A 107547-nucleotide genomic window follows, 5' to 3' on the forward strand; every position below is an offset into this window, starting at 1 on the left:
AGCTGTAGATCTATTCACAGATCAGTAGCTGTAGATCTATTCACAGATCTGTAGCTGTAGATCTATCTACAGACTTGTAGCTGTAGATCTATCTACAGTCTTGTAGTTGTAGATCTATCTACAGACCTCTAACTGTAGAACTCTCTACAGACTGTAACTGTAGATCTATCCAAAGACCTGTAACTGTAGATCTATCTACAGACCTGTAACTGTAGATATACCTATTGCCCTGTAACTGTAGACCTACCTACAGACCTGTAACTGTAGATCTATCTACAGACCTGCAGCTGTAGATCCGTCTCTTGTATGTAGATCTCTCTACAGGACTGTTGCTGTAGATCTATCTGTAAGACTTAAACAGTAGATTTATGTACAGACCTGTAGCCAGGGTTGGGCATTTACGCGTAATGTATTATTTTTTACGTTTACGCGTAAAGAATATGTAAACAATGTAAAGAACTATTATTTTGAGGTTAAGTAAGATATTGATTAAATTATTTGACAGTTTTATAAACATTCTAGTGCAGATGAGGAATAAATCGGAATGTAGAATTAATTTTCACTGTGCTGAGAGAAAAAACAATTGAAAGAAGTAAAGTCGAAATTGCGAGTCAGTTGTTATTTTAAGCAGTTAGGCTTTAAATTGATGAGAAACAAGAATAACTATTCTGCAGCTGCATTATGTTTAAAATGCAATACACTTTTTTCTCTGAGAAGTTCAAAATCTCACGGTTTGCTTATTCAAAATTTCATCTTTCAAATTATGTACGAATCAATTGCAGAAATGTACCTACCAGACCTACCTATGCAGTCCTAATATCGAAAACTACATCGTGATCGAAATTAACACAGTGTAAAAAAGTTAAAACAAGTAAGTAGGTATAGTTAGAGTTGTTAGAGTGACAAGGAAACTAGAAATATTTTTTAAAAAGCAAAAATATTACCAAGAAGAACCATGAAGAACAGTTGATTTTTTCAAGTGAAATTATACATTTTCTAACGATTACGTTATTCATGTTTTTTATAGATTTTATTTTTAAGTAAATAATGATGTTGTTTACATACCAGGTGAATAAAAAGTATGGAACCAAGCGGTTTTTTTCGTAAACTAAGCACATTGCGAAAAAAATAATTAGTATAGCGTAAAGTATAATTAAAATGTAACCATTTATCAAGAATAACATTTTTCGAAATTTCTTTTAGTTTTCGAGTTCTGGAATTTTTTTTTTTAAAGGCAACCCACCATGGTAATTTTTTTAATTAAAGATTATGATCTAAAAATTACCTCTAATTAAATAAAATTGTTTTTTAGTCAGTACTTTTTTTTGGAATTAATTGTTAAAGTTGCGTTCCGAGCTCATCACGAAGATTTTCCGATCTGTACTGACTAAAAAACAATTCTGTTTAATTAGAGGTCATTTTTAGATCATAATCTTTAATTAAAAAAATTACCATGGTGGGTTGCCATTTAAAAATTTTTTTTTTCCAGAACTCGAAAACTAAAAGAAATTTCGAAAAATGTTATACTCGATAAATGGTCACATTTTCATTGTACTTTACGCTACACTAATTATTTTTTTCGTAAAGTGCTTAGATTACGAAAAAAACACTTGGTTCCATACTTTTTATTCACTTGGTATATTTTACATTGTGTACAATCCTGCGTGTAGCTGTAGATCTAACTGTAGCTGAAGATCTATCTACAGATCTGTAAACAGTAGATATATGTATGTGGATCTGATGTCAGGTCTACTATTTTTTATAGGTGGTACATGAGGATTCTTTTTAGAAACTCTGTAATGAAATTCCGATTAATTTTAAATGTAGTTGTATCTAGTACTTTGTCACTGTATTTTGAAATGCGTACATTGCGTGAAACACGTTGCAGATTTTATTATATCTAACTTAACTTTTTTGTGGCCTTTCATTAATAACTGCAATGAAAAGATTTTGGCTACGCCATTGTCTTGACAAAAAATTTGCATTCAATGCCACACAGCAAAGAATCTCTCCCACTGTATAATAAAGCAAAGAAAACTGTTAATTATTCTATTCTGGACCATAAAAATTGAACCCATTCCAGAATATTATTAATAGAACTCGTAAAACTAAAAAAAGTTCAACAACTTTGCGGGAGGATTAGAGATGTGTTCGGTGCCACAATGTTAAACCCCTAAAACAAACAAATTCTGTTGTCAAGAAAAAACCTTCCCAATATGTTGGAGGTAACAATAATAAACAAGACAATCTCCGTTTTAATTGGATTCTCTTTGAAATAAAGCAATTCCTGTAAACCAGCGAGTAATTAAATTACGTGCCAATCTCGTCACGCACGCGTCAAATTTGACATTTGTTCATTGAAGTTTGAGGTTTCGGTAAAAATTGTTTACAAACGGGGCTCAAAAGACACCCAGTTTATTTAGACTTTGAGTACCTTCGGTTGTGTTTAGTAAATTTACAGTAATGTGGGTGTTATTTGTTGTGTAAGTGACAAAGTGTCAAAATCCGGCCCTGATAAAAAAGTGAGTATTTTTGCAGTTTGTTTTGATTTTATCAAGATAAGAGGCGAAAATCTTCCATTAATAAATTTAAACGTTATCTAATAACAACAGGCAAAGGCCAAATAGAGATGACATAACCTCATTTTCAGTCTAAGATGGTTGTTAAAATCCAGATGAAACGCAACGTTCGGATCCTCCTAGTTGGTGATCGCGGTGTTGGCAAAACTTCGTTAATCCTCTCATTAGTCAGCGAAGAGTTTCCGGAAAATGTCCCAAGCAAAGCGGAGGAAATTACAATCCCGGCCGATGTCACCCCAGAGCAAGTCCCCACGAATATCGTCGATTATTCAGCGGCGGAACAAAGCGAGGAACAACTAAATGAGCAAATTAAGAAAGCCAACGTTATTTGTGTTGTTTACGCCGTGGATGATGATGACAGTATTGACAGAATTTCCTCTCATTGGATGCCCCTTATCCGGCAAAACCACCCAGACAAACCCTGCCCTGTGGTCCTTGTGGGGAACAAAATCGACCTTGTGGACTATTCAACAATTGACGTACGATATTGATCCAAGTTTCACGTCATCTACAATTATAATTTTAGGGAGTTTTCCAAGTTATGGATGAATTTTCAGAAATCGAAACTTGTATAGAGTGTTCAGCGAAAACCCTGAAAAATATCTCGGAAATGTTTTACTATGCACAGAAAGCGGTGCTTCATCCAACGCCTCCTATTTATTCTGTTGAAAAGGCCGACGTAAGTTGACGTACGTCACACATAGCCCACTTTACATATTTCTAAATTGTAGCTGACTGAAGCATGCAAAAAAGCTTTAATTCGGATATTCAAAATCTGCGATATTGACTGTGACGGCCTTTTGAATGACATTGAACTGAATAATTTTCAAAGTCGGTGTTTTAATGCCCCTTTACAACCTCAAGTCCTTGATGATGTCAAAGCCGTCTTGAGAAAGAATATAGACGATGGCGTCAGTCATAATTGCGTTACATTGAAGGGCTTCTTGTATTTACACACACTTTTCATACAAAGGGGGCGCAATGAGACAACTTGGACCGTTTTAAGGAAGTTTGGTTATAATGACAACTTAAATATGTGTAAAGAATATTTATTTCCAAAGTGAGTTAGAAATTAATTAATTAATTATGAAATTGTGCGTTATGGTTATTATAGTCTGAAGGTACCATCAGGTTGTACCACGGAATTGTCTCATAAAGGGTACCAATTTTTGACCCATATATTCGAAAGGTTTGATAAAGACCGCGACCATGCGTTATCACCCTCGGAATACACTGAACTTTTCTCGACTTGTCCGACTCCTGCGTGGCCCCCTGATGTAAGTGCAATGGTATCAACCAACGAAAAAGGTTGGATCACATATCAGGGTTATATGTGTCAATGGGCTCTAATGACTCTAGTAGACCTCCCAAGAACTTTCGAGTATTTAGCTTATTTAGGTTACAACATATATGAGAATGAAAGTCAAGTAACGGCTGTACAAGGTATTAGAATTTTCCGTAATTGGATTCAAGTCACATTTCGTTGTTTTCAGTCACGAGAGAAAAGAAAATCGACTTGGCGAAAAAACAGTCGAGCAGAAATGTGTATCAGTGTCACGTGATTGGTCCAATGGGCGCGGGAAAGTCGAGTTTTTGTCGGAGTTTTATTAGGTCGCCTACTGAAGTATACAGTGGCAATAATAATATTATTTATTGCCAACTTGTTTTCTTTTAGCAAAAAAGTCCTCACTTGGAAAATACAGGAACGCCCACTTGTACAGTTAATGTCGTACAGGTCTACGGTCAAGAAAAAATAATGGTGCTACGTGACATTAATGTGAGGAACGTGTCTGACCCTTTATTGCCTCATGAGGTCCAATGTGATGTCGCTTGTTTGGTCTATGACAACAACAATCCCAAGTCGTTTGAATATATCGCACGTATTTATATTGTACGTCTGGTTTTCGTATTTCCGATCTTATTTATTTAATTTTTTTGTGCCGTAGAAATATTTTGCCGAGAGTAAAATACCAGTTCTGGTAGTCGCGTGTAAAAGCGATTTGGAAGAAGTAAAACAAGAGTATTTATTACAACCGCTCACGTTTTGTCAAAAATATAAAATACTGCCACCTCAGAATTTTTCAGTTAAAGGTCACATGAGGAAGGATGTTTTTGTAAAGTTGGCTACAATGGCTGCTTTCCCGTAAGTATATTGTGGGGGATGTTTGGGGATAATAAAATTTGGGTTAGTCGGTTTCAAGCAGCTTGGATTTTGTTCTACAAACACAGGTTGGTTGTTATTTGAATTCTTAATTAAAGAAAGTTAAACCGCATTGAAGTAATGTTCGACATTTAAATGTTTAAAAATGTAAATTGTGGTCGTCTTATTAATTGGTTTATTTGTTTTTAGTTTGGTATACCTATCGCATTGCAGCAAATTATTTCCAAATTTTTAATTTGTCGTTTTATCAAAAATTTTGGGATGATTAGCGTAATTTTAATTACACAGTTGTAGGTAGAAATTTTCGCTTGATTTAGGAAAAATACAAAGTAACCGATATTATTTAGTAGTATTTATACTACAAATGATCTACCTATTAAGTAGTTTACTCCAGTGTTTACCTCGAATTGCATCAATATTGTCATAGTAATAAAAAAATATAGGTTTCTAAATGTTTCTCCATTTTTCAGTTCCGTTTTTGTTAGTTCCTATGACTGGATGTAATAATTATTTACCTCAAAAAATATTGGATTTGCTAAATTGTTCAATGGTTTTGAAAATAATAATCAGTTTTTAGAAAGTTGGACAGTACTTTCATATATTATTTTTTGAGTTTGTTTTTTTAAATGTGTGCTACACAGAAGCAAGTATTTATAGAAAAATCGATAATAAAAAATATGCATATTAAGATTCTCTTTTTTATCTTTCACTGATTGAAATGAAACTAAGTTTATTTTTAATAAAAAATAGCAATTCCATTCAGATTTAACGGCGATTTATTTCTTCTATTAACTTTTCATTTGCTAATGCACTTTCATTACGTTTTTATATTCTTGAATATTTGCACTATAGAGTGAATTGAGATGGTATTGATGGATTAAAAAAAGAAAATCAACGAAACCGTATTTTGTTCGAATTTTCAAAAGTTAATGTGGGTTTATCAGACCTTTAAGTAGCTTTAAAGAATTAATTTTCCAATGTTTTATTATTTTCGAAGATCAAGAATTCGTTATATTCCATAGTATATTTCCGAATGCATTCTTGTTAATTAATACAGGGTGTTTCACACAACTTTACGAGGCTTGCGCCCAATGTACGCACCCCAATATACAAACTTCACAAAACACTAGATACAAAAAATACAGATTTAATTATTTAAATTTTGGAAACCCATGACAGTAGTTGTCAAACTAATCACTGTTTCATAAATGGTCATAAACTTCAGTTTTTCAGAAACAATTATCATTTGTTCTATTAAATATGATTCTAGTTTACCTATCTTAATTACTAACTAACTAAAAATGTTGTAATTTTTAAAAGGGTGCACAATTTTTCAACAATTCCAATTTTTCAAAATTTGTAATCGAGTTCGTATCGGAATTTGTATTATTGATTGTACCTTACAGGTGCAGGCCTCGTAAAATTATGTGAAATACCCTGTATTATTAATTTTGTTTTTTTTTATCTTGGATCATAAATAAGGCTTTCAGTGGTTTTTATACAATAAAAAAGTTTTCCAAACTTACACAGGATGCTTTGTGGATTGCGAGCATTTATTATAATCACTAAAATTATTTATTATGAGAAGGCAATTTGAAGACCAAACAAATTCCGTATCCATTTTTTTTTTGCAATTTTCCCCTCATTATTTTAACGAGCCGCTCAGTGTGTCTGTACTTGTTAGGTGGAAGTAAAAATATCAATGAAAATAATTTGTACTGAATTTGACCGTGAAAGTTTTTGTGCAGAAAAAAGGGATAACTTTGTGCACAAAAAAAATCACTAAATGTTTGGGCTGAGATCATTGAAGATCACCTGTTTGGACCCCACAGTTTCCCACTAGTGCCGCTTATCTGGATTTTTTTCGAAAATGTCTTGGCCGATTTGGTGGAGGACGTGCCTGTAGCGACACGGAGGGACATGTAGTATTCACAAAATGGAGCTTCACGACATTATGCCACAATCATCATTAAATAGTTGAACAACCATTTTCCCGAAAGATGGATTGGCGAGGTTTAATTGCATTGCCACCGCGATCACCAGGTTTATAAACTCCGTGTGATTTTTTTTGTGGGGTCACATGAAACAATTAGTGTACGCAGCTCAAATTAATACCCTCGAAGGATTGTTTGCGAACACAAGCCTCCTTTACGCTGTTTACGTTCCATGATTTTGTTTTTTTAAACGAATGTATTATTATTAAAACATAAGCGGAGACGGGTTTTCAGCTTCAACTTATTTTTAATTTTAACTCAGAAACGACCTGTTTTTGGCAAAAGTAAGTTGGAAATAGAAAAGTTGTTTGATGAGTTCTTCTAGTGGTTAAAATATTTGCTCGCAATCCGCAAACATCCTGTACTTTTGTTATAACTTTAGCAAATTATGTATTTAGAAATTTAATTTCACCGTTTAATTACCAAGTGAAATTATTGCAATTGTAATGTTTGCTGGGCCGTAATGTAAGAATTTAAACCTTTCAGGTTTGTAACAGAAGACATACTGTTGTAGGGAACTTGTCTTAAGCCTTTTAGTGTTTCTTCGTAGTATCGTAGTCACTTTAGCCACCGGTTTAAGGCTTAAATGGTTGCGATTGGCCCTTGTAATACAGTTTGTTAAGAGTTTCTTTTATTTTTTTGCAGTCCTTTACGCCGCATGGTTCATATGTTACTGTTGCGCCCACAACCATCAGAATGGTTTAATCAGTTTTACAGGTTGCTACAATTTATACATTTACGAATGTTTTTGTTTACTTACTAATATCAGCAACCATTGTGATACTAATAAAATTAAAAAAAAACCTTGTTGTGCTAGCTAGAATAAATTTTGATGCATTGTATGAAATAACAATAATTATTATCGCATGTTGCTTGTTTTTTCATTTCTAGCTTTGTGCATGTTTGTGTAAAAGCTTGCTATTTTAGTAATTCTCTTATTTGTGTCTTTCTTAGGAATTTGCGAGAATTCGGAATACTTCCTACAGATACGAGGACGTGGTGGAAGGCGGGATTAAGTTTAGCGGCAGTTACGGCAGTCGGTTTAATTGTCGCGAAGGTTTTGCATAGTTCTGATAAAGTCAGATAGTTTGAAAATCACGGATATATTCTTGTACCAAATAAAGTCGTGAATGATCAGTGAAGTATTTTATTTATTTCAGTTTTTATGAGGTTAAAAAATCAGAATTAGTTGAAACAGTGTGCGTAGATTTATCTTTGAAGTACAAAATTGTATTCATTCAAATTGTGCAATTTTTCTCGAGTCAGAGTTTTTTTGTGATTCAGTATTGATCTTAGTAAAGCCAAGACTGTAAATAAAACAAAGTGTATTTTTTGTAGTTTTAGCGGTAAGGTTTTAATATTTTCTCTTGTTTTTTAGATAGTGTAACTAATGTATTGTCTTTTAAATAAAAGTAAAGGCTTCCACCTACTTACTGGGATTGAATAAAATCACTTTTTATAAAGTTGTAACTTTATTAAATAACTTTACATTAAAAGAAAAATCCAAGAATTTTTCCTCCCAGATGTTTCCTTCTGGCTTCTTCGTGATCCATAATACCCCCGCTTGTGGTCAATACAACATACCTGACACAAAGAAAGTAAATAAAACCTCACATTTTAAGATTTCAAAAACTTACCCAAACTGACGTGAAGGTAACAAATTGTTCGTCCACTTTTCAATATGTGTAATCGGAACATCGAATCTTGGCGAAATAACTCCACATTTATTCAGTCTACCAGTTAAATTTACCACAATTTTCCCACTTCTGTGATCGTCAACAATCTCAAATTCACCAATGTAGCCATGCTTCATCATTACAGTTAAAAATTTGATAATGACTTTGGAGCATGGACGAATCAAAACTTGCCTTTTACCCCGTTTTTCGGCATTATTGATGGATTTGAGTGCATCACTCAAAACGTTCATCCGCACCATCTCTGCAATAAAAATTGAGGTTAAGTTAGAATATTTACCCTTAGTATACAAAAAAAATTAAAACAATAACGTAAAAAATTCCATTATTGTTGCAATTAAGTTTATGAAACTGCAAGTGGTAAAAAACATTCAAATCTCATTCAAAATTTGGGTGGTAATGTCACAATGTGAGTAACCTGTCAGTTGACTTGTCAACCAATACGGTTTTTTCAAGATTTTACGTCCAAAATAGTGATAATATGAATTGTGGAGGATAGAATAAAGATTGCAGAAGATTTTAGGCTTGTTTTAAGTAGTGGATGATTTCAAGAAACTTTGATTACCTGTGGTTTATTTTGTGTTTTCTGCAGAGCAGCTCACGCTCATGAAATACACACGAAAAGGAAGTGAAACCTGTTTTACCGACCGGTTAACCGATCTTTTTGTCGCGCTAAATTTAAACTCTGTTAACAAAAATATCCGCAACTTCTTTTATCCTTTTATATGCGTTTTGCATCAGAAGTTTTTTTAATATTCTATGATCAAAAATAAGTATTTGATAGGAAATTGATTTTTATTTTAATTATTTTTTGTTTAATTGTTATTTTATTTTGTGTCACACATCCACACATTTTTTTTTACAAATGTTTCCACAAATGGTATTGTATATTTGTCATTCGACTGACATAAAAATGTAAAACAGGCCTTAGGCAACTAACCTCACTTTCGGTTTTTGTAATATTTACTCTGATAGTGATAGCTAGAGAAAAAAGGACAACAAATCAAAATAATTTATTGAACTTATATAAAAATACGTACGTATTGCAGGCATTATTGTTTCGGAAAATCGACGAAGAAAATAAATTTCAACTATAACTTTCAAATTTTAGTTTCAAATGTCAATTTTAATGACAATAAAGCGTGGCTTACATTGACATTTTTTGAACAGACATAAATTTGATGTCCCAAATTCCATATCTGCCACTGTATTAGAAAAATTGTTTTTAAATAATAAATTTTACTTATTCAAAATCAATAAAGTAAAACTTTTTCATTTACGACTTTCCATTTTACAAACTATAAAAGTACAGTTGGAGACAAAATACTTTGGTCGTCAATGTCACTTGAGTGACATTAAATTGTAAAGCATGCTTTAGGACTGTTAACTTTATTTTTAGCTACTGTCAATCACAGTTGAGAAGTTGTACATATTTTTGATAGAAAAATATAATAGCTGTCATTAATTTGAAATTGTCATTCATTTTAACGTTAAAGCTTGAATTACATTAAAGTGTCAGAAAAGTGACGACCAAAGTATTTTGTCTCCAACTGTACCAACTAACGAAACTCGCATGAATTATAAATTATATAAAAAATACGCGCAATAAAGCTTTTTGTTTCTTGACTTGAGGAACTTTTTTTTTATCTAATAAGGAATGCATATTACGATCAAGGGAGAAAAAGCAATTTTCCTCATCTTTTTAAATTTTAAACGAGTATGTGCTCTAAAAACAAATTAACCTTTCTGAGTACATGAGTGGAATAAGATATTTGATAGTCCGCACTATCGAAATTGTTCTCTTTTTATCAAACTGATAAGCAAATCAGCTTTTACTTTTCTCCTGTTGGCGACCCTGTGACCATTACGTGGCGCCACCTAGCGTCGTTTGGATAATAAAAGCGGGGATTATTCCCGTAAAAGTTTTGTTGTATGTTTGTGCGGTGGTGTGCGTAGCACGTCGTTAAATGTCTTCGTTCGAAAAGACGCGCACAACAAAAAATTCAATTCAAAACTTTATCAACTTATCGAAACCAAATCTTTCGATTAGTAATCAAAAGATCTGCGAAATGATTTTATAATTATGTCTATTACAAGAGAGGGGACGGCTATGTAAAAGTTAACGGTGCGTTTGTTACTGCATCTACAGGTGGTATCGGTGAGATGCCGATAGCCGTTTTACGGTCCGTGGTGTTAAAAATGAAGTGAAAAAGTGCATCACAATGTAAAATCAAAGTGAGTTTCCCAACTTTTCACCTGTTTTTGTTAGACTGGACGAAACTATTAAAATGTTGGTGAAGAGGTGCACAATGGAAGAGAAGGAACGGAAAACACGACACATGTTTTTAGGGATTAAAACTTATTTATTTATTGTATATTTAGCTAGTGTTCCTCACGATGCTTTAGCTGGTGAGTAGAAAACTTTTATTACTCTTTAGTGTTAAATCCATGTTGCTATGGTTTTTATTGCTTCACGTTCGTTTGTTATTGTTACCACTTTATTCTAGCAAATTGCCATTGCTTTCTTTGTTAACTCATTATTCAAAATTAATTGGCCTCATAGAAAGGCAATTATTAATTTAGGTGAGGTGCTGTCTCATCAAAATAAATACAAAACTCCAAGAGCATAAATATGTGCATACTTTTTTTTCACTTGCACATTTAGCTCTCTGGGATCAATAAAACACTTTTCTTACCTGTTGTACCATATTTTTACCTGAAATTGGTCACCATTCGTATTTCAATGATGAGAGTTGTGAAATAATCTATGGATCCAGAAAAGAAAGTATTTTTGAGTTACCAGAAATAATTGAATCGTTTGTATTGTTATTCAGTCTTAATGATGTTAATTATTATATTCAGGTGTTTTAATAAGTTAAAATTCCCATTTTAGATAAACTCTTGGTAATTGGCGGCCTTGCCATAAGTAAGTTACCTCACTGCAGTGCTCCATTAAAAATGCAATTAAAACGAGAGAATTTCAGCGTCAGGTTTTTAATACTTTCACAGAATGGTATTTAAATGGTTTAATGCAGAAATTATTTGGTATTTGAGTTGAATCTGTATCAGTGTTGAAAATGTTCTTTATAATTGATAGAGAGAAGAAAGTGCATTGCATCAGAATGCGCTACCGTACTAAAATTTAGACTTTCGTTTTAGTTTTAATTTTTGCAAATCCGACTTTAATGTATTTAACTCGTTTTGTCGCCTTTATCGCGACTAAAAATAGAAATTGAATTTTTTTGCTTTGGTGTTATTTTCCACGTAATATTTTAAGTTAATAAAAGCCACATGTAATAATGAAAATCTCCACATCAGCTAGCTGTCGTTTAAATCTTTTTAAATTGCAAGAGTAGAGTTGCTGACAGAATAGTTCGTCTTTTTGCTTCTGATTTTATTATAGTCGACGTTCTTAGTTATCTACACCAGCGAAATTATAAATGGATTCTTTATTATTTTATCATCATGTGTTTTCACAAAATAAGTGTACGAGGTTTGATCAGTAAATACCGTGATTGAACAATTTAACAAAATTTAATTTAGTTCTTTCAAAATATTGCTTTTGACTTGCTATTATAATTATACATTTTTCAACACTAGCATATCACTTCTTAAAACAGCTTTTAAATTAGTTTTTGGTGGGAGTTTTTTTTGAATTTTTATGGTCTCTTTGAACTCTTCTGCCCGCACATTTGACCACTTTTTTGGTCTTAAATTAAAAGTGAGTTAAAGGAAGTTAAGTGTGAGAGTTAATAAGATTTTAACAATACATATTTAATGTAAAAAAAAAATATAAAATTCGATTATTTTTAATGGTCCTGTAACAACTCTCCCTCTAGAATAAAAATTGTGGTAATTGGTTTAAATGTGGCTCTTTTAGTTTTAAATTTGCTTCATTACAAATTTTCTAATCGAAAATATTTTTGACATAATTTTCTAGCATTGACTAGTATATTGACCCAAAATTGCAATCCTACAAATTTAGAACCTTCCTTCGACTATAAACTAATTATGTCGAATGTTAATTAAGAAATAATTTGAAGCTACGTTGCTTCTAATCGCTTAATGCACTTACGCTATAAATAATTTATGACTATTTAAAATTACAAGAAATTACTTATTCTCTCAAGAAAAGTTTTTCGTTTATAGCTATTTTCTTACATATTACTACGATTCCTACGAAATGACGCGCTGTTGGAATTGTTGATCTAACAATCATTAAACTCTTGTTATCTTATTAATTATTATGGTTTACAGAGTAACTTTTTCACATCTTTGCGTGCTACTTTTTCTTAATTCTATTTATAGGTGTTTAAAAATTTCAAGAGCAAAAATAGCAACTGCAAAGTCATTTTTATAACACAAATAAGAACAATTAAGAACACATTTTTTTTAAAGAAATCGATTATATTTCGTGAATTTAGCTTTGAAATAAATAGGTTATAGGGGCAAAATGTATAAATTAAAGCAGTGGCGGTGGATAAAACAAATCTGTTGTTTTACACAACGTTCTACATACAATTATGCAGATATGCATTTTGATTACAAAAACCCATTACGCTCTAAAGTTGAAAATTTAAATTACTTTACTAACATCCAACAAATCGAGTTAAATTGACCGTCGATTGTTTTCATGTGTTAATTTATGACCAAATTCAGGGTGGTCGTTCAAAACAAAACACATGGCTTAGTTCCCAATTCAAAATTTATTCGTTTAAAGGTAAATAAAAATAAACGGTTAGGTATATGGAAGAGTAATTCCTGCTACAATCGACTTGACGTTGATAAGCTAACCTTGTCTGGGGTTATTTATTTGAAGTAAAAGAATATTTTTAATTTTGCAGTTGTAAGATATCAAACTGGCGATGGCGTGCTTCCGAATGGTTTATTTTCGTTAGTTTAAGATTAGAGATATGCCGAAAATTAACGACTTGTAAAATTTAAAGACATGAGACAGATTGCACTTACTGATTGGGTTTCGCGAGTCGGTGACCGCATTTCATGAATGGGGATTTAATTGGATTGGGGCCAAAATTATCACAGTGATAGATTAGTTACTTTATCTTGAGTAACACTGTCCTTGAACTATTATTATTTGTTTTTTACCATTCTATTTGCTTTAACAGGTATTTGAGATAATAGCTGTGTAACTATCGAGAGTAAAAAGCTTCAAACGTTGATAATTATTGCTCCAACTTTTCATTATAAATTCTTTTTGGCTTTGTTGATTTTTTGTGAATTTTTAAACAATTTTAGTTTTTAACAACGAATCGATAATCAATTCACAAAGCGGAAATATCGGGTACACCCAGAAGCATAGGTGGGCCGGAAATGATTAAAACGAATGACAAAAGAGCGAAACAATGCCCAAATGAAAGTAAGCTAATGGATAACTCGAAAAACTTTTCTTTTATTATGGTTGAGTCACAAATGGTTGCTTTTGCTGCGAGGTCATTTTTATTAAAGTATTGCATGTTAGAGCAAGGACGAAATTACGGTCAAGATGGCTTAATTAATTCTAATTGAATAAGATTTTTTTAAATTGAGCCTGAAATTCGTGCTTTCTTACAGGTAAAATCGTTTTCTTTTATAAGCTTTTCGATCAAGTGTTTGAGACAGTTTTGTTATTAAAGTATCAAATGCGATAGTCAAAGGATTTAAATGAAAGGCAAATTAACGTCAGATACACTCTGAATTTTTAGTCGTCGAAAAGTGCATATGACCTTTGCATAATAAAAGCCAGCGATGTGTCAGACTGTGACGTTACCTCCGTGTTATCTCGGGTAGTTAGCACAGCCTAAGAGCCGAGTAAGCGGCCACAAAGGAAATACCTGTAGCTTTGGAATGTGACCAGTCACCAAGTTATATCCAACAAGGATTACTTTTCTACCATCAAAAGACGTTATCTTTTTTTATTAGGATATTCCCTATTTATTAGGCCAATTATGACGACATCATAAATGTCCAGGATGTGTTTCACACATGACGGGTTTATTTTTCCAATCAAATTGTTTGGAATTTAAACGTTTATTTTAAATTTGAACAGGTCTACGTGTTTTTCATATTTCATCAACTTGAACACCTTTATTGCAAAAATATTCAGCTGGAAATAACCGTGTGGATTCATCGATTAAAAAGATTAAGCGAATTAAACATTTTACAAGGGTGTTAAAGACCAAAATACGTATGCTAATAGAATTTCAACCCCGACATTTGCAGTGGCGAAACTGTAATGTTTATTTTATTGGATAGTACCTAAATAAAAAAAGAGATTGGTATCAATTTTTGTTGATAACACTAGTTTACACAATTTCTATACCTTAGTTGAAAGTTATATTTTTTTAGATTTCGAAGCACTGAGTTCAAAAAAAATATTCAAAAAAGTCTATCACGTCACGTTTAAGAAACGTGTAATTAACAAAAATACAAAAATCGCCAAACAAATTAAAAATAAGTTATTTTACTTTATTTTTTCTAGTTTTTTGTATTAGTTTTTTTTAAAACAGCCCATCAGTAATCTCCTAACATATTTTCGTTTTAAAAACTTTTGAAAACTTTTGTGGCGATATTTGATGAAAACGCTCGTCTTGTTCCTCACTCATTTTTAGAAAATGAGTCCAAATTACAGTCAATGAAATGTATTTTAAGACCCATTTAGACCCATCTGGTGATAATTTTGCAATAATTCAGCTACAATTTGAATTTTAAATAAATTTTAAATCGGAGGCAGAATGCAGGAAAATTTATCATTTGTAACAAAAAACTGTGACGTTATAAAAAAATTAACAATTTTTTTGTTTAATTAAAGGTAAATAAACATAAAAATAATAATTTGATTAAATGTATATTTAACAAGTTATTATTTGTAAACTAGTGTAATTATTGTTGATGAAACATAGGAAACTGAGTATAATTCAGAAAAATCTGTTGTGTTGTAAAGCTTTTAATTGATTTTTTTGTTAGATTTTAAACGAAATTCGTATTAGAGAACTAGATCAAAGATTAGTCAGTACGTTTTTGTCAAGAGTTTGCTGGTAGAAACCTACAATTTCATTATTTATTCAGGGTGATCACTCACACTATAAAACTGAGGTCATTAAAAAAAATAATAATAAAACAATTGGAAAAATAAGAGTATTATAGTAGACAATTTGCATGTATAATAATATCTGTTCTAATGTGCCTAAATATTTATCAGTAGCCGTACTTTTTAAAATTTACCAATCCTGATCATTAAAGAATTTTTTTATTGGTAAATATATAAATGTATTATTATTCAGGTAACTAACTCTAAGGTACTGAGGCAAACAGATATGTATAAATTAGATTACACATGTCTGCAAAGGTGGAAGGTGGTGCCAAAACCTTTTGCGATAAATGTTGTTTTCAACCTATAATTTATTTTAATTATTATGTATGTACTAGGTTTTAATAAAAATTGAGTTTGAATTATTAACATACCAATCAATAATGTTCTGTTTTGTTTTCATGGGGTTTTTGGTTATTTATTTACAAGCCATCATACGATATAAGTTGACATCTTTGATTCTGTTTTCATTAATGCATATACCCACTAATCAAGTGTCTAATTTTATGAATTTATTTATGGATCAAGAAGAGCGTAGAAAAAAATCACAGAAGGGTCTCGATTTAATATTTACATTGGCTTATATGAACAAAATTTTCTGGATTATAGGATTTTGTAGGAAATATGGGTAACCAAACTGTATGTTTGTTGCATATGCTCTAGTGTGTCTTTATTGCAAAGAAATTAATTGGAAATTTTTTGCTCATTGGTTTTAAAATTAGGGCCAACAAAGCTCGGATTTGCAGCAGATAATTTGAAGAGATTGCCAATTAATCCGGCTCAAAACGGTCCTGATGAAGCAGTTAATTATGAAAATAAAAATTATTAAAGATCATGCGAGAAGGCTATAAAAATGAAAATTTCGCAGCGCAGCGGTAAAAAATTCGAGCAAGGCGACGTTTGTCACGAAAATAACAACCTGCTGAAAATGAAATATAAAACGTGAATTTATTTCTGTTAAACTGGCTGTACCAAGTTATCTGTTGAGTTTTCAGATAGATGCGCTTTTCTACATAAACGAATTTATTCATATAATGGTACGGTATAGATTCATACAACCATTTTCCATAAAATAGAATTTCCTTATACAAATGTACTTCCACTCTACTGCTTTATAATACCTAGCTTCTTTACACCGTCCAGACGAAATCGATCATACATCCGTTTTTCTTTCTTTCATTCTTTCGTTGGCAGGTAAACCAGAGGGTCGGGTCGCCAGGTGTAACTGAAAGAATCCTCTGGACCAAACGGTCGCAATTGTCTAAATGTATCCTCGGTCAATTTAATATAATTGAGATTAAGATTTCGAAACACGCCAGGTGAACATTCATTTAGATTAATTTACTTAAGTTCAGTAATTTGAGTATATACTTGGGGATTGAATAAAATAAATTGATGCTAACTTACGGTCGCAATCAATTCTCGTTCTTCGAAAAAAAGTGCGAATATCTGAAAATAGCGAAAAGGCCAGCAGGAAATTAACAATTTATTGTTCTGACTGCGGAATGTGTAACAAGAGTCACATCTAGTGAGCGAAATTAGTCGACCCTATATCCTCGCCTAACCCTTATTATTGCAATAATAAACTCACCCTAAAATATGCTAAAATTAAACTTTTGTTAATGTTTCCATTGAAAAAATCTTTTGTTTGACAGAACGGTCTGTCGTTTATTTCTAGAATATAATAATTCACTTTCTTTTGTGTACTGTTATCTCTTAATTATCCATGATTTTAATTAAACTTTATCCGACAAGAATGCTTATTAAAAAAGGAAGAGTCCGGTTAGGACGTTATTAAAAAAGCTGCTAACATATTACTTATTTTTTTCGAACGGTAGTAATGAGACAAGGCAATTACTCTAATGACCCTTTTCAACTATTTAAAAATCCTGAAGGATTTTTGTAGTAGAGAATTGCTTTGAACTGAATTATTTAACTATCTCATTGGGGTTTTTATTGCAAAAAAAAACTACGAATCTACTTAATCCTTCTACTAATAAAATATATAAAACTAGTTCTTGGATTTTGTAAAGCTTCGGTTAGTAACTTATACCCGTGCTTTGTTTCCATTAATCCGATTTGTAAAAGAGGACTTGTAAAATTAGAATAGAAATTTAATATGTCTGCAAATGTGGAAATAACTCATTGAACATAATTTTCTCTTGCTAAAATAGAACGATTTTTCTGAACGTTCTATTACAACAATTCTCGAGTTTAATTAACCTCCGAGATACGCTTTTGAAGTTCACGATCATTACAAATTTAAATTAAGTCTTACTATTTTTGTAATGTGTGAGTCACTTAGGAAACCTTTAGATTTTATTTATACATTAAACGGAGTAATTAAACGCTAAGTGAAAAATTGCGAAAGTCGAATTCTTGACTTACCGAGTGTAAATATTTATACCGAGTGTCAATTGAATTGTTGCCTCGTTTGTATTTTTATTCGAACATCTGGACTGTATTTATTATGCTCTAGAAATTGGGAAAATTGTGGTAAGTGAAGTGATAGACGATTTACGAGTATTGGTGAAAAGGAGCTTAGATCTTGATTTATTTGAGCAAAGTTAATTTGAGAAACACGAATTAACTCATCGACCACATTTTGTAATCATTAAGTTTGCCACATTTTTAAATTTCAAACTTACAAAATAAAGAAATTGTCTTATAAATTGATATTTTGTTTTTTACATACCAGGTGAATAAAAAGTATGGAACGAAGCGTTTTTCTCGTAAACTAACCACTTTACAAAAAAATAATTAGTGTAGCGTAAAGTCCAATTAAAATGTGACCATTTATCAAGAATAACATTTTTCGAAATTTCTTTTAGTTTTCGGGTTTTAGAAAAAAAAATTTTTTTTAAATGGCAACCCACCATGATAATTTTTTTAATTAAAGATTATGATCTAAAAATGACCTTTAATTATATAAAATTGTTTTTTAGCCAGTACTTTTTCTTTAATTAATTGTTAAAGTTGCGTTCCGAGCTTATCACGAAGATTTTCCGAACTTAACCGAAGTGGTTGTTTCATGCTTTTCATCATGTTAGAGCGCTGATTTCTATGCATGTGCTTTGGGGTGGTTTCGAATGGACTAAAAATAGAAGAAAATGATTTGTTTTTACATTTTTTGATCCATCCGGAACCACCCCAAAGCACCTGCACCAAAAACCGGGCTCTCCAACGACCAAAGTCATGAAACGACTCCCTCGTTCAAGTTCGGAAAATCTTCGTGATGGGCTCGGAACGCAACTTTAACAATTTATTAAAAAAAAAGTACTGACTAGAAAACAATTCTGTTTAATTAGAGGTCATTTTTAGATCATAATCTTTAATTTAAAAAATTACCATAGTGGGTTGCCATTAAAAAAAAAAATTTTTTTCCAGAACTCGAAAACTAAAAAAAAATTCGAAAAATGTTATTCTTGATAAATGGTCACATTTTAATTGGACTTTACGCTACACTAATTATTTTTTTTGTAAAGTGGTTAGTTTACGAGAAAAACGCTTCGTTCCATACTTTTTATTCACCTGGTATATATTTTATTGATTAAAACAAGAGTCAAGAAAAACTGAAGTTTAGACAACAGTCAGTTTCTAGTTTTTCATGTCATTTTATTTATTTTTTTTCTCACTGTACAGTGAATAAAATATGTAGGTATACTGTTTTTCATATTAATGTGCATCAAGTAGGTTGTAGAAGTCTAAATGCACCTTTAACTTAAGGCTGATTCACACAAAAAATGTCAATAATGTCATTCAGAACAAATTTAATCACATCAATAATGACAAAAATCCGAGCAAAAATCTTTGTTTGCTATCCTATGTTAATTGAGTTGTTAATTTTAATTATTTTTTGCTACCTGGGGTACACATTTATATGAAAAAATAATTTGTAAGAAAGATTTAGTTTTGGATTGTTTGAATTTTTGCATGGTTGCCACCTTAAAATGATTCCTTCCAACGACTACTTCCATGCACATTAATACGAACCCGAGTATAGAAATGAAAATGACGGTAATAATTATTGTAAATTGGAAAAAAGAGAACAATAATCGAATATTTCTATGGATATTTGATATTAATTATTACCAGTGACGACGAATTTAACCTGCCGAGGCTTGAGCGGGGTTCATAATTTTACACTTGAAACTTTCAGTAAAACCCGAAAGTATTAAGAAATAAATCATTTTCATACACAACGTCAACAAAAAGTATGGAACCAAGCGATTTTTTAAATAATTTGCGTTCTGAAAAACAATTAATAATAATCACAGTGCTATAAAAATTTCATCATGTTTTTATGTTTTTGAGTTGGGCGACTTTTTTTTAAGTGGTAAATGTTTGTCAAAATATGGATATTATAATCCTTGGATCACATTTTTTGTAATAAAAGGTACTATAGTGGGTTGCCAGTTGAAAAAAATAAAAATTAAATTAAAAACGTCACATTTTTATAGTGTTATAGTATCATTCATCAATTAGTTGTTCAAAAAAATAAATAGTTTAAGCAAAAAACGTTTGGTTCTATACTTTCTGTTGACCTCTGGTAGATGTTTTTCAGAAATTCTTTATTGGGTATATAATTAGGTAATATTAATGCATTTTTATTTTTATGCAAGCTTTTGATAATACTTACAAATTTAGTCGGGGCTCGAAATGAAAGAGTCTAGATTCGCCACTTATTAAAATTAAAAGTGCTGTAATTATTATTATTTTTATTTAAACATTTTGAAGCTCATACAATTTATATATTAGTTTAACATAATTGCGTTATTAATAAAATTATTTTAGATTGGTGGCAGAATATAATAAAAATAAATTATTTGAATTGTTTATGGGGTAATTTTTAATAACCATTACTCACGTTTATGGCTAAATGTGATTAATTGTGCTCTGTAATTTTTGTGTATATAAAATATTTAAACAGAATGTTGACACATTTTTGGTTGGAAATAGTAATAATAATAATACACTATAATTTATTGATTTTTTTAAACTCTTCAAAGAATAATAATTGATAAGTATTTTGGAGTTATTTTTAAAAATTTACGATATAAAGTTTCCAACACCAATAAACAAAAATGAAATTAATAATACACTAACTTACACTAGGAATAACAATTTTGTGCAAATTCGAGCACTGGATCTATTAAGCAATTCCCACCTCCTACTCTCTTATTAACGTACAGTGTCAACGACTTTTTGTATGTTAAAAATGAAATTTACAAGACTTTGAATCCGTTCAACACGGGGCGAAAATTGTTCCCTTTCGCCCTGTTTTTCACTTTTATATATTGAAAGAAGAAAATATTGGTCAACGGCAGGTCCACCTAGGAATTCGCTGCCACTTTATTGACCTCACTGGATGGAATTTGAAATTTTATTCAATTTTGTAGAATCAACAGAAAATTCCTCGTTTTGAAATAACATGAGAGTGTCACAATATATTCATATTTTTTAAAAAAAGTGACACTGAGGGCTTTTATTATCGACGATTACGCCTGTCTCTATCATCCCATCTGAACTTTTTCATATTGGTGCTTACAATAGGGCGTAATTAGTTCACTTTGCACCCCAACACAATAGTTTATTCAATTAATACTTAACTTGTCATGAATAGTCTATCATGAGCGATATTGAAGTCTCATGTATGACTCCCTTAGCATATGTGAATTAATTATTTTAGTCGCAGGTTTGCGAATCACGTCTCAGGATGATTTAAACTTACCTATCTGGAAAATTATTCAAAATGCGTACAGACAGGCACACATGATTTGATTCTTCCAATTTGAATGGAAAATCTAGAGCTATTACCTAATTAATGCATTTTACTAAACAAGACCACAAGTGAGCGTGACATTCGGTGGTTTACCGGAACAATAGAACGAGAGGATTGCGATCGTGTTTTGTCAGGCATCGTAAAGCCTACTCAGATCTAGCATACGCAGATGTTCTCGTAGGGATGCACTTTCGCAGCTCGTAATTGGATTATTTTGCGATTCCTAGGGTAAATCTGGAAGTATCTTTTGTTGAGTATTAAGATTCAAACAATTGACATCCTTGACAAGTTTTGACTTGTAACTAATTCCTCAAACATCACTCGTTTCCTGTCGTTTTTTAATTGCTAATATGTTATTAAGTAACATTATTGGTATAACCTGAAACGAGGGACTCTAAATATTTACACGACATTCATGTTTGTCATCTAAACAGAATTATGATGAAGACATTTCGAATGCTCCAGAAATACAGTTTGCAGTTGTGCTGTAACTCGAATACAAACATATCGTTCCCGTAGAGGACTGAAAGTTTCATGTACAGAAAACATTACTTGATCTATTTTGTAACAAATTAGCTCAAAAGCAACAAGAGTTGAGTTTTTTCTCGAAGACGTCTTGCACGCGATACTAAGTCTTAAAGGGAGCCAAGATTATTCTGTAATTTTATATGAAGCTGTCATAAAGAATTACTGAAAGGATGAGCTGAAAAAAGTCAAGTATGGAAGGCTTTTCATAAGTTTTAATTTTAAATTTTGCTCAAAATTATGACTAACCTATACTCGTTTTCATATTAGTGTGCATCGAAGTAGTCGTTGAAAGGGATCATTTTAGGTTGTCAACCATGAGAAAATTCAAACAATCCTAACCTCAATCTTCCGTAAAAATTAGGGGCAGGGTGAATTATGCTTAGTTTTAGAAACAGGTAAAATGACGACAATAAGGGTCGCTAATCCTTAAGATGAACTGCGCTCAGTAGCATCACACAGGGTGCCCACCCATAGGTTGGTGCTTCGAACTTTTAGGGAGCACTTCTTCGGATGCACTTTTTAATGACCTATTGCCGCCGGCACTAATATTATGCTCTGGGATGCGTGTTCTGAAAGACCCTGTAGTAAAAGGTATGTTTTATTTTTTAAAAAATTGAAAGAGAAGCAAATAGACCGATTTACTTTTCTAAAATGTCTATCATACAAGTTTGACTATTTCGTTTTTTTTTTTTAATTCCAAAAGGCAAAGTACATTTTGCAACTGGTTCATCTCTATTTTTATCAGTCTGGGGTTTTGATTTTTAATAATTATTTCTCTACATTACACTGACACATATTGATCGAACTGAGCACAGTTCACATAGGGATTAACGCAACGCAGGTAAGTAAAAATTTTCTGAGCGCAGTTCACTGTAGGGATCAAAATGCCGTAATTAAAGTGAGCGCAATTCACCGGCGCCCAAATATTATTTTTTCAAATAAATGTGTACCTTAGGTAGAAAAAAAATATTAAAATTAACAACGTAATTAACATAGGGTAGCAAACATAAAGATTTTTGTCATTATTGATGTGATTAATTTTGTTCTGAATGACATTTTTTGAGTGGATCAGTCTTTAAATTAAAGATGCATTTAGACTTCTACAACCTACTTGATGCACATTAATATAAAAAGAGTATAGTTTTAATTCGAACAATTTGAAGTCACCTGAGCTGCTAAGAAGAGACTGCCGATTTGAAAATTTTAACAAAAATAGTTTTTGCATAGTGACAGAAGTGGTGAAAGGAGTTTTGAAGAACTCGGCTTTTAGCATTTATTTTTTTTAAATAAATTTGTTTTCATTATCTACGTTAATAGTGGTCTATAAATTTATTGTAGTTTAAGAAATATAAAAAAGATCCCTGGTTAAAGATACTCGTATTAGCCGAACAGACGAACAAATATACTGCTTTTTTGTTTTATTTGAGAAAACGGTGATGTTTTTAAGCAGTCAACAGTGCACATGTCTACAGGTTGTAAAGTTACTTAATTAGGTCAAAAATGATGTATTAATTAGTATTTTTTGGTATTAGGATTAGCTAATTTGAAAATTTGTATTTAACAAAATATTTTTTTTTGTTTCTAGTTGAATATTTTATTCACAAGATGATGTCACACTTTTATCTTAATAAACTCATTTCGGCCAAACACCATTTTAGAATTTTAACTTGAAGACTTGCATTGCAGTTTTTTAATTCCTTTTATAAAATTGTGGATGTAGTTGTTTGAAAACAGAAATGTGTTTGATACGCAATGAATAAAAACCTTGTTATTTGGGGAAAAAAAGGGGGGAATAAAACAACATGCAAAACATAGTTGTAAGGTTAAAAAATGTGTTTGACATAAATATGAAAAAGGTGGAGGTATACATTTTTCATCATTACAAAATTGAAATATTTTTGGGAGTGTTTAATGGCAAAATGACGAAAGTTTTGCCCAAAATATGAAAAATTTGATTTTTGAGTAAACTGTTGGTCTGTGTTTAGCCAAAAGAGAATATTTAATGTGTTGGAATTCGTCCCAGTTGCGAGCTGTGAAATCCATGGGCTTGAGGGTACGAACAAAGTTTAGATTGCATTACTTCATTTACGAATTTGTGTAGTAAACCGAGTTGGATTTGATTTCGTCCTGGCATTAGTCCAAGTATTATTACCGTTCTGTTGCAATCTGCATGTGTTGATCACTTTTTGCCTTGAAGTTGGTTGGAATTCGTTACAGATCGTTGAACTACTTTAGTTGTAATTAAGTAATGGCAGCACGAAACCACCGTGAGTGAACTATCGACGAGGATACTATTCACATACATGAAAATAAAGTTACACAGACGCCAAACTGAAAAATTGAAAATGGACTTGCATTGAAATAGAATTGGTGCATTTACTGAAATTAGCTGTGTCAGGTGTGTGCTCTGCTCAATCAATTAGGTCTGGACGCAAGTTAGACGCTTCATTATGGTAATTGCATGTTCTTAGGAATACCTCATCTGTTGAATATGTAACTTTGTTGCGAAATATGTTGGAGAGTTTGCTAACTTGAAGATTCAATTCATTGTCAATGATGTAATGCGTTTTCCTCGCATAGGTATTTTCTCGGAGTCACTGGACCTGTTCCGGTGACATAACACAACTTTTTGCCATTCGACCATATGAGTTCATCAGCAATCTCGTCTTGTTCTTCAGGTGAAAGAGAGAGGAGAGCAAGACTACTTTTTCAGTTAGAAGATTGCATTTTCAAGATGCTTGGGATAGAGTTCGGGGCTTATAAGGTTCGGTTCGGTTACCAAGCTACTGTAGAAAAGAAAAGTAAATGCAATTTTATGCTCGGATGCGTTGAATAGATAAAAGTCGACGTTGTACATATTACCTCAATGATAATAGAAGGTTTAGCTTCAATGCATGCTCTATTTACGCTTTTTCAACTCATTTTGGTCACGGATTTTTAAGCTTGGAGAAACCTACACTTTTTAAACCTTCTTCTTTTTATATAGAAATTAAAATTCATTTGAAGTCTTGTTGACACGTGAAAGAATGACCGTTGACGAATTTGTCGTTTAAGTCTATCACCATTCAAATCAAGAATATTAGACGGAAGTGGGAGGGCAAGGGAAGCACAGATGAATATTGTAATTTGGGAGCTTTGAGCATTACTAAGACATCAACTTGACTGCAATTTGCCTTTGATGTGTAAGTCTAGGTACATATGCATCACATACTCGTATTGAGGAACCATAGTGGAATATTTTCATTTTGGCCAAGAAAATACACATATTTCGATTCTAATGCGTTTTGTGTGGCGAATTCGAGCTAAATAAACATTTCATGCTAGTTTCAGTACACCTGGCGAAATGGAAATTTTAAACACTAGTCGGAAAATTATATATCCATTAATAGTTTAATCGATCTTTGTTAATGTGTCTAGTTAGCCGGTAAAATGTTTTTAAATTAAAATTATCGCAATTACTTAAATATTTGCAGTAAACCTTAATAGCAAAACAACAAAAACCAATTAGGAGATCGAATAAACCAAGTAAATCGTGTCAGCAATAAAATTTTCGCGTCAATTAGACAATACAAAATTTAGTAAACACAAGAACGTAAAAAATTAATGACACTTAATGCACTCAATTACGGTGGCTTTTCGCCATTGTAACAGCAAATCTGTGAAATGTTGACCCATTTATTAAATATGAATGCATCAGGTGTGTAATAAATGAGGCAATGTATTGACAAGATAAATGATAACAGTGATAATAAAATGATCAATATGGGAATGTGAAACCGAACTTTTGATGACTGAACATTATACAAGTCATTATCGCACAACATTACCAACATTGAAATACCAAAAAATATATTTTTAATCCTGATAAAAAGTAGTCAAATTGCGGAAAATTATTTGACGTGGAAGCTATTGTTTGAATTAACCGATGCAAATTTCACATGTCTGGTGATTTCTTTCATAATGATGTTAATCTCGCGTTTTATTGTATCAGGCACAAAAATAAAGCTTTCCAGATGAATTATTATTAGAGCAACGTTTCCAAAAAATCTCAGCTTCTAACTCGTTGTTTTTATTCAAGGAATTACTGCGAGCTTTTTGGACCATGCATTACAGCAATCGCACGAAATTATCTTTATTGTGATCGTTAAAAGTGTGCAAAATACCTATAAATCATTTAGTAGTTTGTTCGTTTGTTATATGAACTTTTGCCCCATTTGCATAATGCGGGGAGTTTTTGTTTGCAGTGATATGCAGAATGTAAATAAATTTGCGTTTTATTTTTGGAAAAATCAATGAGATAAAAGCAATTTCAAACTACAAATGGATAATTCGATTTTGGGTCTATACATGTCCAATGTTTATTAAATTAACTCAATGATGCGCTTTTTGTTGATAAAATGCCAATATTGGCTCGAATTAAATTCTGTTATTACATTGCATTTTGCGTATTTTGATCTTTTATTGATAAGGGGATAAATGAATTAATTGTTGGAAGTACAGTATAGCCTTGAAAGGTCAAACACTCCACACGAGCAACCGCATCGGCCACAAGTCTTCTTGTTCAACGGCTTATTTGTCGACAAATATGACAGGATGTGAGTAAATAAGAGGCGATTTTATCTTACGTAAGAAAACTGTAACAAAAGTTGTGCTGTTTTAATAAAATTCTTAAGATTTGGTGATGAGGGGAGAAAAGGTTCGTTTTAATATTGTTAAGTAAAAATTTGGTTCTAGTTCTTTCTAGATTTCCATTCAATTTGAATAAAAAAGTATTGTATGAAAACGTGCCTCGTAACGTATATCCATTACAATACGAATTTACGAGGAATAGAGTGAATAAAATTTTCTCCAAAACTGATAACAATTTTATTCACGAGTTGGATAATGGTTTTAATGAACTATTAAAAACAACGGTCTACATTTCTAAGTTGTGATAAATTTGATTGCTCATGTACCAAGTGACAAGGTCAATGCGATCGTTAGAAACTTATATTTTAACCGAGGTTTTAACGGTTTTAAAATTAGTCACAGGTAAGTAGAAACGTTGAGATGTCTCTATTTTTAGAATCAATCAAGAGTTTTAATAAAAAATAAGAGTTTCCTGGAAATTAAAGTACTTGCACTAATGTCCATTATGTGGTTTAATTCGAGTTTAATTATTATAGCGTTCTAATTGAAATTAACAAGTTTTAGTTAAAGGTGTGTTGTGTTGCTATTTTTGTCTTTTCATGTAAGACCTCATTGTGTCTATTCTAAGACATAATTAAGCGATTTGTTATGTAATAAATTCGCGATAAAAATATTAATTCGAATGCAACGTTCCGCGAAGCGACTTGCATCAATGATATGCAATGTCACGCAAATGCACGCAAATTGCAAGGTAAGAATAGTTGTTGGAACTGCAATAAATAGTATCTTGTCCCGAGATTTCATTTTCCAAAGGTGGTAAACACACAAGTTCAGTAGAGTCGAAAGGAAATGGGTAATTTTCAACATAGTCTCGTGACAAGGAAGTCCTTTAGCTTAATTTTTGACCTTATTGGTCTTATCGTTTCCATCGGGTAGCAACACTGGAGGGAATTTCTGATGATGTTTATGCATATGTTACGCCCAACTCCCACAATTGGCAGTTATGACCAGGTGTTCAAGTTGTTATTTTCTAGACGTTTGAATTTTTTAAACCATTTACAACAAATACCTAAATAGTATGTTGTTGTGATAAATGTTTGTGCCTTATACAAACTTATCCTACACATGGCAACAATGCCAGGTGTAGATTTACCCTTTTAAACAAGGGGGTTGCAACTGTAAATACCTAACATGGCAGAATGGCTAATTTCAATGCTTTTTCGGAATGGATCGAAGCTTTATTATACATAATATTGTTACTACTTCTCGAGTCTATTTATTGAATGAATTTTTCGTTTCTTTGATGTTATCCTACATGAAAATTAGTTAGCTAAAAATAACATTTAATTGGAAGTTTTCAAATTAAAAAAGTCCACTGACATCAAACGATTATTCATCTCTTGAATTAATTTTTTCACATTCAGACATCATTGTCTGAATGCAAGTTAGGCAAATGAATGTAAATTACCACTTGAACTGGCCAGTGTCAAAGTGCAATTGCTTTTGATTGGGGTAGAGAAAAAAAGTCAAAAATAATCTTAAATTGATTTTAAATAACTAAAACCCATGATGATACGAAACACGACTCTCGTCTATTTGCCTGATTTTCTGAGCAGGCTTGTTTGCAGTCATTTTACCGGAAATCCGCACATAACAAGGCAAGGTAAATTCATAGTATAATTTATCTTAGAGAATGGAATAACTTTATTTGTATGTAGAAATGGTATTTCTTATTATTATCATTCTAAGGTGAAAACATGAAAATACCTGCGTTATTTCAGTTAAAAAATTAAGTTAATTATGTTTGATAATAATGATAATAAAGATAAAATTCTCGAAATAGAGATTTAGCCAGCCGTATCTAAAGTAATTATTTGTGTTGATTGAGAAAAATTATTGTGGATATTTCTGTCTGTCGCTGTTGGTCCAATAAATTATCAGGGATTGCGCGGTTTAAATTGTTTTTTATTTCAGTGCATTACTCCAGCCTCATTATTCCTTCGTGTAAAATTTAAGATGAGCGTAAATACTCCAGTCACACTTTGCTGAAAATGAAATTTCAATAAACACGTCTTTTGCTGTAATAAAATTGCATTCGTATGAAAGCACACACGGTCGTAACTCAATTGCATGTTATCAGAATGTTCTCGTGGCAGTATTAATATGTTTCCGGATCTTGTGTTGGGAGAACAAAGAGTTGGGGCCAATCTTTATCACTATTATTATGATCACGAGGTTCAGAAGTCAAATAATAAAAAAATAAAATAAACAAATTGTTTTTGTTTCCTTTTTGATCGATTTCCGCCCTTTTCCAGACACTAAACTCCGAAATCTCTCGTCAAAACAGATGGAGTATCGTTAATTTAAACGTTAGTGTTAACGCTCTACCGGTTGCTAAAAATACCGCTGCTAACTCGATCAGTTAATACCACTAAGTATCTTGTAAATATTGCACGCGCTGACTGAAAACAATCTCGTTGGCTGAAAAAAGCTCGTGCTTTCATTAACTCTCCATAGGGGGAGTTTATAATTAATCGAGGCTTTAATAAATATATTTTGAACTAGAATAGGAGTTTCTTCGAAGAGTAGTTCACCAGCTTTCGTAAATTCTCAATATGGGACAGCTCATATAATTGACTGGATGATCTTTGTCATTTTTATTACAGTGATTCTGTCTGTAGCGCCACGAAGCCAACGCCAGTTTCCGATTATTTTACCTACATAAATTTTCTTTACATTATCAACTTCAAATTTTTAGAAAAATGCTCTGGAAGTAATTGAGGAAAAATGGGATTTTTCCACAAGTTTGTAAACAAATTCTCTTCGAAATAGAAATGTTAATAATGGAACGGCGTCGATGAATTCAATTAATAATGCAGTGCTTATTTGCTTACAGAGATAAGAAATCTTCAATAAGGAAAAGAATATGAAATACACAAATGAATTTAATATTAAATGCTTACAATTTTTGTTTTTCAGTAGTTCGTTAGAAAATTACAGTCACACAATCATGTCTTATCGAGGATTGATAATACCATATGTTGAGTCAAAGAACTAGTAATCAAAGTAGGTCGATTTGTTTATGCCGTGGAATAAACAAATTTGCTTATTATGTTTTAAAAAAATATATCTCCTGCATTTTCTATACTTGGATTGTTACGTTTTGTTATCAATTAATCATAGTGGTTAGAAAATAATTCCGAGTTTTGTCTAAAAATTTCTTGAAAAGAAATTTTAAGAAAAGTGTTTTAATACACGACGTATTAATAATTCGAAGTGAACATAGTCGTTTTTATCAAACAAATTAAAAATTCTTACCGTCAATAGATTTGGAAAATTATTAGGTTTTCAACAATGCACAGATGCTTATTATAATTATAGATGTTTATCATAGAGATGCAAATCATATTTTCAAATAACAATTTCTTGGCATTATAAATTCTAATATAATAATTATAAGCACATTAGACCTACCCAATATATGAAATCATTTGCATTTAATTTTAACAAGGAAAGATAAATATTTACAGAGTAGCAAAACCGATCGAGTGATAGTAAAATAAATATAATAACACTTGTTCTAGTGTCAATTGTAATAATTTATTGAAACAGAAGTGAGATTCGTAATAATTTATTGGGTGTGCAATTTTTTTTTTTAGATTTTTTAAATTAGATTGTAGATAAAATGAAATCAAATTAGTTAACTTACCCTGCTTGAAAATTAATTGCCCAAAACAATTATCTCTTCATGGGGAAAATGAAGTGCGCAACGACGTGAAAATATATGTTGATAAAATAATAAAAAGCGACACCCAATGGATTAAAATGAAACAAAATTATGATTTGTCAAGGGATGAAAGTACACAATTGGAAATGTATTTATTTGAGTAATATTTGTTAAATAATTATATTGAAATGTGGGCAGTAATTGTTGAATGAATTCTGCATTTTTGTTTGATTGTTCAACAAGTAAATGACATTAAATTTTGACAAAAGTTTTAATAAATTTTTACCTTTGGTAAAACATCTGGTTTCGTGTTGTGGTTTTTTCTCCGATAGCAATCCAATTTTATCTCGTTAAAATTATCACTTTTGTACCAAATATTAACACGGCACAACACTAAAATGTCCTAAACAAACATCGACATTATGTCTGTACAATAAAAATAAAACAAGTTGAAACAAAATGCGTATAAAAGTCGTGGACATTATTTCAGATTTTTCTTCATCCCTTTTCATTATTAACTGAGTTTCTGTGTTTGACCGCCTGCATGTTACAGTAAATCATTTAACTAACAAAATCCAAGGGAAAATAACCGTCCTGCTTAATAATAACAGATATCGGAGGGCAATCGAATCGATGGATCACAAACCCGTGACGTGCAGTAGGTACTTTTGAATCATGAAATATTTATACTAGGGCGAAAACTTCACTTACATTCATCGATATCGAACGACGGTAATTACTAATTATTTATAGTTTTGTACCGAACATAATTGCGGGATTAATTCGGACGCTAATTAAGTTTATTATTGAATGCATCGCAAAAGCATGTCATTGGAAGCGGATCCATTGATTGACAATTACCTTAAACAGAACCCTTCGATGTGTTCTATAAACAAGCACAAATGGCCTCATATGCATATAGAATTTCGATTTACATAATGCACCAGACTCATTACATGTCGGAAAATTTGTTTTCAAAATTTTCCTTAAAATTGCACCAATATGGACAAGAGAGGAAAGGTTGAGGTTTCGATTACATACACATCGACGAAGATGAACATGTTTCATGCTGTTAGACAAAGGTGCATTAATACCACATTTTACATAAGAAAAAGACTATTTGCTGAAATCCACAAGCTTTATTAATTAATTATTCACACAGTTTTCGTATTATTTATCGATAAATTTGTTTTTTTTATCTATTAATAGCAATATTTTTATTTGTTATGTTTATATATATTCTTGTTATATGTACTTACTTTTTTGAAATAAAATTATAATTATGAATGGTTGTGATAATTCATTCGTTTTTGTGGCCTAATTCGCTTATTCAGCGGCTTCACACCCCCGTGATTAGCATTGATGCTGTTTAACCAAGCTCACCCTCTGTGCACGTGTCCCCCATAAAAAATTAAGGGCCGGTGCATGAACTCTGCATTTGATAGTGTACCATATGTGATGCACTTGCGTTAAAAATAGGATAGGTTACGACATATCCGGTGTTACACCACCCCAGACTCCACTTACAACCCTTAAGTAAAGTCGAAGGGATGACAATAGGTGATTTAGAGGGGTAGGGTGGATTTGTGGCTAAAGCCCTTGTATAAATTTCAGATATCCCGTCGTCAATTAAAATCTTTTTAAATATTTATTTTCATTGCGACTATCGGGAGCGGTGAAAAATTCCATGTTTTGTTCCTCCTTGGGGGAATTATTCGTTTTGTGAAATAATCATGATGGCCTTTCCGGTGTGATCTTAAAATGTTTTTAGGTCGTAGGGATGAGTTCATTATGTTTTCGCGGAGTCTGTTTGAAAGTTTGTTCATATATAACCCTCCAATTAAGTTTATCGTGTCTGTGGCGCTCTAGGTCTCCAACTTAAAAGTAATTTAATTTAATATTTTTCTAGGTAGAGCTGAGTTTTTGAGTCGAGTGCGAGGTTTAAAAACGTTTGATGGTCGACTTTATGAAATTCCTTTATTCCGCCCTAGATTACAATTCGCTTAATGGCAACGACTCTTTGAAATGTAAATACACATTGCATGTGTAAATCTAATATGCATGATAACCATTGTCGATAACACAATTTCAATGACTTTTCTTCACTTTTAACGGGAAAATTAACGTTCTTGAAGCATTGTGTTACGAGTTGAAACGCACCTCGACGAACTTCCACATTTACATTTGAAATGCATTCGCAATTATAAATTTTAATTATAATAAATTGCACTGAAACACACAATCGCAGAAATATTTATCACATTTGTTTAAATAATAGCAGCGTTCGAAATTGGGTTAAATCAGGCGGACATCAGGATCCGATTCCGTGTATATGTCAAACAGGATACAACATTGGGAAAATTTAAAACAATGCGGTTTTGTCTATGTCGAGTACAGTTTCTCGCGAGATTTGATAAAATTTACTAAACTTTTCCCAATCGGATCGGACGAAATGAGGTAACCGCGTTTGTTGTATAGACGAAGGAAATTAATCAGAATTACGGTAAGAACTTGAAAGGAAAAAATTGACACAAATGTGAACACTTGGAGAATGCGATAGTTGAGTAAAAGGGAAAAGGTTAACGTAGAGAAGGGTAATCACAAACATTTGTTTACTTAAAAGGTTAACAAAGGTAGTAAAATGAGAAGCTACGAATGGAGTCACGTTGATTAGCTCGGGATACTAAAAGAAAAGTTTATTTTTGTGTTGAAAAATGTTAAACTAGAAATAGAATTGGTCGTATGTTTTTGTTTTAAGCTCAAAAAGCTGTAAAGTTCTTCTACGTAAATCTTTTGTATTGATGTATTAATTTTATACACACTTTCAAAAAAACTGTATGATAACCCACTAATTTATTATTTACCTATTTTATTAAATTAAATTTAATAAATTATAAAGTACCTATTAACTATTAAAACTTATATTTATGGTATGTAATTGTGAATTGTGATGATACACAAATTTTACAATTCCTTTGTTTTTTAGATGCCATAATTTTTTTAAATTTACGTTTGGAATAAAATGAAATAAAGTTTAGAAACTTATTAATTTTAATAATTAAAATATACAAATCGAAAAAAGGGGTATTAATAGTCTTGAAAGAAAGTTTTTGTAGCGATTTATTGAAATTGTGACTAGATTAAAGTCTGTCTATATTTGCTTGAATTTTATGGTTTCACTTACCAAACTAACTATAGTTTATCCCTAATGAGGGTGGTTGTAAAGCTATTGTTACCAAAGCGACCAGCTGGCCATTGAACCTCGAAGAAAACAAACCTTTACAATTGAAGGTTTGGGGTTTCTTTATCACAAAAAGTTAATTGTCTTTATTGAATTATAAAATTCAAGCAAATATAGACAGTCTTTAGCTGTTTTTGTAACCACAACAGTACACTTACGCATGTACGAGTAATACATTTTCAAAAAGCTTAGTAACTAAAAATTAGGTAAAAAAATGAATAGAATTCAGCAAGCTTGGTTTTAAAGAATAGTTTTATTTTCTTTTTAATAACTGTCTTTTTTTTAAGAAATTTAAATTCTATTAATTTTTTATTTGTTTATCAAAACTTTTTGATGTATTTTTTGTAAATTTCAAAATCATATTTAAACTCAAAATTATATATTTTTTTAATATGTATATCTACTACATGAACAGTTATATTATAATTGGCTACTAGGAAAGAAACTTCCTAAAAAGAACAAGAGCGATGACTGCTCACTTGAGATGTAGAAACGCTATCTCACCTTCGATCTTTGAACTTTTGAAGCCACATCCAGCAAGGGTCATATGCTTCAGTAAGTTTAAGAATATAAGCAAAAAACAACCATTTTTACGATAAAAATTTTACAAACTAACAGTGGTTTAATAAAATTTTACAAAGTTTTGTATAATTTAATGTATATTTGTGTTTTTAAATTTGTTATTGATATTAATTAATATCGTTTTGATAAGAGTTTATTAATGTTTTATTGAATGTATGTGCAAAATTTATTGCGATGTTTTCCACCAACAATGATAGGAAGTTTATTTATTTTCTCTCGAGTGCATTAAGCCGAAATTATGACGATAATTAAATACAATGCTTGAGCATTAGTATTAATCATCATGTCAGCTGTTCACCATTATTCAACTTATTGCTCCTGGTGATTGAAAATCTAATTTGAAATTGAAATCACTTCGATTTTGAACTATTTACGTACTTAACGTGTAGAATAATGTAAATATTATCCAATTCTGTAAAGATTTTTATCGTTGTTCCGGGGCATCTAGCGATCTAATGTTTGTTAATGATCGTGATGTTCTCTGATCAATACTAGACCGTTTAATCCTGTCTTATCAAGCGGCTTAAGATCGCATAACAATCAATTTCAAGCGAGGTTGCATGCATAAGTTTAATTTATTTCAAAGCTAGTTTGCCTAATTCATGCATTACTGGTGCACTTATTCGTTATTAGGAGCCGCAAAACTTTCATTATGTTCCACTTATTTGAGCTATTAAACCTAAAACAAAAAACTTCCTGTAAAGTCTAATTAAAAGTGGTAAATCCTTCTTTTAGCAACTTCAGGAAACTTGGATTGGTGGTAAAGCGGAACCAATTTTAAGTATATTAGAGTTCTATATCATTTTTCGGTGGAAGTTTCGTCCGCGAATTAATTCTAGATTGTTGCAATCGGGCGATAAAAGAAGTGTAAGTGGAGACGGTAATCTAGCATTGGCCATAAGACGAAATTATGTACTTGTGGTGGAAACAATGAGGGAATTCTCGACCAGCTTCTTTCTATTGTCTCGGTGTAACCGGATGTGTTGCGCCATTGTTCCTCCACTTTTCTCATCCATTTTGGAATAAGAATAAATAATTGTCAAGTTACATGGGTGTTTTCTTAACGATTTTTCAAATTTACTGACGCCAAAGAAAATTAAATTTCATTCCTAATAATGAAATCAAATGTTTGCCAAAATAAATTGTGTGGAACAGATGGTGGTATCAATGTACGGTTCACACCATTTCGACAAATCGTTTAAATTTTAGCTGTAGAAGCTTGCGACGGGATTAATAAGTTGGAAGTAATACTGGAATGTGTTCGTGAGAACCGTGTTTAGAGAATTTTCGATGGTTTTATTTCCGACGATATAAATAAATAGTAAATGTTTGCCTTAATTCGCTGTTTAAGCGCACGAAAAGTGGCAAACCGTCTAGTTTTGTTTTATTGTTTGCTGTAGATTAGCTGGAGACGGTTTATGACCTGACACGGTATGACGAATGACCAAGGACTATAATTTTAAATGTAGAAACAAAATTTACCCACATACTTAATCATTACAGATTTTTTTTATCTAATGGTATCAAATATAAACAAATAATTATACGATTATTATTTACTAATACATAATACATACCTACCTAAAATAACAAAAGGAACAAAATGAGTACTAAATTCATTTAATATAGAATTTCTTTTTCTATCGATATATTATAAGTTGAGTTGTTTTTGATGAATGAAAATATCATCAAGACAGATTTATATAAATATATCTTAATTTATTTTATGATCAAATATATTCATTGAGTCAGATAAAATAAATTTTAAAAATATTAGTTACTAAAGAATTCGATTTATACCATGTATCCGAATAAACTTATCAATATTCTCGGTGACTTTAATAAATTAGAGGAAGAAGATACAAAAATTGAGTAATTTCATATCTTTTGCCTCTATACATTAATATTATTCAAAATCATAGGCTACATCGATCAGAAATTTATAATTCTTTTTTTCAAATTATACAGGTGTATAAAATTTTACCAAAGCTTTTTATGTTAAAACAAACCAATCAACCGTATACACTTCAGTAATAAAATTCTTTTTTTAAACGATACAAGGTGTTGCTCGAGTGTACCATTTTAATTATTATTTACATTAATTTGCTATATATTTTCTATTTTATAATTTTATAAAAATTGAAATAACTTTTATTAATGCTTTATCTTTTTAAGGGAGCATTTTATTATGTATACTATTTTATTCACAATCACCCTCTTTAAAGAACCGAAAGCCAATAAAATTTCAAAAATTTTGAAAAACATGTTATATGACAGTTCAGGTTGGGACGTGCTTACTTCTTTATCAGTTTGAGGGTTTGAAACTGGCGATTTTCTAACCGCAACTATCATATTATATTTCAACTGATAAGAAAGTGACCACTTCCCAACCTGAACCTAATATTTCATATCAATTGTTATTAAATGAATTTCCAACTTTCCACATGGAAGGTAATTTCTTACTTCTTACTTTATGATAGTGAATAAAGAATATTTCTTTGTAGAAAATTGAGACCAAGTTCTTCGATTTCTATGAATTGCTAGAATTTGAAAATGGTTGTGGATGTTTACGCTGGAATCGTCTAGTTTTTCAAAAGACTAGAAAAAATGTCTCAACAGAATAATGTAATGTGGTAAACTTTCAATTTATCACACCAGGAAACAGTACCTTCAGTACGCCCTACGCCCTCTTAACTTTTTAATCTGTTCTAACATTTTCTAACCTTTTAATCCATTTTACTAAGTAATTTAAAAATTGTTAACTTTTTTTCCACCCGTGTTTTAATGAAGATGGTTTAATTAACCACTTTTTTTCGGCTGTTTTGGTAAATTTACGTTTTTATTCTCACCTGAGGATGACACTTTGTAGTTGAAACGCGTTGTGTTTTAAATAAAAGTTTGGTGTGACGGGTTTAATCGTGTTTTTGTTCATAGTTTCCATAGCAAGAGGATCCAAGAAGAAGTAAATTTTTGTTTTTTTGCACATGTATAAACCATTTTTCTCAACCTTTTCATTTATTTTTAATGTAAAATGATGTCTGTTTTTATAATAATTAGTTAATTTGACCTGACGTGACTTAACTTAATGTGCAAAGCTTTAGTCTTCTTGCGCCTTAGAAAACGAGCTTTTAATTACATACAAGCATTGAATATATTTAAACTTAACTCAATCTAACAAAATTTTTCTTGAAACACTCCGCACGTCTAATTATGACTTTGCATGTCTGCATAGCGTGAATGCAGTGATCTTAATAAACAAACAGATTTAAGACTTTAAAGTGCGGCTTTACTTGTAATAACTTACCGAAACAAGTCATAACTTCGTTACCCTCAGCTTGCGTGGCAAGATTAACCGTTTTGTAAAATCACATTTTTTTAATCGAATTAAAAGCAACGACTAAAAATGATGAGTAATTTTACACTTTTCTTTGGCGCATCTTGTCTTAATTTACTTTGAAGTTTTAGACAGTCGCTTGTCACTGTTGAACAGACTTTTTCTTTCCATCAATTGTTAAAGTCGACTCTTGGTGTAAAGTGTGAAGTACGATCAGTTTTCTTAATGCTCAGACTTTGGAGTTAAAAGTTTCATTGATTATGATGGCCCGGAAATGTCGTTCCGATAGGGGATATTTCACTGAGTGACACTATGGGAATTGGGAAACTCAACTGTAATTACTCCCTGATAGCAGCGGAATACGAATTTTGATAACTAGACAATTTGATGTTACAAAACATTAAAAAAAATGAAGACATTGGTTCTTTTTTTTAATTCGATTTGTTAAAATTGAAATATTTCATACGAAATAGTTAAAACGTTGTTATGCTCCTAGACGCATAATCGGAAAAATAATTTTGCATTTTTATCCGAAAGCTATGCTCAACTTCAAATTCAGTCTAATATCCCTTATCTTGAATTACTTTTCGCTACACTATTATTATAGTTATCGCTCGCTCTTCACCAGAGGGCATTATCCGTGCATTTAAATATAAATTGCAGCACAAAGTTGGATGCGCCCCTTGGAATTCTTCGTGTGTTTCAGACAAACACAACAGTCCGCATCAATAATTAGCTACAACGTGTTTAGAATTCCTTGATGAAATCGTCCGTTTTGTTCCTTAAATATTGATAAGTTTTGTCACTGCAGATATATTAGAGGTATTCAGAATTAAACGACCGGTTGTAGCTCAACCTGACAACCATTTCGGTCCCAATAAAAGAGTTTTTGGACTTGATTTACTTTTGAACGACTTTACAAGATTTGATTCGGTGTGTGAGCACCTGAAAAGAAAAAAAGCGCTTTTCCCATACTTGATGTAATAAAGGGTTGATAATATAATTGGTGGACATTAAGTTGTTGTGCGGTTTGGTTAATTTTAATTTAACTCAATTGAAAAGCGCTTTGTTTCCATTAAGAGTGCTCAGATTGAATGTTTGAAGTGTTCGGTTAACGGAATTATGGAAAAGTTGAGGTCAAACGCGTTAAATAAGTCTAAACGATAAGAGAAATTTAGTTTTGATTTTATCGCAGCTTTTTATATATAAGTTTGCGTGACCTTTGCAAAGGTGAATAGTGGCTTTGAATCCTTTTAAACTACCCTCAGACTTTGACTTTTTCTATAATTATTGGGAATACTTAAAACATACTTTAAGTGACATTCTTATGGAAATTATTCTCCGGTGCGTGTCGAAGCTTTTAATAATTGTAACGAGGCTTGTAATTTAAGAAAATATTTTCTTTGTTCCTGGAATTGTTAATTAAGAATGTTAAGTGTACAAGCATAAGTAAATTTGTCTCAAGAAATTTTTTATTGATTTATAATTATCGCTGAAGTAGACCATCAATCACCTTCTCCGAAACACGACTCAATAATTTGCAATAAAATTGTGACGTTCCAAAATCACTCTTTTTCGGCTTAGTAATTTATGAAAACTTTTCAGCCTTAACCCTCCACATCCATTTGTAATGAGGCAGTTTTCCCTTTTTTCGCTCCACTATTCTGACAAAATTCTCACTTGGTTAGTTCATTATTAATACAAGCAAAGACAGGCCGGATGCTATTTTTCATTGAAACCGTTTCAGATTTTTCATTTAACTTGTCGAATCAAGAAAAATGTGTCAGTGCTTTATACACATAGAGTTTCGATTTATATTACCCTACACAGTCTACTGCTAACATAAAATTCGATTTAGGATAAAATGCTCCGTTTACATTGTATTTTTTTATTACGGTACCACACTATATCTAAAAGAGGTTCACAACGAATGGGGGTCTTTATTTTTACAACTATATCCTGTGCTCTTCATCGTTTTATCTAAACTAGTTGTTTCGGAATTTTCACTTAAGTAAATAAATCTCACGGTTTATCATTGAACCATGGAGGAAGTCTACATACACATAACATATACAAGCAGCGTTCGTGATAACATTTTAATTAATCGAAGAAAAAACAGTAGCGTGTTTCTAATTATTATTGTGTTCCATGAAAACAAAATTAAACTTTCAAAATTTTACAATTGAAATTTATGTTCTTTCTAGACTATGCATGTACGCTCACATCTTTGCAATATTTTTAGTCTTATTTATGTTCTAGAAGTTGGTTTATTTATTTATAAAATGCAAAAAGTTTCTAGTACAAGTTACATTGCACAAAAAATTACAAAGTTACGTTCGTATTGTCAACGTGTTTGAAAAACTCAAAAACAAATTATTTTTGTGTTATTTCAAAGCTGGTGTGTGTTGATAATTAATTTTGTAGTTGTTTGGAATAAATGAGAAATATTTTGTTTGCAAATAATGTAATAAGTCACAAGCAAAATGGAAATTATTTTATTTTGTTTCATACTCAATTTCGTATTCGAATGAAAGACGTCTAAGAGGATGAAATAAAATTTCTTGATTGAACAATACAAACCTCAAAAACATGGAGATTATACAGAATTGAAAACGGGAATTTAAATATTTAATTTTAATTTAATACGATTTGGTGAGACTGTTTAATATTTTTAAAGTAAATAGAGCCTTAATATAAGAAAAAAATGCATGACCAAATTATTTATTTTGTAAGAAACATTACTACACGCGAAATATTTTTATTATAGTGATGAAATTTGAATGGTATTGATTCATTCGTTTCATTATTGAAAAGGACTGTAATACTTGAAATACATAAACATTAAGTAAACAATTTCCATTAAAATTGTGTTCAGCAAATATTTTCATTACATAATTACTCAACCATTACGAAAATTTGATTCGTGCAGATAACACGTCATATTTTCTGTTATTTTCAATTCCTGGCGTAATTTTCTGTTATCTGAGATTAGAAGCGTTTCTCTACCTGATGAATAATTTCCCCAATCCCTCTTGAAACACCCAATTCATCCTGACTCTTTATCATTCCGCAGTTTATCTGAATTGCATCCCGTCTAGGATCTTTAAGCGTTTTTCACGCGCATGATTACCCACATATGTTTGTAAGTTGCTTATTCATAGGGAGTGGAAGTCATCTTTCTTACGAGTTTATTACTCTAAACTCGTTACTTCATTGTGCACTTTACAAATAATTTTATAATTCGTCGAGTAACTTTAACACAATAAAAGAAAGAGATGCTTCATGAAAGCTGCACTGCGATAATACACTTTTATGCATTGTACAAACTTGCAGTGTTTTCAGCGATATATTCACAAAGTTGTGACAGAAAACACAAGACGTGAGAAGAAAATGCTCTAATTGGAATCATCTCTAGTTTGTAGTTCAGTTTTCTAGCGAGATTTCTAGGATTGATAAGATGATAAGACATCGCCACGCGGCCTTGGCACCTAGCTTTATCGATTGTTAGTTGAACCTGTCACTATTCAAATGCGGATAACAATAGATAAAGTGCTTTGGCAAATATAAGAATAGTTAAAAAAGGAATAAAGTCACGCGAATACATTATGGTGCAAATTGGAAAACTGGCCTCAAATCGAGTCGGGATAAGTTTAAGGGAGAAGGGCATTATTTAGCCGATGTATCTATTGTTACAAGCGCATAATAATTAACAATAGATCTAGGTTGTCACAGAGGATAGGTGGGTATTGTGACACAAGGTATACTTTGCACAGGTGGTAAGCGACAATGGTTAAAATTCACCAGAATGGAAGCGAACTGTTGAAACTCGGAAAAAAGCACCAATAAAAGCATAGCGTCGTTTAAATAATCCAATAATACTAGAAAAAATTGTATATAAATAGTGTTTTTGTAGCGAATGGAATTGCAAATACAAATTAAAACACTACATCACGTTTACCTCTTTTGCACAAATACAATCGAATTTTAAATCAGGACTGATTAATCGGTTTAATTTGTACGCATAGAAATCTGTTGCTTTGCAAAATTTTTAAATTGAGTTCTTTCACGGAAAATAAATTCTTTTTAAAGATTCTGACGAAGGTTTCATTAAGAAAAAGTCATTTACTTGCGACCCTAAATTACTACATGAATTACACTTAATTTATCACGACGTCAAATGCTTATGGGCAAAGATTTATCATTTTATTATAGACATATTATAAAGGCTATTTTTGTGTCATAAATGTGATATAATCTTTTCAAATGACTTTAAATAGTTTGTTTCTTTTTCGAACAATAAAGTGATTCGTACGGGTGGTTATCACAAGGCTCTGCTGTCAATTATTTATGTAATTTAGCGTACAGGACAATAAGATATTAAAAATGAATGAATTTTAAAACAGTCTCTTTTATAAACAAAGTTTAAAAAGTAGTTTCGTAAGGAGGCTGAAAATTCAAATATTTTTGAACTGCAACTAAGTCAGGTGTGGGGAGAAAAAATAATTTAAGATAAGACTTTCAAAATTGTATTGACAACAATAAAACACGCAAACACTAATAAAAAAATGTAATTAAACATTTTTGAAATTGAATTTTGAAAGCTTAAAATCGAAACTTGGAAAAATGAGTAATATTGCTCTGAGCATCATTGGAACGCTTTCATTGTTATTTATTTATTGAAATGGTAATGTACATTACCAGTGTTTACCTTATTAATGAGTTTATTAATTAATGAATCGAAACCCGTAATAAGCTACATAAAGAATAATAAATATTTAGTGACAAAGTTATAAATAAATAAGACTTGTTATCAAAGTAGTTTTGTAAAAATACGTTAATAAAACTTTTTTTCGTGAACATAGGAAACATGAATTTTAAACAATAAACTGGTGAGGCATTCGAGTTATTGTATCTACATTTATTCAAGTATGTTGTAATTGATAATAGTCTTATCAAGTTCTTCTTTGATGTGAAATGTACTCCAAGTTTACAGCGTGAGTTCATATTTCTTAACAAATCTTTTTCCGGGTCAGGGAGTAATTGTGCCAACTTTTGCCCATCTACAATATTAAAATAAAAGCAACAAACTGCTTGCATTGTTTTACAATTCATTAAAACGCATTTACAAATTCAGATTTTTCATGAAAGTTGTTTTATTTCGACGTGAGCTTTTCATTTTGTCGATGCAGTCTAGTAATTCAGAATTTCCAATTTAACTCTTAGCTTTTACAACTACATTCCCCCAGTTTTAACATGTCACAAGCATTACATATGCAAATTTGAAATATGTATCTTTTATGGGAGAACGTCACAATTGCACAAGACTAATACGTTGCGGAGTTTCACTATTACGGGAAAAAACTATTAGATTTTATACTGACACGATGATGGGTTTCATCGTCGTAAAAAAAAATATAAAATATTTACTATGGGTGCTGTGATCAGTCTCAAATTCCGTGCCATTTGTCAGGGATAAAGAAAGAAAAAATGGGTTCGGTGGTGTGTCGAGAAAAATTATACTTTGAAGAAAATTATTTGAAATAATCGATGGAAACATCGCAGATTTATCATTTTCTTTTTCCAACTTTTCTATTTGGTAGATTTCCTATGAATTTCTTGATTCAATTAGATTAATATTTGAAAGTTTAAAACGATTTTTCTTGGCTTTTGTGAATCCAGTAACAAAGAGAGCAATTTTTCTAATATAAAGCGGTGGACAGGTTATTACGACGTATTTCCTCTGACTTCCGCTGGACAGATCGATCAACTATAATAATAATTGTTTTTTGTTATTTTGCAGAAAATTCACTACAAGCTCCAAGATTCACGACATCGTCGGCTAGTAGTAGTATTATTAGATTAGGAACGACAAAAATTATCCAGTGCCAAGCTTTTGGTGAGTACTTTTTCGATATTTGCTCTGAAAAATCTACTGTTTGTCTTATGAAATTTTCATTGCGTTCGTCGTTGGGGTTATAAATGTTTGTTACAGAAGCTTTTGCAATAAAGCTCATCTTTTACAGCACATATTTGCCGGGACATAATTTTTAAAATTCAACAACTAGCCCGCATTTGCCGTAATGGTGCCCTGAACTAATCCTGAAAACTTTATCGTTACATGAAATTGCGTCGGTACCGGCAATTTATAAAAGGTTAAAAGCTCCTATTCATGCAGCGCTGTACTCATTTACACTGACTCTATACGTATACTTTTTTTCTTTGTCGCTTTATGCGGCGACGTTATAAAATATATGTGGGTTAAAGAGAAAAAGCGCTTTCAATATAGGGATTAAAAAAACAAAAGCAAAATGATGTAAATATAGTCAAATGTAAAAGTTAGACAGGTGTAAGTTTCAGGCAAGTTCTTCCACAAAGATTGATTGGCGTTCGATGCAAATACTTATTTATTCTTTTTCTGAACGTTTCGATGCCGAGTTTAGGCAAATTTTAAATGAATTTTGGCCGTTTGGGACGCCAACACCAATTCGAAACAAGTTGGGAGTACAAGTCGGGGACGACCGCGTTCTCCAAAAGTCGATAAAATAATTTTGTTTCAACTAATCTGTTAATTTTTTATTTAAAGCATTTTATTGATTATTACGTTATTGAGAGATTCTAATTGGTAATGTTTTCCCCCAACTGTCTTTGTTAAACAACAATTATCCTTATTATTATTTTGCATGTCGGTTTCCATTAAATTTTCAAATCCAATTGGTGACAAATGATTCTTTATTGAAATGTTTCCAGAAAAATGTATGTATCTAATTTCCTTTTATTTTTCATGTGAAACAAATCTCTTTTGTTCTTTGTGGTATATAAATAATTTAAAGAACCTATTGATTCTAGGAAAAATCAAATACATTGTTTAACAAATATTGCGTTTGAATTACATTTTGTACAAAATGTATTTATGCAAAAAGTTTTGTGTCGGTTTATTTATTATGTTATAGTGTTGGTACATACCTATAATTTTGAATGTAATTTTATAGTTGTTTAAAAAATGCTGTAAATTGAACAAATGTTTTTTTTTGGATCATTTTTTACTCTACCCCGTCATAGTTTGTTATCAAACGTGGTTACAATTTTTTATTTATTCTAACAAAACAAAAAACAGTTGAAATTAATAATTTATACGTAAAGTTCAAAGTGAAATTTTAAAATGAGCCTACACTTGGTTATTTGAATTGTTCATTATAAATACAATTTCAAAAAAAATATATTTTTTACTACCTGCATCATAATCCTAAATTAAAACACGCTGCAGCGTGCGTAATTTGGCCTTTATAGCACGCTGAATTTTAAAGTTGTCTAGGTAACAAGAAATAGAAATACGAAAACGATTCACAAACAACCTTTTATTGTGTAAATTCACATTTTTTCAATGCTCATAAAAGATAGTAAATGGGCAGGTATAATAAAAAATAGCGTATAACATTCGTTTACAAGCGCCTTTAAAACACTTACGACGTTAAAAGCATTACGCTGACGCGTCGTGCTCTTAAACCCGTCGTGCGTATTTTAAAGGCTTGCTTATAAACTAGTATTATAATATACTATTATTTTTGACACTGTCAAAATTTACGGTTTTTCTCCCGTGTAAGGAAGTTTTGACAACTGTGTTTGGTATTTCTTAATACAAAACATCAGATTATTTTTAACAGATTTAAAGCAAGCCTTGTTGAGTCTTATTACTCTTATTCGAAGAATAAAATGTTGTATTCAATTCGTTTTAGTGTAAATCGGACGTTTTATTCCAGTGGATGAAAGTCCACTCGGTGAAATAATGCGTCCGATTTACACTCAAACTCGTAGAATAAATTACTAAGAGGAGTCTATTTACTCTTAACTATATTTTTTTGAATCTCGTCTAATTATAGGTACCTACGAATTAAGCGTGGTAGAAAATGGTACATTTTTCGATACGTACCTACCTTATAATTTTCGATAATTACTCTCAAAAAATCGGTAACATCTTTTCTGTAGTTACTCTTTTTATGTATTACAATTTCCTTGAACATATTTAAATACTAAACATTGATCGCAATGCGACAATTACTTTGAAAGTGGAAACTTTTCCATAAGGCGATGAAGATGAAAAAGAAAATTGGGTAAACTTTTAAAAACGATGAAAACATTGTTCAATTTGGAAATTTATTGTGACAGTTCAGCAGTGTTCAGAGATTAGAAAATGTTTTTCTTTAATTAGCGATGCAACAGCTGATTTATTTAAATTAAAATTACTATTAAGGGGTGCGACAGGAAAAGGTTTTAATACAGGAAGGGCGATTTTTTTGACAGGAAGGGAAGTGTCTCGCTTTACATGTGGGAATTTTTTGCACCATCATTTAATTTTGGTGTTATAAAATGAAGTACGAAGCAAATCAATATAGTGCATCAACGTTCTGGTTTATTAAAGAGTGATAACAACGTTGTAATTAAGCAATCAAAAACAATATGATATTAATATAAATGAAAAACTAAAAATAAAATCGTTTCAATTTTTGTTTTAAAAATGTGATCTTTGATGTTATGGCATTCTTATTTTTAAAACTGAACGTGGGTTGCACAAAGTTTTAATTTATTAAAAAACTGACAGTTATTAAATTCTACAAGCAGATATAAATCTACATGGGAAATTCGCCCTGCACTGTATTTTCACTCGTAACTTACTGTTATTCATAATAAGTACGGAAAATTTGGCCCTAATAGTGTCTAAGATTGTAGATAATTTTATAATTAGGATTTTATTGTTTAACTAACAATGAAAGCAGATTAAATCTTATGAAATTTGTAGACAAAACCGCTACAGTGTGATGCGTTTCTAACAAGCAGCCATAAAAGAAACCTTCCAACTGTCGTCCTTCCGTCTTATTTTTTTATTTTTTTATTTGGATGGTTAATATCACCTGGAATTTAATAAGCATTTAAGATAACTAACAAAATTCCTGCATTCGAAAAACTTTCCGTATTATTTAATTTTTTTGCCCTTGGTAGCAAAATTGTAGATATTGCACTTCCAATACCTCTCGGGCGTAAACATACCATTTCTGTAATCATGCGTTAATGACAATAAAATCTGCGAGACGCAATGAGGCGTCGAATATCGAACGCAACCGTTAAAGTAATTGCCGTGATAGGAAGTCTCTTTGATTTCCTGTTTGGTCTCCGAAGTACGTAATTTAACGGCTTCGAAAACGAAAACTTATTAACTTCTCCTTGAGGACGGTTTCCAGTCGTACCATTTCTGTGGAATCGACGACAGTCCCCAACGATATTATTAAAATCTAAATGTTTGCACTTGTCTTATAAACATAATTTAAATAATCGTCGTAATACAGACGGGGACGGTTTCGTCATGTAAATATTTGAACGTCTGATGTAGTTCTTGTAGAAACACCCAGCTCGTGATCTGTTACACTGCCGAAGATAGAACACGGGAAGAAAGATGTGTTTACACATATGGAGATTTTAATTAAAAGGATTTTTCTTTGACTGGCATATTATAACGATAATATTTATAATAAGTTGCTATAAATAGACGATTTTATTGGACTTGGTTAATAATGCGCCAAATCGATATTGTAAATTCTTGGTATAGTTATTAGTGTTTTAGTTAAATTAGGAAAGCGAGTAATGATGTTATAAATAAATCTACTGTTAAATTTAATTTCGTCTGTCACTTTATCAAACTTACCGAGGTAATTATTTCCGAAATGGATCAATAATTCCATATAATTACTACGCTAATCTCGTAAAGAATTGGTTGAGAGTTCCACGCCGAATTATTTTTCTAAATTGTTTTTTTTTTTTTTTTGGAAAAACTATTGTTGGGTCGTATCTGTGCACTGTGCAAGAAACGGAAATTGCAGCTGTTGTTGGATTCAAAGGAAATTATTCTGCCAATTAGACTACGAGAGACCGTTGTATTGAAAATAAAATGAATTAGAGACTAAAACAGCCGATAATTGCGTATTTTCAATCAGATTACAGTTGCACAGAATTGAAATTAATAATTTCAACTGTTCAACAGTGTTGAAAAAACATGTATTATTACGCCACAAACACGTCAATGTGCAAGACGTTAAAAGTTGAGAGGTTTGGGACTGGAAACGGTCTCGTGGGAGCTCACGCGACTTGGAGGAAGTGCAGACGAATGATAAAATTATATTTTCTCGTTGAGTACTTTATTAGACAGTACTGGATATGTACATTTTTCTTGCTCTTGCTCGACAAATTCTAGGTTATAAAAATATCACGTTTGGAATGATTTTTATAGAATAACTAAACTAACTAAAGACCCTTATTACCAACTTCCTTTAAGTTTCATGTTTCCTCTGTCTTTTGGTGGAAATTGAGGGACAAGTAATAACAGAATCAAAAGCTTACTTACTTTTTTTTGTTATTTGAAAAATAAATTTGTCTGGAGCCAAATGCAATGTTTCACTTTTGCATCTAACCGGAGGAAAAGTGCATAAGTGCTAAAAAATTTATAAAACCATACATTTCTCTCCTTTGGGACAAAAGTAAGCTCTCAAAACAGATTTTTCCTGTCTGGAAATGATGGCTTACGTTACTACACAAAAAAAATAGGACAGAGAAGGAATCAATGTTGTTAAAAGAATATAAAGTTGCTTGAATATTTTAGCTAAATCTTTTATCCTGTTTACCGTGTTAAAAAATATTTTTTTAATATGCTATTGAATAAAATGTATTGAATTAATGACTTAATTAACTCAGCTTCTAGCGATTTTTTTTTCAATGCTGTGTTTGTGTCTAGGTTGTTTTTTCCCGTAAAACAAATTTGAAGTTTTATAACTTTTAGACAAGATTGAAATGTATTTCGTAAAATAATAAGTAATAAAATCAGTACAAATTCTAAGTTTTGTATAGGATTTTTCTTTCTCTCGTTGCTACATGTATCTTTATTTTTATTTATTTATGCGGAAATAAAATCTATGATTTATTTTTGATTTTGTTCGGTGTTTAAAAACCTTACAATACCTGCAAAAGTTGACCGAACTATTTTCTATAAAAAATAATTCCTAAACCATCAGAAATGTTTGTATTTTGTTGTATTTTTTGTGGCTAATTAACTTTGCTGTCATTATGAATATAACTTTTGATTTCTTTTGTAAATAAATTTGTACTTAGATCAACTTCCTAACTCTGTAAATATTTTTGTTTGTATTTTATTAATACAGTTTCCGAAAATATACTTGTCTTATTAAAATTGATTAATTGATTTTCTTTTATATTTCCGGACCCGGATCTATCCACGTGTCGTCAGGAAATGAATAATCCAAAAAATATCATAATTACAACAGCTGTTGTACACATTTAATCCAGTATATTTATTATTATTGTTAAGTTAATTGTGACTTTATTTATGAACTTGTCCCTATCTAATAAATAGTAAACAAACCCGAATCTTCAGGTGGGCAACTATTTACCTGTCATCTCTCGAATTCTTTTCATTCATTCTTCCCCCTAATCCCCCATAAAGCCACTTACCCAATGAAGGTATTAAAAAATCCTGATTTATGAATTTTTGAAGACAGTGAATATCTATCCTCCAAGCCTGAAATATCAACAAAAGGATGTTCACTCGAGCTTATCAAGTTACTGAAGCAGTACACTTTCCTTGGGTCTTTTTCAGAGTCATTGGTGCACCGCATTACACATAATATAACGGTCAAGTCGGTCGTTACACTTAACTAATTTTAAAATAAAACTTTTGGGTTTTAAATATCGACGCTTGATTATTTTTATTGAATCAGAATGGATGTTTTAAGAAGAGAATGGGAGGTAAGACGAGACCACTTGAATATGCAATTAAATCTTATCCGCTTTTTTAATTTGAAGCGAACACAATTAAACGTCGTGGTATTATGAATTCATACATTCTTTGTTTATCTTACAACATCTGGACAATGAGCATTCTTCTATTGCGTGCAGGTATAATTAGGAGCCTTCCTGTCGCTTTGCAGCCACTCAGACGTAATTTTTCGATTGCTAGAGACATTTTGCGTTAATTACGCGTTTGATAAAGCGGAACAAAATTAAAATCGGAGGCAATTAGCTCATTTCTTGGCCTGGGAAACCGTATATGTGGAAAGTAACTCAATATTTCCGTGATTATGGCTGCCGTTCTTCACTCGATACTTGTGTTACCAATAAAATTTCGAAAAAATTTTCACGGAACATCACCGGAATCGATCTTCACGCACTTGTGTCAACTTGTTGTCCGGATTTATGTGCCGTACTAATTATTCACTTTGACTAATCTGGAGTAATCACATTGCGTTAGTGGGACATGTCTCCATTGAACTTGGCCCATTAATAATAATAATAATAATAATAACAGGTAACAACCAATTTGAATAAATCAAATTTACATTAATGAAGCCAATGCATTAACAATTTTGGCCGTGTCCGAAGGGTTTATGACCGTGATCTTAGACGCACATTATGCCAAAGGTGTGCTGAAATAGTAATAATAAGAACGCCCTTGCCCCATCTAATATTTAAAGATTTCACTGTTCAATTTGCTTCACTCTTAGTCTCAACGAAGAGTTAAATTTTAAAGAGTCACTCGGTAATTTAATTCCTGCAGAACATAATAACAAAACTTTTAAAATAAAATTGGCTAGCTAATTTCGTCCGTCGTGTGTAATATAAAACTTTCGGGTAACCCACCCGAGAAGTCCTGCAAAATTCAATTTTAATTGTTGGAGTTCATATTTTAGAAAAATACACAACATTTCTTACATGCACTAATACAGGGTGAATCAAGTTATACCACTGGCAATACCAGCTTTAACTAAGTAGCCATAAATTGAAAAAAAAAAAACAAATAAGTTGTTGCACTGCTTCAGACTTGGAATTTTTGTGAGGTAAATGAATTAAAACTTGACTCACCCTATACCTATTTGCAAGATTAAAAAAAATGTGAATTCATGATCGTGTTTTGAATAGTTTATTTTTCATTTTGTGTCGTAAGTAAATATTTCTATTTTTAAAAAGTTTTTGATTTCTCAATTTTCATAGTTTGCGCTAATGTGGAGCTTAAAATGAAAACAATCTATGAATTTAAAAAGTATGGCATATTACCATCTACACGGTGATCAAAAAATGACGGATAACCTCAATGATGCATTCTTGGAAAAGCTTTGGAGAGAACCGTGAAAAATGTTGAAAAAAATATCCTGTCTCATTTTTTTGAGCTATGATGAATTATGAATCTTAATGAGCTGGCACAACGTTGTAATGAAGCAGCAAAAATAATGAAAGTGTATAGCGAACAATTAAGGTTATATCTGTTTTTCAAAAATCCAAAACAAAATGACATTGTTTATTTATTTATTATTTATCCAATGTTGTCAGATATAATTTTAGGAAAATTAAACCTAACTTTTTTAAAATAAAAAATTACTTGTCCAAGTCTTAAATTTTAATAAATTTTTACTGCTGTTAACAATGAAATAATTCTCTATGTTTTAGAAAAGGTAACAAATTAACATAGACCAGAATAAATTATAAAATTTATTCGTCAACTTTGAAGCTATTCTAAAACTTTGGTTTACAGAATTTTTTCATTATTTTTTTGTAATTTTTTAGAAATTTTACCAGTAGAAACCAACGAGCTTATCCGTCATTTTTTGATCAACTTTTATTATTTAAATAATTTAAGAGAATTAAGTTTGTTGTATGTAAAAACACTATACATTATTATTTAATAACTTTTACGTATTTCGCCAAAGAAGCTGGTATCATCACGACAAAGAAATGTTTTTATTAAGTGAAATATGTACATATTTTAAAGAAAAATTCGGAAAATTAATATAATAGTTTTTTTTGTTTTGGGGTAAAAAATTAATGTAATAAGACTTAATTAGAATACATTGTCATATATCGTAAAATGTTTTAAATAATATTGATTTTTTCGGATGGAAGTAAAACTTGATTCACCCTATATAAAGTGCATTCGTATTTTTTAAACATCACATAAAATACTAAAACTCACATTTATGATTGTTTTTTATTTTTGTATAGTATCGAAACGTTTCAAGTAATGTTTTTGTCAATTATACAGTGAGATAACATGAAGAAAAAACATTTGTTGATATTTTTTCGTAATTTTTGGAGAGGTCGTAAAGCATTCCCCATGTAGATGGCTCTTCTATAAATCGCGGATTTAGGAAACACTCGTTTGAATTTATTTTCGTAAATAGAAACAAACTGGGAATGTTTGCCGTTGCAACAAATAGCCTCTACACTAAAATTTACTAGCATGAATCCGGTGCAAATATAAACTTAATCGATTCTGGATATCGTCGGTTTATAGTTTAATAAAGCCGACATTAACATAGTCGCAAACCCGTACAAAAAGCGAGTTATTGTCAATCTATCATTTTTAGGAATTGGCGTTGCACCTGCGTCAACAATACAAATATTTCACTTTTGCAAGTTATTTGAGAAATATGTGGTGGAAATCGGCACGAACACCACATAAAATACGGGTTTAAGTTACTTAAAATATATGCGTTTTTCCAATTTTCAGGTAATCCCTCGCCGCAATTTAGGTGGCTGAAAGACTGGGTGCCAATAACTGAATTTTCAACTGATGCTTACTACAAAATCATCTCCGCTAGTCATAAGGATGAAGGCAGCTACAGGTGTATAGCAGCCAACAAAATCGGCTCAATACTCAGCGAGGAAATGAAGATTCTCGTAGCGTGTAAGTGCAGAAGTTGCATGATAGCTTTAGGGAGTAGATTATTAACTGACACTGTTATAAAACCATCATTACGTATTACAAAAAATTTGGCCTCAACTAAATAGTTTTGTGTAGAAAAGTGGGCGTTAATGTCTAGGGACGTATCCTCGTAGAAGAATGAACAGACTTGGTGAGCTTGGACATGCACGAGTGAAAGAAAGATCTACAGACCGCAAAAGCCCCATTTTTATGTCTTGGTCTGTCATCTTCTTAGAATTGTTCGAAATGGAATCAAGTAGCTCTTTTGTTACAAATCTCGCTATTGTCCGAAAGCTCACAATGTGTGTAAGAGGATAAGGTGATAACGTTGTAATTTAGACTTTTCTTTCGAATGTCACACCTTACACCAGGATTAGAATTATAATGTCAGCACCTTTTACAATTATATAATCGACGTCGCCTCTCTAGTTTAAAAACAAAGCGTGGCTAATTAATATTGTAAACCAATCATTCTTTGGCAATTACAATATTCGCAATTTTACTTTCATCAATTTTTTTTATCGAGCTTAGAGACAAAAATTATTTACCTTGAATAAAGTAAAATTTACTTTGTTCATGCTTTGTACAATACATACAACATAATGTCGAATAAATTACAGTAATTATGAACGTTTATCTGGCAGTTACTACTGACAGTTGTTTTTCTTTATTGTCGGTTATTTTCATTTTTTGTAGAGCTCGAGTTTGATTTATGTCTGATATTCTAGATATATACAGGATGATTTTTTTTAAAACGAGCCATCTTGGATATCTCCAAAAAATAGAAATTAGAAAATGTCAGGTAAATTTTTATTTAGTGTATGTCAGTTTAATTTTAGTTTAAAAATAAACCTTCAACTTTGTTTTGTGCATTTCATACTACATACATTAGTATTATGTACCTACCCGTAATTGAGCTTATAAAAAACAATCGAAACACAAAAAAATACACAGCCGAATTTCTGATCAAAATAAATACCTTTCATTTGAAGTATCACAAAAGGGTTGGTGCATTTAAAATTTTATTTTGTACTCAATGTTAAAGAGTGCTTTTATGAACTAACTTCATTAGATAAAGTAGTCTTTTATCGTCTAGTGAAATAAGGTATTTTTTATCTACTGTTTAAATTCTTTATTAATAACTTACACAAAAATACATACTTAAACTAGTAAAGAAAGGAACTATATAGAAGAACCATCAATACCAGTGTGAAGATGGATGGTGCAGTGTTCAGTATGTCCAATTTTTATAAAAACAAATTTTAAAAAATGACACAAGAAATTCTGGTAGGTGAGTACAAAATAAAACAAAATATTATACACGATGATAAAGATTGTTTATCTACTCGTGAAAAAAGACTACTCGTGACTTCGTCACTCGTAAGCCTTTTCACTCGTAGATTTCATTTTTTTATCGTCTTGTATAATGGCATAATAAATAACTATTGAAAGGATTGTCTGTATTACCAAAGGGGTAAGTACTACAAATTTTGAAAGTAGACTAAAAGGTATTTCCCTGCAAATATTACCTATTTTAGGATTTTTCAATTTTTGTTTATTTTCTGATAAAAACAGGGTGGCTCGTTTTAAAAAATTCACCCTATATATAACTTGTGGCATAGCTATCGCCACACTGGCAACTTAGCAGCTGCGTTTTTTTGAGGTGAAATAGGTCAGAAACATCTAATTTCTGTGTAAAAACCTATCTTAGATCTAAACCCTTCTGACAATTTTTTTGCCAGAATTTTTTACTATTTCATACAGAAAAAAAAAAAATAGTGCCACAGAAGTGGCGATAGCTATTGCACGAGATATAACTAACTAAATCGATCATAGGTTTTTGATTTTAACGCTTTTCGTTGCTTTTTGTAGGAAACCATTTCATTTTACTTCGTTATTTCCGTAAGTGGCAATCTCATTTAATCTCAATGATCAAACTCGGGAGTTCATTGCCTTTTGAAACAGCTTTATTTCAGGATTAAAGTATTTAAATTATTAGTTGTAAAGAGGGAAGTATGCAATACCGTTGAAGAATTTGTATGATTTTACGCAAATTAAAAAGCTAGTGCTAGAATGTTGTGGATTATTCAGTTTTACTGAAAATGTGTGGCTGCGGCTGCCCTAATAAGACGCGATGAATATTTAATTTAATTTATAAATAAATGATAATTGTTACACTTTTAGAATCGAGTTTGTGAGTTATGATTTATTATTTACTGTTAATTTCCACCAACAAAATTTTAAATGATGAATTGTTTTTTTATTTTTTTTATAATGATTATTTTAATAATTTGAAAAATAATTCATTGTAACATAATAAAATAATAATAAAATTGTCGTCGTTCTTATGAAGTTTGTGATGACGGTTTATAAAGTTTATTTACTAAAAAACAGTGCATTGAGGTTACATTTTTAGGAGCCTTTACGCTACTGTACTCAGTTGATAGCTGTTTAAATATACAAAAAAAAAGATTTTACTATGTTTATTTTATCTCTTCTCTAGTGCTGTATTTCTTGCGTTTGAGTTTGTTGGGTTTTTTCCACAGACATGAAGGTTTTCGAAGATCAGACTGAAAAGAGCGAGTCCGTCGTCGAAGGGCAAGCTGCAATTTTAAATCTTCCGGAAATCGAGTCGAAACCTAAGCCTGAAGTGACCTGGCATACCGAAAGCGGACAATTACCATACGCTCAAAAATACGCCAAATCGAAATCCAACCAACTTATCATCCTATCCACGGATAAATCTGACCAGAAAGCTTACAGGGCGCGTGCAATAAACACTCAAGAAGGTAAAGAAGAAAACAGCGCATTTATAAGACTGAACGTGCAAGAATCAACCGATCATAAAGAAATTGCACCTCAAATTATTGTTCCTCCCGAAGACGTGAAAATTGTCAGAGGGACAGCTCAGACGACTTTAGACTGCATCGCTAATGCCAGACCGTTGCACGAATTGGAGACGTTGTGGTTTAAGGATGATATTTTGATAGAGAATGGGGGCATGTATTCCTTGAACGATATTTGGAATAGGAGTTTGACGTTGATTTCGGTTAACACGACCCATAGTGGGCAATATGAATGTCATGTTAGGCTGAGATCGGAACGGTTTGATACCGTCACAGCCAAAGCAATTGTTACTGTACTTGAAAAACCGAGATTTGTGAGTGCCACAAGGGCCGAAACGTTAGGGGAGTACGGGACACCTATTAGCCTACCATGTGATGTGGTCGGAATACCCAAACCCAACGTCACTTGGTATAAAAACAGCGAAGAGATTGATCTGACTGACAAGAGGTAAGTGTAATAAAAAAAATGTTTCCTCAATTACGTAGTTATTACATGATGTCGTATTTTTATTATCGTAGACATTAATAGAGCTCTAAAAAGTCACTTTATGATCCTTGTGTATTTCTATGAAATAAGTACGTCTTGTTTTTGTTGAAATAACATCACATTAATGTATGCTATTATCAATGTTTCATACCCTGTGAAAATATGTTTTATGCTGGATGTTTTATTATTTTAATAAAAAAAAAATGGAAAATGAGGTAAATTTGTGAATATTCCCAAGTGGAAATGACAACATTGTATTTTTATTCTTTAATGAAAGTCCGAATTTTTTTTATATTACACCAACATTCCACATTACCCGAAATTAAAAAGTGTGTGAAAACAATGTGTTTATGAAACCTTTGAAAATATTGTAATGGATTTTTGCTCAAGGCGAAAAAGTTTTTTTCCTATTAAATCCATCGCATTTAGTTAAACTCGATCAAGTCAAAAGAAATGTTTCATGTAATTTTCAAATATTTAGTATTGAAAACGTATTCGTATTGTTCTTCTACGCTGATTTTTGTTGGTCAAAATAATGCATCTTAAGTAATGAATATTACAATTTTATCTAATGCCTAAACTAAAAATTTAGAATCTGAAAAAACTGTTTAATAAATTTGATTCATTTTAGTTTTTAGAAATTGTGAGATCGACAATACATATACAGTGTAACAAAGGTTTTCAAAAAGTAATTGGGAATAAAGCAAATAATTATATATTTAAAAAAAATGTTCATAATAATTTATTTAAATTTTCATTTTAACATTGTTGATTGTTGTTTTATTTCTGTAAATAATACGTCAGTTGGTAATCCTTTCATATAAAATATCCACAATTTTGTTTGTCACATTTTACATATTTGTATATTTTGATTAAATTATATTGCATTACTCAAAATCGATAATATTTTCTATACATACAGAAACGTTTCTTGTTAATTAGCCTAACGATTACCGTAACCATGTTTTAAGTCTCATACAAAAAAGCTAAATTTCAATTCTCTCATTTTCCTAATAAAAAAATCATAAATCATGTTACACAAAACGGCTTTTGTCTATTAATTTTCCACCTTTTTATTCGAAAATTTTGCTTTTCAGGTATGTCCTCGAAGAAGACAATTCATTACGTATTAAAAAGCTGTTAATAAATGACAGCGGCATGTTTCAATGTTTTGCCAAAAGTGAAGCGGGGGAAAGTTCAATTTCGACCTGGTTGAAGGTGAAAAGTAAGTATTGACATTGATGAAACCCAAATCCAAAATAAAATTTTTCACCACTATCATGCAGAACGGAGAAAAGTGAGAAGTTTATCGGCTAGATATGTCAGGTTGAGAAGTCCCGGCGAACGCCATAGCAAAAAGAATTTTGTTTTTATGACACAATGTAAGGGCAACAAAATTGGAATGCCGACACATTGCACTTGTAGTTTGAAGTTTTGTGGCATTGTACTGTTTGCACTTTTATTTTATTTTTTGATTTGTAAAGCATGAAGTGGTTTTTTTTCTTTTGTACAAACGTTTTAGAGGTTCTGAGATAACAAATGTGTTGTAGCTGCTGGTCCCGTGATGGAATTAGGTCCACAAAATGTAACAGTTCTTGATGGTAAAGATGCAACTTTAGCTTGTCGAGCTGTGGGAGCCCCAACACCTAATGTTACCTGGATTTATAAAGGTAATGCTATTTTTTTAATAGTAAAAAAATTGAGGCTTTTGTAACAAATAACGCCTTTTGCATGGTTGTGTGCATTACTAATGTTTTCAGGCGAACTTATTGAAACTTCAAGTAGAGTCCAAATTCTCGACACTGGAGACTTACTAATAGTTGCTGTTAAAGAATCAGATGTTGGAATGTACACTTGTATAAGAGCCAATGAAGCTGGCGAAGTCCGAGGTTCTGCACATTTGGGAGTTTTGGGTCAGTAAAAATGCCTTGCATGTTTTGCGTCCCAAAATTCAAAATTTTCACCGGTTTTAACTACGTTTCTATTTATTTACAGTTCGTACTCAAATAATTCAACCTCCGGTTGATACGCGAGTCCTCCTCGGTCACACAGCGACCCTCCAGTGTAAAATCTCTTCCGATCCTGCTGTCCCTTTCGAGTTGCGTTGGTACAAAAATAAACAGTGCGTAATTCTTCGTTGTTTTAACTCGATTTTATTTTTTATTTTTGTGTGTTTAGAGCTTTAAATCCGAAAGCGAGTTCAAGGATAAGTATTTTAAAGGATGGCACTTTGGAAATACAAGCAGTGCGAGCTGCTGATGTCGGTCTCTACACATGCTCGATTAAATCACCTGGTGGTAACGAAACTAGATCAGCTAAATTGAGCGTTATCGAACTACCATACGCCCCCACTAATGTTAAAGCAGAAAGACTGGATACGGCCTCGCAAAGGGCAGTTAATGTTAGTTGGATACCTGGATTCGATGGAAATAGTCCGATAAAACAGTTTATTATACAAAAAAGAGAGTTGCCCGAACTTGGTATGTATGCCTTTTTTCAATTCAGAGGAACGAACTATGTTTTTGTGTTTCATGGGATTGGTGGTTTAGGGGCTCATGCGCTTGGTTAGTAGGTTTAAGGGTTTTGCTTGGGCAATTGACAGTTTTTAATATCAATCTTTTTACATTTATGCATGATTTTTAAGCCTTTTAATCTTTTGACTTCTAGTTTAGCTTTAGGTAAAGTACAACATAAATATTTCATAAAAAAAAACGTGCCGTGTGTTTATTTGATACAAATAAATGTTATTTGGCAGATATGACTAATTTCTTTTGAGTAAGTAATTAAAATGCTGCTAAAATTAAGAATTACAGTGGAAAATTATAATAACTGTTCTAAGGTATATAAAACAAAAGTAATTTTCCATAAACTCGCCTCTTTTTAGACAGTTCAGTAAATGGAGTATTTCTATTTATACAAACTGTAGTAGTTCATTAAAAAAAAATTCAAACATTGTCTAATTCATTTTTCCTATTTTTTTTATTTTATGGTAATGGATTATTTCATTTTTCATTATTAAAATGCTTAATCAATAATCCTAATGTAATATCAGAAAAAGTTTTTTACTGAAGGGAACTTCCATTAACAACTTAAAAAAATCTTCACTATTTCACATTCTTTATAATATGATATTAATTTTATAAAAAGACAAATATCTTGTTTTTCATCAATTTTAGAAAATATAAAATTTTAAATTTGCATTTAAATCTTAATTTTTTTTTAGAACATAATTTCTACGATTGACAAAAATGTGTTTGAAGTAATTTTCCTTTAAGAGAAAAAAATATGTCTCTATAAGATAAAGTTTGAAAAACTAAATCTGAATCAGTTTGGACAAATGTTAAATTGTATTAATTATTATTTTGTTTAAAGTTAGGTAAATAAAGTTACAATTTAAAGATTCCTTTATTTTCGTAAATATTTAAACAAAATTGAAAATACTGTAAATCAAAAAGGCATTACAGCTAGAAAAATTGAACTCTTGTCTTTGTCTTTTTGTGTGTCTAGTGGAATTTTGTACCTATTACGATTATGTATCCTTGTATCCAGGTGGACGTATCCTTGTATCCAGGTGGACATAATGACTTTTGTATTAAATTCTGCCAAATATTTAATATCTGCAAAACTCACGGTATTAATTACTTGCTTACCTACTCTAAAGGTTTTCGAGTTGTGCAATTTTAATTTAATTATATTACGCAGTGTTTTTTCAATAACAATTCCCGAACTCAATTAAGAACCATGATATGGCCAAACTTCTTCTTTTCCGCACGACTAGGTCATAGCGAACACAAAAACATCGTTTGGAGCATGAGCATGTGGCTGGTGGTATTGTAAAACCAATTTGTTATTTTTATTGTAAATACTGATTGGTGCATGCTCATCAAAATGTTGATTTTTTTTATCTAACCCGACCTTTATGAAAAACAGCTTTATTTTGTTCCATTAGTTCCTCCGATTTCAGGCCCAATTCCAGATCCTTTACTCAATTGGGTAACTGAACTCAGTAATGTATCGGCCGATCAAAGGTGGATTTTATTAACAAATTTAAAAGCAGCAGCTGCATATCAATTCCGAGTTAGTGCCGTTAATAGTGTTGGAGAAGGAAGTCCGTCCGAACCTAGTAATCAAGTTATGTTACCTCAAGAAGGTTGGTAGTATGTTGTTTTATTTAAAAGTGTTACTTAAGTAAGCGATGACTATAAAACAGTTGTGATAAATGAAACGTACATTGTTTGTTGTATTAATTTTTATCGTGCAGGCAGCTCATATGAATTTCTATTTAAAGGTGGGATCAATGTTTTATGCATGTCGTCAGTTGTGTTACTGTCCGACTGTCTTTTTGTACATACACAATTTCTAAATCATTTTTTTTCACATCAAATATCTTAGACAACAGTTTATAGTTTATCCAATAATTGATAATTTTAGCCCCTTCTGGCCCCCCTGTTGGTTTCGTTGGTTCGGCCCGAAGTTCCTCTGAAATCATAACACAGTGGCAACCACCACTCGAAGAGCATCGCAACGGCCAAATACTCGGCTACATAATCAGATATAAATTATTCGGTTATACAAACAGTCCTTGGATCGTCCAAAACATAACCAACGAAGCACAAAGAAATTACTTAATTCAAGATTTAATAACTTGGAAAGATTATATCGTCCAAATCGCAGCCTACAACAATAAAGGTGTTGGTGTTTTTACTGAAGGTGCTCGGATTAAGACTAAAGAGGGCGTCCCTGAGGCACCTCCTATAATCCAGAAAGTGGTACCTCTTAACTCCACCACAATTCAAATCACGTGGAAACCCCCAGATCCGCAGAAAATCAACGGAATTAATCAAGGATATAAAATCCAAGCGTGGCAAACTGACAAAAACGGCGATTTATTCGAAGCTAAGATGATGACAGTCCATCCGAATTTGCTAGATCCAAATCAGGAACAAACGGCCCTCATGACAGGCTTGGAGAAATTCACGGATTACAACGTTACGGTCCTGTGCTTCACCGACCCTGGCGATGGCGAAATCAGCGAGTTTGTCTCAGTGAAAACACAAGAAGATGGTTGGTATTTATATTTGATCAAACAAAAATTAATTTTTAAACAGTCCCAGATGAAGTCAGCAACTTGCAATTCGACGATATTAGCGACCGTGCCGTTAAGGTCATTTGGCAGCCCCCTAAACACATCAATGGCATCCTCACAGGGTACCAAATTCGGTACCAAATCCGCGACAAGCCAGACACCGTCAAAATCAAGAACCTCACAGCTGAGACTCTTAGTCTCAAAGTAACAGACTTACAAGCAACCACTCATTACAAGTTCGAGGTCACAGCCTGGACTGCCATGGGGGCTGGCCCCCCTAAAGTCGCAATCATCCAATCGGGGGTTGAACCCGTCTTGCCCCATCCTCCCTCCAAACTCGCTTTATCCAACATTGAGGCCTTTTCGGTCGTCCTCCAATTCACCCCCGGCTTCGATGGCAACTCCTCCATCACCAAGTGGACTGTGGAGGCGCAAACTGCGCGCAACGCCTCCTGGTTTGTCGTTTTCGAAATAAGCGATCCTGATGCAACTACGATTACGGTGACAGGGCTTGTCCCTTTCACTGTCTACAAGTTACGATTGATTGCTAATAATGTCGTGGGGGCTTCCGAGCCATCCGAAGCCTCGAAGGAGTTTCAGACGATTCAAGCACCCCCTGCGCATCCGCCTAAAAATGTCACAGTTCGAGCTATGAGTGCGACTGAAGTGAGGGTTCGATGGATTGTACGTTTTTGGTTTGTGGGGTTTTGCAGATATTTAAAATGTTTTTGCAGCCGTTGCAGCAAATCGAATGGTTCGGAAACCCACGAGGGTACACGATTAGTTACGTGGAGTTGCGAACAGGGGAAAAACACACAGCGACAATTGAGGATCACACGGCAAATTCACATGTGATTACCGGATTGGAGGAATTTGCGTTGTACGAAGTCTCAATGCAAGCGTGTAATGATGTGGGGTGTTCTATGGATGGGCCGGTCGCGTTAGAAAGGACAAGGGAGTCAGGTAGGGTGGGAAAAGGATTAGATGATTTGTTTGCGTACTTGGAGGTTAAATAATGTATGCGATGTTGAGTTGTAATTAACGATTTTAACATAGCGGAAGTGAGGTAATTCGTATGTAAAGTGAACGAAATCGGAGAGTAATTGGTTTAGGAAGATATACGTTTGAAAAATTAATATGCAAGAGGAATGGTGTGCGAATGTGGTTTGAGTAATATTCGCGGAGAATAATTTGATGCGTTTGAAATACGGAAAAGTACACTTAGTTAGTTTAAACGTAATTACAGTGAATACAAGTTTTAAAGTTTTTATTTTAATACGTACACGGTACGTATATTTTAATTACGTATGCAGCGAGTAGAATTGAAAAATATCTTCACTACACCCCCAATTTTGTATCAATATGAAAATAATAAAATTTTACAACTTGTACAGTGATTAAAATCCTTGGCTATTCAGCGTATACGAAAAATATAAATTTTGTACCAAAAGAAAATATGGAACAGCAGTGGTCTCTAAGCAAAGTTTAAATTTAACTAATAGGAGTGAAAAAATACATTTTTATTTTGAGTTAATTGCTAATTGTTAATCGTCCAAATGTTAAATTTTCTGTACAATTGGTTTTTATTTTTAGATTACCTAAATTGTTGTTTAAATTTCCACACATATCTTGCGAGATAATAAGTGAAATATCTGATAATAAAATCTGCATTATTTACACTTAATGGTTTCTCAGATCTATATCTGTTTTGTTTCGCTTACAATTATGAGCAATTTTGAATAATAAGTCAATATTTTTAAATCAGAATTTTTGGATAAAATATACTGTGTGTAATAATAAATAATAATAAATGTGTAACAGGTGAGCAACGGAATTCTGTTTCAGAGAGAAATAGACATACAGGGTACACCAGAACTCGCGCCCCAGAGAAAAATGCCATGTAAGGTAAGATACCAGGAATATGGAAAAAATGTTAAAAAAATTCTATCTATCAAAAAATTTTGACATTTGACATTTTTTATGTCTGTTTAATAATACTGATGATCTTGTATATGTTTTTTTAATAATTATTTAGTAAAGGTACAAACATTTTGCCAATAAAAGCCACAAATAACATTAAACAATTTAGAATACAGAGCTTCCTATAGCAAAAAAATTTGGAAAATTATTTTTCCAACAGAAATAAATAGTCAAAATGCAAAATTTTAACTCTCAAAACTTCGAAATTTTTATAAATAGAATTTTTTTTAACATTTTTTCCATGTTCTTGGTATCTTACTTTACATGGCATTTTTCTCTGGAGCGCGAGTTCTGGCACCCCTTTTTAAGTCATGCCGTCATGTGTAATTTTATTCCTTTAAAATAGTTCATTTCAACTGTAACTTCGAGTAGTTCTATCACTCAAAATTAATAAAAGACATACGTGGAAACTCCCTGAATCACAATTCCGTTGCTAATGATATGTCGATATTAAATTAAATTTTTATTATCGTATAATTTTGAATTTCTTGAAAAGGTTAGCAAGTATTTACAAAGAGATTGTGGTAAACAATTTTCATTTTTTTTATCTGCTAATATTACATAAGGAAACTTTTCTTTATAGCATATCTTGCGGTTTCTATTTCTGGGCATGTATTTTTTAAACAATTACTAAGGTCTGGTAAATACAAAACATTCTTTTTTTTTATATAACTTTCTTTTCGATAAGATACAATATCCAAAAAAAGTTGTTTTTGACAAAATGTGAATATGAATATTGTGATTTTCTCAATTATGGTTCAAAAACTTTGTTAATTTGATCTTGAACGATGAAACAATCCTATAGATATTTCATTCATTGATAAAATTTTCAATTTCGAAAAAAACTAATATCCGAAGAGATAATTATTGCAAACTTCAACAGAAAGAGAAAAAAAATTAGGTACTCGTTAAAAAGTTTATTTATATGAAGATTAGTTTGATTTCCATTTTTTTTTTCCATTTTACAACGAAATAATGAAGTCGTGTAGTGGAAAATAATAGTGATGGAAACCGAGATATTTATAAAGAATGAAGTGCAAACAATGAGCCGGTTCTGTTTGAAAGTTATTCACCAACTGCAGTTATATCAGATTATTATTATGGAAAATGTAAACTGTATTTCATTTGCACTGAAATACAATTAATTATTCTTTTATTTCTAGATGCATGAAACATTTTTTTGCTTTTGCTTTTAATTTGAATAAATATTGTATTACCACTGTTCATTGAAATTTTTGTTTATCAATTATTACCATTGTGTCGCATTCGCAAAAAATTCAAACAATTTATTAACGTTGACTGTCCACTCGAACTGATGAAGTGTGAATACGCTGCAACGCCATGAATACGTTACAACTCCAATTCCACATCTAGTTTCCTCTAAAAATCCAGTTTTTCATAAAAACAACGTTGTAAACCTCGCCCAATTCACACAATTGCAATTTGCAGTGCCATCGTTCGGGCCATTAAACATCGAAGCAAACGCTACCTCCAGTACTACAATCGTAGTGAAATGGGGTGACGTCCCAAAAGAACACCAAAACGGCTTAATTGAAGGCTACAAAGTTTATTACGCTGCCGAATCAAAATCACCCGTACAGTACAAACTAATCGCCAGCAATTCGACTTTTACAACCACTCTGACCGAATTGCGAAAATTCGTCGTTTATCGCATCCAAGTCTTGGCGTACACCCGACTTGGTGACGGCGAGCCAAGCAAACCCGCCGTCAGCGTCCGAACATTCGAAGATGGTGGGTTTCGTGTCACGTTGTTGTCCCAAAACTGAGTTGATTGTTTTAGTCCCGGGTCCTCCCTCGAATGTGTCATTCCCCGACGTTTCCGTTACATCAGCGAGAATCATTTGGGACGTCCCGGAAGAGCCCAACGGCGAAATCCTGGCTTACAAAGTCACATATCATATCGATAACGTGAACGTTAATAATAAATACTCGAAGGAATTTCCGCCGTCTGATAGAACATTCAGGTGCGGCGATTCTAATGGTTTTGAAGTGTGTAATTGTCACTAATTGATGATTATAGGTTTACACAGTTGGAGCCTGAAAAGTATTACATGTTCTCCGTGACTGCTCAGACGAGATTAGGCTGGGGCAAAACAGCTCATGCTTTAGTTTTTACCACCAATAATCGAGACACACCACAGTCACCATCCTTGCCACAAATCAGTCGCAGCCAGGTACAGAGCAAACAAATCACTTTCAGCTGGACACCGGGCAGAGATGGATTCGCACCACTGAGGTGAGTTAAAAAAAAGAAACTTAAATTTGGTGGTGAACCAAATAAATGGAAACATACTAAGAACTTTTTTTCGATTAAAAATCACATTTTTATAGTACTTTATCATTCCTCAATTAGTGTTTTTTTTTTTAAGTAAGTAGTTTAAACAAATATAACGCTTCTTTTTTTTTTCGAAAACCTAAAAAATTCATTTGTGTCAATTTATATTGCAAAAGCGAAATATGTACAAAGTCTTGAAAATTCTCAGTTATCCCAACTAGAATCTTGAAAATAAAACATCTGATAAATCTGGATGACTTGAATAATACCCTGTGAATATATATCAAAACAAATTACTTTGCTATTTACCATTTTTTCGAAAAATCTTTCTAAACCCAGATAAAATTTTAATTAGTTTGAACGTAAATTCTAGTACCCGCCAATGTCTCCCTGCGTACATTAAAAGCGAAAGAAGATAAAAACTTAGATAGCCAAGCAAAAACCAATTTTTTATTCGTAGTAAATGAGAATGACATTCCAAGTTACGCACCACACTTGATCAAGGGCACTAACCATAGAATGCACTAACCTTCAAATTAAATGTTCGAAATGACGCCCTCCGTTATCGATGTATACTTGTGCCCTTCGAGCCATAGAAGCTCTAGTTCTCACCAACAATCTGTTTTAAATGGTCCCATAGAAAAAAGTCACAAGGATTTAAGTCTGGTGAACGAGCTGGCCATAAAACTGGTCCATTACGACCTATCCACCGATTTTCTAAATTTGAACTTGGCGACCGCGAAATCTCTCCAGCAGCATTCGATAAAGCTTCCCCGTAGATCAGCACCATGTCTGTTAACTMMGGATTAGTRTACTGCACCATTTTTGACGATAATTACGGGAAATTCACTTGCCAATAAATTGTAAACACGGCCGCATGCAGGTGAAGGACGTGACTAAATTGTGTCAGTAAGTTTTTGCAAGACCTATCTGCCTGGGTTTTTGCCGTATTTACTTTTTTTGCGTACCGTGCCATCCATAAACGACTCGATGACACGGAATACGGTGAAAATAAATGTAAGTATAAATTTGAGTTTTCGAAAAAATGGTAGATATAGAAGTAATTTGTTTTGATGAGTTTTATCACCGTTTAAAGCTTCTTAACGCATTTCAATAACATACTGTGTAAAGTTCACAAGGTGCATTTTCTGTTATGTTTTGAAAAACAATAACGGGTATTGAAACATAAATAACAGAAAAACATAAATAATACTGCTTCCCCAAAATTCTGAGATTAAACAAAATTTTTAATAACAAGATTAAGGCATTTAGTATTAAATTCACAATAGTTCTTCTTTACTATTTTTTTACGTTTCTGGTTTCTTCTGGCATTATTTGTTACATCCATGACAACAATTCGGTCATTAATTTTTATGTTTTATATTTCTATATACATATTTTATTAATACATTTAAAATCTTGAAATGATTGCGTTTTCTGTGTGATACAATATCCAAGGTAAAATCAAAATATTTTTATTGGTTATTAGTTATTACTTGAGTTATTCTCTAGCACATATTTATTTTCCACACTTTCTACAGTATGTCCCCGAATTGTGTTAACAAGAGAAAAAAAAATATCTTTGATTTTACGCCCAAACTGCAAACGAAAAATATTTTTTGCTTCACCTGAAACGAGCAAATCTGTAATTATAACTTCATTATTCTGAAAAGTTAATGATTTGACAACTATATGTCACTTTGACAATTAATTTATAACTGAAGAATGATAGTTCTTGTTAAAAATGACTTGGTTTCTTATCTTAAAGCTGTTTCTCTGAGTTGCCATGTATTAAAATTGTTTTTCACAAACATATTTATTAATTAACTTGCGTAAACTGATTTTGCAAAGTGACATCATTGTCAAAAAAATAAAACTGCCCATTTGATAGGACTTAAGAAGAGTTTGAACAATGAAAGATTTGCTCGTTTCAGGTAAAGAAAAAAATGTTTTTCCTTTGCAGTTTTAGCCTAAAAACAAAGATAAAAAAAATTTCTTCTTAAACTCAATCCGGAGACACACTGTATATTGTACATATCTGCGAGTAAAATATACAAGGTGATTTTTTTAAAACGAGCCACGTTGGATATCTCAGAAAAATAAACAAAAATTAGAAAATACCGAGTCAGATCAATTTTTATTTACAGGGGGACAGCTTTCAGTGTACTTTTGAAAATTTTAAATGGCATCACCTCCTTTGTGATACTTTAACTGAAATGTATTTTGAACAGTCTGTGTTTTGAGTTTTGAGAATTTATTGCACAGAACAGAAAATGTCAGTTTAATTTTAGTTAAAAAATAAACTTTCAACTTTGTTCTGTGAAGTATACATTAGTATTATCAATAATTGAACACCATGTACAGTTGGAGACAAAATACTTTGGTCGTCAATGTCACTTGAGTGACATTAAATTGTAAAGCATGTTTTAGGACTGTTAACCTTATTTTTAGCTACTGTCAATCATAGTTGACAAGTTGTACATATTTTTGATAGAAAGATATAATAGCTGTCATTAATTTGAAATTGTCATTCATTAAAGCTTGAATCACATTTAAGTGTCAGAAAAGTGACGACCAAAGTATTCTGTCCCCAATTGTAACCTTATAAAAATTAATCGAAACTGAAAAAAACACGGGCGAATTCCTGGTCAAAATACCTTTCATTTGAAGTATCACAAAGGAGGTGGTGCTATTTAAAATTTTGAAGGGGTTGTTTGTATTTCAAAGGGGGTTGATGCTAGAACTTTCAAATTTACACTAGAAGGTGTTCTCCTGTAAATAAAAATTGACCTGACTCGGGATTTTCTAATTTCTCTTAATTTTTCTGAGATATCAAAGGTGGCTCGTTTTTAAAAAACCACTCTGTATATGTATTTTTGAACACTTTTTTTTTCAGATATTATACAGTTCAAAAAATGGAAAATGGGGGCCCTTGGCAATCCCTTCCCGAACGTGTAGACCCCCAACTCACATCATACACAGTCTCCGACCTCAAACCCTTCACCTCGTACCGCTTCAGGATTCGCGCAACCAATGATATAGGTCCAAGCCCCTTTAGTCCTGAATCTATCGAAGTCCGAACTTACCCAGCAGCCCCCAGTAAAGGCGTCACAAACCTAAAAGTAGTCCCAATAACAACAACAAGTGTCGAAGTTTACTGGGACCCAGTCGAGGAAAAGTACTGGAACGGGGATGTTAAAACTGGAGGCTATAGAGTAGTCTTTCAACCGGTCTCTGACTATCCAACTGCATTACAAGCAACACCCAAGGAGGAAATTTTCGGAATTAATGTAAATTGATGCAAAAAATAAATTTCGAGATGATTGATTGATTTATTTTAGGCGAAAAAAATGGTTTTGAGTGAATTATTGCAAGATAAGAATTATGAAATAATTGTGGTTCCGTTTAATTCACAAGGGGAGGGTCCTGCGACACCTCCCGTCACGGTTTATGTAGGGGAGGCCGTCCCAACTGGTGAGCCAAGGGACTTAGAAGGTGAAGCTGTGTCTTCAACTGAAGTTCGGTTAAAGTGGAAGCCTCCACAACAACAGCAGCAAAATGGCGAATTGTTGGGATACAAGGTTAACACTTTTATAAAAATCGCAAAATTATTAATGGTTTGTTATTTTGGTGGTTTAGATATTTTATTTGGTGACAAACTCACCGCAAGATTTCGACGAGGGACACAAATTCGAGGAAGAAATTGAAGTGATCGCCGCCACGATGACCTCCCACAGCCTCGTCTTCCTCGACAAATACACCGAATACCGTATCCAAATCCTCGCTTTTAACCCCGCCGGTGACGGACCCCGATCACGCCCCATCACCGTCAAAACACTCCAAGGCCTTCCCGGTCCACCTGCCAATCTCCACTTTTCCGACATAACAATGAACAGCTTACTCGTATCATGGGATCCTCCGAAAAAACGCAACGGTGACATAATTGGATACCTTGTCACTTACGAAACGACTGAGGAAAACGAGCGTATGTCCATTACACTCGAACTTAATACAATTTATCGTTGTGTTCAGGTTTTAGTAAACAAGTCAAGCAAAAAGTAACATCGACGGAGCTCTTATTACAAACTTTGGAAGAAGAAATCACTTACACGTTTACAGTGAGGGCACAAACGATCGATTATGGACCCTCGATTTCGGATAATGTCACCACAGGGCCACAGGACGGCTCCCCAACGACGCCGAAAGAACTCACTTTGATTAAAACACCGTCAAGTGTGGAGCTCCATTGGGTCAATGGTTTGACGGGAAAGGGTCCAATTTTAGGGTATTATATTGAATCGAGGAAAAAGGATGATTTGCGGTGGCAAACTGTCACGAAATCAACAAACGGACCCTTGCAAGAATTTACAGTTTCCTACCAAAGTCTCCTTCCATCAACCTCTTACTATTTCAGAGTTTTTCCTTATAATAAATTCGGTATTAGTTGCCCTGCTTATATCAAAGATCCAGTTCTAACACCATCAAAACTGTACTTAGAATACAGTTATTTACAGTATGAACCTTTCTACCGACAGACCTGGTTCATGGTCGCACTAGCAGCGACCTCTATCATCATTATCATAATGATAATCGCAATTTTGTGCGTTAAGAGCAAAAGCTACAAGTATAAACGTAAGTCTTGTGTTTCCCCTATTAATAACACCAAAAATTATCGTAAAATTTATAGAAGAAGGTGCTCAAAACAGCATGGGCGAACTCATGGCAATGTCACGTGACGACATGACCGCCGACTACTACCGAACTCGCAACGGCACAAGTAACCTAAGCTCGACTCTGTCAAAACGTAGCACTTTATCTCGCAAGCCGGTCCATCAACAACCCCCTCCAATGTTGGGAAAATCCCCCCCGAGACCATCACCGGCTTCAGTTCCCTACAATTCCGACGAGGAGAGTCTCAAAGGTTACGATGAAAATCCCGACGATAGCAGCGTAACCGAGAAGCCATCAGAAATGAGTTCATCCGAATCCCAGGTGACTATCATTTGTGTTTTGTTTCATATTTCATTCTTTTTGTAGGGTTCGGAAAGTGAAAACGACAGTGTTCTCTCTAATTCACATTCATTTGTTAATCATTACGCCAATGTAAACGAGCCGTTAAGACCGTCCTGGAAGCGACAAAAACCCGTTAGAAATTTTTCGAGTCATACTGATTCGGAACCGGAAGGTTCAGCAAGTTTGAATGGAGGACAGATTATCATAAATAACATGGCGAGGTCAAGGGCGCCATTACCCGGCTTTTCGTCATTTGTTTAATGATAGTTGAATAATTAAGAAAATTTGATAATGCCAGTTATGACTTGAATTTATTGTGACCAACTATCAAATTTTCGTGATCTAGGCAAAGACTTAACATTTTTTGTACATATTTTTAATTCAAAGTCTATTTAAGTGATTTAGAGTCAACTATACTATTTGTATATAAAACCTGTAGGACTTTTTACTGTAGATAACGTTTCAAAGCATCTATTCTACCCACATTACCATTCCTATTTATATTTTTATATCTTGATATCTATTTATTAGCAACTTTTCCCTCGACCATGAAGCTCAAGACGAATTCAATTTCTTTTGACATGACGATTTATTTAGCTTTTGATGTTATTGTCTGACAGCTTTTTGTGGATATTCGCTCCAAAGAGAGTCTCAATGTATTTTTGTTTTTACGTTTAATCTCCCGAGAGCGTTATCAATGTACTGATAGTATTTACACTGCCTAAGTTTAATGTAATTAAGTGTAACAAAATTTTAAATAAATCTGTGATCCCCTAATTTAAAAACTTGTTTTTATTTAACATTTTATTAAATTAACAAGCAGCAACACACTTTTGCAGCCACTTCCCTAAATTAACATTTACTTCACTAGGAATTGTAGCCTGTTTGATGGCTGAGTAGGCAGCTACGTCGGCAATACTGATTTGACTCCTATCACCCAACCACTGACTTTTCCCTAACGACTTGTTCAAAATTTGCAACAAACTCGCTCTTTCAGTTTTAGTTTTAGACTTGACAATGTTATAACAAACATCAAGTAGAGCATCAATTTCGTGAACGTTATTACAAGTCTCATAATTTAAAGAATCTGAAGTAACTCTAGCCAAGTATCTTAAAATGTTAACTTCACCCAAAATGCGCGCGTGTGAGATCACCAGCTCAGGATTAGCTCCAACTGGAAAAGTTTTCATTACAAAATTGCACAAAATTGATTCAATAATTACCATCTTTCCAAATGAGCTTCACGTTAATTTTTGGGACATTTCCTGGTTTGAATTTTTCCAAGGTGTTGGTCAACTGTTGGGCATTTTCAGTCAAGGAACTTAAACTAGAATGGATGTAACTTTCTACTGATAAGAACATGTAGTTTTTCCACAATTTCTGGATGAGTTCTAGTGAATAAGGCGGGTTGGTTGGACTCGCGTTGATTATGACATCAGGTAGACTTAGGGGCTAAAAATTAATTAATTAATTGAGGGTTTTGGAATTTGATTAATTGGATTTACAGGTCCTTGATTGGGTTTGATGATTTGGCTTGTAACGGTCACATTTTTGGATATTTTTAAATTGTTCCTGATACTGTCCATTTGTTTCTTCAAATCAGCCAGTTGCCGGAGGATTTCCTCTTGTCTTAGCTCCAACGCAGCCATCTCGGGTAAATTTTGATTATTCTGTTTATGAGAGCTTAAATAAGTACATTTTAATCACACTTTAATAAAAGTGAAGACATTTAAACTAAAATTATGCCTTCTCTCTGACTGTATTTAAATGATTTAAATAGTAACCTTCTTCATTTTCACTTGAATTTTTGACAGTTGTTCACAAAAATTGATAACTGTGGTGTCATGCAAGTGAATTAAACAAGAAATTATGGTGAGTAGAGGGCATTTAAACAATTTTAAACCTACTTGTTAGTCAATAGAACAACTCAGTAAAATGCAGATATATTAAACCTTTAAAAACTGTTTAACCTGGTCGCAAATATCCACTTTTTTCGGAGCCGATGAAATGTGATCTGTTCGTTGTTCAACCATACCATTTCTTGCAGCGTGGATATTTTTCAATTTGTACATACAGTCAGGAAGTTGCACTGTAATGTCGTGACGGACGACCTGTTTCGTACGATACATCTTCAAAGGCCCGTTCATTTTGCCGGTTTTCAACAAATTTCGAAATTTTAACAAATTATCGACTCGTTTTACTAAAATCGTTTCGCGTTGTCGGACTGTAAGAGGGCAAGTGTCAAAACAGGGGCGCACGTCATCAACACACCAAAAAGCACATAAAAAGCAACAGTGTCACTGTTTAGGCACTTTTCAATAATATGTGATACAATGAGAGACTTAACTGTGGTAAAAATCGGGTGGTGAGTGTGATATTTGGGTCTGGAGCGGTTAAAATCGATAAGTGACGAGTCGCCTATGTTGAGTGCGCGGCCATCTTGTTGAATGATTGTCAATGGTGTTTCCGGTTAACCGGAACTAGCGTTGTCATTTTGAAAATGTAAAAAAATTCGAAGTATTTTTGATAAAAATTAGTGTTACGTTAATTGTGGGGTTTGTTTTGGAACGGGTTGTTTTTTTTAAGTGGGTTGCATTTGTTTTGATTGCTTTTAATGAGCGCCATCTGGTGCGTATGAGAGGAATTATTGTCATAGTGCGCTTGGATTGGATGTAATGTCCGAGCAAGAAAATCAATTATCGACGTAATTAAGTGTTTGTGGTGTCGAATTGTTGATGAATGGTGGAAATGTGTTATTTTCGTTGATTCGTTTGAGAAAAAAGTGTTAAGAACGTGGTGTCGGTGAAATTTTATTTGCAAGTTGTCATGGCGGCTGAAGCGTCAGCCAATAGGAACGCGCCGATCGTCGGTTGTTAGGTGTTCTTTTTCGCTTGTGGGATACGCGTCATCCGAAGAATTAAGTGCGTCCTTCTGGTTAGAGGAAGGATTTGTTGGTTCGATTTGGGGCTGATTTGTTGCATTTGATGACTTGAATCGAGATGAGGACTTAGTGAGTGGTAAATGGGCGCGTAAAATGTGTTTAATGTTGTTTGTCACGTGACGTAGCCGATTTAGTATGGCGAAAAGATCGACTGAACGACCATGAATCGTTTCGAGCAACATTTTTGACATTCGCATTTGTATACAAACGTTTGGTGAGCTACCACGTGCATTATTGACAGTTACACGACACGATGTCAACCCGAGGCCTAAAGAAGCGGGGGCGGCCCCCCAAAGTCCAAGTCGCTGAAAGAACAAAAAAATTCCAATATCACCTCCTCAAAAAGCCGAAATATCTTCTCAATTATAATAAAGGCTCGGATTCGCAGTCCAGCACGCCGAACGCGTCGCGAGCCTCCTCCCCCCAGGGCAGCGACGCCGGCAGACGCAGCAGCAACCGAATCAGAGGCAAAGACGGACACAGAGCGGGCCGAAAGCCGGGCTACACGGGCTCCAGCTACCAACGACGGGGCTACAACACGTCCGGTGTGGAATACCACGACTCTGAGTACCACTACGGTTCCGATTTCGGCGACGATTCCAGTGACAACAAGAGCGAAATCGAAGATGAACTCGGGCTCAGTGAAAGTGAATCAGAAAACTCCGTTGGGGACCCTAGCAGTGATAGTGATTTTTCTTTGAGTAGTTATAGTACGATGAGTGGCACTCCGCGACGGGCCCTCACTGGCGCCTCGAGACCCATCACACCGGAGCCTCTATGGCTGCAAAATCGCGACATACCACCCTTGACACTCCCCAAATCATCCGACGACTTATTAGTACCTAGAGAACACGTCATGTCCATACTTAGTATTTACGAAGTTTTGAGACACTTCCGCAATTTAGTCCGGTTGTCGCCGTTTCGTTTTGAGGATTTTTGTGCCGCTATTATCTGCGAAGACCAAAGCAGTCTTCTAGCCGAAGTTCATATTATGCTTCTCAAAGCACTTCTAAGAGAAGAGGATTCACAACAGACACATTTCGGTCCGCTGGATCAAAAAGATAGCGTCAATATCTCCCTCTATCTAATCGACTATATTACATATCCGGAAGTTTTGCGAAGTTATGTAGAGAGCGACAAAAGTTTCGATCAGAAAGTTCTCCAAATTTTGACAAACTCAGATTACCCTTTTACTTCTTTGGACGACAGAATTGCAGTCTTGCAGTTCTTGACAGACCAGTTTTTAACCACTAATCCCGTCAGAGAAGATTTGTTGAGCGAAGGTAAAAATTAAATTTTTTGCACAAATTACACAAGGTTTTGTAATCATTAGTGCTTTGCTAGTAATAGTAGTGGATAAGTTTTTGATAATTAATAAAATGGGTAATTTTGTTACAGTTCCCATGCACTATGATGACCATTGTCGGGTGTGTCACAAACTGGGCGACCTTTTATGTTGTGAAACTTGCCCAGCAGTGTATCATCTGGAATGTGTGGATCCCCCCTTAGTCAATGTACCTGAAGAAGATTGGCAGTGCGGAATTTGTCGTTCGCATAAAGTTTCTGGTGTTGTCGATTGTGTTTTAGACGTAGAAAAGCAAGGACAGCTCTCTAGGCAAGAACATATTGGTTATGATCGACACGGACGGAAATACTATTTTTTATGTAGAAGAATTTTTGTGTAAGTTGGAGAAAATTGAATTAAACCTAAAATTATATATTTTTTTATTTACAGAGAAAGTGACAATGGAGAGGTACATTATTACTCGTCTAAGACACAATTTGAAGAACTTCTCAAAGTGCTGGATAATAATGACATGGAGGCGGCTCTTTGTCGCGAATTGAATGAGTACAAAGACGAAATTGTAAGACAAATGGATCTTACTGAAAAATTAACAAACCAGCTGAAAGGAAATAAGAAAACTTATTTAGATGCGGAAAATGGTTAGTGTGTTTTTCATAATATGATTGTTATTGAGCAATAAGTAATTAATTTTAACACGAAATGTTGATTTCAGCTTTAATAATTAAAACAAATAAAGATATTGAAGATAGACTGGAAGAAGAACGCAAGGAACGAGTGCGACAAAACGCCGAAGATATGGTTGCTAAAATGCACGAAGAAAGTTCGGATGCATTTCCAGAATCTGTGTCCGAGGAAACAGTTGAAACGTCAACTGCAGCTGATGCTAATCAATCAACTACCACTACTAGCGAAGAATCAGAAAAGAATGAAACTGAAGAGGAAGATAAAGAATCAAATAAATCACGAACCGGCACTCCGGCCCCAAAAAATGTCAGTTTGGACGATTTGCGTAAACGTACAACTGCAGTTTTGAACCGAGATGACGATAAAAACGGCGATGCTTCTCGAATGACCCGACTCAAGTCGAGTCAAATAGCGAACGGAACTTATTTATTCAAACTCGGGATGGAAAATACGTTTAAATCGTACGTCAATCAATTTACAACAAATGTTATAGCTTTAAACAAACCACAAAGAAACGAAGAGAGGGATAAGAAGAGACATCTCTCGCATAAATTCTCTCTAACGCAAGCATCGGAATTTAAATGGGCGGGGGCTTTGAGTGGCAACCGCACAATTCTGTTAAACACTTTAAGACAGACATTCTTACAGTTGGAACAGTCTATACAGTCGTCTTTTATGCACCCGAATTGGCAATTATTGCGGAAACATTGGTTGAACATCGTCGGTGGGTGTCAACAACCGAAAGATTTCGCGAGGGCTTTGATCGTACTGCAGGCTTGTATCAAACCTGTGGTATTTGCGACCGTTTGGCACGAACAATTGGGTCACATTAAATTATCAAGGATTACTGCCGTTGAACGTGAAGAAAGAAAGAAAATAGAGAAACGCGAAAAGAAGGAACGTGAAGAGGAGGAGGAACGAAATCGGATGTTGATTAGTGGTTACGTAAAGTACACTATGGGTTTCAAGCACCAATTGTGGAAACAGAAAGGCGAGGAGTACAGGATACATGGCCGATGGGGTTGGTTGTGGTTATCTACCTCTAGGAATTTCAAGCATGTCAATTCTAATGAGATGGGATTAGCGGCAGAACCTCTGAAATATATGGTGCAGCTTTCTGACGAAACCGATAGCAAAGTTGTAGGTTTAGAACCTGAGATGTATAAGTATGTTTTGAGCAAATATGGCAAGGATAATGAGGATAAAGATGACGACTCCGAGTTAAAAAAATTAAGAATTGTGCCTGCGCCTGATTGTTTTGATGAATTGGACGTTTCTAAAGCTTTACAAACTAGTAGTCGACTCTTGTTTCCGAAGGTAGCAAAAAAATCGAAATTGGACGACTTGTTGGCGAGGCGTACCCAATTGAAGACTTTGGAAGAGCATAAAATATCGCAAACGAAAAGCGAAGACAATCAGAAAGAAGACGAAGCAGTTGATGTTGAAGGAGACGATAATGAAAATGATACATCATTAGGTTTAGATAAACAATTGAATAATATGTTAGTAGGAAAAGTCACGTTACCAAACAATACACCACAAACGACAGCTAATCGTGAAGTACTAAATTCGATAGCTAAAAAAATACATTCGTTGCGTTTGCAATATACTTCGATTTCGAAATTAGCTAAAGATTTTCAATGTTACTCGAAAGGTTGCAATTCGAGCGGTAGTACCAACATTGAAACTAATTGCTACTCGCCGCTGTGTATGCAAAGGATCAAAGTGCGACGTGAATTATTGGCGCTTTTGCGTAAAGCGAATTTAGCAACGAATTCAAATGCGATGAAATTACCAAGTTCGCCGATTGCAACAAACAAAAAGCCTTCGATTTTGGAGCAGACATTAAAAGCACCACAACAAGCACCAGTCAAAGAGATACCAACTGAATTTTTGAATGTTTTTAAGTCGGCAGCGACTTATGTCGATGAAATGGATGGTGTTTGTGTTCAGGGAGTTCCGATCGTAAAAAAGGACGAAATTAAGGAGGAAATAGACGATAAGAAAGTGGAAAAAAAGGTCGAAAATGCTGTTGATATTGTTACTTCTGTTGAAAATGATAGTTTTGAGGAAAGTCCCCCGAGAAAGAAGTTTAAGTCAGAGGAGAGTGACGTCGATATGGATGATATGACAGCCGATGATATCAATGAGATGATTGTGGGGGCTAATACTCCTTTAAATAAGAAGAGTATAACTATTACAACTACTACAACCGCTACTGTTACCACACAACAAACTATTGTAGATGGTGTTGTTAAAAGTATGTCGGCAAGTGAAAGTACCTCCGATACTGTTACAGTATCATCTAATATTAACGGTGCTAGCAGTACTGTCCAATCAATGAATGCCAAAACATCGGTATATAGCGCACAACAAAATCGCCGCTTTTGTGCTTTTAAAAATATGGTCAAACGGGAGGAGAAGACAGTCAAGACTGAACACGCAGAAGACGGAACTGAAAGAGTCTACACCAAAGTATCAACAGAAGGTAAAATTTACCTAAAACGGGTACCCAACCACATAGAAACAAAGCGTAAGAAGCGACAAATCATCAAATATCCCGTTTGTTCGACTTACCGCACTAAGAAATGTAAAAGTTCGCTATTGGTACTACCACAACACGAGGTCCGAAAATTGGCCCGACATGCTGGTCGAATCCACATTAACGGATACCACGCGTTAGCCAAACCGAACAACAGTGTATGGCCGTACCCCTGCGCTCGGCCGTTGTTTAAAACATGTTGGGTTTATCGAACTGGAATTGTTAAATCGTTGGCTGCTGTAGCGCTACAGTTGCGAATCTTGTGGTCGTGCTTAAGATGGGATGACATGCAAACTAAACCTCCAAATACCGAAGGCAAACACCAGGTGACCACCGAGACCGAGATATTGTCGTTGGAGTTGTTGAAACATCGACATGTGGGCCAGTTTATGGAGAAGACGCAGTATTTACGCCGGAAGGTTGTTATACCTTTGGAGTTGCCTAAAACTGTCAGAGGTAAAGGATGTCTTAAAGTAGTGGCAGTGTTTTATTTATTTTTTTTTTGTAGAGGTTACATCGATTCGTAGCGGTTTACGCAAACGCAAGCGTCCGGAGTCGCCTCAAAGCACCGACCCTCAAGTCAGTGAGGAATGGGTCGACGAGGATAAACTCGAGCTTTGGGAGATCAAACAGTACGGCGAAAGGTTGGTGTTACTGTTGTTGCTTGCATGAATTTTGACTAACTGCTTGCTCGTGTGTTATTATACAGGATAGAGAAGGCTAATGCACAAGTTATAACTAGGAGTCGAACCGGAAATCTTCCGCCGGCGAAAGCCGTCGTCGATACGAGCGAATTAATAAATAAAGTGACAGTTTCGGGTAAAGCAAGCGCTGAAGAGATAAAAGAAAAGATGGAACAACAATTGAGAATTCAACGCGCCGCTCATCAACAGAAAAGAGCGTTAGAGATCAAGAATTCGCCAGGACAGATAATCAAAATGGTCGGAAGTACTGCGCAAGGTGAGTGTGCTTTTTTGTGGTAATTTTGCGTCATGTTTAATTGTTTATTCAAAAGCTGCCACTACTACAACTACAAAACCGAGCACCACAAACACTCCAATACAACCTAAAGGTAGGGATTTAAGTGTTGGATGTGTGGTTACTCACGTGGCGCTTAGCATGTTTTTTCTATTAAGTATAGTATTCTTAAGATGTTGGTATTTACTAGTTTTGTTTGTTTAGTGACAACAACGCCGGATGGACAAATGAAGATTGTAAAAAATATAGCCAATCAAGCTGTCGTTAGTGGTAAAACAACATTGACTTCTTTATTGACGTCAAATAGTAATAAACTAGTTGGTCGTCGATTACTAATGACAAAAGCAGCAGATGGTACGACAAGAGTTGTCGCCAATGCAGCCAGTATCTTGCCGAAAAATGTTCAAAATACTCAACAGTCGCTTATTAAAGTGCAAACGACGGGAGCTCAGCCGACTCTGCAGACAGTTCAAATACAGCAGCCGGGTAAGTGATGTTAAAAGTTTTTTTATGAAACGTTTAAGCAAGTCATATATTATGTGAATTTTTTTTGTACGAATTTGTGAAGTCAAAAGTTTACTGACGCATACCTTGTGACTTTTCTATCACTTATCGTTTGTATTGTATTGTTTTTTTCTTACCTTCGTTAAATACCTAGTGTTCCAGTACTCATGTAACTGTAAAATATCACAAGGTTCTGACCAATGGGTAACGAGCTATTTCCTATTTACTTAATTAGGAAAGGATTGCAATCGAAAGCATAATATAAGACATTTTGCAAGAACAGCAATGTTTTTTTTTCTGTATGAAATAGTTGTCTTTTTGTTCTAATGGAACAGATTTTTTCTTTTACGTGGAAACTCTATTTTTGTGATCTTTTCACTTCAAAACGCGCATTTGCAAAGTTGTCATTGTACTAACAAAAAGACATGAAAATAATTGGTTACTTAACGAAAAATCGGAAAATATGTTTGCAATAATTGTTTCAAAGGTGTAGGCAATTTTTTTGAGTTGAAATGTTTTTTGAGGTTTTGTCTCTCTGTTCTTGGATGTAGTATAATTTTTTCGTGAAAGTTTTTCTAACTTTTTTCGCGTTGGACAAATAGATTAGATATTATTCGTTCACAAGTGATCGCTTGTGTAAATAAATTGTCTATATAATTTTCATCGCAAAGTTGTTTTTGTGTTAATGAGAAGTGAACTGATTTTTCAATTATCACGCAGTCACCAGCACTTCAACGCCGGTCAAACAGACTGAAACCCCACAAAGGGTCCAAATAATGCGAACACCTGATGGTCGCATTACCGTAAAAGGTCTTTTACCGGGTCAGCAATTGGTCCAATATCCGGATGGTAAACTCCAGGTGATGACCAGCGCCCAATTACAACAGTCTGGATTAACCGTTAAAACACCAACACCTACTCAAACACCCGCTAAACCAACGATTAAACCATCATCAAATACTCCCATAGGTAAGGTGGTTATGCAGGGAAATCAACTGAAACCGGCCAATCAACAAAACGCGAGTCCGGTTAAAACGCAACAAGTCATCGTTAAAACACCCGGAAGTTCAGTTGTTCAAAAAGTCGGCACTCCAAATACCGTTGTAGTGAGCGGCGGTCAAGTCATACAGCAGCAAGTTGTGATTAGCGGAAATCAAGTCATCGGGACGCCAACTGGTCAACAGGTATTTAAATGTTTGTGTTTTGTTTCATTTTAATTATGTCAAATGTTTAGGTTATAACGAATCAAATTGTGGTTAACAATCAGAGTTTGGCTCAACAGATCGCTTCCGGTAAAGTACAAATGGCCACGATAAACGGCCAACAAGTCTTAATCCGGCCGACCGGAAACAATCAAGCTCAAGTCGTAGCTCAATTGACTCCGGGTAGCTTGACTCAGCTGAATTCAGGTCAAACTGTAGCCACGCCGATCAAGCAAACCGGGTCTCAACAACAAACAGTTGAAACAAAAACACCTCAAACTCCTGTTAAAACTCCAGTGGCGCGCGAAAATGCGAATCAGAATGATCAAGCAACCATTGAACAGCTTTTGGCGGGACAACCGCCTGGAACTGTAATTAAATGTGTGACTGCACAGGTGATACAAACTGCGCAAGGACCAAGAATAGTATTACAGGGGTTACAAGGGGCCGATTTTACGGCTCAGCAGTTGGCTGCAGTGCAACAGCAAGTCAAGCAACAACTGCTCAAGGGTGAGTCTATGTACTGTTAAAATTGCGAAATTCGTATATCCAGTTTGGGACTTTTGTTAGTTTTTGTGTTTTGTTTGTTTAGCGCAAGCTTCAACCGGAAAGCAAGGGGTTTTGGGACCGACTAAGATATATCTCGCCGTGCAACCGAGTAATTCCGAAGGACAATCCGAGGGTGTTTCGAGTCAACCGCCGCCGTTAGCTCCCGTCCAGCAGTCTGTCGTACAATCGCTCGCGACTCCAGTGAAAGGACAACAATCGAACGTCGTCAAACAGACTGTTTCAACAGTACAGCAGGTATGCAACGTAATCCCCAAGCCCAAGGTGATAGTGCAACCTGCTAATCAGGTACTTTTGACTTGAGATCAATTTTAACCAACCTTGTCGCATGGTCTGGCATTTAATTGATGTTTTATATTATGTAAGTGCTTTTTTTTATTGTTTCGTCTATTCATATACATTTTTTCGACGGGGCAATTCGCTTTCGCATGTAATTTAAGAGATTAAAGTGTGAGAAGCATGTAACTTTATTCTTGTTTTTATGGTGGGTGTGAGGTGGCTTTGTTCATGGCTTCACATCTTTTGTTTGTACTAACACGTGTTGGAATAAAAGACTAATGATGAAATAGCTTTTTGTTTACTTTCTGGTCCTACGAAAGTGTAGTGCACGGTCGGTGGAATTTTTTCTCACTAAGTCTTGAAAATCCTTCCAGACGAACGAAAATGTGGCAACTTCGGGTCGTCAAGTGCTTGTCAATGGGCAGCAGTCGCAAACTTCTGCTCTGCTCCAAGCGATGAAAGCGAATATGGAGTCCAATCAGAGTGTCACAACATCGTCACAACAGCAACAAACCGCTTCTAATGATCAGAATAAGCAGTTTGTCGTTACTCCTGATTATATTCAACAAAGTATGTTGCTATATCAACCATCTGTAATTGTGTACAATCCTAATTGTACTACTTACCCATTGCAAAACGACTTCGCTAATCGGTTTTAATTAACTTATCACAATCGAACAGTATTTAGAAGAGCAAGGGTTCCTACTCGATCAAAAGTTTCCCTAATTGTGCGTATTTTATTTCTGTGATATTTTCGTGTTTTTGTTCTGAAAAAAAAAGACTGATTTTTATACATTTGTTCGTTTTTTGATTATTTCATGTGACGCTATCGGAAACTTTTGAGGTGAATAAATTATTATAATCTAGTTGCAACAATTTCCATGCGATGTAAGCTGTACCTAAATGTATCCGAAAAATTATGTAATAAAACTGTTACAAAAAGTAACCAGGAGTTTCCTTGCCAAAAACCTTGCACTTCTTTATTTTCAAGTCGTTTTGCTTTGGGTCTCCTAGTTATTACCAAAACTTCCTCTTTTTTATTTTGTATTTTTCATTTTTTGTCTGACTTTTTATGCAGCCATAAAAACTGCACTTAAACAAGAAAACCTTAATCCTGAAATCGAAGAGAAACTGTTGCAACTTCAACGATATCAAGAAAAACAAATGAAGCAAGAACCGGACATTCCAACACCAATAGCCAAAGTTAACACTCCGATACCGGTTAGTAACACGCGTTTTAACGTGGCGCGCAAGCGGACTCCTAGTGCTAGCAGAAATGATGACAGCGATTGGGTTATGGAGACGCCGAAGCGATCCAGGCCCAATAGAAACAGCGAAAATAAAAAAATTGACGATATACAGTAAGTAAAAATCGATTACATTCGAGAATACACAAGTCAATATTATAAAGTGAATAAAATGTTGCAAATAAAACTCTTAAGTTCGCGAAACAAAATATTCAAAATTAGATAGCATTTTTTGTTCATTATTTTTTTTTTTCAACTTTCTTATTACACACTTGTTTCAAGAACCCATCACTCACAGATAATCATCACCTTTTTTTAGTCATAAATAACTATTATTCTAACCACAATTAAATATCTTATCAGTGACGATGCTGGTTAATGAGCAAGAATTTTGAAACTAAGAAAATCTAACAGCTTTAAAAGTTTTTGAATTATTGATTTTTGTTAATCTATACGTAGGCGCGTAAGTTTGATTAATTTTTTTATTAGTGAATCCAACAAAGAGAAAATTATATCGCCACGAGCCCGCGTCAAATTAAAAGAAACTGAACCCGATCGCAAAGTTACCCAAAGAACAAAGATATTGGTCAGTCTATATCGCCAGAAGGAATTCCTCAAGAAAGACATTTTGCGAAAGCGAGCTTTACTCGAAAAAGAATTGCAGTATGAAATTCAGGTATATTTTGTAACAATTTTTAAGCGAATCAATCTTTAATTTTTTTGTGATTTATAGAAAGAAGTAGCGGAGGAATTAGCTGCCAGGACAAAAATTGAACGAACCAAACAAGATGAGGTCCGCACCGGTAGCAGTAAAAGAAAGTCGGCTGCGACTGCCACCACCGCCGTTATCCCTCAAGCATCGAAATCTGCACGTCATAAGAAGGGCCAAAGGCAGAGTCAGGCAGCCCAATCGACGGCGGCCCAAAGAAGTGGCATTAAGAAGGAAAAATTGTATTGCATTTGTCGGACGCCGTACGACGAGACAAAGTTCTATGTCGGTTGTGATTTATGTAATAATTGGTTCCATGGGGATTGTGTGGGGATCACCGAGGAAAGTAGTAGGACACTTACAGAGTTCGTCTGTGAGGAGTGCAAACAGGCGAAAGATACAGAAAAGTTGTATTGTTTGTGTCAGCAGCCGTATGATGACTCACAGTAAGTTTTATTCAGTGAAGTTGAGTGTAGGTGTAATTGTCTTTTGTTTAGATTCTATATCTGTTGCGACCGATGTCAGGATTGGTTCCATGGTCGATGCGTGGGAATTTTACAGTCAGAGGCCGATAATATTGACGAGTATGTTTGTCCGCGGTGTCAGAGGAACTCGTCGGTAAATTTCGCAAATATGAAGGATTTGTCACAAAAGGACTTTGAGGCGTTGAAAAAGTTAATCAAACAGTTACAGGTGGGGACTCGTGACTAGTTTATTACTAATCAGGGATTTATTTTTGTTGGTTTTAGGCTCATAAAAGCGCTTGGCCGTTTATGGAGCCGGTGGATCCAACTGAGGCTCCAGATTATTATAAAGTGATCAAAGAGCCAATGGGTAAGTCAAGTGAGGTTTGGTTTTGATGGTGATTGGAGATTGTCGTTTATTTCAGATCTCCAAAAAATTGAAAGCAAAATAAATGATCAAAGTTATACAAAGTTGAGTGAATTTATAGGGGATATGACGAAAATTTTCGATAACTGTCGATATTACAACCCAAAGGAATCTCCGTTCTTCAAGTGTGCAGAGTCTTTAGAAGCTTATTTTGTGAATAAGATAAAATGCTTAAGAGATAAATTTATGGAGACCAACAAATGATTTATTTCTTAATAAGCTTTTTTTAATTTTAGGCAATAAGTGCGTACACGAGATTTCAAGTTGATTGGTAATAGATCTCAGCTTGGAAATTGTATAACCAACTTGAAATCTTTACATTTTTTTGTATATAAGTTGTGAATATATGTACGAATGCGATTTAAGTTTAGATTTAGATAGTTGGAACATATTTTTAAAACTGTATTATTTATATTTAAATTAATAAACTTGTTTAAGTTTTTTTAAATTATTTTTGGAGTTCATGATGTAGTGTATTTATATAAAACATAAATATATAAAGCATCTATTCAGATATAGTTAGTGCCATTGTAGATATTGTGTTATTTAACAGAGTCTTCTTAAGTTTGCACATATGAAATTTTTATATTTAGTCGGTATTCTATCGACTTTTAACAGTAAATATAATATTTACATTATCTGCTGGTTTGTTCTATTTTTATTTTTCTTTCAGGTTTAACAAAAAATGGAGTGGATTGATGCAAGTATAATTATTTGTATTTTATGCAATATAACATTTTTTAGTGTTCATTCAGGATTTGTCTGAAACGTTCCAAAAACACATCGGCGTGCCGTTCCTGGAATATGAGCGATGGTCTCAGCCTCAAAGACTGATCTCCACACCCACCCATCAAAACACCTGAAACATATACTAATCACCAAATCCCCAAAAATAAAACACTTACCTTTCTGCTTCATTTTTGCAATAATACTGTCTCGCAAAGCTGGCGTGGCTGCATTCACCGCCAAGAACGTGCCACGCCCCCTAGTGGAATTAATTTTCTCAGGAAATTCAGCCTCCAGTCTCAATAAACCCTTTTTTAACTTATCACCGACTTTAATAACATTATCGAGGAGATTCTCGTTTTTGATAGTCTCGAGACATGCCTCCAACAAGGCAATTTTACCTGGATCCCCCATCCAAGTATTGAAAATCCTATAGGGCTGATTGGGCCTCATGTCAATCGAGTGGTAGTAACCCCCTGTCAACATTTTCTTACTGAAAGTGACGATGTCAGGGGGCGACTCTAGGTTAAAGTGTTCGTGTGCCCAGAACTTCCCTGTGGCTCCACACCCCGTTTGGACTTCATCAATGAGATAACTTGCACCGTATTTTTTAGCGATTTTTTGCAACTGTTGGAAAAACTCAGGGGAGGCTTCGTTGTCGCCCCCTTCTGACTGGATGGGCTCAATGACAATTCCCGCCACCGGTTTACCCTTTTTGTTGTAAGTTTGTATCAAATCCTCGACCGCTGCTAGACATTTCTTGTCTTCGGCTTCATTTTCGCGTTGGTTTTCTTCAAGGGGGTATTTGTACTGTGGAAAGGGTGCAATGGGCCAATCAAACGATGGCACATCGAGCTTATGAATGGCCTTCGAGTGTGTAGTTGCGAGAGCTCCCAAAGTTCGGCCGTGGAAAGCCCCATGGAAAGACAACAAGGACAAATCTGGTGCGCCTGGTGGTTTATTACTAACGCAACTTTCTTTTTCTAGGTCGGTAAAATCGACATTTTCGCCTCTTTGATGTCGGCGGTATGCTATAAACATCGCTTTGTATGCGTTTTCATTTGAACACGAGCCACACATCATAGTGGTAACGTTTGGTAGCCGGGGAGCCACTGATAGTAATACATTGCGGAGTTTTTTCGGCCAGTAGTCACCCGGGAATACGCCCAAGGCCGGTCTGTTGACTAGTGCTTTCTAAATTTTTCGAAAAACAATAATTATGTTACTTTTATTTTTTTGACTAACCAAATTATCTTCATTTTGGAATACTTTGAGTAGGGATGGATGGTTGTATCCAATAGGAATTGATGCGATTTGATTGTATGTGTCTAGGATTATGTTCCCGTCAACATCGACGATGTAGTTCCCGAGGGATTTGTTATAATCTGCGAAAAACTGAACCGCATCGCTTGGTTGGATAGCGTTGAGTTCGGCGTGGAGTTTGCGGGATATGGGGCCAGGAATTTCGGTTTTTAGTTGGGGTCCGGTAGGTTCGCCTTTGACGTAGGTTCTAATAGAACCTAAAAAAATAAAGAAAAAAATTGTTTGTTGAAATTGCACTATTTTAGAAAAAATACACATTTGAGTTTCCTTTTACAAATTACAATCGTAATTATTTTTATTTATCAATTTTTTATTAACAGCCATTTTACATTTTTTAAACATGTATGGAAATAGTTTTTTATATATACAGGTGTTCCGTTTTTATTGTTACAAATTTAAACAGGAATATTCAATTTTAAGACAAAAGTTTCCTATGAACATGTATCAAAAAATGTTACGTAAGCCTACACCCCTTGAAAGAGATGCGTTTTCCCGTAATGGGGTTTTCCCACTGTTGCAGAATAGATAAAATTACAAGAGTTGGTACAGCTGATGACTTTTGAAAACCTGAACGAATTTAAAGATCAGTTGTCGAAAGTTTTAATCACGGGTGTCTTAAACGGTGAAACAAATTTAATTTTTATCCTTTTTACGGTCTGTAAGACAAATTGTAAACTGATTTTACTCAAAAACTAAGTTTTATCGAAAAAACACATGAGACCACTTTTTTGTGAAAAACTATGAAATTTAGAATTTTGTGGCTGAAAGTGGCAAAAACCAACCGCCAAAATAGTTACAGTACTTTTTACCCTAAACCCCCCAGTTTAGGACGCCCCTAAGTAAAAATTTCGACATTTTATCTTTGAATTCATTTGGGTGTATAAAGGTTATCAATTGTACCAAATTTTGTAATTGTATTCACGATGGTTACTGAAATATTGGAAACAATCCATTAAAAGATGCACCCCTTTCAGGGGATGTGGCTCTCTTGTATAAAATTTTTCGATATAAGTTTATAAGAAACTTTTAGGTATCTTAAAATTGGTTAAGTTTGTAACAATAAAAATGATATTACTTGTTTGTATACTTGTATATTACTTGTTTGGTATTTATTTAGTGCATCGAAGTTAAATTCTAAAAAAATAAATATCTATTATGAAATAATCGGAAAACAAATATTTTATCGTGAACGAAAACGAGTGTGATGCACTGACAAGTAAACCGCTTGCAACGTTTAACCTTTTTAACTGCGTTTAAATTGTATTTAAATTTTTATTTACACGTGTTTTACGAGGGCATCCTAATAAACATAATTTCACCTCTTTAGAAGCACAGTGATAATAAAGCTGAAAATGTCAAATCACAAAAAATTGTTCACATATCTTATTTAAACAAGATGAAAATATTTATTTAAAAATTGTGGCTATTTACCAAAATACGTAACCTTGATTTTGGTTAAAGCAAATACATGTGAGATTATTTTTATAACTATTAAGCTATTTTACTTTTCAAAATATAGAACACAAGATTATAAACATTATTATTCAATTTAATCCTATTGAAACATCAGTTCACCTTATATAATTCTGCTGCATTACTTTGTTTATCAATATTTTTCTTTCTATTAGAAGTTTTATGTCTGCTTTTTATTATTTAACAATCAATTATTTATAAATCATTTTAAACAAGTTTTGTGAGGATGATTAATAAAATTATTTGTAGAAAAATCAGCAGCAGTCTCAAAGTTTTGGCACATTTTTTTTATTTACTTACTCGTTTTTGCGACATTTTGAAGTATAGGACACACAGTTTTAGACCACATATGCATGTTTACAACGGCTGTACTCTCACAAAAATACGTGCTCACTCTCTTGTTACCTTGAGTTCAATAAAATAAAACGAATAGTTAAGCGGCTGGCTTTCAGCGGAAATATTTAATATGAGATGATAAATGATATCAAGATTTTCAATTGTGTTAATAAAGGTCAAGTTTAACTCTGCATTTGATAAACAGTTTTATCTAAATCTTCACACGATATTTGAAAATGTCAAGAATCTTATTTATATATAGAGTAGGAGAATTTTATATTTTATACATAGCATGACTAAAAATAAGTGACCAACAGGATTATTACTGTTGGAATTTTTTGTTTAAAAAATCTGAAAAATGATAACAGTCCTTGTACAAGTCAAGGTTGCGATTTATCATAAATGATTAAAATTGTGGATATTACTAGAAAGTTGAAGCGATGTGATTTTATTTAGTTTTATTTCTTAACAACTCAAAAAATGTAACAAGATCACTTATTAATTTCTTTCAGGACTTCTCTGAATTTGTCTAAAAATATGTCGACGTGACTTTCTTCAAAAGTTAAAGCAGGCCGAAATCGAATGCCTTTTGAACCGCAATTTCCAACCAAAACACCTAAAATAAAATGTTAGACCATTTCAGTTTGCAGAAATCATACCTTTGTTTAGTAATTTTTTAGAAAATTCACTTCTCATATTTTCATCTTTGGCATCAAAGGCTAGAAGAGTTCCAACACCTCGCACCGAATTTATCAAATTAGAAAATTCACTTTCGAGCTCGTGGAGACCACATTTCAACTTTTTTCCGGTTTTTTGTACAGTGTCTAAAAGATTTTGCTTTCTCATGACTTCGATAATCACTTCAAGCAACATGAGTTTTCCGGGATCTCCCATCCAGGTGTTGAAAATTCGATAAGGGACATCCGGTCTGCAATTTTTTTATTTTAAACAAATACAAGTAAGTTATTACAAAAAATACGTCAACTCTTCCGAATGGAAATAACCCCCAAGTTGCATTTTCTTACTAAAAGTGATTACATCCGGTGGAGTCTCCAGATCAAAATGCTCGTGAAACCAAAACTTCCCTGAGGCTCCGCCCCCCGTTTGAACTTCATCAAACAGCAAATATGCATTGTTCTTCTTCACAATTTTTTGTAACTGTTGGAAAAACTCAGGGGAAGCTTCATAATTGCCCGCTTCTGACTGTAAAGGCTCGACAGCTACTCCAGCAACCGGAGTTCCTTTCTTTTCATATTTCTGCATCAAGTCCTCAACTTCTGCCAAACATTTTCTATCTTCTTCTTCATTTTCTCGCTTATTTTCCTCCAGTGGATACTTGTATTTGGGGAAATGTGCAGCGGGCCAGTCGATGGACGGAAGATCAACTTTTTGGATAAATTTCGAGTGTGTTGCAGCCAAACAAGCAAAAGTTCGGCCGAGAAAAGCGTTGTGAAAAGACAGAATTGTTAAATTCGGACAACCGGGTGGTTTGTTAAGGAGGGCGGAAGTTTTCTCTTCTTCTGTAAAAGGTTTGTTTCCTCGTTTTTTGCGCTGGTAGGCTAGAAACAAGTGTTTGAAAGCGTTTTCGTTCGAACATGCTCCACACATCATGAGATAGATTTTGGGCAAACAGGGGGAAATCTGGAACAAACTAAACTATTTTGTGCCAAAAGAGTGTTTTCCTTACTTGACTAAAAATATTTTTCACTTTCTCAGGATAATCGTCTCCGGGGAATAGACCAAGAGCTGGTCTATTAACTAAACGTCTCTGTAAATATTTTGTACAATTTTTTTGCAAATTTTATCTTGTGACTTACAAGATTGTCGTCGTTTTTGAACACTTTGAGTAGTTCTGGGTGGTTGTAGCCCAGTGGAGCTGCCGATATTTGAGAGAAGGTGTCTAAAATAACATTGCCGTCAACGTCGACCAAATAATTTCCAATTGATTTCAAGTAATTAATAAACAGTTGGATTGTTCCTGCATACTGAAAATTTGTCAAGCTTTGATTTTATTTTAACAATCTTTCGCAACAGACTTGAATTTTGTGTAATTCTGCGTGGAGTTTTTTGGAGTTTGGACCAGGGATCGGAGTCTTAACAGAAGGCCCTTTTGGTTCACCTTGCACTGAAGAACAACATGCACGAATTTGAACCTTGGCTAAAGTTGAAAAATCCATTTTGGAAGCTTATCAGTAGCAAATTACTTACTCAATTTTACTTTGTTTTTAAAAAGCTTGAGTAACATCTTGGCTTATTCTTTCTTATTTCATTATTGTGATATAAACTGTGTATAATGACAGTAAAAATAAGTTGAGAATAGGTGATAGATTCAATAAGAATGACAAATGACAAATAAATTAAACAAACGAGGGATTAAATTCTTTTCAGATTTGTCCAATAATAGTTGATCTTCTTAAATCTTAAAAAACTGGCTGAGTTTTTAGGGAAAATTAAGTGAAATGTTAAATGTGAATAGTCTAATTTCAGTTCCTGGAAAATAATTGGATTTTTGGGGTAAGTGGAAGTCACTCACTAGAATATTTGTTTTAAGATTGTTCTTATTTGTTACTTCTGTTAAAATAATTTTTATTATTTTCAAGTATATAACGTTTAATTTTTGTAACTGAAATGTGGAAAATAATCATTTACAGACAAAATGTGAATCTATAAATGATTCCAGATCGAAACTATAATTTTAATTTACTAGAAATCGTTAATGTTATAAACAAAGACTTTCGTCTGAACTTTATTTTATTGAGTGAAATTTTTATTTTTGTTTGTAACATTAACGATTTCTGTACACGGTACCAGAGATCGGGCTTTAGATGAATTTAATAGTATATTTAAGAAAATTAAAGGAACAAATGATATTCTTCTTTATTTATTTCCATTTTCTTTGGAGAAATTAATGACATAGTAGTAAGTCGAATTAGGGAGGGAAACATTAAGTTATATTATCAAAATATGATTTGTTTATTTATTTTGTGTTTCAATAAATGTTTAACTGCCTTGAAACCAATCAAAGCTTCGCAAAATGCAGTACAAGTAGTTATTTTAAAAATCTTCGCTTCTAAAGATTTCCTTAAAAGTGCTAAGAAAAAATTCTCAAGAACAAAGCTGTATATAATATATTCACTAGACTCCCGACATGTCAAAATGACATTAAGTTAGTTAAACAAAAAGTCACTATGGCTATGTTGGTGACAACTTCACTCAAAGTTTAACAACCTGGTCGCTATCACTTGATTTGAAATGATTTAATTATTATCATTGGTGCATGTGCCGTGTACCATGGAAACTTGACATCAAGTACAGTCAGATAAAATAATAGTCATCTGTGTCGTTTGGGATACACTCAAAATTTTTGGTTTGACATTGTAAACGTCACGGGAGTTTTGTGAATACATAATACTCACTATTATTTTAAATCATTAAGCCTGATTTACATTTTACAGAAAGCAAATTTTAATTTAGAATTAAATTAAATCGAATTAATCTATCCATTTCTTTAGATTGCCAAACGTCAAATTAATCACGAATAAAAATTTTGATTGCAATTAAATGTTCTGTAAATCGGCTCTTAATTTTTATTACTGATGGGATGATTCTTCGCAACTTTTATAAAAAAAACCCTTATTAAATTAATTCTTTGTTTTTTTAATACGTTTTTTTGCAAATGGTGAGCTAATCTTCCACTTTCCTCTCGATTTTTTAATAAAAATGTTTACTTCTGACTTTAGACTAAAAGGTAATTAAAAGTATTGGTAACCATGCAGTTTTCATCGCAACAAATTACCTTATTTAAAAATAAAAAAGGTCTTATTTGGATTGTCTTAAATTTATTATCACAAACACTCTAATACACCTTGTACATATTTTTTAAATTTACATAAAACACAGTTATTACATTTCTTGGAAGACATGACGGAAGACCTTTGTCGTTATTAACCAATCAACACGTATTACTTAATTTCTTTTAATACTTGTCTAAATTTATCCAAAAATATATTAGCATGATGTTCTTGGAAAATTAAAGCTGGTCTCAATCGAACACTTTTAGTACCACAGCCACCAGATTGGATACCTAACAATAATTAATCAAAAAGTAGTTCGCAAATTAAAAACAAGTTAAAATTTTTACCCTTGGCTTTCAACTTCGTTAAAATCTCATCCCTCAAGTTTGAATCCGTGGCATTAATCGCTAAAAACGTCCCTCGACCTCTTGTTGAATTCACGTAGTAACAAAATTCTTTCTCCAGTTCCAAAAGCCCGATTTTCAACATAGTGCCTGTATGCAATACGTTTTCTAGTAGTTTTTGTTCCTTAATAACTTTAATAACCGTTTCCAAAATGATCAGTTTTCCGGGATCACCCATCCAGGTGTTAAAAACACGCGACGGTTGTTTAGGCCTACAAACAATTAATTCCCTCCAAAACAATACAAAAATTTCCCAGACTTACGTCATCTCCGCAGTGTGGAAATAGCCCCCCATTTGCATTTTCTTGCTAAAAGTCACGATGTCGGGGGGCGTCTCTAAGTTAAAATGTTCGTGACACCAGAATTTCCCAGTGCAGCCACCCCCAGTTTGTACTTCATCAATCAGTAAATAAGCATTATTCTTCTTTGCGATTTTCTGCAACTGTTGGAAAAATTGGGGCGAAGCCTCATTATCGCCCCCTTCCGATTGTATCGGCTCCACGATAATCCCCGCAACAGGGATCCCCTTTTTCTCGTACTTTTCAAACAATTCTTCAACCTCGGCCAAACACTTCTTGTCTTGTTCTTCATTTTCGCGCTGGTTCTCCTCCAAGGGGTATTTGTATTGAGGAAAAGTGGCAATGGGCCAATCGAAAGACGGAATATCGATTTTGTGAATATATTTAGAATGGGTGGTAGACAAGGACCCCAAGGTGCGTCCGTGGAAAGCATTCTTGAAAGACATAATTGAGAGTTTGGGGGCTCCTGGAGGTTGGTTTACGACACATGAGGATTTTTCTTCGGCAGTAAATTCAACATTTTCGCCACGTTTTTTACGCTGGTATGTGATAAAAATGTTTTTGAAAGCGTTTTCGTTTGAACATGAACCGCACATCATTGTTGTAATATTTGGTAATTTTGGGGAAATCTGGAATATTTGAATGGTTTTACACAAAAGGGGTTATTATAAAAATTGATACCTCACTAAGAATCCCATTAAGCCTTTTCGGCCAATCATCCCCCGGGAAAACACCGAGGGCTGGTCTGTTAATCAAACATTTCTGAAAATTGAAATCAACAATTTTTCCATTAATTCAAACAAACGGTACCATATTATGTTGATCATTGAACACTTTCAATAATTCTGGGTGGTTGTAGCCCAATGGTAGGGAAGAAATTTGCGTGTACGTATCCAAGAGAATATTATCATCGGCGTCTACCAAGTAATTCCCGATTGATTTATCATAATTAACAAACATTTGTACTGTTCCAGCTTGCTAAAAATTCCGGTTATCAAATTTTTATCAAAAAATTATCTTCAAACACCTGTAATGATCCCAATTCCTGTAAAAGTTGCTTTGATTTAGGCCCCGGAATGTCAGTTTTGACAACCGGTGCCTCCGGTTCTCCTTTCACAATAGTCGAGGCCCCACGTATTTGATCTTTGAAAAAAATAAAATAAAATTTGGGTGAAACACAAAACAGACTTACTCAATTTTAAATTATTCCTCAACGCTCTGGACCACATCTTCACCACACCTTAGATATTGACCCGTAATTGTGACACAAGCGCACTCAGGAGTCAACTTTGAGCGGACTCATTTTCATTTTCAATTATTCAGTTCAATTTCAATTATATCAGTTTCTATTAATTCTTAAAATTGTAAAAGAAAAAGGGAAAATAATAATTATGCCGGTTGTCATTAAAATAGATAAATGTATTTTATTAATAAAGTGATCAAATTGTCATTAAATTTAGGCTTTTCAATTGATTTGTTTTATATGTAGTTGTTACGAGTAGGTACAGGATTAGCATTTTATCAATAACAAAAATCAAAAACAATCACAATAATTAACTGTCAAATAAATGAAACCAGATTTACATTGTGAAAAAAAAAAACAATTTTCTTTTTTTTTAAAATTAACTTTGTGTTAATATGAAAAAATATATTAGAAATATAGGAAAAAAAAAGATAGGAACTCTAAGGTTGAGAAGTGATCACTTCCTTAACAACTAATATGAAATATGAGCCTCTTTCCAACTCCCAATTTCTTAATGGCTTTCTGTTTTTTTTTAAGGGGGATGGTTATGAATAAGATAGTATACAGTATGTCCCCGGATTGAGTTTATATATACATATATATAAAAATAATAATTAATATAAATTAAAATAATTTAAAAAATGTGATCGTATTTTCAGAACGAAATTTTGTTTTATGAAAAAAATGATTTTTATAGTGGGTTGCCATTTAAAAAATATTTTTTTTTTGTAGAACTCAAAAACAAAAGGAAATTTTGAAAAAATTTATGTCACATTTTTATGCTCATCAATTAGTTTTTTCAAAAAATAAATAGTTTAAGCTAAAAACGTTTGGTTCCATACTTTTTGTTCACCTGGTATAGTATACGTCAAATAATACCCAGATTAGAAACAGTAACAATTTATTAACTAAGCAATGTAAATATAAGTTGACTTGTTGTCTTTATCCCTCTCCATGTACTCCCGTTCAATCAACAACTCGATCCTTTTCTTCAAATCTGTCTGGTTGACCGGAATATCCAACATCTTGTACAACTCCCGGACCAACATGTAGTGCTTAATTGTCTTTTTGCTCTTCATAATTCTGACTATAGCCGCATCTATTTGAAACTGCCGATCCACCAAAACATTTTTTTCGGTTTCTTTCTCATCCTCCGGAGATTCTTGTAACTGAATTTGGTTGATCTTCACCCTAAATAGCTTATCAGTAAACTTGCTGTTGAAAATGAAGACATCATTGTCGTCTATTTCTTTAGTTTTGGGCGATTTGAGCAAAATTCTGGCTTTACCATAAACCAGAGACAAGAGTGTTCGTTTCAACTCGACTTCCTCCAAATTTGTGGCTTCCAATATCTCTTTGAAACCATTCTCTGGCGATGTATTGAATAACAAAAGGATGATTGTTTGAAATAAGGACACTTGTAATTCCTTAATTCCACACTCGAAATTTCCTTTGAGTAAACAGTAAGTCAAGCTTGGTTGCCAGAGGAGTTTTCTCCCGCTGTGGTTACCCAAATAGAACTTTTGGAAATTCTGCTGGTAAGTCACCAACTCACAGGGTAAATTGACGGCATAGTTGGGGTAATTGGGCCAGTAGCTACTCGTCAGGACATACACCGAAAACTCAGAAGTAAACCCGTTACAACTCTCCTGATTTTTCACCTTTTGTTTAAACGAATTATTTATACTCTTACTCAAGTTGATATCTTGGAACATCCCTTCGATATTTGACGTGAAGGCACTCCCACACTCGTCTCGCAGCTTGGAAATCATGCTGTTCTCAGCGTCCTGATTGGCAGATTTTCCCAAAAGCAGTCTCTTTGCTAGGAGTTTCTTGTAAAAAGCTTCAAAAATATCTTTGCCTTGGACGTGTTTAAACAATTTTATCACTTTGGTCAAAATGACTTCCAGTTCCTCATCGTTGATATCCTTACTACGCAGCTTAACATCGAGGTATTTGGCCAAAAGTTGGGCACTTTTCGCATGAAAACTATTGATGAAATTCTTAAACGCAAGACGGACACACTCATGGAATTCTTTCTTGTTCTCGAAGGACATTTCGATGATTTTGTCCAGATCGTCCTTGAAATCTAGCAAATCCTGGATCATGTTTTTCTCATTTTTGACGTCGGTTATTGTGGTCCCTTTCTTGACAATGTAGTCCTTGAAATAGTTGATCAGGTATTTGGTACCGTTTGAGATTTTTTGGAACAGTTTGTAAATCAGGATTAATTCGCTGTACATCTTTTTATCAATGAGCTCGTCAAAACCTTTGTTCAGAATCTCAGTTATGTGATTCTCGATGAGTTGGGTGTAGACGATATCCAAAAGTTGGGTTTCTGAACTCTTGTTTAAGTATTTTTTAACTCTTTCTTGTTCTTGGGTGATCCTCTTATTGACAAGTGACAAGTATTGAGGCACTTCCATTGTACTAATATTTCTGAAACCTTCATCTTCGTAAAAAACTTGAGTCGACTTCAGAAAATCAGCTATGAAGATGTCCTCATAAATTTGAAGAACATTCAACATATTTATAGCCGATTTTAGTAAAACGACGTTATTGGTAGTTAGAGTACGTCTCTCGTCTTCAATTTTTTGAAGAATCTCTTCAATCAGACTTTTTTTGACCACAGGATTCAGAATAACAACACTGGTAAACAACCCCAAACTGATGCTTTGGACAGTATTGTATTTGAAAAATTTGGGAGAGCGGTCATAGTACAGGAAAATATTTTTAACAGTTTTGATATGTCGGCAAAATTCTTTCCAAAACTGGTCAATAACAAATAATACGTTACTCACATTGTCAACGATAAATTCCAATTTTTGGGTCAAATAAGTTTCAATCAAAACTTGAAGATTATACAACAAGGGGGCGTACTTGGCGGTGTACAACTCTTCGGCCATTCTGTACAATTCTTCTAAATTTGTGTAGTTTGAAGTATTCAAGATTGTGACAATTTCCGCTTCAAGGTGTTGCCATTTTTGTTCGATAATCTCCGGTGGGATAGGTGCAAGCCCCCGGAAATTCCGTATTGTGAGTACATTCTTTTTAGATGACATTTTACAAATGCTGGCGACTAGATGCGTTTGAAAATTGGATTTTTTTGAGCGAATTCATGACTTCTAGCTTGAAGTCCATTTTTTGTAAAGGTGAGAGTTTTCGCATTGATGGGAGGAGCGATAGGAGGAACATTTCGTCTTCATCGATGTCTTGTCTGGAGTGTTGAAGAGGACTACCTTCAGTGTGAATCAAATCGGGAGTAAGATCGACATCATCCGATTTGATGGTAGTTTCTTCATTTAGATCTAACTCTTCTTGTTTGATGGCTGGGTTTTTGTCACCTTCTGATGTATCTTCAGTGAGGTTTAGATCCGAACTATCTTCCTTCCAACTTCCTATGAGTGTATTTTCTTCATCAAATTTAGCTTCCAGAAATCGCAACATGTCGAAATAGACGTATTTTTTGCGTTTGGACCCTGCCACCAACTCTGACTGAAACTCTTTCCTTTGCTTGGTGTAGTAGTCTCGAACTGATTTCCATTTCTTCTGAATAAAAGCAACTAAGTAAGGCAGTTTAAGTAGGTCTCTTAAGTTAACTCATAAAACACTACTTACTCTTAGATTTTTCATCAGCTGTATTCTCAACAGTGCGAGGATAAATCGCCCGACATATTATTTTCCAAGCTTTTACTTTTAATGGCTTATCACTGTAACTAGGAAGATGGACATTCCACAAACATGGTTGTTTCTGTACCTCTGTTATCAGTTTTTGCATTTTGAACGAAATCGACATAATTTTGTGCGATTTACTTGTAGAAATTTATCAGTAACCGAATTCCGTCAAGTTGTGCGTGATGACCGACGGAACATAACGGAAAATTGCAGCTGTGAGAACCCGAGGTCAAACGTGAGCGTTGGACAAAATCAATAGTCAGCGGAAAAGAGGAAATTCCGTTCTGCTTTCGGTCTGTTTGTTTATCTATGACAATGTAGACGAAAGTATCATTTTATTTCTTTTTTCAAAATAAAAATAACGTTTCATTATGGTGTTCAAGAGGAATTACGAATTTTGGGATTAATACTGTATTTAATGTATTGTTGGTTGCAGTAATTAAACATTATGTTAAAATAAGATAACTGATAATATCGAGACTTTTATTACTAATTTTATTTAGTGATTAATTTAAATTTATTTTAAATTGGTGTTCTCTTTTGCAGAGTCCTTGATGATAATTTTTTATTTACTTTTATCAAAATTCACGAATTATAAAATGTTTGAAATAGCATAAACTGGACTTCCTCAATACGTGTTCTAGCTACTACGCCTATTTTTTGTGTAGTGTACGATTTAGCAGGGTTTTGGAACGAAAATTAGGTACTTAGTAACAACCAAAATAAAATTATAAGTTTACTGAATAATTTGACCAAATGTTAAATGCTTCATTGGAGGATCTCTTCAAATTTTTAAACAAGTACATTTTAAATATTTAATTATTATTTTTAATTAATTACTTTTGGGGAAATTCACAGGATGTGCACAGTGTTTTTGTACTTCAGAAAAAAGCATTAAGAGTATTGTGCAATTTAGGTTTTAAGGATACATGCAGAGACTCATTTAGAGAAGAAAAATTTTTAACGTTGCCCTGTTTGTTCATATATAATTGTCTGTGTTATGCTCATGAACATTTAAATGAATTTCAGTCTAATTGTATCTACCATGAATATAATACTAGAAATAAAGACTCACTCATAGTTCCTCACCATCGCCTGAAAAGAACCCAACAAGGTATCGATTTTTGGGGATCCAAATTGTATAATAAATTAAATGAAGAAATCAAGAACTTAAATATAATTCAGTACAAGAAAAAAGTAAAGACAATGTTGATCAACAGAAGTTTCTATTCTGTGGAGGAATGTATGCACTGTGACTTAAATTAAATATTGAAATTCATATTGTTACAGTCTGTTTTTCTTGTCTTGTTTTTGACTCTATTCTGTAATTTTGATTACGAATAAAGAGATTATATTTTTGTCTAATGAATAGACTCTTTGGTACAGTTTATTGTAAATATGTAAGTAAAACAGAGTAAAACATACTCTAGAATTTCTACTTGGTTTAATTTATTTAAAAAAATTATTATTATTTTTTTATATTTATAATTGAGACGTTTAGTATTAGCGTGGTTTAATCCACAAAATTTATAAAATTTGTTAGACCAACTGCTTATTGTTCAAATTTTCAGTAAAACACTTGCTTAATGTTTTAAAATAAAATATTAACGGTAAAGTGACTGTATTTGATACAAAAAAAAAAAATTAATTGTTTTAGGTTTTCGTCTAATGTGGGAATTCTCATACCTCAATTATTTATTAAAATTATTAAGTAACTCTTAGATTATTATTAAATAATGCAGTTGTTGCAGAAAGTATCCATTTTTTTATACAAATAATAGTATAACAACTAAAAACTAAACTGTAACCTCTTTTTATTAAAATAAACCTCGACACGTGTTTTGCCAACCAAGTTGGCATCTTTGGATTGATGTTTTTAACATTTTTTCCATGTTTCTGGTATCTTACCTTATATGGCATTTTTCTCTGGGGCGCGAATTCTGGCGCAGCCTGTATTATAGCATTATTATAGTTTAGATTTTTTATTAAGTATAATTAATATGTTTTATTTACAATTTTATTCTTACAACTGTTCAAAATTAACAAAATTAACTATAACAGGCTGTAAAACAAGCAGACTTGAAATTTTAACACATCTTTAAATTTTAACGATTTTGGAATAGAAAGCTTTCTTTGTTAAAATTGAAAGCACTTCAACTTCAAACTTCAATATTTGTCAAACATTTATTTTTGCGTGGTAATGATTTGGGAATAAAAGTATCGCTGTTTCTATGTTTTGCAATTTCTATAATTATACTACAAAAATGACAAGATGAATTACAACAGATCCTCGGAAAAGTAGTAAAACTTCGAATTATGCATAAAAGTTAATTTTGCAACAATCATAAATAGGTACATTTTTATTTTTAATAAAGTAAGTAAGTAACATCAAAACGTTGACATGAAGTTGATGTCTTAAAACATGATAATTTTGCAAAATTAATGTAGGGGGAAGATTCGCATAGTTTTACTTTTGAAAGATTTTCCTAACACAACACAATCATGTTGCCGAATATTCAGCTGATTAGGTATATTCCTAAATAAAAATTTGTAATTTTTATTTTTTTTTTCAAATTCTTTATTAATGTATTTAGTTATTTTCTTTGGGTGTTAGCTTCACAGCAGGAATAAATTAGAAGAAATTCAGGACCAATATCCAATCACTTTTATTTTACTTTTTTTATACTTTTTCTTGAGGATTAATATATGCAAATTTTGTGTAACGTGTTGAGTGACATCGCCCCTGGCTGTGACACTCGCACCCAATAAAAACTCATCGAAAAGGTGCCTTTTAAGCAGCAGGTACTCATATTCTACAATAGCTCCCATAAACATTTAACCGGTATCGATGACATTTCCGGTAATGTCATAGTCGTCTGCCAAAGCGACCACTTGACTTTTAGGTCGAAGTGTTAAAAAGCAGCGGGTGGCGAGGCGCCTGCAAGTGCCCACCCCTCTTTCTGTCTCGCCCAAAAACCCTTTTAAAAATTCTTGTCGCCACTGGGATTTGCACTACCACACAATTACGACGTGAAAGTTTCACATTCTTCAAGAGATAACTTGTGTGCAATCGTACATTAGCTAATGATCCTAGAAGTGGCCCTAGATGCGGACGATGAAGTAACATTTATAAATTTTGAGAAAAAACTTTTATAACTTGAGAACAAAAACGCTGCAAAGCTTTGCAGTGCATGATATATTTTTATTTTATATTTTTTTTATATTTATTTTTATGATATATGTTTAACCGGCAAGTTAAAAAAAATGCATGTAGGGCCACGTTAACTATAGGGCTAAATAAGCTACAGCTCCCTTTTAGGGCAGCAATTTGGCTTGCACTGAATCAGTAACGTCGTCATAGTCTTTCTAAAAAGTTATTACACAAGAATTAAGACGGCTAGAAGTTTTTTTCTGCAAAGAAAATACTCGTTGTACAAATTTAAGGTCATAACACTTTTGTGTGTGTTGTAGGTATTTGTAAAGATAAAAAAATTAAGAAATTTGTTAAAAGCTACTCAATATTCAATGTCTTAAAAAAAATTAATGGAACACTCTATTTATTGATTTTGCATCTAAGACATTTAAGACGGTTAAAAGTATGTTTTTAAATAGACAATTTAACAATCTATTAATAATCTATTAATTTAACTATCTATTAATTAAGTTTTACAAATATTTTTTTCTAGCTGTTTAAGTAATGTTGTGTAATGAATTAAAAAAAACAAACTTATTTTAAAAACTGAGCAAAATCGATCAATAAAAGGTTACGTATTGTAACACAAGGTGTATAATTGAAAATAATTTCAGTCGATGCCCTAGATTAGTATCTATCAATATTTAATTTTAACATTTAAAGGTCAATAAAGAATTCACTGTGGCACCCTGTATATTACCTCTTTAATGTATGTATTTGTATTTTCTGAAGGGCTTACTACTTTTAGTAGCCCAAGGGCGCCAAATATCTTAGACGGCCCTGGTTTCACAATAATAAAATTTGCTGTAATCGTCAATAAAGTGACACTTTTGTGTCTAGAACTTTCACTTCTGCCATTTAAACACTGCAGTAATTTTTTTTTGACGTTTGCTAATAAATTTGTTTATTTATCATTTTTAATTTATCTGACGAGTTTTGCAGATTGTAAAATAGTATATGTTCTACTTCTACGGGGTAAAAGTAACTTTATGTGTCTCAACTGAATTATTTGCCTTACGTTCAAGTTATTCGTTTTTAGTAAAAAAAATTACATAGAATAAAAGTCTCCAACTATTATCATCTACTCAAATAAGTTTTATACTTATATAGAGTTGTCGGAAAGTAATTTAAACAAAAACTTAACGGTTTTTGTCACTATCTAGAAAAATAGTCTTAAAGTCGTAAAAAATGTTGGCAGATGAGAATGGAATATAATTATTAAGATCGCTTATTCTAAAAATAGTTTACTTAAGTTTTACATCCAGTGTCACCGAAATTATTGCAAACTTGTTTTTTTTATGAAACATTATACATTGTAGTTTATAGTTTTTTCTCCATTTTTTTTTAGTATTTCCTAATTTTTAAAATTGACATGAAACTTTGGTCTTGGTTTAGGAATTAATAAAAATAGGCAAAATACCAATCTCATTAATTACATTTTATTTGGTTTTTTGCTTTATCGACAAATTTCTACAAAAGAAAAAATAAACTAATGTATAAGAAAAGTGTTTTATTTATTCTTAACTCCTAAGGTCTACATTTTCAACAATAAAAGTAAAAGAAATTTTCCTCTTAAGTTAAAAAAATATTAGTGATTTTTTAAATCAGAAAATGTTTTTTGCAATAACTAATCATTATTAATTTGGTTTTTCTGCTGTTATAAAGTAACTATGATTGACATATTTTTTTTTTAAATTATATACAAGTGTTTCAGAAGTCGCGTTTTTTCAGCAATCCTAACTAACTAAATCGCGAATGGTGATAGGAGATTTTCATCTAAGTATAAAAATGAATACAAATTTTTTTAAGCAAAACTGTCAATTTCCATATATCATGGAGGCACCTTAGCTGTTTTATTTCCGATGTTCTCTGATTTAATTTATTGTTGAATTTGTTAGTTTGTTAATTGTTTTGTTCACCATAAGACACAAATTGATGATTTTTTTTCGATAGGTACCTATCTGTTCAATGCTACAAGATCTGCAGTTTCCGCTAACTAAATTCAAGAATACATGATCTGAATGTCCAAAAACTTAATCCAAAATATAGCCTTTGAAGAGCTATATCTTGTAAAAAAAGTCTCAACCAATTTTTGTCATGAGAATTTGAACTCAGTTGTATGTCACTTAGAGATGGTCCGACACTTTTGAACTATCGTGTATAATTTATTAATAATTTTTGTAATGTAATGCAAAGTTAAATTTAAGATTACTTAAATTTGTTTCAGTTAAATCAAGAGCAGTAGATAAGTTCTTCATTTTATTACAATCTAGTTTGAAAGTGGTTATGGAATGGTTTGTTTTATTTAATCGCTGATATTATTACGAGAAAGAAACAAAAAAAGAAAAAGAAACTTTAACTAGAAATTAGCATTTTAAGCTGATTGGGTACCCAAAGGAGTCTCCTACCTGGAATTGGCGCCTTATTTTGACTCGTACTATCTTAATCCTTATTAAGCTTTTCTTTTTTATTGCGCTTTTGTGAAAATTTTTAGAAATCGTAAATTTCAATGTGTCATCATTTTCTGTTTTTTTTGACTCTCCTGGTTTCTTTTAAAACAGTACCTTATTGTTTTCCCTCTATTCCACCGTCGCCGTCTGCAGTCTGCTCCAAGTAGTGCAAAAGGGCGCCACTTCGGTACCAGATTGCCACCCTCAAATGGCTCGGAAAAAACCACGCTAATTGCCGTGTTTATTTCGACGGCTTGTTTCGAAAACAAAGTCAATAAAGGAGCTAAGATAAATTATAATGGAGGGCAGACGCCAGTTTATGGTACTCGAAAAACGATTTACATTGTTCGGGTTATCTCTGGAAAATATCTTTTGAACGGCACTCGTTGATAAAGATTGTGTACTTGACCGATTCTAATTGCTAAAATATTTCGCTAATATTTATTTATCGGAGGACCAAACAGGAAGCACAGAGATGTTACTGTAAATAAGAAGCGAATTTTAAACATAAACATCCCAGCGATATGTTTGCTCTTCACCACGTATCGACATCGTTAAAGTGAAAATCAAGGGAAAGAACGATTTTATCGGTGTTTGGACGGTATTAGCACCATAAAATTATCATTAACTTGAAGTGTTTGTGTATTACAAAAGTATTACTCATTTGCACAAACACAACATTATGAATAATAACAGAAATGGATAGCGCATTAGACATATTTGATATTTCATCTTCGAAAACATTATAAGAGTAAACTATTCAGAAGAATGCGTCAAGATTTTTAAAAACTCCATTTTTTGTTTGCTTTTATTCTTGACAACGCAATTTTTTGTGTTTGATAAAGACGGAAAGATAATGTGTTGTATAATCTTGTCAAATAATTAATTAAAATCATTACATAAAATATTTATCGGTCTGACGATTTCATTTTTTATCTTTAGTCTGTAATTATTGATTGATTACTCTAATTTTAATTTTTATTTAAAATTTTCGAATTACTCTATATTTTTTCCAATAATAAAGCAATCAGATAAGTATTGTAGTAAATTAGTACAATTACCTTTTTATTGTGGTAGCTATCATTTGTAAACTTAATTGCAATCAACAAAATAAATAAAGAACTAAATTAAAAATTAATTTATTTTTGTCATCCACTTATTTTTATTACTGTGAAAAAGTCGTCTGAAAAATTAAATAAACTATAGATTAATGTCAGAATGTGTCTTTATGTAACTTTTTGCAGATTGAGTATAATTTTTGACAACGTAGGTATGTATGTTATGAAACTTTAATCCATACAGTGGCTTTAATCAAAATGTCCTATAATTTTAATATTATGTTGACACTTTTGAAGTATTAAAGACAGAAGATATGTAATGTAATGTATATTTATTTCTGTTAAGAAAACATAATATTTACACATGCCAAAGAGCGAAAACAAAACAAAATAACTAATATAATATGTATATAATTACATAAAAATATCCATGTAACATTTTTTTAAAACTACATATTAAGTAGTAAAAAATAAAACAGGCACAAAATAAGTTATGAAATAAAACCATGATTTAAAAATGTATTATTAAAGAAGTAAAAAGCTGGATGTAAAAGGAGACATTTTTTCAAATCTTCGTTATAGGAGAACTCCAAAACATTAAAAAACATAATAAAGCATGGTGAAAACATTTTATATTATATTTCTACTCCTTTCTATTTTACCAACTTTATAAGAATCACAGGTCGTCCTGAGCAGAAATTTAAGTAAAGGCATGGTGTAAATGACGACTTTCTTTTATAGTTTTCTATAAATTTCTTATTTTTTATTTATTTATTTTTTTTAGAAAAAACGACTAAATATATGAAATGTGTAAAATTGAAATATAAAATAAAACAAAAAAGAAAATATTGTTTTTGTTAATTTGAATTTTTGAAGGTTGCTTAAGTATAGATTTAAAAACTTGTAGAGATTGCTTAAAACAATTTGAAAAAACTGAATTAGGAAAGCATATTGTTGAAAATTAGACATAGGTACACAGTGATTTTGAGGTATGTACAAATTTTTTAACAGGCGATCGTAGAGTCTAAAAAACCCAACTGCTTTATCCGAATGTTTATAGTTTCTAAGATTTAGAGGGTGAAACCTTTACATTGGCGTCGAGAAAAATATATTTTGAACCTTTTGAGTACATTATCTCATTGTTAGTAATCGGTAACATTTGAGGTAGGTAATGAAATTGGGTGATATCTTCAAGAAAAAAAATTGATCCAAAATTTTTACCGTTTTTTGATTTTTTAGATGAGACTTTTTTCTATGCCAGTTTTTGCTGATTTTTTCTATTTTTTTTAAACGCTGTTATAGATTTTGAAGAACTAACCTCAGAGATTGTATTAAAATGTTTACAATTTGAGTTGCTGAATTTAAAACCCTCTGTATCTCAAAAACTTTAAACATTCGGATAAGGTAAGTTGAGTTATTTTGATTTCTTTTGAACTCTACTATTACCTGGTAAAATATTTGCACATATCTCAAAATCACCCTGTATATTTTACTAATTTTATTTTTAAATTTAGCATATTATTATAATAACATGTAAAAATAAATTAATCAATAGATAAATTTTGGGGCTTAAATTTAACATTAGAAATGCTTAGAATTTTGTTAACTAAAAAGTTCATTTTGTGAATCTTGAAATAAAAATTACAAAATGTGTTCCCTTTTGCGCGACAATTTCCTGTAGTAATAATTAATTATCGAAAAACGCACTAATCAAAAATAAAACAACACGACTAATCACCACTCTTCAATTGATACGATTTTGAAAGCGAAAATATAAATAAATACGAAACTACATTGATAACCCGTTAGTGATGACCCAGTGGAGTGCTAACTAAATTCATTACTAACCAAAAAGACTATCATCTTCTACCAGGAAAAAGGGGTAAGTTGCAAACAAGATTACTCAAGTAGAAAAAATTAATCTGTAATAATCCACCCCAGTGGGGGTTGGATGATAACAACTTTGAAGAACTAGTGGGTACCACCACCACGTGCTCATCCCCTCTTAAATCAAAAACTAACTTTTAAATGCGTATTTAAGGGGTGGGTGAAAAGTAATTTTCTCATTTTGGACGTTGGTGCTGTGTGAATTTTTGTGTGCGAAATTATGGAAAGTCAAATGGTGGACGGACGCGATTATGTGTACAATGGTAAAAAATAATGGAAATTTCGGAGTGGCACTTTTCGAAAATGCAAAATTTTCTAGATTTTTATCCGATTGAGAAGTCCAAGACCCAATTGGCTAATAAAGAACTGTGGGACCAATTTCATGACTTGCAGACGGAGATGATTATCACCAAAAGTGGGAGGTGAGTGAAATAATCGTGTTTTGTTTTTTATTATTCATTATCTCGACAATGCAAGTCTAATCTATACAAAAAAGAAAATTCCGGAAGAGCAATTTATTGGTACTTGACTTTGATAAATATTTTAAATGAGTTTGAAGTGATGTAAGCCCAGGTAAAGTACAGATTTCTTGTCATAAATTGTTCAAATTTGCAAACCGCATTTCTATTCAATTTCAAGTGGTTAATTGCGCCCTAAAAGCAGGTACTTGACTTTTCGCCCTACACCCCCCAATTTAAATATTTACGACACCCTGAAGTTGTTTACTCGATTTTATTATTTTAGGTCGCACAGTAACGGGAAGTTATTATTTTGTTTAGGCCCAGAATCAAATTGTTTACACAAGTCTGATATTTCGCACTCGACATGTGGTAGCTCTTGCTTCTTTTTACCATTTACTTTTTGTTTCTTTGTCAATTGCTTTGATGACAGTCTTGTTTGTCTGATGGTTAAGGCGCCACAAAACTTGACGATTTTCCAAATAACAAGCCTCGACAGATGCGCCCCCGCCTCTTTGTTTTCTTAATTATAATCCTCCGAAATCAGTCACTTGGCACGTTTCCGGAAATACCGAATTGATTTTTGATTACGGTGATTTGGACGACGTTTCCGGAAAAGTGTGAGAAACTTTTCATTACAAGCGGTGCTTTGGTGTCTCGAGCGGTGCTTTTGACGACGGCTTATCCGGGGTGGTCACTGTCTCAGTTTTTCAATTCTGCGTAGCACAGCTCGGCGGTGGCTTTGGGGGCAAGTCGGGTGTTAAATGTTTGCATAATCCAACAGGCGCCTTTTGAGGGCTTTTCTGACCCTGTTTTCTATTACAATGCGAAAATAAGTTCACCCACGGCTTAACCAGTTCCATTCGCATTGGTTAAAAAATTTGTACGTTTTCGGATTTTTGTCATTTTATTATTATGAATTTTTTCATATTCATATTATGAATAAAGGAGAAAAATTACCTTGGTCAGATTCAATATCATTTTAAATTTGTAGCTTTATAAACAATTTTAAAAACATGAAACCTTTGATTAAAATGAATTCAAAGTATAATTTTAATTTTCTATTACATTTTACCAAAATCGTGCTTATATATACTCATATTAAAAGATTTTATTTTTTTTTATCCGCAAACGTCACAAAAGTGGTCACTTTTATTACTAAATGTCACAACAAAAAAGGTAAAAAATACCTTTCAGATGTGGAATAGAAACTGTTTTTATTTCTATTTTTATTAAAGTGTTTTTATTATATTATTATATTTATTTTATTATACAGGGTGTTTACGGTCTTGAGGTTGAAATTTAAATGAGATGATATTCACGGTAAAAGAAAACTAATACGCTATATAAAACAAAAATTCACATTGTTAAAGGAAATTATTCATTTTACACTATTTGTTTGAGAACTGCTGCTTCGGCTACAACAATGGCCATTAGTATCATTACCTTGTGTTTCACTGTAAATCATAATCACGACAACCAATTTATAATTTTATTATTTTGCCATACATGTTCATAAATTTTGAGAAAAATTAAGAAAAACGAATCAAACCTATTGGAAACCGTTCGCTGAAAGA

The 107547-nt window shown here is 33.0% G+C and overlaps 11 protein-coding genes across 24 annotated transcripts in view; 4 read left to right on the plus strand and 7 right to left on the minus strand.

Moving 5' to 3' along the window:
* Positions 1–2176: 2176 nt before the first annotated feature.
* LOC123013104 (mitochondrial Rho GTPase) lies at positions 2177–8197 on the plus strand. The gene is made up of 10 exons (XM_044411448.1): positions 2177–2522; positions 2651–3058; positions 3106–3258; positions 3311–3639; positions 3694–4022; positions 4073–4203; positions 4255–4470; positions 4526–4722; positions 7380–7451; positions 7689–8197. The coding sequence occupies exons 2-10, from the start codon at positions 2657–2659 to the stop codon at positions 7819–7821; spliced, it is 1962 nt and encodes a 653-aa protein (XP_044267383.1). The 5' UTR covers positions 2177–2522; positions 2651–2656; the 3' UTR covers positions 7822–8197.
* Positions 8188–9093, minus strand: LOC123013113 (40S ribosomal protein S15Aa). Its single transcript, XM_044411461.1, has 3 exons — positions 8994–9093; positions 8372–8672; positions 8188–8318 (listed from the first exon to the last, which is right to left on the minus strand). The coding sequence occupies exons 2-3, from the start codon at positions 8668–8670 to the stop codon at positions 8225–8227; spliced, it is 393 nt and encodes a 130-aa protein (XP_044267396.1). The 5' UTR covers positions 8671–8672; positions 8994–9093; the 3' UTR covers positions 8188–8224.
* Positions 9094–10356: 1263 nt separating this feature from the next.
* Positions 10357–70586, plus strand: LOC123015429 (protein sidekick). Of its 5 annotated transcripts, XM_044415141.1 has the most exons (23): positions 10357–10837; positions 43139–43234; positions 51899–52075; positions 54640–55387; positions 56524–56651; positions 56713–56808; positions 56977–57096; positions 57187–57339; positions 57422–57548; positions 57605–57906; positions 59376–59576; positions 59858–60490; positions 60535–61196; positions 61247–61475; positions 63942–64244; positions 64294–64477; positions 64534–64749; positions 67685–68078; positions 68130–68369; positions 68428–68773; positions 68821–69420; positions 69476–69780; positions 69826–70586. In XM_044415141.1, the coding sequence occupies exons 1-23, from the start codon at positions 10717–10719 to the stop codon at positions 70060–70062; spliced, it is 6618 nt and encodes a 2205-aa protein (XP_044271076.1). In that variant the 5' UTR covers positions 10357–10716; the 3' UTR covers positions 70063–70586. The 5 variants fall into 5 exon arrangements, with proteins under 5 accessions (XP_044271076.1, XP_044271079.1, XP_044271077.1 ...); XM_044415144.1 differs by lacking the exon at positions 57187–57339; XM_044415142.1 differs by lacking the exon at positions 56713–56808.
* On the minus strand, positions 70576–72048 carry LOC123015431 (probable aminoacyl tRNA synthase complex-interacting multifunctional protein 2). Of its 3 annotated transcripts, none has more exons than XM_044415147.1 (4): positions 71754–72048; positions 71307–71471; positions 71025–71253; positions 70576–70975 (listed from the first exon to the last, which is right to left on the minus strand). In XM_044415147.1, the coding sequence occupies exons 1-4, from the start codon at positions 71946–71948 to the stop codon at positions 70614–70616; spliced, it is 951 nt and encodes a 316-aa protein (XP_044271082.1). In that variant the 5' UTR covers positions 71949–72048; the 3' UTR covers positions 70576–70613. The 3 variants fall into 3 exon arrangements, with proteins under 3 accessions (XP_044271082.1, XP_044271083.1, XP_044271084.1); XM_044415148.1 differs by having other exon boundaries at positions 71772–72046; XM_044415149.1 differs by having other exon boundaries at positions 71307–71484; positions 71772–71912.
* On the plus strand, positions 71623–84289 carry LOC123015428 (nucleosome-remodeling factor subunit NURF301). 6 transcript variants are annotated; one of them, XM_044415135.1, is made up of 19 exons: positions 72203–72811; positions 72984–74025; positions 74141–74423; positions 74478–74686; positions 74761–77730; positions 77783–77918; positions 77984–78234; positions 78290–78346; positions 78457–78738; positions 79477–79940; positions 79991–80468; positions 80551–80813; positions 81179–81374; positions 81883–82165; positions 82541–82727; positions 82785–83206; positions 83258–83453; positions 83510–83594; positions 83650–84289. In XM_044415135.1, the coding sequence occupies exons 2-19, from the start codon at positions 72996–72998 to the stop codon at positions 83853–83855; spliced, it is 7998 nt and encodes a 2665-aa protein (XP_044271070.1). In that variant the 5' UTR covers positions 72203–72811; positions 72984–72995; the 3' UTR covers positions 83856–84289. The 6 variants fall into 6 exon arrangements, with proteins under 6 accessions (XP_044271075.1, XP_044271071.1, XP_044271070.1 ...); XM_044415140.1 differs by lacking the exons at positions 72203–72811; positions 72984–74025 and adding an exon at positions 71623–71673; XM_044415136.1 differs by having other exon boundaries at positions 72202–74025; positions 78017–78234.
* Positions 84290–84291: 2 nt separating this feature from the next.
* LOC123015430 (4-aminobutyrate aminotransferase, mitochondrial-like) lies at positions 84292–87623 on the minus strand. Its single transcript, XM_044415146.1, has 4 exons — positions 87474–87623; positions 85623–85897; positions 84557–85571; positions 84292–84510 (listed from the first exon to the last, which is right to left on the minus strand). Exons 1-4 carry the CDS (start codon positions 87526–87528, stop codon positions 84392–84394), a joined length of 1464 nt encoding a protein of 487 aa, XP_044271081.1. The 5' UTR covers positions 87529–87623; the 3' UTR covers positions 84292–84391.
* Positions 87624–87960: 337 nt separating this feature from the next.
* Positions 87961–89859, minus strand: LOC123015072 (4-aminobutyrate aminotransferase, mitochondrial-like). Its single transcript, XM_044414528.1, has 7 exons — positions 89718–89859; positions 89546–89667; positions 89327–89494; positions 89197–89277; positions 88489–89150; positions 88169–88437; positions 87961–88125 (listed from the first exon to the last, which is right to left on the minus strand). Exons 1-7 carry the CDS (start codon positions 89752–89754, stop codon positions 88001–88003), a joined length of 1464 nt encoding a protein of 487 aa, XP_044270463.1. The 5' UTR covers positions 89755–89859; the 3' UTR covers positions 87961–88000.
* A 1479-nt stretch (positions 89860–91338) lies between these two features.
* Positions 91339–93394, minus strand: LOC123013478 (4-aminobutyrate aminotransferase, mitochondrial-like). Its single transcript, XM_044412001.1, has 7 exons — positions 93199–93394; positions 93034–93149; positions 92817–92984; positions 92688–92768; positions 91971–92635; positions 91651–91919; positions 91339–91593 (listed from the first exon to the last, which is right to left on the minus strand). The coding sequence occupies exons 1-7, from the start codon at positions 93233–93235 to the stop codon at positions 91472–91474; spliced, it is 1458 nt and encodes a 485-aa protein (XP_044267936.1). The 5' UTR covers positions 93236–93394; the 3' UTR covers positions 91339–91471.
* A 763-nt stretch (positions 93395–94157) lies between these two features.
* On the minus strand, positions 94158–96311 carry LOC123010621 (cullin-4A-like). The gene has a single exon (XM_044407659.1). It carries the CDS (start codon positions 96309–96311, stop codon positions 94158–94160), a length of 2154 nt encoding a protein of 717 aa, XP_044263594.1.
* LOC123013240 lies at positions 96298–97098 on the minus strand. Its single transcript, XM_044411663.1, has 2 exons — positions 96868–97098; positions 96298–96812 (listed from the first exon to the last, which is right to left on the minus strand). The coding sequence occupies exons 1-2, from the start codon at positions 97043–97045 to the stop codon at positions 96313–96315; spliced, it is 678 nt and encodes a 225-aa protein (XP_044267598.1). The 5' UTR covers positions 97046–97098; the 3' UTR covers positions 96298–96312.
* An 8258-nt stretch (positions 97099–105356) lies between these two features.
* Positions 105357–107547, plus strand: part of LOC123015922 (T-box transcription factor TBX3-like) — a 4307-nt gene continuing 2116 nt past the window's right edge. Inside the window, exons 1-2 of one of the 3 annotated variants that reach the window (XM_044416004.1) lie at positions 105357–105775; positions 105832–105934. In XM_044416004.1, coding sequence (XP_044271939.1) covers positions 105733–105775; positions 105832–105934 — 146 coding nt within the window. In that variant the 5' untranslated portion in view covers positions 105357–105732. Of the gene's footprint in view, positions 105935–107547 lie in introns of all 3 variants that reach the window. The other 2 variants (XM_044416003.1, XM_044416002.1) reach the window with 2 other exon arrangements.

Source organism: Tribolium madens, unplaced genomic scaffold (assembly GCF_015345945.1).
Source record: "Tribolium madens isolate multiple individuals breed KSU strain unplaced genomic scaffold, Tmad_KSU_1.1 Scaffold_19;HRSCAF=116;Tcas5.2_LG9, whole genome shotgun sequence".
In the NCBI taxonomy this organism is placed as follows: Eukaryota; Metazoa; Arthropoda; class Insecta; order Coleoptera; family Tenebrionidae; genus Tribolium; species Tribolium madens.

Excerpts from the sequence above, each read along its gene's own strand:
- LOC123013104 (XM_044411448.1), top strand. The coding sequence starts at position 2,657 with ATGGTTGTTAAAATCCAGATGAAACGCAACGTTCGGATCCTCCTAGTT. Across the intron at positions 3,640-3,693 it reads AAAGAATATTTATTTCCAAA|TCTGAAGGTACCATCAGGTT; the intron begins GTGAGTTAGAAA and ends TGGTTATTATAG. Across the intron at positions 7,452-7,688 it reads TGGTTTAATCAGTTTTACAG|GAATTTGCGAGAATTCGGAA; the intron begins GTTGCTACAATT and ends TGTCTTTCTTAG.
- LOC123013113 (XM_044411461.1), bottom strand. The coding sequence starts at position 8,670 with ATGGTGCGGATGAACGTTTTGAGTGATGCACTCAAATCCATCAATAAT. Across the intron at positions 8,319-8,371 it reads TTACCTTCACGTCAGTTTGG|GTATGTTGTATTGACCACAA; the intron begins GTAAGTTTTTGA and ends TCTTTGTGTCAG.
- LOC123015429 (XM_044415141.1), top strand. The coding sequence starts at position 10,717 with ATGTTGGTGAAGAGGTGCACAATGGAAGAGAAGGAACGGAAAACACGA. Across the intron at positions 57,340-57,421 it reads TGCACATTTGGGAGTTTTGG|TTCGTACTCAAATAATTCAA; the intron begins GTCAGTAAAAAT and ends ATTTATTTACAG. Across the intron at positions 68,370-68,427 it reads GCGAATTGTTGGGATACAAG|ATATTTTATTTGGTGACAAA; the intron begins GTTAACACTTTT and ends TTGGTGGTTTAG.
- LOC123015431 (XM_044415147.1), bottom strand. The coding sequence starts at position 71,948 with ATGAACGGGCCTTTGAAGATGTATCGTACGAAACAGGTCGTCCGTCAC. Across the intron at positions 71,472-71,753 it reads AGGTTAAACAGTTTTTAAAG|AATAATCAAAATTTACCCGA; the intron begins GTTTAATATATC and ends TCTCATAAACAG. Across the intron at positions 70,976-71,024 it reads GAAGCTCATTTGGAAAGATG|TTGGAGCTAATCCTGAGCTG; the intron begins GTAATTATTGAA and ends AAACTTTTCCAG.
- LOC123015428 (XM_044415135.1), top strand. The coding sequence starts at position 72,996 with ATGTCAACCCGAGGCCTAAAGAAGCGGGGGCGGCCCCCCAAAGTCCAA. Across the intron at positions 78,235-78,289 it reads GGTCGGAAGTACTGCGCAAG|CTGCCACTACTACAACTACA; the intron begins GTGAGTGTGCTT and ends TTTATTCAAAAG. Across the intron at positions 81,375-81,882 it reads TCCTGATTATATTCAACAAA|CCATAAAAACTGCACTTAAA; the intron begins GTATGTTGCTAT and ends CTTTTTATGCAG.
- LOC123015430 (XM_044415146.1), bottom strand. The coding sequence starts at position 87,528 with ATGCATATGTGGTCTAAAACTGTGTGTCCTATACTTCAAAATGTCGCA. Across the intron at positions 85,572-85,622 it reads TCCAAAATGAAGATAATTTG|AAAGCACTAGTCAACAGACC; the intron begins GTTAGTCAAAAA and ends CGAAAAATTTAG. Across the intron at positions 84,511-84,556 it reads TGCAAAAATGAAGCAGAAAG|GTGTTTTGATGGGTGGGTGT; the intron begins GTAAGTGTTTTA and ends TATATGTTTCAG.
- LOC123015072 (XM_044414528.1), bottom strand. The coding sequence starts at position 89,754 with ATGTTACTCAAGCTTTTTAAAAACAAAGTAAAATTGA. Across the intron at positions 89,668-89,717 it reads TAAAAACAAAGTAAAATTGA|CCAAGGTTCAAATTCGTGCA; the intron begins GTAAGTAATTTG and ends TTTCAACTTTAG. Across the intron at positions 89,278-89,326 it reads TCAAAAACGACGACAATCTT|AGACGTTTAGTTAATAGACC; the intron begins GTAAGTCACAAG and ends AAATATTTACAG.
- LOC123013478 (XM_044412001.1), bottom strand. The coding sequence starts at position 93,235 with ATGTGGTCCAGAGCGTTGAGGAATAATTTAAAATTGA. Across the intron at positions 92,985-93,033 it reads AGGAATTGGGATCATTACAG|CAAGCTGGAACAGTACAAAT; the intron begins GTGTTTGAAGAT and ends CGGAATTTTTAG. Across the intron at positions 91,594-91,650 it reads AACGAAGTTGAAAGCCAAGG|GTATCCAATCTGGTGGCTGT; the intron begins GTAAAAATTTTA and ends AATTATTGTTAG.
- LOC123010621 (XM_044407659.1), bottom strand. The coding sequence starts at position 96,311 with ATGTCATCTAAAAAGAATGTACTCACAATACGGAATTTCCGGGGGCTT.
- LOC123013240 (XM_044411663.1), bottom strand. The coding sequence starts at position 97,045 with ATGTCGATTTCGTTCAAAATGCAAAAACTGATAACAGAGGTACAGAAA. Across the intron at positions 96,813-96,867 it reads AGCTGATGAAAAATCTAAGA|TTGCTTTTATTCAGAAGAAA; the intron begins GTAAGTAGTGTT and ends TGCCTTACTTAG.